Below are 144179 nucleotides of genomic sequence, written 5' to 3'. Positions count from 1 at the left end.
CGGTGGCGAAGTCACCGCACGAGTCAGAAGAAGTTAGAAGTCCAGTGTTTACTCTCACGGCGATATCACCGTCGCCACCGCACGGGTCAGCAGATTAAAGGCAATGTACTTTCATCATCAAACCCATTCATTTAATTTTAATGTGTTACGTAAATTATTGATTGTTTTTAAACGTACAGTTTTGTTTGAAATGAACAGACAGTAAAATCTAAGAATTGTTAACGTGTCGACTAATGAAAAGGAGAAGGAAAAACCGTCAATTGACCTGGCGGAAAATATCCGCTGTGAGTGCAACCGGCCTTAAAGACCTGGTCAGAAAGGTCAGTAAGTGCACCACTGCTGAGAGATGTTAATAAGTGCTTAAAATAAATAATAACAATTTCAGATTGTGCATGGGGGCTTAATTAAATTTTTTTATGCAAATAATTTTGATTTTTGTCGCTGTCTGTCCGGTTACTCAGTCTCGTAACCGGTTGGCCCTGACTGGTATTAGTACGCAATCTGACTGCTTAGAACAACAACAAAGAATGAAACGAAATTTCCGTTAACACAATTAATTAATTAAGTCCCCAGCAACTATGAAAGCTACGAAACATCAAGGCACAAGTGTCGCTGTTCTGTGTGTGGAAGTGTGATTCAACGTACACATCTGGCACGGTTCTTCCTCAATAAGACCAGATATTTTAAACACCGTTTATACTGAAGTAATTACAAAAACCCAGAAATACTATAATTGCACATAGAAACCAGAAATACAGTCTAATACAAGAACACGAGCCAGATGCTTTGTTGACTGAACCTGTGACCAAGAGACATTATTGTTTAAAACATTGAAATAATAAAAAAAGGAATTGTTTTACCTTCATATATATTGACAAAAAGCACACTCTGATCATTACAGCATCCCCAATCCAACAATATCTGGTGTCTAGCCCATCAAAACAATATGACAACATCTGAACAAGCGCTCTCCACCACGACTTCTCGACAAGAACTCTCCACTACCACATCTCAACAAGCACTGCCTACTACGACTTCTCGACAAGAACTGCCTGTGGAGGCGGCTGAATAATACTCTTTGGCGCAATCTCTGGCGCTGTGGATCAGTGTAGCCACCTTTCATATGCCCCTCCTCCACGGGCCAGAATTTGATGGTATTTTTGCCAGCATTGGTGGTGAAAATACCACCAAATTCGTCCAAAAAACACAAACAAAAATAAAAGTTAATATTAATAATTAAATATCACATAACTAGCTATAATTTTGGCTTTGCACTGACCGTTCAATAACCTAATATATAATACAGTAGGGAATACAAAAGCTTTCATACATGTGATTTTACATAATAGTTTACACAAGTATCATGTGGTTAAACAATTCAATCAATAGCGTCAGCAATGACGAATATTTACAGGTAAGAGTCTCATAACATTCCATAAACAGTAAATACACAAAAAAATCAGTTTATACAAATATTCACATAAAATGCTTTCCATAGTTCAATAAACAAGTAGCTGACAGTTCCAACAGTAGCACCCAGCAATGGTCAACAGGTGCAGACACCAATGACTGACATTATTTCAGTAGAAACAGTCCATCAGTGGCATCCAGTAATGTTGAGCAGGTGCAAGTAACAGTCCATAATATTCACTATCACTAATTAGACAGTTCATCAGAGTTTATCAGCAGAAATTAAACATTTCCAAGTGGCACCCAGCAATGTTGAATAGGTGCAAGCACGAACAACAGTTTGAAGGCACACACAATTGCTTTTACAAAATTATTATCAATGCTCTTACACTAAACATACAAATTATAATAAACACACAAATGATATCAGATAATTGTCATATTAACTATTACAATACACAAATAACAGTAAACCTAAAATATTTATGGGTGTCAGTGCAAGCCACAACAAGCAAGTAAAATAATATTTAGGAGATAGGTCGGTACCAATTATTTGAGATTAGGAAAGGAAAACACACAAAACACACTCACTCCTCTTTCATCCACATTAAGTGCTACTGTGTAGTTGAATAGTGTTAACTGTGTAAATGCAATTCTGTCAAAGATTTGATGTTCGACATGTGTATCAAGTAGTAATGGCAACAGTGTATAACAGTCAATAATATTTAGTCAACGTCATAGTCATCATGTCAAGACCAATGTTTGCCAAGCCAAATCAAAATGTATGGTTGCTGAACAACTGTCAGTGTGCCAAGATATGCAAATACTTCCTCTCTCCAAAAAAAGTATATACTGCTTAGTGATTTAACAAAGTGTGTGTGTAGACAATCTTCTTTCCACTTGAGTGTTCTAGTCTGCTATCTTCATCCTCCTTGTTCCATATAAACCAACGAAAAAGAAAATATGCTCCTCACTTACTTTACCTCTTATCCACCAAAACTCCAATAATCATCAGCATCACATAATGTTAATACTTCAATAATACCTTTTACGTCGATACATATAAACCTTATCATCAATATCATTTACCTTACCTCTTGTCCACCAAAACTCCAATAATCATCAACTTCACATAATCTCAATACCTTAATAATACCTCTTCAATATGTCGATACATATAAACCTTATTACCAATATCATTTCACTTCCATAACAACTCTTTCCTCTAGTCAGTCTCCTCGAACAATTACAGATAAAATCCTAGTGCAAACTTCAATTTATCATCCCATGCAATCCGAAGACACAATGTCCACACACAACCTCTGTGTAGTCCACCTGAGCCAAATCTTCTACTCATTATGAATTATAAAATACATTTTGGTTACCTTGTCCATCATTAAATAAAAGAAATGCATACATGACCTTTAACAGACTTCAGTTTGAATAACTTTCAGTAAGTAGGTGCGAGTACGTAGTATGAAAGATCACATAAGACTTTGAATGAATAAATCGTAATATTTCACGGTGTGTACACCACTTCAAGAATCATGGCAAAACAGAAGCAAACATGTGGAGTATTTCTTGTGTCAAGTGTCAATTGCTATTTCAATTGCTCACGAAGAATGCAGTGCAATAACTGTGAATGGTCTAAACCTAGTGTTGGTATGTCATGTCGTTAGCTTCCTTCCTATTAGCATAAATTTATACAGCTTCCATAAAACCTCCAGCTCATGTGACTTCAATGAAGTTTCTTGTACTAATGTCGTTCGTCGAATTATAGCAGTTCATTTTCTTATCTTAAAAATATAAGGCACTGAGCGTAAGCAAAACATGCAATAGCGAGTAAATATGCCAGTAGAGAACAGAATGTCAACAAGTGGATGCAGCACAATTCCTACAACGAGGCTCTGCCAAGCGAACAATCTATAATTAATACCATAGTGTGACCTAAACTCTATGTTCGTACACTATACATCAGCATTGCTATATTCTAAATTGAAGAGTAGTTATGGCAACAAAACAGAAATGTGTAAATATGCAATCCATACGCAATGCAGCAAATATATATCTTACATAATAAACAGGTCATTAGCACCATATCAGCATAAGCAAATAAATGTTCATATGCAATCTTAATAAGTAAACATGAAGGCGCAAGCAGATAAATCACAAAGTATAACCTACATACATAACCATATCGGCACAATTAATCAGGGGACAATTATAATTTAAATAAATAAGCACAGCAGGCACATAATAAAAATATATGACCTCAGTGAAAAAGCAGTGCAGCCAAGCGATGCATAATATACACAAGTAACAACCCTGTTCATTAATCAATCATTGTCAATATCAGTTAACACGAAGTATGAATCACGTAATCGCGAGCAGCAAATTACGTCTAAAGTACGTACCAAGTGGAAATATATTACCTGAAAAATAAACTCAATTAATAGTTACCTTTTTAGTTTATTAGTTTCTTCTTCGAAATTACATTCTTCCTGAAATTTTCTCGAGAGCAAGTCCTCTTAACGTCGGACACGCACAGAATTTACCTGAAGGTCTTAAATATTCTGTACAACCGTATCCTGAAAAATACTGAACGTTAATAACATAATTTATCAAGTCACTATAGCTTTATACTGAATTTAATCGGAGAAATTAGACTGTGTATTTGTATACGGCTGTCAGTGCATTCGCACTGAGCGCTCGATCAGCTGCAGGTATGCGTGACGTAGGAAGTAATTGTTTGCGGTCAACGACTGCCTTGTGCGGCGCGCAGACTTGACTCTTGCTTTGAGTATGTGCCGCCGCCGGAACACTGCGCGGTATCCTTGCATTCTCCGTGTGTTTACGTATAACTGTTAGTTTCTCAAAAGTATGTCATTCCACAAAAATTTTAACGTTAGATATATGATGTATTCCCTTAGAGCGTCGAGATTTAAGAGTTTCTACTTCGACAGTGTTATCATGAATAATTTTGCGAACCCTATATGGACCGTTATGAAGCAGAAAAAATTTGCGACACAAGCCTTTTCCTTTGTGAGACAAACGGTGAGACTTAATTAACACCTTTTGACCAACTGACAAGGTCTTTAAACGACCAGGACGTTTAGCTGATTTCTCTCTTCTAGGAGCCGCCGATGCAATATTTTGTAGAGCCAGGTTGACAACTTCAAAATGCCGCAGTTTTCGTGAAGGCGGAAAAGGAACGATTTCTGAAATACGATTTGTCGGTGCTTTATTTTTTAATATCAATATGGGCGGTAAAGAAGTTGAATCATAGGGAGTTCATTCAGAATGTTTTGAAAAATATGAAGATAGTGATCCCACGTTCTGTGATTCTGATGACAATAAAGACGACACAATTTATTTATTTCCTTCATCCATCTCTCTGAAGCGTTAGATTGAGGGTGAAAAAGTGAAATGAAAATTGGTTTAATCTTACGACGCCGTAGAGTACGAAGCCAAATTTTAGAGCGAAATTGTGATCCATTATCTGATATAACCTTATCAACATGACCCACTTCTTTAAGAAAATGTTTGATGAAAGCATTAGATACTGAACGAGCTGTTGCTTTGCGTAAAGGTGTAAAACACACATATTTTGATGTCAATTCCACTGCTACCAAAATGTACGCAAAACCATTAGTAGAACGAACCACTGGACCGAACAAATCGACTACAGCCATCTCCTTTAATTTCGCTGGAATGATAGGAAACAACGGTGCTCTGTGAGAAATAGTTGGCGGCTTAGCCTTTTGACATAATTTGCATTTGGCAAGAACAGATCGAATACGTTTTTCCATATTACTGAAGTAGCAATTTTCTCGTAATTTATGAAAGCATTTTCTGGGACCAAAGTGTGCATAACCGAAATGTGTGTACCAAATCAATTTATTGACCCACTCATCAGGAATACAAACTAACCAAACAGAGTTGCTGACCGATTTTCGTTTAAAAAGAACTTTCCAGATAGATTGCAAAAACGAGGTGTGGCCAAATTGTCCAATCTAACAAAGCGTCTAAGGAAATTAGAGACACCAAGGAAACTACGGACATCACGTTTTGTAGTAGGAACAGCATAATTACGAACAGCGTCTAGTTTCTCTGAATCAGGAAGAATACCCTCTGTAGAAATAATATGACCAAGAAATTTCACCTGAGAACGACCAAATTCAGATTTTTCCAAGTTCACTGTAATGCCAACTCTTGCAAAAATACGTAATAATGAATCCTAAATTTTGTTATGCTCACTCCAAGAACGTTTAGCAATAAGAATATCATCAACATATGAAGTAATATTGTCACGAAGATAAACAGGTAAAATTTCGTTTAAACTACGAATGAATGCTGCAGAGGATACAATAAGTCCAAACGGTAATTTCCGAAACTGGTAACAGTTACCAAAGGCTAAAAAGGCAGTGTATTTTCTACAAGCAGGGTGGAGTTCTATTTGCCAAAAACTTGCGCGCATATCAATCGTGGATAAAACTTTAATTCCATGGAAATGTTGAAGAAGTTCATCTAAATTTTGTGGACGGTCAGTTTCAGGAATGATGATATTATTTATCTGTCTGGAATCCAGAACCAAACGAATTGACCCTTCCTTTTTAAGAACGACGTGTAATGGGCTGGTATAAGGACTGACTGCTGGCTCAATAATACCTTGATCTAACATGTATTGAAGTTCACTCTTAACCTTGTCTCTGTAAGCCAAAGGAATAGCATACGTTTTCCCCCGAAATGGTGTGTGTTCTTTTACTTTAAATAAATATTGTAAGCCTTGTATAGTTCCTGCGTGATGACTAAATACTGTAACATGTGAAGTCAAAATTTGGTGCAGTTCTTCTCTTGCAACGTCATCTGGCACTTCAGCTTTCTTAACCTTTTCCTTAATTAATTCTTCGCTATTAGTTACATCATCCATCGCGTCTCTGTATCTGTTGTCGTTGTCATGAATGAACACATTGTCGTCATAATACTCAGCGAAAACATCAGAAGTAAGAAACCTTAAACATTTTGTATCTGATTCAAATCTTGTTAAACACTCGAAAAATTTCAAACATTTCGGCATTCCGGCAACAGTCAAATTCACACTTCCTTCTTTAAAGTTCAAAATTGCCTTATGTGTGTTAAGAAACTCCATACCTAATATAATTTGTGTACTAAGTAATGGAACAATAATAAAATTAGCAGAAAATTCGTATCCTTGACAAATGAAATTTAAGTTGGTCTGTTGTTTGACTTCCACACTTTATCCAGAAACAGCTCCTCGAATTGTAGTTTTAGAAACAGGTAACACACGACAAGCAATAGTTCTTTCACATATACGAAAAACTGATTCACTAATGACGTTCAATGGGCTCCCAGAATCTAAAACCTCAGTGAACTTATTCTTACCCACACATACTTCAATAACAGGATGTAAAAATGTGTCTACATTATTTTCCTTTTCGTCTAGCAAAATGTCTCTCATGTCTTCCAGGCGTACGTAGTGTAAAGTCGTAGTGTCATTACTTTCTGAACCGTCTATATTGCTGCCAGAAGCCGAAGCTACAAGTCATTGTCGAATGCCTGCGTCACGTCTTTGATTATTCGCGTCATTTCGCGGATCAATTTCTACGATTTGCACTTGTTTCTCTGAAGTTCTGTCACGTGGAGGATGCCAATTAGGTCCCTCCTGTCTGTTAGATGCAAATTCTTGGTTGTGTCTGTTATTAAAATCTCTGTTTTCCTGTCTATCTGCATGACTGCTTCTTGTATAATTTCGACTGTCACTTTTGAAATTACTGTTAGAACTACTACCCTGGTTATTTCTGTAGTAAGAATTTCTACTATTGTATGAATAATTTCTGTCTTGATGATACCGATTACCGTTTCCGTATGATTGATCATTCCGGTAGGAATTTCCGTTATTATAACTGTCTGTGTAATTTCTGTTAGACCGTCTGTTATTGTCATAAGGCTGGTATCTATTGTCCTGTCTGTTACGTCTGTCATTTTCAAAATTGCCGCTATAACGTCCGTTCCGATCACTGTCCCTTTTCTCTGAAAATCTATTGTAATTACTGTTACTGAAAAAATTACAAGAAGTCCCGTCGTCGTTGTCATACTCAAGTTCTTGTAGCAAAGTCTTAAAAGTCTCAATGTCGTCTTTACATCTTCCGGCTAAAGCAATTTGTCTTATGGATTGTGGCAGCTTAGTTAAGCAAATGCGAATCAATTCAGTCGGGTTATAGGGGTTGGGCAGGAATTGATTCTTTCGAATCATGTCTTCAAAGTATTCTGCCGGCGTGCGGAACTCAGACTGTTTAAAATTACGCTGCATAATAAGACTATGTTTGACTCTGTCTTGCGTGTTTTCGGACCAATATGCCGATAGAGATGCATGATAAAAATCATTTAGATTATTACAATCTCTAATAAGTGCGCGCATCCGCGTCGCCGGTTCGTTTTCTAAATATCCACACATAAATCCCAGTTTGTGACTTAGTGGCCAATTTGGTGGAAGTTCGTACATAAATTGATCTAACCATGAACATGGATGTATGTCATTCTTAGAATTGCGAAAGATCTTAAATTTCCGAACAGTTAAGAAGTGTTTATGGTCAAAGTTTTCTCCTCGTGGCGACAAAGACCTACCGCGTCTGTCCCATTCCGAATGTCGATTATTGTCAAGTTCGCGCGCCTGGCGCTGTCTTGTTGCTTCTCGTAAATGAAATAAATTACTTTCTTCAAACCCCTCTGCTTTCTGTGAATCTAAATTTCTTCTACTGTCTTTTCGTACGATTTCACCTTCAATTTGTTTGACTTGCTTTCGTAATGCCTCAAATTCCCTTTTCAAGCGTTCATTAAATTTTCCTTGATTTTCAACATATTTATTAATGTTCTGGTACTCTTCGGTTTCTGCAAATGGCAATGGAGCTGAATCATCTGAATCTCTGTCCCCATTTAAACTAAGACTCGTCAGTTTATCTGAAATCTCCTCGACTCTTTCCGATAAGTCACCTATTTGTTCTTTCTGTTTATTTACGTCTTCCGTAAGTGTCGCGACTCGGTTTTCAGTATTGACACATTTAGTAGTTAATTGTTCATACTGTTGTGTTAGGTTATTTATTCTGTCATTTGGTACGGATTCCTCGATTCTTTCAAATATTTCTTCCTTATCGTGTGCACGTTGTAAATTTAACTCTGAAAATTTTTGTACTATCACGCGATCTCTTTCTCCCTGTTCTCTACCCTGTTCCTTTTGTCTGATCTCTACTGCAATTAATCTATTATTGTCAGAATTCAAAATCGGTTGTACTTCTTCTCTAATTTCTTTCTTTAATTCATCTTTCATGTTTTTGAAACATGTCCCTATTCGTGAGTCTAACCGTGTTTCCATTGTTTCCATCTCTGTTTTAATTGTTCCCATATCAGTTTTAATTGTTCCTATCTCTGTTTTAATTGTTCCTATTTGTGATCCCAGTGAGTCTAACCGTGTTTCCATTATTCCCATATCAGTTTGAATTTCAGATCGTAACTGTGATCCCACTGTTTTGAATTCAGATCCCAAATTAAATATTGCACTCATCAACTGCTCCATATTAACTGGTTCGAAATTCCATTCACCCCTAACATTTCCCGCAAAACCAACTTCTTCCGTCAAAGCTGTAAAGCTATCTGTATTCGATACTATTCCAGAATCTTCTGTCGTTAATCTCATATTCTGAAAATTTTTTGATTGTGAAAAATTTTGAACTGGTTCCGGACTATTATCCCGACTTATTAAATTGTTTTCAACTTCATTATTCATCATCCTGTTCTCCTGTGTTGGCGAATTTGCCATGTTAACAATTTCGTCATTCTCACTATTCCTCATTCTTGCCTTTTTCATCGATCGCGTAATCATTTACAAAACATACAAAACTCGTCACCATATCAAAATTACACACAATGACACTTTATCACCAACAATATCATTCTCACGAAATGCTTCCCTCAAACACGATTAACGAGCAATTGAAATCTTCATAATTGCACAAAATTGTCAAACCCGTATACAAGACAACAAAAATTAAATTCTGCAAAAAATACCATTAGAAGAATGACAATTACCAAATATACACATGCAATATAGACTACAATTACTAAACTACAAATTACTACAACAATACCACTGTCTACTATTTTTACAATCAGAAGAATTCCAAGGGACGATCCGAAGCAGCGGTCGCCACGTGCATGGGGGCTTAATTAAATTTTGTTATGCAAATAATTTTGATTTTTGTCGCTGTCTGTCCGGTTACTCAGTCTCGTAACCGGTTGGCCCTGACTGGTATTAGTACGCAATCTGACTGCTTAGAACAACAACAAAGAATGAAACGAAATTTCCGTTAACACAATTAATTAAGTCCCCAGCAACTATGAAAGCTACGAAATAACAAGGCACAAGTGTCGCTGTTCTGTGTGTGGAAGTGTGATTCAACGTACACATCTGGCACGGTTCTTCCTCAATAAGACCAGATATTTTAAACACCATTTATACTGAAGTAATTAAAAAAAACCAGAAATACTATAATTGCACATAGAAACCAGAAATACAGTCTAATACAAGAACACGAGCCAGATGCTTTGTTGACTGAACCTGTGACCAAGAGGCATTATTGTTTAAGACATTGAAATAATAAAGAAAAGGAATTTTCTTACCTTCATATATATTGACAAAAAGCACACTCTGATCATTACAGCATCCCCAATCCAACAATATCTGGTGTCTAGCCCATCAAAACAATATGACAACATCCAAACAAGCACTTTCCACCACGACTTCTCGACAAGAACTCTCCACTACCACATCTCAACAAGCACTGCCTACTACGACTTCTCGACAAGAACTGCCTGTGGAGGCGGCTGAATAATACTCTTTGGCGCAATCTCTGGCGCTGTGGCTCAGTGTAGCCACCTTTCAATTGTTAAATAGGTAAAAATAAATTAGTTTCTCTTTTTAAGTAAGAATAAATCGTTCATTTTCGCCTTCCTTAATACATTTTCTTGCTATTTACACTTTTCTCTGTTAGTCCCCTGAAAACTGAAAAAACAGGGCTTTACTTTCTATTTTGTAAAGTAAAAACTAAATGTACACAATAGTTTGCACAACCCATAACAGATTCATGTCTTAACAAATTTTGCGAACTTTGGTTGGAAGGATGATGTGACTGTTCTGTAAATTTAATATTAAGAAAAAAAGAAGGCATACGATTGTGGAAATCGGTTCCGTTACTAATAATGTAAAAAACTTGACTACTCACATACCTGCATTACGTAGACAGAAATTGAATTCGTCTCGGGTCCTTCCCATAACTATCTACCACTTTTCCGATAAAGGACTCCTCCTCGGATTTTATCTTATCACGATGAACTGACACCATACACAAACAACTGAGTCGATTATCTGCCATGATAGTTCTTAGAGACGTTTTCACGCGCCTGACAGTGTTGGAAACAAACATCACGTAGGCTTATACTAATTCATACAGTGTAACCTTCTTCAATTACTCTATTGTGATAATATTTCAAAGAAGATTTAAAAATAATTGGAAGAAATGTTTCATCTGACTTAAGAAATTGCTTCGAAGTCTTTCTAATTAAGTAATTACAATTGGAAAAATGTTACTGTGGTAATTAAGTACCTGAACGATCTTTCCGCAGAGCAGGTGGTTGCCGGTAAAATAAGGGCTATCTTCAAGGCTGAAGCTACGGCGGGCAAGAATTTGGCTTTGTCCAGTAGATCAGTCAGGCTTAATTCAGCATCATCTCCTTCAGTTACTTTATCGCGTTTCCACATACTTCTTCAGTGAAGTTATCTAAAAGATCGCCATAAAATCTTTTGATATTTTCAATTATTCTTTTCATATATAGGTCGCTTTGGGATATCATTACCTTTGGGTGCAAGCAGAAAATCTCAAAAGATGCCTTGTTTTCTTCTGAAAACCGTTCTTGCAAGGACTGGACTAGGGATTCCAAATATGGAATAAAGAGCGATTTTCTGTAGTACTCAGTGACAGAAACTGATGGATGATTTGAACGATACATTTGCCGTCCAACAACTCGCGGTTGTCGAATGCCAGTGACATCTGTTCCAAGTGCACAATAGTTGCTTTCAGCACTTTTCATTATCATTTCAAATTCGGCTTCCGCATTTTCTCTGTCATCCTATAACATTTTTACAGTTCCTTGAATGTGTTCTGAAACTTCTAACAAGTTAATGTTTACTGATTGTAGGATATTGGTGACAGGTTCAAGTTTGACTGAATATTTTGCTATGACTTTCAATGTAACAATAAATGTTGGAGAAGTAAGTATGCAGTAAAGTTGCCAGGCCTTCTGCCTAGTTTCACGATCTCCTTCTTTATGTAAAATTTTTAATCCTTCAACATTTTCTAAAAACTTATCATTAAATTTCCTTGTAGACTTATGCTTCTCAGACCAGCGTGTCTCACATAGTTTTTGAAGGTTCCCAACCAGGATTCTCCTTTGCGTGCTCCCCCGGGAAAAAGACTTTCCTTCTTTGATAGTACCAATGGCATTTCTAACCTCTGGTAAGGTGTTCAAATCATTCACACTTAAATTAAGTCTATGGCTAGCACAATGATAGAAGTGAGCCTTGGAATATTTCTCAGCAATTATCTTCTGTACTCCGCCAATTTTACAGGCCATCATACTGCACCCGTCATAGCCTTTTCCTACCATTTTATCTAGATTTAAACCCCAAGCAGATAAAGTAGATATTATTGTGCTGGAGATATTTTTTGCATGTAACCTTGCTAATGGTGTATATCCAAGGAAGTCTTCTCTGACAACATTAGTTGCAAGGTCAAAATAACGTGCAGAAAGAGAAGGTTGTTCTGTGCCTGCAATATCCATTGTTTCGTCTGCCAAAACTGAAAATGATTCGCTGTTATTGATGGTATTAATCAAATTATTTCTTAGCACTTCGGCGGATACATCAAATAAATCATTTTGGGTTCTATGAGAAACATATGTAGCATTTTTAGGCGCACCCTCAAAATGTTTCGCCACCTAACTGTACTCTAAATTGTAAAAAATCATCAAATACAGAATTTGAATTCGTTTTTCCTCTTAAAGGTCAGTCCTGTAATGCACAAACCAATACACAAGAAAGAATTGATTTTAACTTTTCACGATTAGTTTGTACTAATTTCGCAAGATTCTCGTTGGCGAGTTCTTCCACACTTTTAGTTTTGTTGGTCACAACACTAATGAAATTATTTAACTTTTCTATTGCATCATTATGACACTCGGAATTCATATGCGTTTTTGCACATTCATGGAACTTTTTGAAAGTTGTGAATGTTCGGCTTATGAATGCGCCATGATGACTGCCATGCGTTATGCGTGGGCGGAAAAGCAAATAAAACTTGCGAAGGGCACCTTTAAATGCTGTAGAACAGACCATCCACGGATATAATGACAGCCAGTCTGGTCGAAATTTTCTTTTTGTGCTGTCTATGTCATTCTTAAAATTATAACTTTTTTCAGGTTGCCATGGATTCAATAAAATCCTATACTTTAGGCAAGTGTCAATATCCTTTTTTTCAACGTAATTTCCGACATCGGGAATACTGACCAGGATACAACTACCCTTTTCATCAACGCACTTGAGCCAGCAGCGGTACTGGCTTCGGCTTTATTTTCTCTAGCAGCACAACTACTGGAATTTTAATAGTGATGGTTGCCCTTGACTCACCCTTTTCCTGTGATACCTCATCATAGACGGTATCTTCTTCGACACCTCCACTTTCATTTGTAGTTTTCATTCGCTTATGAGGTACAAAAAACTTACGTCTATCGGTCATTTTGGCACTGTATACACTGCGCTTTTACATTCACAACGCACATACGTCTATGAAAAACACAGTCATGCACCACTGTTCACTTACAACTCACAATCAATTTACACAACCCTTAACGCGATGCGATGCCGAACCCAGCTGAGCGATGACTAAAGAACAGAAGCTGAAATCGTATCACAGTGTTGGGAGGGAGGGAGGGTGTTTGGTTCAACAATGAAACAGCGCGGTATCCATTAGACCGCAAGCCAGCGACTTCGAGTTTCGCGCGGTCGTTTGGAGCGGTTTCTTGCGATGGATGTGGAAATATTTATGCGATATGTTCCTATTAGAACATAGCAAGACTCATCTAGAACGTTCCGGAAATGAAGCTAGCTCACGCCACACGCTGCTAGATCACGTTCGTTGACAGTAGTTCCAATGACGAATACTGCCTACTTCTACAGACAAGTAGCGATATTAGTGGCCACACAGTACGCTCGAACACTTCTTCAGCAAACGAAAAGGGACATAATACAATACGCTAATTTGAATTAGCGACTGACAAATGTTAACCATTATTTGAAATGTGAAAGAATAAAATTTTGCCGAGTGTGTTTTATTGTGCAACTGTATTGCGTGGCCAGTTGAGGTTTATGAAGAGGTTTGTACCTAGTGAGGTGGGAACAGAGAGGGTGACATTTTAGCACCCTATAAGTCAACATTTTCGAGATAGAACTCTCACCATGGGTACCATTCTTAATGGTACCACGTACACATGTAGTAGTTTGTCGATCGGCAGATTCGCTTTATTTTATTACAGCTTATTAGTAATGCCCAGTTTGTTAACATGTAAACGGTCTTTCTTATCAGATATGCATTGTTTACAGTTACTAAAATCTCGAATATTCCGGCTATAGATATCTATCTTTAATTTTGTATTTTTCGTCATATAGATACTGTATCGTAGATTATTTTTCAAGGAAGATATCATTTTTTTACGCATGTGTTTAACGTCCCTTTATGATACAACTGATTCTTTTAATATGTAGAGAATGAACAGTGGGCATGCCTTCAGGAGAAACGCTTAAATGTTGCTCAAGAATGCATTTGTAAAAGTTAACAATAAACTGATGGTTCATCAGATTATTCCCATTATTGCCTCCCTTGCTGTTGTTAATTTCTACCACGTGTGGGTGTAGAAATAAAACTAAAGATTCTTCGTAGGCAATAGCTCTAAGACGGATATATAACAATTTTGCATATCTTCAACGAACGAGATTTCTTAAAGAAAAACACACAATTTTTAAATTTATCATCATTTTTTAATTTTAGCTCGATTCTCCTTTAAAGTTTTTCATTGCTCTAGTTCATCCAGTAATTCTGTTTACATACGTTTTATATCATTTATACGTCATTTTATCGATATTTTCCGGTTATTTTAGTGGTAATTTTACAGGTATTTTAAATCATACATAACTTTGACCTAAAGTTACAGGTATTTTTTATATTCGTAAACTGAAAGAATTCTCACTAGGGGCAACTGCCCCCATTGCCCCCCCCCCTCACCCCCGCCCCAGCGGGCGCCCCTGCCTGCGTTAGATGTGTAATGCAGCCACACACATCAGTGTGGTCACTCAATGCGATTTCTGGGCAGTCATGTCTCGTACGAGATGTGGAGGTGACCATACGAGCGATTGTTGAACTCTCTGGGAGAAAACTGTGCCAAATCACAGATCATGCCGGCACGAATGACGCTTGACGCTTGGGTACTGAGGTCGTTCACGGTTCTTTTACGAGGTAGGCTACATTGGTAACGGAGATAGTAACGCACGTGAGGAACAAACATTCCTCGGTATTCCTCGCATCATACCGAATGAGAAAATGTCAGGGTATCTACGTTCGGAACATAGCATTATATGGTAGCGGAATACGGACTGTGTGGAAACTGAAAAAAATGAGAATCGAAGCGTTAGGGGTGTGGTGCTATAAGTATTGAAAATTAGGTGGTCTGGCAAGATGAGGCATGAGGAGGTTCTCCGCAGATTGGGCATGGAAAGGGACGTGAGGAGAGCACTGACAAGAAGGGGCAGGACGATAGGACGTACGTTAAGAAATCAGAGAACAGCTTACATGGCACTAGAGAGAACCGTAAAGAACAACAAATGTAGGGGAAGGTAGAGATTAAAGTATACCTAACAAATAACTAACAATAATAGTTTCGTGTAACTCGATGCTGCGATGCAAGTCTTTCAACTGTCCCCACTTCCGTTATTTCTGTATCTCTTTATCAAGATTTAAGTGAGTTTGAACGTGGTGTTATAGCCGGCGTACGAGGTTGTTTTGGGGAAGGAGACCAGACAGCGAGGTCATCGGTCTCATCGAGTTAGGGAAGGACGGGGAAGGAATTCGGCCGTGCCCTTTGAAAGGAACCATCCCGGCATTTGCCTGGAGCGATTTAGGGAAATCACGGAAAACCTAAATCAGGATGGCCGGACGCGGTATTGAACCGTCGTCCTCCCGAATGCCGGCGTACGAGCGATGGCAAACAATATCTCCGAGGGAAGCTATGAAGGGATTTTCCCGTACGACCATTTCACGAGTGTACCGTGAATATAAGGTATCCGGTAAAACATCAAATCTCCGTCATCGCTGCAGCAGGAAAACGATCTGCAAGAACGGCATCAACAACAACTGAACAGAATCGTTCAACGTGACTGAAGTGCAATCTTCCGCAAATTGCTGCAGATTTCAGTGGTGGGCCATCAGTAAGTGTCAGTGTGCGACCCTTCAGCGAAACACCATCGATATAGGCCTTCAGAGACAAAGGCCCACTCGTGTGCGCTTGATGACAGCACGTCACAGACCTTTATGCCTCGCCTGGACGCGTCAGCACTGACATTGGACTGTCGATGACTGGAAACATGTTGCCTGGTCGGACGAGTCTCGTTTGAAATTGTGTCGAGCAGATGGACGTGTAAGGGGATTGAGGCAATCTCATGCATGCATGGGCCTTGCATGTCAAAGGGGACTATTTAAGCTAGTGGAGGCCCTGCAATGGTGTGGGGCGTGTGCAGTTGGAGCAATATGGACCCCCTGATACGTTTAGATACGACTCTGACAGCTGACACGTACATAATTATCCTGTATGATGACCTGCATGCATGCATATACATTGTGCATTCCGGCGGACTTGGGCAATTGCAGCAGGGCAATGTGACCTCTCACACGTCCAGAATTATACAGATTGGCTCCAGAAACACACTTATAAGTGTAAATAATCCCGCTGGCCACCAAACTCCGCAGATATGAAAGTTACTAAGCATGTCTGGGGTGCCTGGCAACGTGTTCTTCAGAAGACATCTCCACCTCCTCATACTCTTACGGATTTAAGGACAGTCCAGTATCATGGTGTCAGTTCCCTCCAGCAGGACTTCAGACATTAGTCGAATCCATTCCACGTCGTTTGCGGCATTTCAGCATGCCCGTGGAGGACCTACACGATATTAGGCAGGTGTGCCAGTTTCTTTGGCTATTCAGTGTAGAAATATGTAGTTAGGTTATCGCAGATTGCAAATGTGAAATAATCCGGGGTAAGAGACGGGCTCCTCCTTTTACCACTCGTTAAACCAAAGATGGCTACAACAGAAACGAGTGATTCGAGTGCGTCAAAACGCGCTTCCTTTGCGCCTGATCCCTCTCCCCAGGACGAGCTGGGACAGGCAGAGGGTGAGACAGTTACACAGAGGCATGCCAGAATATCACTACTCTTGGAGAAGAATGTAAAAAATGGCAAAATAAGTCAGGCGGCTCTGTCCGTAATAAAAAATGAACTAACAGCATGGGCCATTGCTCATGCAAAGCTTGAAGGCCGTGTGGAAGAGCTGGAGAAGGAGAATAGCAGACTACGAAAGCAACCTGTTAAGACTTGGACGGTGGTAAGCTGCGCAAGCGCCTACCAAGCCAAATACCACCAAGGAAACAATAGACAAAGTAACTAAGAGATCAGACACTGCGGTCTTTCTCAGGACTCTGCCTGGGCAAGACACCAATGTCAAGTAAATTAAAGAGTTGCTTGCAAATAGATTTAATAAATTCTTGATGTCGCTCTCGGGTGCCACTAAGACAGAAACATTGGATAAGACCATCCAAACAGAGTCCTATACGATGGATAAAAGCACGCTAACAGATCTCCCCTCAATGGGCATAGACCCCACCCCTCAAAGCCGGGGAACGAAGCCGACAGCACATCAGAAGCGGCAAGGGCATCCTGTGGCTGTGACAATCTCAACAGATAATCAAAACAAAGTAACTCAACCGATTCAAGAAAACACAGTCACCAGTAGAAGTCCAAATTCCACCACACAGAGCACTCCAGTAGTCAGATTGCCACCTGTTGACCCGGTGAGGGTGTACCCCAATATCGAGTACATGATGCAACTGGCTAGGCTGAAAGAGCCGATTACCCTGGCCACTGCCTTACGACATTTGGTCCGTGTAGGACACGAAGAGGGTAGGAGGGTCACCTTCTCGGTAGTGGAGGCTGTGGACAGAATTCAGCTAAAATCAGTGAATCTGCCCACTGACTTCGGACCCCTGTGGGACCTGCTAAAGAAAGTTTTTGAGAGATGAGGTGAGAAGTTTGACCTCAAGGACATCTATGAACAGGCTGTACTGGCAAATGGACGAATTGCTTTCGACTGGAGTAAGACCTGGCCAGACGATCACATGCACACGTACATTCCTTGATTATAATTATTGGACAGCTAAACACTCACAATAGCCGACTTGTGATGCAGGAGCTCCGTAGGGAGGTAGAGGAGACTGGATGTTCTCTGCCTACATGAGCCGTACTCCCAAGTTGGGAAAATAGCTTTTGCTGCCGCAACATGGCAAATTTTCAGCAGAGGAGATGACCCAAGAGCGACAATAGTTATCACAAACAAACTTCTGAGGGTCACTATACTCTCGCAGTTCACGACTAGTCACTGCAACGTCGTGGAGCTTCAATCTCCAGTGTGAGTAATCATTCTCATAAACACGTATTTCCAATACGGAGATGACATTGAACAACATCTAGAACATCTGGCAAGAGTTACCACGGCGTTGCAGGGACGGAAGGTAGTCATAACTGCTGACATCAACGCAAAATCCCCCCTGTGGTACAGCGGCACAAAAGATACAAATTCGGAAAAAGTGGAAGAATTTATTATGGCTTCGCAACTGGTGGTGGCCAACAAGCCTGGCAACCCTTCTACTTACGCAGCAGGAGGAGGACAGGGCACGAACATTGACGTAACATTAACAACACCGAATGCAGCAAATCTTATACAGTGTTGGATGGTCGTGAGCAATGCCACCACAAGCGACCACAAGTTAATAACTTTCGCTCTAGGTGAAAGGGAGTGCCATTGGGCCATGGGGTGGGAAGTACAATTACAATAGAGCAAACTGGGAACGCCTAGCAAGGGAGTGCGACATTCCTGCTTTACCGGAAGGTGACATATATCAGGACATAGACGTGGACGAAAGAGCTGAGGAACTGGTGGGCGCAGTACACAGAGCGATGCGGGCCTCTGTACCGACCAGGAGGAAGGCCATGGCGGCCTCACCGTCACCATGGTCGGCCGAACTAGAGGAACTACGTCAATCTGTCAGGAGGCTAAGGAGGAACTACCACTGCAGTGTCGTCTGGCTCGAAAGGCAAAGATGACAATTGCAATATAGGGAGGCCAAGCAGACATTTCAAAAGGAACTGCGGGAAGTAAGGATGCGTAGCTGGGAGAGTTACGTTTAAACCAGTTGGTCTTGGACCCCCTATAAGTTAGTGAGAGAGAAAATCCGCTCTCCCATGGAGTTATCGACAGTCAGGCAGGGATACAGGATGACGGAGTCTTGGCAGGAGACTGCAGAGGTCCTCCTCCGGTCCATGCTGCCTGACGACAGTGCGGATGGAGAAACTGAAGGGCAACAGCAACTGCGAAATGTGGATTCAGTTGAATATAACAACGATACGGCAGTCTACCCCTTTTCGGAAGAGGAGGTGGCTGCACATATAAGATCTTTAAAAAGAGGGAAAGCTCCGGGACCAGACGGCATTGTGGCTGAGGTGGTGAAATTTCTGCCCCCCCCCCCCCCCAGCTAATTGCGCCACTAAGTCATCTCTTCAATCAGCGCCTGAGACAAAGGAAGTTTCTTAAGAGGTGGAAAACTGCAAACATGGTGATAATCAAAAAAGGACCAGAAAAAGACCAAGCCGAGGTTAAATCATACAGGCCAATTTGCCTATTGGACCTGTTTGGGAAGCTACTAGAAAAACTGTTGGCTGACAGCTCACCAGGTGCTGTGCAGGATGAACAGCAGGCAGTTAGGCTTCAGGCTGGGGCGGACGCCATCTGACGCTATCGCTCTGGCGGCTGAGGTCTGTGGCTCAACCCCGCACAAGTACGTAGTTGGCATCATGGTGGATATCAGTGGCGCCTTCGACAACCGGTAGTAGCCTTCGCTCTTCTCCTGTCTGCGGGAGATAGAGTGTCCAGGGCTGCTATATGGGTGTCTGAGGAGCTATTGTAAGGATCGGGAGGTCTGTCTATCATCCCCTAGCGAGGGAGTTGGGAAAGCAATCACCAAAGGATGTCCCCAAGGCTCCGTTTTGGGACCCCTTTTCTGGGACATCCATATGGAACCGTTATTAGACAACTTACAGCAAAGTGAAGAAGTGCTATAGCCTGCGCGGATGACCTCCCCCTGTTGGTCGGCGGTCGCAGCCGAGAAGACATAGAACCAAAGATTGAAAGGTCCATAGAGAAACAGCACCAAAGGTGCCACAATACCAAAATGACAATATCTCCTAGTAAATCCACATACCTGCTATTAAAAGGATAGTTAATCAGGAATCCTACTGTTAGAATCGATGGCTCACCAGTTCTTCGGCGACGGGAGACACGATACTTGGGAGTCATCATTGATGAGAGAAGGAACTTTGGGAAACACATTGACACCATAACCCAGAGAGCTCTCCAATTATTAAACAATCTCATCTCCATAGAACATAAAAGTTTTCATCTCCCTCCTCACGTCATAAAAATCTATCAAAACAGTATTCTAACTACAGCAGTGGGTTACGGCTCGGGAGTCTGGGCGCACAGGCTCACGAGGTTCGTGCCCGCCATGACAGTGAGAAGGGTCCAGAGAAGCATGATTCTGAGATCTGTGGGGGCCTACAGAACATCTCCGGGGCGAGTTCTGTTAGTCATAATGGGGCTTTACCCGTTAGACATCAAAATACGAGAACAAACGGCGTGGTACCGGGCCAAAAAGGGGAATATGGAGAAAATAATAGAAATCATGGGTGTGAGAGTGGAGGATAAGAGAGAAATAAGAAATAGAGGGGAGGAACTTTGGCAGACGGCTCGGGAAGAAGAAGAAACTGGGAGAAGGACATTCCAGTTTTTACCAGATGTAATAGAGCTTGGTGGCATGAAATACTTTGAACCTACACGAGGACTCATTCACTTTCTCACTGGCCATGGACCCTATCCGACATACTTATGTCGGTTTGGGAAGAGGGCAACTCCCTGGATTAAGAGTGCCCTCTCTTCAATGATGTCACGACAACACTCCGGGACAGACTTCCAAATAACGACACATACCACCTACTCAGGCAAGAAGACAGTTCTCACACTTCGAATGCATTGGCAGATGGGGTATCACGAAAAGTGTTACTAGAATACCTGACGGACCTAGATTAGGTATCAACTCGTAGATCAAACAAGTTGAGACCAGATCCCATTCCCATATTGCCTGTGCGTGGGCTGGCCAATTCCATCATAGTTGGAATCCGCCACGTACAGGACTAGCGGGGGTAGGGTCAACACCACCGATCAAGACAAGCACCGGATACGACGTAGGTTAAGTTAGTTTTGTAGGACTTAGATTAGGACACTGATTTAGGAAACTGCAGCGATTACTTGCCTTGGCCAGCCCAGTGCCAGGGGCATGCTCCTCGGGTTTAGCTCGTTGAGCCTGGCTATTCTAAGTAGGTTTATATACAACCGGCACACCTGTGACGCTGCAGGTAATAGTCGTAGTAGATTAGTTAAGTTACAAGTAGTTAGATCAAATTGCCCATTGTCGTAGAAAACTGAAACTAACATAGTGTAGTAGTTAAAATGTAGCTCACTAACATAATTGTAAAAGCTGCATTGTAATCTAATCCATGTATCATTTTATGACCCACTAATCATCGTAGGAGGTGGGTTTATATTGTATGATTATTATTGTCTTATGAAATAAAGAATGTTTTTTTAAGTGAAATAATGTAGGTGACGTCATGCGTAAAAGGTAGGTGAACGATGCTAAATCGGATGCATTTATAACAATTTGCTTCATGAACTGTGTTCGACCTCCTAGCTGGGTGGTCGTCGCGTCTGACTCTCATGTTGCGGGCCACGTTCGATTCCAGGTGGGCTCAGAGTCTCCGTCGCTGGTGGATTAGGTGCAGTGTTGTCCTCATCATAATTGACACACATGTAGCCCAATGTGGTGTCAAATGAGGGAGCTTGTGACTCGGTGGGCGAATCTGCCCAGTTGTGGACTCGTAGCCATCAATGCCATTCGATCATTTTCATTTTATTTTCAGAGGCTTTAAGGGCAGAACGCTTGCGAGAACTTGCGAAATACGTGGAAGTTTCCTGACCTTGCCTTCATTGTAGAGGAAGACCTTAATTATCTATCTATACAACTGGAAAGTCATGCGATCCAAACTGGTGCCAGAGACAGGGAATTGTGAGCTAATGTTCTGAATCTCTTGCATGAAAATTAATTTCAGCGGATAGTTACGGAACTACGCCTTATAGCTTTTATCAACAGAACGGAATCTGGTATCAATTAGTGTGGCGGAGTGGATGAGTGATCAAAATGCCACGCAGCGTTGATGACAGTGTTGCAAGGAACGTTGTAAGGTGTATGTATGCTTCACCGGCGATGGGCGAGGCATGACAGAATCTCTGACCAGAGAGTAGTTTATTGTTAGTTGTTGCTTGTCGCTAGTCTGCGCTTGTCTGCGCGAGTCTGCAGTAGTAGTCAGTCGGATACAGTAGTCGGTCGGCCTTAGTAGCGAGTGGACAGTAGTAGTTGGCGGGAGTCGGCATGCGTCGGCTGTGTGCTCTGGTCGCGACTCTAGTCAGGACTCTGGAGGATGAGTATTGTTGTAGAAGGTAAAGAAGCAGCCTTGCGCATAATTAATAATGTATGTTAATTGTAATTTAATTTGTTCAAAAAAATGCCCCAATAATAATTTTTACAATATAAAGTAACCTTGTTTTTAAAGAAAAGTATTAATTTCAATTTAAAGAATTTTTCCAATGTATTATCATTGCTTCCTAGAATCCAAAAAAAAAAAAAAATATACGCCAGCATTGCACGAAGCTGTGTCGAAGAATGTATACATAAGAGCAGATAAATAGTTGCAGTTTTTATTGAGGTAAGAATTTTTGCTTATTCAGAATATAGGGCCGAAGGTCAGCGCTGCTGTCCTTATAAAATTTACCAGATATTATTATTTCTGTTAGGAGGTTACATTTCGTTCATGGTTCATTATTTAATTAATAATATTGTGTGGGTTTATGGTCAATTTCCATTTATCAATTTTGTGGGGAGTTTACGGATGGTTCCATTTCCATTTATCATTCAACTTTTTCGTGTGGGGAGGTTACACTTGGCGACATCCGGCCACGATCGTCTTTCTTTGTGAATCTTCTGATAAGTAGTCATATATCTGCTCTTATTTACTTAAATGTGGTTTGCATCTGGCGCAACGCATTTACTAATTTGTCGCTCTTTCTTTCACAGATCATCGGCAATTTTTTGCTCTTTGTTGTATTTGTGTTTGTTGCATTTTGCATTGTGCTTGTTTCATTTGTGAATAATTTTGATTTGAGAAAAATGCTGCGAAAAACTGTTAACAAAAATGGTTCAAATGGCTCTGAGCACTATGGGACTCAACTGCTGAGGTTATTAGTCCCCTAGAACTTAGAACTAGTTAAACCTAACTAACCTAAGGACATCACAAACATCCATGCCCGAGGCAGGATTCGAACCTGCGACCGTAGCGGTCTTGCGGTTCCAGACTGCAGCGCCTTTAACCGCACGGCCACTTCGGCCGGCTAACTGTTAACAGTACATCGCGATGTATAATGAGTGAAATAGCCGACTTAAATAACTTGACCGATAGTACTTGCGACACTCAGTGTCTTAATTTATTTACAGACAATCAGAGTGTGCGGATTATTAATGTTGATTTCGATCCTAGTGATGAACAGACGAATTCAATTGTGTCCTCTGTTAATTTAAGGACAATTGATGACGTGGGACGTTCTGTTACAATGAACGCTGCCCAGCTTGACACACCCGGTTTGCAAAATTTACTTAATGAATAGACAAATTTTTCTAACGAAAATGAACAGAGTACTCAAAATACGACAGATTTATTTAATTCCGGTCTAGTGACTAACAGTGCACATCCGATTGGCAAACCTTTTCAAGAATTACAGAATGACCAAATGATTATAGAAAACGCGACAAAAGCAGATACACCATCACACAGCACAGAGAATACAGTAGCTAATTTTGGCATGGATCTAGTCATAGCATTAATGCTACAACTTAACGAAAATCTCAAACAACAACTTGATGAAATTAATGATAAACAGGACAACAATTACAAACAACTTAGTGAAAGTCTTAAACAGTCGAATGATAAGCAAGACAGCAATCACAAACAACTCAATGAAAAATATGACAGGTCGACCGAACTAATTAATGAAAGTTTCAAACTGTCAAATGAAAAACAAGACAATCTTAACGAACAGAACAAACGACTTAGTGAACAGATTACAGTTGTTACCGTGGAACGTCATGATACTAAAGAACAATTACGTGACGAAATTAAGGTTTGCGCGAGTAACAGTAGTGAAGAAATTAGATATGTTGCACGTGAATTAAGTAATACAGATGCAGTGACAACAGAATCAGTTAGAGATGAAATTAGTGCAGTCACTGAACAATGTTCAGAAAACGCAACACAGATACGCGACGAGTTTAATTTAAAGTCACCCGAACTTTCACACAGTCTGGATACGGAAGTTGATAAGAAATTTGGACAGCAGATCAGTCAAATTGACGGAAGTATCAAGGTAACAGAGGTGAAAGATGTTTCAGTCACTAACACGTCACAGCAGACGTAACATTTCGAACATTTGTCACATTCACACAGCCAGTGTAACTTAGGCAATTTACAGAGACTATGTGACTTAAAAACCGAAAAGCTACGGGAGTTAAAATCCGAAAAGATACAGACAAACAGATTCTTACGTAATCGTGAACCTGTTCACACATTCAGTGACGAGAACGTTGATTATAAGTAATTTGTATCTGTAAGAAAATTTAAAGTATTTAAAAATGATAGAGCACAGGTACACGCTTTGAACTGGATACGTCGATTTATTTTGGTACTTTCATCAGCATTGCCTGTAATGCAGAAACTACAATTAGCATGGATACAGCAATTTGTTTTTGAATTTTCAATGGCATTGCCTGTAACGCAAAAGCTAAAAAGTATTTGCAGCGCGTAAAGATCTCAGGGGATTCATTACGCTTTAATGAGTATGTGCCGTAGTGTGCACAGGGCCCCGAGCCGTAGTAGTGCTGTTTCATCGTTAGTTTTCTGCACTGCTGCCTTCTCTTCTACTATCCTTTATATCTATCAAAACGGCTCTTCAACTATTGCTCTACCAAGTATTAAGAAAAGTGTAAAGAAAACCCGATATGACAAGTTTTTACCGAATGTGACAGTTCTCTTTAGACACTCCCGAAATGACAACTATCGCCGTAACTTTAATAACAGATAAAATTGTAATCATCAGTATGTGCAAAATTTCCAGCAGTCGCAAACACATTTTGGTAACAATAGAGGTTTTTTTCTCCGCAGTAGCAACAAAACCAACCGGTTAGCATACCTAACCAACAATGTAATGTACAAGGTCAACCAAGCTTTAACGTTTCGCCGCGTGCACGTATAGTCTCAGCTCCAACAAATAGTAACGCACAGCAACAAGGAAATCAGTACGTACAGAAAACACACTATTTCAATTCCTATCGCAATGTGCCGTATAGAAATGACTATCATGACAGACGTAAAAGTAATGAGCACAATTTTCAGCGTACATTTAATAACAGTCGGTCTTATCAGCACCAAGAACATCCGCCACAACATATAATCATGAATGAACCAGACAGTAGGTATCATCCAGAGCGTAATACGTCAGGTAGAAATAACAGAACAGTTCAAATAGTCGAAATGTCACAACATCCTCCTGAAAATAATAACACGTCAGATGGAATTTGACTAGATACAGTACAGGTAGCATATTCCAGTAACGCAAGCAACACTTTTAACACGCAGAATCTTGTTCACGAAAATGTTATTTGAAACATGCTTTGTTGAATGCACCACTTTTATCTCACCCAGATCTTACCAGAAACTTTTCCATTGCCACCGACAGTTCTAACACTGCTTTAGGCGTACACATTTTTCAAGAAATTGAAGAAGATGGTTGCACAGTAATTAAAAACATAGCTTTTGCAAGTCGCATTCTGTCACCTGCTGAACGAAATTATTCTGTTACTGAACTTGAAACATTATGTGTTGTATGGGCTTTTACCAGATTTAGGCATTTTCTTTATGGAAGACACACTACCGTTTACACAGATCATAGAGCGATACAGTTTTTACTTTCGGCTAAATTTACACACGACAGATTAAGTAGATGGAAACCTTATTTGCAGGAATTTAATTTTACAATTGTTCACATTCCCGGCACACAAAATATTGTAGCAGATGCGCTATCCCGTTCTCTCAGCAACAATCAGCAAGACATCGCAACCAACTTCTGCAAAGCAAATTTCAGCGTCATGTACATTCAACAAGTTGCATTTGAAAATTTCATTTCGTCGTCATTACAAGACATAGCACAAGAGCAGAATAAAGACAACGTATGGAAAGAGATTAAACACCTTTGGCAAGATAGGAATAATGTTACCATTAGAAACCATTACACTGTACACAATGACATTCTGTTTCGCCGCTCTCATCCTGACAGCAACAATTGGTTATTATGCATTCCTGACGAACTTGTTAACAAATTAATCTGGTATACTCATTTAAGTTACGCACATTACGGAGCCAGAAAATGTTTTCTTATACTGAGACAGAACTGTTATTTTACCAACATGGAGAAACGTATACGACGAGTTTTAGCGTCATGTAAAATCTGCCAGAAAGCTAAATCAGATACGACTTCACATATTCCTCCATTACATCCCATTGTACCTGTTAAATTGAGACATATGGCCGCTGTAGACATTTTTGGTCCGATTCCCAGAACTAATAGAGGTTTTTGCTACACCTTTGTCGCTGTTGAACTCACTTCAAAATTTGTTACCTTCACTCCGTTACGCAAAGCTACTGCTAAAACTGTATCGAAAGCATTTGTAAAACATTTTTTATTTCATGTAGGGCATGTGTTGAAAGTAATTTCCGACAATGGATCACAGTTTCGATCTGCTATATGGACACGTATGTTACGAGCTAGAAACATTTCTCCGATATATATATCCAGGTACCGTGCTTCTTCGAACCCTTGTGAACGATTAATGAAAGAAATTGGTAAACTGTGTAGAATATACTGCCATAAAAAACATATTGATTGGGACACACACATACTCTCATTCCAAGATGTAATTAATTCCATACCGAATGAATCTACTATGCTATCTCCGTCTGTTATACTGAAAAATGTTGAACCACCTAACAAAATTAAAGAATTAGTAACATTTCCTACATCTCGTCGATTACGACACCGTGAAATAATTGACATTGCGCTGAACAACGTCAAACGTGCCGCAGAGCGCCGGAGAAGACAGCAAAAACAGGTTTGTATACGCCGTGACTTTCACAGTGGACAGAAGATATTAGTACGTACACACTATCTATCGAATGAAGGAAAGAATAGATGCAGTAAATTTGAGCTTCTATACGCAGGTCCATATCGAATTCGCAGCATTCCTCACCCCAATGTAGTACACGTCGAAACTTTGAGAACCAGAAAAACCAAAGGGAACCACCACGTGTCGAAAATCAAACCTTTTATTGAATGAAAATACTTTATGATTTATCACACTGTAATGCCATTTCCTAATTTTTTTATGACCGCTTATGCAATTATATTCACATGAACACCACCTACTGATGATTATCGTAATTTTTTCTTGGCGAGTGCGCGGCAAGGTAAGGTTAGCAGGTCGCTCTTCTTGTCGTTACACATCAGACTGTGCATATTTTTCCAGATGAACTTATACATTTTATGACCACTTATGCAATTGTATTTATGTGACTACTTACTGATGATCATCGCATTTTTTTCTTGGCAAGTGCCCGGCAAGGTAAGGTTAGCAGGTCGCTTTTCTTGTCGTTACACATTAGACAGTGCACATTTTCCAGATAAAATTACGTATCTTACGAATAATTATGCAATTCTATCTAGTGATGTATTAATTTTATCAAATTTTCTCTCTATTAAAGTCTTCAATTCTCGCCTCTATTAACTACACAACATACAAGCTGTACACATACAAGATCACATTTCTTGTCGTTATACACCCTAGACCTGCATATTTTCCATTTTTATGTATGTATGATTGTTTTCCTGTTTTGTTTGTATGCACTATGAAATAGTTAAGATATAACAAACACCAGATGACTTGAACATTTTTGCCTTATGATATCTCAACATCGTGACTACTTTACTTTTTTTTGCTGATACATTGTGATACACTGTGTACATTTTTGCTTCTGAACACTGTCAATGTTTTTGACATATTACGTTTTCTGTTATGCTATGCTGTATGTTCAATTATGTTACTATAAACCAGTTTTTATCTAATGGGTATATGAATTAAATGGAAGAAATTAATCTTTGTTCATAATTTTCAGAAAGAAATAGCGTGCAAACGAAATAAATTAAACAGAAATGGCAATTTCACCTTTGGAAAGAACGAAAGAGGATGCAATACCTCGTGATGAAGAGTAAATGGATCAGAATTAACAAGCATTAACAAGAATATACTGTACACATCGTATGATAGCAGTCTTAACTAATTTTTTCTTTCAGAATACGAGGCGATTGATGCAGGCTGTCAGACAGAACTGCACATCTTAGTTTTAGTGATGAAATATGCTAGAAATAAGGAATAGTTGTATAATGAATAATGAAGTGACTTTTTTGCAGATGATAATGAATGGTGATGAATAATGCTACTATGGATAATGAAGTTTTTCTTTACAGGTGATGATAATAATGGAGTTATGGTGATATGGATAATGAAGTTTTTCTTTGCAGATGAAAATAATGATGAAGTTTATATATTTGCTGTTAGTTAAGAGATGCTATGTAGTTATTTAAGTATTTGTTGCAGTTCGTTTTGACAGTATGTCTTATATCGCATGGTATGATGACTGAAGGTTTTGGAATTCTTGAATAACATGGTTATTCAATGGTATGATATAGATTGTTATTTAATTATTTAGATATTGCAGATTTACAAATGAAAGTGCGTTTCATATATTGTATGAATTAAAAAAATTTCAATATAATATTTTAGGAAACGGCCTGATTTAATACAGAGAAGAAAAAAGGTAAAACAAGGCAGCCAAACCGAGTCCTTCCTCCAAAGCACAGAAAGGGTTCATTTTACTACAAGGCATGTACTTGACAATATTGCATTACATTTTTATTGATGTGTAAACATATAAGTGCTCGGTTCCCGGTACGGACTAGCTGAGACTTCGAGCACCAGATGCGTAAATAATTCCCGTGAAATTATTGTAAATTTACATTTGTTTTGCTGATTGGCTTAATATTCCATATAAGAGTTCTTTGATACCATAGTTAGTTCTCATTTCATTGCTTTCGTGTACCCTGTGTATACGAATATTAATACAGTTCCGTATGATTTACGCAAATGCTATTATTTTAAGTTTTAATATTTACCTTTTTTTATTAAGAATGAGTGTGGTGCAGCCTCTGTTGGGGCTTGCCACTACCGTCCTGTTTTAATAATATTATTAAATTCTTTAAGCTATTTTCGCATTGTTTTATTAGAAAATAAATTTTGATCAACACATGATTATGATCAAAACCAGTGCACGACCTCAAATATTTATTCCTCAAAATAAACTGATATGAGCTCACATGTTTACACATCAATATTTTCGTGAGTACCTTGGCACTCACACCCTTTTTTTATATAATACCAGTTCTACATTGTTTTATTTATTTATTTATTTATTTTAGGTTTATGTTGGTGCAAAGGAAGTAGTTGCTTGTAAGCAAGCATTCTCTGGTCTTCATGGCATAAAAAGGGAAGGATCGACAGACCACAGCAGCATAGGATTCACATTGCTTCCCCACATAGGGATCAGAGAGGTCTCTCTGATAATTCAGGATCTGGTAAGAAGCCTCCGTATCTCATAGCTCAAGTGATCCCATCCCAATCATCACATTATTCTGGAAATACTTCCAAAAGAAAATATGTAAGTTCAGAGTTGACAGTAAAGACTGATAAACAAGGTCTACTGCCCAACCAAGGATTTCAGCCTCACCAGACTCGTCGCCAATCTTCTGCTGTATCGAAGATTCTTCGTTGACTTCCAAGGGCAGCACATCCGATGGAGGCTACAGAAAACTGTCGTCCCCCATCGAAGTTTGTTGGCTCCAGTACTGCTCAGTATATGTGATAAAGACAAACCATAGTCTTGACGACTTTCTTGCATGCTGATTATCTCCCTCTGGCAACCCAAAGCATAAACTTCTATTCAATATAAATCAGCCTAAGGAGTGCTCTTGAAAATCTCCTACAGAATAAACCAGCTTAACACACACCCATCAAAGACACAAGCGTGTGCTTTCCATCTCAGAAATAGTTAAACAACCAACAAGTTAAAGATGAAATGGTCAGGGGTTAAATTGACACACTTTGACAGTCCAAAATGACTAGGTATAGTACTCAACAGATCTCTACCATTTAAAAAATACTGTATGAATTTCAAATCAAAATTCTCCACCACAAACAACCTACTGGGGAAACCGGCCGTATCACAGTGTGGAAGCCAAGCTAAAGCCATCCAAACTTTTACAATGGCATTATGCTACTCCTCTGTAGAGCATGCCTGTACCATTTGGTATACGTCAGCACATCACAAACAGGTGGATATTGCCATAAACGACACATGGAACTTAGAACAGGCTGCTGGTAGTCAGCTCCAGTCGACTGGCTGCATCAGTTTGTAGGAATTGCACCACCTAATGTTCGAAGAGAAATAGCATGAAATACTGAAAGAACGAAACTAGAGCAGGAAGAAACGCATTCCATGCACAGGCAGCAACCCAATCCGAAACGACTAACGTCAAGGGAAAGTATCCTAAGAACATCGGAGAAACTAACAACTACTGACTAAAAAGACATGCTGCAACTATGGAGGAATGCGATGTCCCACCCTCCTGGTTGTGAACGATTTACAGAATCATTACCACCTGCTCATGAAGAGAACTGGCCAACCTGGAAGTCCCTGAACAGGCTGAGCTCAGGTGTGGGTGCATCCTAGGCTAACCTGGCCAAATGGAGAAACACTGAAAAAAACAAAAACGTACATGACTTGCTGGGAAGAACAGACTGTTCAACATATGCTTCAGTGTCAAATATTATACACCTGTGTTGATCTGTTTTTAATTGTTAAACTGTGTTTTATGTGTGTTTCTGACACGAGAAATATAAAAATAATAATAAACCATACTGAACATCGACTTTCATTCAATTAGGTTCACAAAAATTTTATTAACATCAACTGTAGTGACATTGTCCATGTTGTTGTTGTTGTGGTCTTCAGTCCTGAGACTGGTTTGATGCAGCTACCCATGCTACTCTATCCAGTGCAAGCTTCTTCATTTCCCAGTACCTACTGCCGCCTACATCCTTCTGAATCTGCTTAATGTATTCATCTCTTGGTCTCTCTCTACGATTTTTACCCTCCACGCTGCCCTCCAATACTAAATTGGTGATCCCTCGATGTCTTAGAACATGTCCTACCAACCGATCCCTTCTTCTAGTCAAGTTGTGCCACAAGCTCCTCTTTCCCACAGTTTTATTCAATACGTCCTCATTAGTTATGTGATCTACCCATATAATCTTCAGCATTCTTCTGTAGCAAAACATTTCGAAAGCTTCTATTCTCTTCTTGTCTAAACTATTTATCGTCCACGTTTTACTTCCATACATGGCTACACTCCATACAAATACTTTAAGAAACGACTTCCTGACATTTAAATCTATACTCGCTGTTAACAAATTTGTCTTCTTCAGAAACGCTTTCCTTGCCATTGCCAGTCTACATTTGATATCCTCTCTACTTCGACCATCATCAGTTATTTTGCTCCCCAAATAGCAAAACTCCATTACTACTTTAAGTGTCTCATTTCCTAATCTACTTCCCTCAGCATCACCCGACTTAATTCGACTACATTCCATTATCCTCGTTTTCTTTTGTTGATGTTCATCTTATACCCTCCTTTCACGACACTGTCCATTACATTCAATTGCTCTTCCAAGTCCCTTGATGTCTCTGACAGAATAACAATGTCATCAGCGAACTGCAAAGTTTTTGTTACTTCTCCATGGATTTTAATATCTACTCCGAATTTTTCTTTTGTTTCCTTTATTGCTTGCTCAATATACAGATTGACTAACATCGGGGATAGACTACAACCCTGTCTCACTCCCTTCCCAACCACTGCTTCCCTTTCATACCCCTCGACTCTCTTAACTGCCATCTGCTTTCTGTACAAATTTTAAATAGCCTTTCGCTCCCTGTATTTTACCCCTGCCACCTTCAGAATTTGAAAGAGAGTACTCCAGTCAACATTGTCAAATGCTTTCTCTAAGTCTACAAATGCTAGAAACGTAGGTTTGCCTTTCCTTAATCTTTGTTCTAGGATAAGTCGTAGGGTCAGTATTGCCTCACGTGTTCCAACATTTCTACGGAATCCAAACTGATCTTCCCCAAGGTCGGCTTCTACCAGTTTTTCCATCCGTCTGTAAAGGATTCGCGTTAGTATTTTGCAGCTGTAACTTATTAAACCGATAGTTCGGTAATTTTCACGTCTGTCAACACCTGCTTTCTTTGGGATTGGAATTATTATATCCTTCTTGAAGTCTGAGGGTATTTAACCTGTCTCACACATCTTCCTCACTAGAAGGTAGTGTTTTGTCAGAACTGGCTCTCCCAAGGCTGTCAGTAGTTCTAATGGAATGTTGTCTACTCCAGGGGCCTTGTTTCGACCCAGGTCTTTCAGTGGTCTGTCAAACTCTTCACGCAGTATCATATCTCCCATTTCATCTTCATCTACATCCTCTTCCACTTCCATAATATTGTCCTCAAGTACATCGCCCTTGTATAGACCCTCTATATACTCCTTCCATCTTTCTGCTTCCCCTTCTTTGCTTAGAACTGGGTCTCCATCTGAGCTCTTGATATTCATACAAGTGGTTCTCTTTTCTCTAAAGGTCTCTTTAATTTTCCTGTAGGCAGTATCTATCTTACCCCTAGTGAGATAAGGCTTTACATCCTTACATTTGTCCTCTAGCCATCTCTGCTTAGCCATTTTGCACTTGCTGTCGACCTCATTTTTGAGACGTTTGTATTCCTTTTTGCCTGCTTCATTTACTGCATTTTTATATTTTCCCCTTTCATCAATTAAATTCAATATTTCTTCTGTTATCCAAGGATTTCTACTAGCCCTTGTCTTTTTACCTACTTGATCCTCTGCTGCCTTCACTACTTCATCTCTCAAAGCCACCCATTCTTCGTCTACTGTATTTCTTGCCCCCATTCCTGTCAATTGTTCCCTTATGCTCTCCCTGAAACTCTCTACTACCTTTGGTTCTGTCAGTTTATCCAGGTCCCATTTCCTTAAATTCCCACCTTTTTGCAGTTTCCTCAGTTTTAATCTACAGTTCATAACCAATAGATTGTGGTCAGAGTCCACATCTGGACCTGGAAATGTCTTACAATTTAAAACCTTGTTCCAAAATCTCTGTCTTACCATTATATAATCCATCTGATACCTTTTAGTATCTCCAGGGTTCTTCCATGTATACAACCTTCCTTCATGATTCTTGAACTTAGTGTTAGCTATGATTAAGTTATGCTCTGCACAAAATTCTACCAGCCGGCTTCCTCTTTCATTTCTTAGCCCCAATCCATATTCACCTACTATGTTTCCTTCTCTCCCTTTTCCTACTCTCGAATTCCAGTCACCCATGACTAGTAAATTTTCTTCTCCCTTCACTACCCGAATAATTTCTTTTATCTCATCATACATCTCATCAATTTCTTCATCATCTGCAGAGCTAGTTGGCATATAAACTTGTACTACTGTAGTAGACGTGGGCATCGTGTCTATCTTGGCCACAATAATGCGTTCACTAAGCTGTTTGTAGTAGCTTACCGGTACTCCATTGTTTTTATTCATTATTAAACCTACTCCTGCAGCATCCCTATTTGATTTTGTATTTATAACCCTACATTGTCCACACGCTTAAATATCTCACTCCATCACCATTGTCACCTTCCATTAACTATATCCACTTCATGGCGCTAAACATCGAGTTACAGTGTTTCTGCTCAGTATTGATCCTCCCATTCCACCCTGGGCATGAACTCGGCTTTGCTTTCCGTCACAGATGTGTAAATGCACACGCCTCCAGAATGCCTTCCATGTCCCTCCCGTCTTTCACGCGAAGTGGCAGGTTCCATCTGTGACCAACCAACTGTGTGCTGACAACCTGGCATGAGCAGTTGGCGTGAACTGCCCTCGGCCACAACCGGGCGATGATTTCGCCGCCTTCCCTCCGACCTTTTCTGCAGAAGGGGCAGGGCAGGCTGACGGCCACAAAGTGCCCCTTGACATCCCGTTACGAGTGGCAGTTGAGGACCTTTTAATTATAAACAATAAACACAGAATAATATGCTAAATACAACTGACAATCGTAAGTTCCCATACTAGAATATCTTATCTCCAATTTACGCCTACACAAGTGGAGGTCCATTTCTCAGCCTCAAAGAACTTCCATATACTGTTTCATGTCATGAATCCTTAAACTTCTGTCACCTTAACTTATTTGCAACCACTAACTTTACTGTATATATTTTGATATGAAAAATCAATTTGATATATCAAAGAAAGAAAAATGTCAGACGATAATTTTATCCTTAGGTTTAAATTGGTGCAGTGACCAGAATAGGCAATGAGTGGTTGTGACATCATCACTAATGAAGAAATAACCTAACATCTATTTCTTAGTTAACCAGTCACCGTCTCAAAGAGCCTTGTCTGGTACCAGAGCTAATAAATCTTTATGAAGTTCCCTTTCGAACATTACCAACTCTATCAGCATTTGTATAGCAATAAACTCAAAAAACTGCCTCGATCTGCTCCAAAAATGCATGCACATCTGCCAGTTTTCTAATCATGAATTCTAACGCAATTATAGCTTAGACACGACATCTAGAGTGATTAAGTAGTAGAAAACCAAGACCGACTATCTCGTATAGTGAAATCCAGTCAGGATTCCACTAGAGAGATGTACAGCATAATAACGCAACCAATCACTAAAAATCTTCAGGTACAGAATTATGGTATCTCCACCTCCCACAGCATGGCTTATTACTGGATGAGATACACTGCTCCCACCCCATACCTTATGGTCTAGGGTCTGATAAGCTAAAACTATGGTTCACCTTTTGTGTTTCTGGAGGCGACGCTAATCAGCGCTTTTGTTAGACTCGTTCCTTTTCCATTCTTGCAACACGAAGGTGATGTGTTGTTCCAAAAGGATAATGCTGGACTGCGAAACTCAACGTGCTCAGCAAGACGTGCAGCAACTTCCCTGTCCAGCAATATCTCAGGACATGTCTCCAGTCACGCAGATATAAGATGTGATGGGGAGAGAAGTGACTCATACGACTTGTGAACCAACAACTCTTACAGAAGTATGTGAACAAGCCGAGTAAGCGTGGCATAGAGTTTCAAAGGCAATATTCGCCAGCTGTACGATGGACTGGATGACAGAGTCTGAGTCTGCATTGCTGCCTGTGGAGGCCATGCCGTGTACTAAGATGGGTGTTTCAGCATGGGTCGATACCTGCTTCCTCACCACCTCTTGTGTTACTGACCAGTAAAAATAATCATTTTATGTATCCCATATGCAATGTTGCCACAATAAATGTTGAGTGAATAGGGAACCTCTAAAAGTATGTAGTATTTGGTTTTTTGGCAGTGTATATTCAAAGGAATCTCTTCAGCCTATGGAGAAATACGTGCACCACCGACTTAAACAACCAACGGCCTTACCGCAGTGATAAAACCTGTTCCTGTCAGAGCACTGAAGTTGAGCACTGTCGGGCTGGGCTAGCAGTTGGATGGGTGGCCATGCGGTCAGCGTACCACTGTTAGCAAGCGGGATGCACTCAGACCTTGGGAGGCAAACTGAGGAGCTACTCGATTGAGAAGTATCGGCTCCGGTCTCGGAAACTAAAATACGGCAGAAAGTGTGGTGCGCTGACCACATGCCCCACCACATCCGCATCCAGTGACACCTATGGGCTGAGAGGATGACATGGCGGCCGGTCGGTGCCGTTGGGCCTTCATGACCTGTTCGGAAGGAGTTTAGTTTATTTTAGTTTTTATAATACAAACAGAATTTTAATGATGCGTTTATTACCACACACTATTGTGATTTCTTTTTTGTGATGGGCGTGTTTATTTTGAGAAATTGATGACACAAAGGTATTACTTAGAAATATTTACACCACGATTTCCTGTTTTAGAAATCGATTCAATTTTTGACGCGATCCTTTCTTTCAGGTCTCTGACAAGAACAAGACAAGAAGACAAGAATTATTACCGTAGTTAACAGCCGAATAATACTTAGATACTACGTGCATTACCTGGTGTGTCTGTTCAACCACAAGTAGCCGAGCGTGATTAGTATCAGTTTTAAATCGAACGTTTTCGACTATTCCGCGTTTGTACGCAGACACGCTTAGCTGCGTCAAGCTAACTAAATTGATACCGGTGTCTGTGTAATTAATGTAGCTTTGCAGAGAGACTGTAGGCCATTTAGCGCTGATGTTTTCAGAATTCATTTGGGTGAATGTATCGGACGGGAAGACAAGGCGGCCAAAATGAATCTCTCTCGGAACACATTTGGATTTACAATAATACTGGCCATTGTTAAATAACACCACAGAAAATACTGGGAACGGCCGCCGCTGACGTCGATGTAGCCTTGTGCACGATTTGTCAGATTGCGAGACACGCATATGACCTCTGCCTGAGGAGTAGCACCTATACAGTGATTCGTCTTCCGTAAGTGGACCCACGTACGAATTAAACAGTTCCTGGGCATACTGCTTTACGCAAACCCGCCCATCTCAGACTCTTGAGTTACATAACCTTCTCTTCAGAGTATAGGGGAAGATTTTCTGTTGGACAGTGGCGTATGTTCTGAGAGCTGACATACTCTGATTGGCAAGGCAAGAAAAAGTGACGACATAAACGGCCTGATAAACACTTCATTCAGGTACCAACGGCTAATCTCGAAACCCTAAAGTACGACTGGACGCTTTAGTTCATTCACATCACTAACTTCAGCAGGATACTGGTGCAGGTAATTTTTTATTTAGTTTCGGCGCTTCCTTAATTCTCGTTGGAACAGATAAACTGAATTGAGACTTCATCGGACATGTTGGTGTCCGAACTCTTTTCGGTTACTTTTTATTGTGTTTTTAAACGTAAACGTCAATAAATGAAAAGTAAATAATTATACTCGTTACAATTCAATGTGTGTTTTTAAAAGTAGTCTTTATAAATCGTTGATATTACGTTAATCTCCGTCCTATGAATGCACAAATATCTTTCCTGGGTAAAATGCCTTCTGTTTTCGTCTATTTCTCTCTCTCTTGGCTGCGGCACGATACAGATGTGATTGCGTTATTTGTCGTCTTTTTGCTAATAATAATTGGACAATTTAATTCAAAAATGTGTTTTAATTTTTAAAACAATCTGCCTTTCCGCACTTTTGTTCAGTTTGTATTTTGACCATTTAATTTCAGTTGGAGGCGACTTGCATGGCAACCAACAATCGAGTGCCATAAGCGCTTTATAGTTAACTCTGTACGTATTGAACCCTTTATCTTTTGAAAGTCGAACGTGCATCTGTCCACGAAGTCTGATTACTTTATACAAAGTCGTTTCTTTTGTGTGCATATGAACTACGTACACGATTACTTGTTTCCAAGTGGACCGTATAAGATTCATTTAGAAATAAAGGAGACGACTTACCGAAAGGTAGAGGCGCTGCGTCTTCAATAACTACACAAACAAAAGGTACAGAGCCTTACTTTGCTAGCTTGTGGAATGAAATTTATTTCTGAAGCTATAAGAGAAACATACGCACAAACACACACACACTATTGGGTGGGGGGGTTGAGCGACAGCGAGTTGCCTTGGGTTTAGGCCATGGAGGTTACGTGAGCGAAGAATATGGTGTAAGGTTAGCTCTCATATGCGCAGCTCAGAAAAGTAGGTGGTGGTGCGGAGGATCCAGATGGCATGGGTTGTGAAGCAGCCATTGCCGTCTCACATGTTGAACTCTGCTGCATGTTGTGCCACTGGATGGTCCACGTTGCTTTTGGAAACAGTTTGACGGTGGCCATTCTGGTTGACAGCTGGTTGGTTGTCAAAACGATGTGAAACACTGTGCAGTGGTTGCAACAGAGCTGGTATACAATGTGGCCGGCCGAAGTGGCCGTGCGGTTAAAGGCGCTGCAGTCTGGAACCGCAAGACCGCTACGGTCGCAGGTTCGAATCCTGCCTCGGGCATGGATGTTTGTGATGTCCTTAGGTTAGTTAGGTTTAACTAGTTCTAAGTTCTAGGGGACTAATGACCTCAGCAGTTGAGTCCCATAGTGCTCAGAGCCATTTGAACCATTTTATACAATGTGGCTGCTTTCACAGGGTACCCAGCCTCTGATGGGGTAATATAAGCCTGCGATGAGACAGGAGGTGTTGTGTGGTTTAATAGGGTAGGCCTTGCATCTGAGCCTTCCACAAGGGTGGAAGGGGGTTGTGGGGGAGTGGCATAGGGATGGAAAAGGATGTTTTCGATCTTGGGTGGGTGGCAGAAAACCACTTTGGTAAGCATGGAAGTACGATTACAGATTATAATAGCCCTGACAAAGAATGTGGTTCAGTCATTCCAGTACCAGGTGGTATTGGGTAACAAGGGAGGCGCATGTTTGTGGTTGTTTCTTGGGGTGGATGTGAGGCTCAGTTGTGTGTATGGGTATGGCACAGGAGATCTTATTGTGTGCTAAGTCTGGGGAGTATTGCCTACCTGCCAAGGCCTTTGTGAGGTCTTCACAATACAGGGTGAGGGAGTTCTCATCACTGCAGATGCATCTGCAACAGGTTGCTGGGCTGTATGGAAGGGTTTTCTCGTGTGGAAGAGAAGGCAGTTGTCAATGTGCAGGTACTGTTAGTGATTGGTGGGTTTCATGTGTACTGAGATGTGACTGGCCACCGTCAAACTTTTGCCAAAAACAAGGTGCAGTAGCAGAACATGCAGCAGAGCATAAATGTGACATTTCAATGCTGCTTCACAACCCGTGCCATCTGGTTCCTCGCCACCACCGCCACCAGTTCTGAGCTGTGAAAATGGGTCAAATGGCTCTAAGCACTATAGCACTTAACATCTGAGGTCATCAGTCCCCTAGACTTAGAACTACTTAAACCTAACTAACCTAAGGACATCACACACATCCATGCTCGAGGCAGGATTCGAACCCGCGACCGTAGCAGGCGCGTGGTTCCCGACTGAAGCGGCTAGAACCGCTTGGTCACAGCGGCCGGCCCGTGCAGATTGTAGCTAACCTTACAGTACACTTTCGTTGTTCCTGTAACCTCCATGGCATAAACCTAAAGCAACTCGCTATTACACCCCCCCCCCCCCCGCCTGCTCCCACATAATAGTGTGTGTGTGTGTGTGTGTGTCTATATCTCCTACAGGCTGAGAAAGGAAATTCTCCTAAAAGCTGGTAAACTAAGTATCTGTACCTTTCGTTGTGTATTTGTCGACGACGCAGCATTTCTGCTTTTCAGTGAGTCGTCTCCTTTATTCCTGAATAACTCGTTATTCGCAAGCAGAACTTTCTGTACATTTTATCAGAAGTCAATTCCAGTAGCCGCAAAGTAATCTTTATTTGCTAGTATTTAGATATTTCTGCACAATTTAACGGTTATGTGAAGTCTTTTCTGAAAGTGTCTGTATAAAGTGTGGCTATGTATGGAAGTGAAACATGGATGATAGATGGTTTAGACAAGAAGAGAATATAAGCTTTTGAAATGTGGTGCTACAGAAGAATGATGAAGATTAGATCGGTAGATCACATAACTAATGAGGAGGTACTGAATAGAATTGGGGAGAAGAAATATATGGGGCACAACTTGACTAGAAGAAGGGATCGGTTGTTAAGACATGTTCTGGGGCTTCAAGAAATCACCAGTTTAATATTGGAGGGAAGGGTGGTGAGGAATAATCATATACTGACACCAATAGCTGAATACACTAAACAGATTCAGGAGGATGTAGGTTGCAGTAATTAGTCCGTGATGCGGAGGGTTGCACAAGATATAGTAACGTGGACAGGAGCATCTAACCTGTCTTTGGACACAACACCAAAACAACGACAACAAACTTGGCTGTTTTCGCTTGCAATGCTATTTTCAAGTGAACTGTGACTCTTATTTACGTCTAACTTAGTGTCAGTAACGTTATTTTCATAAATAACTATTTCACTTACGTCTAGATGAAATTGACGATCATATGGCATACAGGAGCCATCTGCCAGCTATCTATTGTTTTGGACTTCAGTCCGAAGACTGGTCTCATGCAGTTCTCCATGCTTCTCTAGCCTGTGCAAGCCTATTCATTGCTGAATAACTATTGCAACCTACATTTGCTTACTTTGTTCATCTGTTGATCTCATTCTACGATATTTACCCACACAGCCCCCCTCTAGTACTAAATTGGTGATCTGTAGATGTCTCAGAATGTATCCTACCAACTGATCGCTTCTTCTAGTCAGGTTGTGCACAAATTTTTTTTATCCGCAATTCTACAGCTTCTCATTAGTTACATGATCTGCCCATCTAGTCCTCAACTTTCTCCTGCAGCACTACATTTCAAAAGCTTCTATTCCTCTTGTCTAAACTGCTCATTGTCTATGTTTCATTTCCATGCGCGGTTACACTCCATATAAATAATTTCAGGAAAGACCTCCTAAACATAAATGTATATTCTCTTCTGTAGAAACACTGTCCTGGTCATTGGCAGCATGCATTTTATATCCTCTTTACTTCAGCCATCCGCTGCAGTCATGCACTGTGTGGCTGGTCCCGGGGTGTTGTGTTTGTCCATAGGATAATTTAGGCTAAGTAGTGTGTAAGCTTAGGGACTGATGACCTTAGCAGTTAAGCCCCATAAGATTTCACACACATTTCAACATTTGACTTCAGTAATCGTTAGTTATTTTGCTGCCCAGATAACAGAACTCGTCTAATACTTGAAGTGTATCGTTTCCCCATCTAATTTCCTCAGCATCGCCCCATTTAATTCGACCACATTCCATTATCCTCGTTTTGGCTTTGTTGATCTTCAACTCATATTTCGGTTTAAGACACTCTCCATTTCGTGCAACTGCTCTTGGAAGTCCTTCACTGCCTTTGACATAATTACAGTGATACTGGGAGGCCTCAAAGTTTTTATTTGCACTCTCTGGACATTAATTCCTATTCCAAATTTTTCTTTGGTTTCCTTTATTACTTGCTCATTGTACAAAATGAATGACGTCTGAGATACACTACAATCCGGTATCAGTCTCTTCTCAACTCCTGCTTCCCTTTCATGCACCTCGACTTTTATAACTGCCGTCTGGTGTCTGTAATAGTTGTAAATAACATTTCGCCCCATGTGTTTTACCCCGCTACCTTCAGAATATCAAAGAGACTCTACCAGTGTACATAGTCAAGAGCTTTCTTTCTTTAAGTCTACAAATAGTATAAACTTAGATTTGCCTTTTCTTAACCTATCTGCTATGACAAGTCGTAGGGTCAGTATTTCCTCACGTGGTCCTACATTCCAAACTGATCTTCCCGATGGTCGGCTTTTACAGATCTTCCATTCCAGTGTAAGGTATTCGTATTAGTGTTTTGCAACCATGACTTATTAAATTAATAGGTCGGTTATATTGACACTTATTAGCGCCTTCTATATTGAAATTGGAATTGTTATATTCTTCTCGAAGCGTGAGGGTATTACGCACGTCTCATAGATCTTGCACAGCAGGTGCAAGAGCTCTTTCATGGCTAGCTATGACAAGGCTGGTAGTAGTTCAGATGGAACTTCTAGTCTCAGGTCCTTTGTTTAGTCTTCCGTTTCTCATTGTTACGTCAAATTCTCCTCGCAGTATCATGTATCCCATCTTGTATTCATCTGTGCCCTGTTCAGCTGTCTGTTGTGAAATAATATTACCTTGCATTATAATTATGTAAAAATTTGTGGACATACATCATCTAAGGATTCCAAACAGTTAGCACGACAAATTTCATATTATAAAACATTATGGACCACATTTGCTATTCGCTCAGCTGACAATTGCTGGAAAACAGGAAGAGGAGAAAGACCACGTCGTACAGATATGAGCTTCAAGGACTGGACGTTAGTTAACCGAGGCGCTCGAGCGTGCGGTTCACAGGTAGCGTGTGGTGAGCTTTGGCGCGTTTAGCAGAGCAGGCGGCCACGTGATCACGCGAGGCTGCGACCACAGCAGAGCGGGGAATACGAGCTCCAGTCGCGTCCAGCATGGAGGCCCGGGCGCTGCTCGCATTGGTCGCGGCGGTCAGCTCCGCCGCCAACTTGGCTTCTGCAAACCTCGCCCTCGCAGTGAGTCTCCACCATCCTGCTTTATTCCACTACGCGATGCACCTACGTCATCCCTCCGTTTCGAATTTACGTTGTTTCTCCCTCCTAAGGCAACATTGTCATCATCGGAAGTCACGTACATTGTGATTACAATAAGCGTGATTCTCTTTCATCTAGGGCAATATCTACTTATTACGTGTTTCTTATTTTTCGACACACGTTCCTACCAGAGAAAAATACTGATCAATCAGTCGTCTGTAAGGCACTTACTGTTAGATAATCTTAGTCGAGATAAACATAAACTATGGTGAAATTGTAGTTGAAGCTCAATAAACCAGAGATCTTCCGTATTCAAGAAACTAAGTGGTATGAACTGACCTGTTGTTGGACGTGACGCTTTGTTACAAAAATAATGAGTAGGAAATAAAATCAGATTTCCTCGCCCTCTTTCTGTCACATACAAACATCGTTAAGGGGTGTTTACGCCTGTGGTGTTTGCGGAGTCGTCGTGCGGCTGTAACTCGCCACACAACGGAGTAGAGGCGCCAGTGTGAACACTGATCTGAATGGAATCACTCGCATGCACAGTGTTAAGCAAGACGCACGAACCTACGCGCATCTGCTTGCGTGTGAGACAAGCACAGTCGCACGGCGACTGGACGCAAGGCGGACAGGTGTAAACGCACCTTTAGTGGCAGAGACTCATGTATTTAGTAGTAGTGGAAGGAAATATTTAGTGGCAACTTTTATTTCAGTCTGGACAGTCTTATGCCACTACACTTTTGAGACATGGGTGGAACAAATTCCTGATAATCGGGTAAATTAGGTTGCCTATTATCTGAAACAGATCTGCCTGTAATATGTCGGTCTTTCCATGAAACTGTGTGAGTGTTGGCATCTTTGGATGCTGACGACATATTAGGGAATACAGTCTTAGTTTCTTACAAAATGATCTTCTATAGTTGTTAGCTGCTAATGTCTATTAGGTGAGTCTAGTTTTCATTCACCATAACAACTTGTGAGAAACGGTATTGGGGCACTTATAAGCCTATTCTTCGTTCTATAGTTGTCTTAGTTTCATTGTGCTTAAATCTAGTATACTATTGTTTGTATTCTAACGTACCTCCACTTCTTCTACTAGCTATTGATGCCGAAGACTTGCCATGAGTACGTACAAGTGATAATTTGCGCAATGCTTATTTTAACGCTGCTGGAGTCGCCCTGACACTTATACGTCCCCCAGTAGGAGTACGTTATTGTCATTAATTAAATAAATTGTCATGCGATAATCTACCCATTTCCTAATCTTATCCTGTAGATACGATAGAATGTCAGGATAAGCCGACAAAATCCAGTCCCCCTTTTAACGAATAAGTTATAAAATGTACACAAGAGACAAGAATAATTGGTACAGGAAATTATAATCTACTAAAGGATAAATGCCGTGTTTATTCATTACAAAAAACAATTTAAAGAAACTAAGTAATTATTAGAAATTTCAGGTTCTCCTAGTATTAATGTTGGCCCTGAAACTCTCTGACTCTGCCCTATAAGGTTCTCGCGATCTGTGATTAGGTGCGGAGTAACTGACACCTCCCCGTTTTACTAAATAGCAAGAAAGAACTATTAACTCCATGTGCTGTGTGCACCCTCAGGGCAGAACCGAGTAGAACACGTGATTCACACTCCGGTGCATACGCAAGATCACCATAATGATCAGAAGCTATAACCACAGAACTTCTCGCCTCAGCGAGATAATAGGAAAACTGTACTTCACGAAAAATACAACCGAAGACGTCCGTCGACTGCCGTGGACCTCCAAGACGACTCTCCTGCTTTACGACCCCGCAACGACTCTCCCTTATACTTCTCTCCTCTTTTCGCTGCTCAAAGTCTTTTCTTCCCCTTAAATTTGGGTGGCGAATCATGTTTGCAGAAGGCGCTCGTTTCTTAACGCCAACAAATCGCAGTTTAGGATCCAGATCGAAATTTATGGAAATTATATCAATGTCAATAGGAAAGTACGCCAGTACCAGCTGCCATGTGTTTTTGGCTTCCCAGTCCGATTTCTCAGCGTGCATGCCGCGCACGTGTTCCCGCTTTGCAGGTGATCCAGCTCACGGCCAGGTCCCAGGAGGAAGGAATGCGTGAGCTTCCTGTGTCCTTCCGTTCTACCACGAGTTTCACAGCTCTGCTTGTTCCCCAGTCCCCCAACATGCAGACATTATACAATAAATTAAGTGTACTAGACAATGTCAGTCACATACATGTTTTTAATGAACGAGCACAAACCGTTCTTTTCTATCATTGGACGTGCTTACTGATGTCGTATTGGGTGCAAACGCGATATATAAGTCGTAAAATAACGCCACCTTACAATACCTCCCCGGTCCCAGGAATTTTGTACTAGTATTAGATGACGCATATAGTGTCGTCTCATGCAGTACAAAATTTTTATATTATGCACTTATCAACTTATCGAACCTATCGAGAGCTGAGGGACACATAAACACCAACGCTTTTATCCGTTCACCTAACATTCACTCCTGGGATGCTACATATTTTAATTTATTTTATTAACATGATAATTATTTACTTCTTTGTTAATCGGTGCCTTATAGTCTGAATTATTTTTGATTTGTAGCACGACTGTTATAATGTTAAGGTGCAAAATAACGCGTGTCAGCCAAAGAAAAATGTAAACAAAAATATAATTTACCCAGTTGATTATGAATGTCCCTCTTCTTAATTTAAACTACTTTCATGCGATCTCTCATGCTTCCCTACCTGAATCTAAAGTAATACAACAAATAAAAAAAACAATTTGCTCGTATGGTCGTCCAACATTAAAATTTCTTGTATTAGAAGAGGGCAGCCTCGTCTTTACGATTTCAACAATAAGGATTTTGTCATTTTATAATTTCAAGCCTCTGCTATTCATAACAATTTAAATAAGATGTCTCTTCCGAAACGTAACGGTATTGCTCTTCCAAAGAATAATTAAGTCCTCTTCAGAATCTGGGACGTGAGTTCCTTCATAATAGTAAGAATAGTGCTTCTAAAACCAACGAGCTTCTTCTGCTACTGTTAACTTTTCTCTAATTCTAAAACAAATATTTGTTCCCTTCTATAAGAAACCGTGTTCGTGTTTCTCAGGCAGCTCAGGCAGAGCGCTTATTCCCCAAAATAGTAACAAATAAATATACAAATATCTTCTAAGATTTCGGAGGTATCTCCTTCTGATGTCGCACAAGAAGATACTAGCCTGTCCAAGCACTGCATGCAGTACCTTTTCAGGGTTCTGCTGAGGCCTTCATGGCTTCCGTAGTGGCCACGGGACCCACAAAGTCCCCACCGTACGTCACCACCAGCAGCAATCCGCTTCTTCAGCATGCATGCAGCGTTTCCTAGAATGTGTCATCCGATTCCCTGATTTTCGAGAAGCACGTGTAACATGTTCCCAAAATGCTTTTGATAAGCCTTTTTACGGCGTATTTGGTAGTAATGTGCTTTTAGATTGTAATTATATTCCAGAACGTCGTTGGGGGCATTTTTTTTATTAATGACACAATGGACGAAATTTCCAAGTAGCCATAAGATAACATTGTGCATTTCTGGAGGAGACGAGACATTTTGTGGCCAAAGTATGGTATTAAGTGTTACGTCGAGCCATCAGTCCTTTTTATGAAGGCAATTTGTTTTAGTACATTATTCCAGACACACTGGTAACCGTTGCATAACTCAACTGCATTACATGTCTGACACGTTTGTGTCACTTAAACCGATAAAACAAAGTCTGTCATTCGAACAAACGATGTTATTTACCACCTTATACCACGCACCTTGCACATCTGTGGACGAGACATTATGTGTATTCTACCTATATGTAAAGATGGTTTTGAACTTTCCCGTTGGAATATCTTGAATAGTTGGGGTGGGATATTATTGTGATAGTTCTCTATCAGCTCAAGTATTCGTTTAACAAATAGTGCCGTGTTCTTGTGACATGTGTCGATCAACCTTAGTCCTCCCTCTTCAGGTTTTAGGGTGAGCGTACCCATAGCCACTCTGAAAATCTCGCCCTGCCAGATGAATTTACAAATAATTTTCATGATGTTTTTTTGATATTTCCTTTGGTGTTGGAAATATTTGCCCCATATATATAGCTCTGGAGAGCACAGCACAGTTAATAACTCTGATATTTTGTATCAAGTTTAAATCTCTGATACGATTCAGAACTAAAGTCCCTCTGATGTTCGTTAATACCTTCCTCCAGTTGAAGATTGATGCTTTTAATACGTCTCTGTAAAACGTAATCCCTAACGCTTTGTGTTGGTCATTCAATTTCGCCCACTCTATGTGTACGTGTCGAAAACCGTTGAGATTATAAAAAAAAACGAGCTTTTAGTATCATTTATTTTCGTTCCTGTGGCGCTGCAGTAGAGCCGAACAAGTGCTGTCAGCCTTTGGATAGCCGGCCGCAGTGACCCAGTGGTTCTAGTCGCTTCAGTCTGGAACCGCGTGACTGCTCCGGTCGCAGGTTCGAATCCTGCCTCGGGCATGGATGTGTGTCATATACTTAGGTTAGTTAGGTTTAAGTAGTTCTAAGTTCTAGGGGACTGATGACCTAAGATGTTAAGTCCTATAGTGCTCAGAGCCATTTGAACAATTTTTTTGTCTTAGGATATCTTCGTAACTTCTAACAACTACTCCGACGTCATCGGCGCAAGCGTTGGTCAGTCGACCTTCCCCTGAGATCGTTATGCCCTTTAGCTCGTTATTCAATCGACACAATGAAGGTTTTCAAGCTACGATGTATAAAAGCACTGACAGTAGACTTCTTATGGGACGCCATTTTTAACCTCTATGGGTCTCGTATTATGACCATTGATAAAAATTCTTGTTTTTATTCCCAGCAGGAGATTTCGTAAAACAACAATAAAACTTTCTCTAAAACCCATTGTGTGTCGTTGTATTGAATAGATATTCTTGGTTGACTCTGTCAAAGCCTTTCGAAAAATCAATGAAGGCAGGACCTGCTGTTGCAGAAGTAGTCGAAAACAGTCGGATTATATCCCTATACTCACAGACCGTTTTAAAAATATTCCGGCCAGGAAGACATGTTTGATGGGAACCAATTACTGTATCCATCACTGATCTAAGTCTGTCTTTCACTACCCTCGCAATTATTTTATAGTCAGCGTTCATTAAAGTAATTGGCCTCATTTTGGTTATGTGTTTTATGGTTCAAATGGCTCTGAGCACTATGGGACTCAACTGCTGTGGTCATAAGTCCCCTAGAACTTAGAACTACTTAAACCTAACTAACCTAAGGACAGCACACAACACCCAGCCATCACGAGGCAGAGAAAATCCCTGACCCCGCCGGGAATCGAACCCGGGAACCCGGGCGTGGGAAGCGAGAACGCTACCGCACGACCACGAGATGCGGGCTATGTGTTTTAGTTCCGTATTTCTCCTTTTAGGAACTAGAACGGTTATGCCCTCTTTTAATTCTTCAGGGATAGAAACTCCCTTCAGTGATTGGGTACGGATTAACTGACATCCCCTGTTTCGCTAAATAGGAAGAAGGAACTACTGTCATAGTGAGCAGTGTGAAACCTCAGTGCAGAACGGGGCAGAACACGTGATTCAACAATGTAAATTCACTTTCCTACACGTGGGTGCATAAGCAAGATGACCATAATGATCAGAAGCTATAAATACAGAACTTCTCCCCTCAGCGAGATAATAGCAAAACTGTACTACACCAAAATCACAGCCGAAGACGTCCGTCGACTGCCGTGGACGTCCAAGACGACTCTCCTGCTCCACGACCCAGCAACGACTTTAAACTTCTCTCATCTTTGCCCTGCTCAAAGTCTTTTGTTCCCCTTAAATTGGGGTGGCGAATCGTATTTCCGTAACGTGCTCTTTTCTGAATTCCACACAATCGCAGTTTAGAATCCAGATCGAAGTTTCTGGACGTTCTGTCTACAGGGTGGCGCACGAAATGTGTTACCATTTTGTTTTTGAATATAAACTTTATTGTCAATACAATCTGAAAGTTGATAAATTTACTTATCTGGGCAGTAATATTACCAGGGATGGAAGGAGCAAGGCAGAAGTGAGGAGTAGAATAGCTCAAGCAAAGGCTGCTTTTAACAAGAAGAAAAACATATTAACATCTAAGAGCATCAGCCTTCAAACCAGGAAAAGATTTTTAAAATCATATGTGTGGAGTGTGGCATGCTATGGGTGTGAAACATGAACTCTCGGGACAGAGGAACAGCAGAAGCTAAATTCTTTTGAAATGTGGTGCTATAGACGCATGCTCAAAATAAAATGGATCGACAAGGTCACAAACGAAGTGGTTCTGGAAAGAGCAGGTGAGAAGAGAAGCTTCTGGAGTTTCATTGTTAAAAGAAGAGTACAATTTACAGCCATCTATTAAGACATAAAGGACTCCTGAACACAATCATAGAGGGATATGTCGAGGGAAAAAGACCAAGAGGAAGACCACGACTGAGGTACATGGATCAAATCGTGAAAGATGTGGGATGTAACACCTATAAAGAAATGAAGAGAAAAGCTGAAAGACGCACAGAATGGAGACAAGCTGCCATTGTAGCTGTTGCAAACCAATCCTTGGATTGACCACTACAGAAGAAGAAGAATCTGAAAGGAACGTATACTACAATGAAGAGCCGTCCATGGAGATTTGTTCTAACTCAGCATATGCTCAATATGTCCACCATTTCGTTTCCTAACTTTCTTCAAACGAACACTGAAGTTAGTGATTACCCTACGGCACACGTCTTCCGTAATATCACTGCAAGCTTGAAGAATAAGTCTTCTGAGCTCCATTAAATCACGTGGACGTTTCGGGAAAATTTTTTCCTTTAGGTACCCCCAATGAAAAAAGTCACATGGATTGAGGTCTTGACTATTGGGGGGCCAATTTCGTCCGTCATTGAAGCGACCTAGAAACCAGAGTGAAATTATCCGCATGTCGAAATACTCGTGTCAATAGTCCAACACAGCGTATGCAGTATGTGGCCTTGCTCCATCTAGCATGAATCACTGCGTGTTGAAGGGCAAGGCAGTACCAAGAAGCTGTGGAATGAAGCTATTGCGAAGCATGCTCAAATAACGCTGGCTGTTCACAGTTTCTTCAAAGAAAAAGGGTCCAACAACTCCGTGACTGGAAACTGCTGCCCACGCTGTAATCCTCGGAGCATAATGTTGTCGTTCATGAAGCACTTGTGGGTTTTCAGTAGACCAAAATCGTACATTTTGTTTGTTAACCACACCGCCTAAATGAAAATGCGCCTCGTCTGGAAACCAAACGTTGTTGAGAGTTTCTTCCCTATCCTCCACCCACTGAGCAAACAGTAGTCTCTGCTGCTTGTGTTCTTCAGTGAGCTTCTGTGTACAGGTCATCTTGTATGTGTACATATGGAGGTCACTTTTAAGAATGCGTTGAACGGAGCATCTGGATATTCCCAGTTGCACTGCTGTCTTTCTACACGATTTCCTGGGACTGCTCTGTACAGCAACTCGTACCGCTTCAATATTCTCCGGCGAACAAACAGGCTTAGGCCGAGGCCGCTTCGCTTCCAATACTGTTCCTTCCTGTACGAATTTATCGTACAACCTGTGGATGGTCTTCTTGCAAGGGACCCATCGTGTGTTAAACTGTTGTCGATAACGCCTCTGAGTCACAACAAGGCTTTCCGTTTCAAGAAAAAGTAACACAATTGCCGATCGTTGGTGTGTCGTCAGTCTTCCATTGTCAGCCATTGCTGATTACTAGTCTCCTAGCGGCAGAATCGTGAATTACACGTCATTTCGTAACTCATTTGTTTTTCCAAACTCTGCTGGTACTGCTGTAGAGATCCCAGCGGGATATCTAATGTGCGTCGTAAATTGTGAAAGAAACAATCGGTAACATATTTCGTGAGCCACCCTGTATGTCCGTAGGAATGTACGCGAATACCTGTTGCCATGTGTTCTTGGCTGGCCAGGCTGTTTCCTCACGCCTGCATGCGGAACACGTGATCCCGTTTTGCAGGTGGTCCAGCTCACACGCGGGTCCCCCGATTAGCGCCATAGGTGGCTGTGCCGTTCTGTTGTCCGAAGGAATGCGCGAGCTTCCTGTGTCGTTCCGTTCTACCACTTGCTTCACAGCTCTGCTTGTTACCGTCACCCGACATCATACATTATACTATAAGTTAAGTGTAGTAGACGATCTCAGTCACATACATGTATTAATGAATGAGCACAAACATGCCCTTTCTATCATTGTATGGGCTTACTAATGTCGTACTGGATGTAAACGTGGTTTATCAGTAAAATAACGCCACCTTACAGTATGGGAGACAGTGTGTGTGTTTGTGTGTGAGAGAGAGAGAGAGAGTGAGAGTGAGAGAGAGATAGTTTTGGTTCTAATGTGTGTTTTATTTATTTGTAATCTATATGTCCCAGTGTGTTTTTTGTGGTTCTGTGTTTGATCTAGATGAGGGGGTGCTGGTATCTCTCTAATTAGAGGTTCCATTGTGGAGGCAAGCTCAGGAACCTTTTGCTGGTGTTATGGGCTACTGTACGTGTTGGCTATGTATATATGTATTTGGGTCGGCTGGTTATTCATAGTCTTGTTGTCAGAATTTCCTCCATGTCTGGTCGGTTAGTAAGAACATTTCTTCTTTAGTTGGCTCTTGGTTTCCTTGGTCGGGTTTGCCGCGGTGGTATACGTCTTTAGAGGGTGTAATTGTTGGGAATTTGATGTCGCTTCGTAGAAGCCGTCTTTTAGTCGAGTATAGTCGTTACGCTACTTATTTTTGTATGCCTGCTAAGGGGTCTGCGGGATATTCTATTAGTGGTGTTACGTACGTCTTGTATGTCTGTATGGCTGTTTGGTAGTGACATACATAAAGTCTTCCTTAAACCAGCCTTATTAGGTTTTTGGAGTAAGTAAGTTAGGTGTGTTTTTCAGTTCAGATGTTTGCCCACAAACACGCCAAGGAACCTATCAGAGCCGTTAAGTCTTAGGGACCTGTCCCAGAGTTCCATCTGTATGTCATCACTGCTCCGTTACCGTTTTTTTAGTCTGTGTCTGAACAGTATTATTTGGCTCTTGTGTGGGTTTGGCCGAACCCTCCACCTTGCCACTCGGTCTTCAAGTCGTTAAAAATAAGTTGGGTCCTCCGTTGTGTAGTGGTTGTTCTGAGCTCTGTGCACCACTACGCCGTTTCGTCAGCTTAAATTCCTACTGTGTCAGAGGGTGTTGTTACAGCTGGCATGCCAGCAGTACGCAGTGCGTACAGTAGCGGGGACAGAAGGGCCATCCTGTGGTGTGCATTCTCGGGATGTTGCGCTGTAGACATGTACCTTGCCTGTTTGATATATATGCCATTTTTAATTGTACAGTTTTGTTTCGGAGTCCCATTTGTGTTGTCCGTTCTGACAGAGCTTTTCAAAGGCACGTTCTGTCTCTAAAAAGGCCTCTGTTGAAGTCCTTTATGATGCCGTCGGTCAGATTAACCAGCGGGTCATTAATCATGTAGAAAGTCGGTTGTGTCAGTGGGAGGACGTCTCTGAGCTCTATGTACAGTATGTCTTTAGGCACTCGGTTAAAAATCGATCATATGTCTTTCCTATAACGCCGAGCAGAGGCATCGCGTCAGTCCTTGATTTGTCGGAGTTTTATATGCCTGATGGAACAGGATAACCATGAGAGCAGTTGTTTTTTAACTTTTATTTCTGCGACAGTGATTTTATATCAGCTGGTTTGCCTCACGTATCGTTATATCCAAATGACTTATGCATGTTAAGCTACATTCAGACCCGATGATGGCACCTTTAGTGTGTTGAAACCAGTCATATAATAAACAGTGTTTAAGCCATTTTGGCTTTTGAATTATTTATACAACAGAGTGATCGCCCCACAACACACTATGTGTTCACTGCATCTTTGTATCTGTCCGTGCCTCCGTCACCATATTTTAGTATTGTCCGTCTCGTGGGCAGCTGGTCTGGGAGTTCGGTGGCACTAGTCGCGAAGAGAACGGGAAGGTGGTCACTTGTGATGGAATCGCCGATGCTAGGTTCCGTGATTTCGTCGCTGGTGTTGGGGCTGTGCTGTATATAGGTTACTGTCTAACATCCATGAAATCAGATGAAGATCAGTTGATATACTGGGAATCTGGTCTCTGGTCTCTGGTCCTCTTGTCTGAAGGTCGAAGAGTCGGCGTCCGCTGCCGTTGTCTGCTCTTTCACTGCATTAAAGTCACACAGAATCAGTATTCTATCAAGTGCCGTTATGTATCGTAAGCACTGTGTTGATAGGAGCCTCCCTGTGGATTTTGCATACAAACTATGTTGAGGGTGCGCCTGTTCCTGTCTCTTATTTGGAGTACGACACATTCGATGTTCTGAAGTACTGCCTGTAGAGGGATTTCTTTCGCTGCTATTGAATCGAGTGTACATATAGCCACTCCACTGCTGCCGTCTTACCTATCTTTCCGAAAAGTGTTCTATTTGAGGAAGTTGAATTTGTTCTTGGCCTTTATCCACGTTTCAATGATTGCAGCAACATGAACATCACCATGATGTAGTGTCTGCATCAGCATTGTACCTTTAGTCCTCACTCTGTGCGTATTGACAAAGACGAAGAAAGCATAGGCTAAACACGGTTGGCGGTGGCGTGTTTGTTGCTGTCAGAAGTAGTTTAACTTGTCGCGAAATTGAAGTAGATATTTCCAGTGAGTTAGTATGGGCAGAGGTCATTGTTAGCAACCGGAATAAAATAATAATTGGATCCCTTTACCGACCTCCCAAATCAGATGATACAGTTGCTGAAACGTTCAAAGAAAACGTGAGTTTGATTTCAAGCACGTACCCGACTCATACGATAATAGTTGGTGGTGACTTTAATTGACCCTCCATATGTTGGTCAAAACACATGTTTAATTCCGGAGGTACACACAAAATATCATCCGAAATTGTGCTAAGCGCATTCTCTGATAATTATTAGGAGCAGTTAGTTCATGAGCACACGCGAATAGCAAACGGTTGTGAAAACACACTTGACCTCTTAGCAACAAATAATCCTCAGTTAATAAAGAGCATCAAAACCGATTCAAAATCCTCAAGACTGGCGATCTCTTACAGAAGCTCGAAATTTAGCACGGACTTCAATGCGAGATGCTTGCAACAGTTTCCACAACGAAAATTTGTCTCGAAACCCGGCAGAAAATCCAAAGAGATTCTGGTCGTATGTGAAGTATATTAGCGGCAATAAAGAATCAATCTTTTCTCTGCGCGATAGCAATCGAGATACTATCGAAGACAGTACTGCCAAAACCGATTTACTAAACACAGCCTTCCGAAATGCCTTCACAAAAGAAGACGAAGTAAATATTCCATAATTCGAATCGAGAACAGCTTCCAACATGAGTTTCGTAGAAGTAAATATCCTCGGAGTAGTGAAGAAACTTAAATCACTTAATAAAAGCAATTTCTCTGGTTCAGACTGTATACCAATTAGGTTCCTTTCGGAGTATGCTGATACATTAGCTCCGTACTTAACAATCATATACTACTGTTCGTTCGACGAAAGATCCATATCCAAAGACTGGAAAGTTGCTCAGGTCACACCAATATTCAAGAAAGGTAGTAGGAGTAATCCACTAAATTACAGGCCCACATCGTTAACGTCGATATGCAGCAGGATTTCACAGATATATTGTGTTCGAGCATTATGAATAACTTCGAAGAAACGGTCTATTGATACACAGTCAACATGGGTTTAGAAAACATCGTTCCTGTGAAACACAACTATCTTTTTATTCACATGAAGTGCTGAGTGCTATTGACCAGATCGATTCCGAATTTGTGGATTTCCGGAAGGCTTTTGACACTAAACCACACAAACGGCTCGTAGTAAAATTGTGCGCTTATGGAATATCGTCTCAGTAATGTGACTGGATTTGTGATTTCCTGTCAGAGAGGTCCCAGTTCGTAGTGACTGACGGAAAGTCATCGAGTGAAACAGATGAGATTTCTGGCGTTCCCCAAGGTAGTTTTATGGACCCTTTGCTGTTCTTTACCTATATAAACGATTTTGGAGACAATTTGAGTAGCCGTCTTCGGTTGTTTGCAGATGCCGCTGTCGTTTTTCGACTAATCAAATCATCAGAAGATCAAAATAAACGGCAAAACGATTTAGAAAAGATATCTGAGTGGTGTGAAAATTGGCAGTTGACCCTAAATATCGAAAAGTGTGAGGTCATCCACATGAGTGCTAAAATGAACTCGTTAAACTTCGGTTACACGATAAATCAGTCTAATATAAAAGCCGTAAATTCAACTAAATACCTAGGTATTACAATCACGAGCAACTTAAATTGGAAGGAACACATAGAAAATGTTGTGGGGAAGGCTAACCAAAAAATGCGTTTTATTGGCAGGACTCTTAGAAAATGTAACAGACCTACTAACGAAACTGCCTAGACTACTCCTGCCCGTCCTCTTTCAGAATTCTGCTGCTCGGTGTGGGATCCTTACCAGGTATGACTAACGGAGTACATCGAAAAAGTTCAAAGAAAGGCAGCACGTTTTGTACTATCGCGAAATATGGGAGAGAATGTCACAGAAGTGATACAGGATTTGGGATGGACATCATTAAAAGAAAGGTGTTTTACGTTGCGACGAAATCTTCTCACGAAATTCCGATCACCAACTTTCTCCTCCGAATGCGAAAATATTTTGTTGACACCGACCTTCATAGGGAGGAACGATCACCGCGATGAAATAAGGGAAATCAGAGCTCGTACGGAAAGATATAGGTGTTCACTCTTTCCGCCCGCTATATGAGATTGGAACAATAGAGAATTGTGAAGGTGGTTCGATGAACCCTCTGCCAGGGACTTAAATGTGATTTGCAGAGTATCCATATAGATGTAGGTGTAGACGAAGTTTAGACGTTGTGCATTAGCCATTGCGATAGTGATAAAGGGGGAAGTTGGTTTAGAGGTGTTGACGGGGTTGTTTAGTTTCTGTAGGTTGTGTCACTGTCGTGTGTGTGTGTGTGTATGTGTGTGTGTGTGTGTGTGTGTGTGTGTGTGTGTTTGTGTGCATTCGTGATTCAGGGTGCTGTTGTGCCCTTATCGTATGTGTATTTTATTTCGTGTTTGTCCAACTTCGAAGTATTTTCCCAGTATCGGCCATGTTGCGTGTACCAAAGAACTTTGACTGCCTCTTTGCGATCTCGAAGTAGGTGGAACGGTAATGTGGCTGTGACCCGTATCAGGTCGTCTTTGAGCTCTACGTGGTGGCATAGGTCGTCGTCGCTGTTCGTAAGACACGCTAGCTCGTATATGATATCTATGGGGTAGTGTCTCGACCGCTGTGGCCTCCTTGGGTCTTTCGAGGCATTTGTAGAACAGGGCGTAGTTGGGACCCTTACGATTGGAGCATCTTTATTCTTCTTTTTGGTTGCAGGTGAAGAGGTCATGCTGTCCATACCATCTTCGACACTTTGTTTCATGCACGTATTTGTTGTGTGTGTATGTGAAAGGCACCTACCACACTGCGCTGGTTTAGGAGGATGGGGTGGGGGGGGGGTCGCTTGGTTGTTGTGCTATGCAGTTTAGTCGTTTATTTTCCTGTCATCTCTGCGCTATGCTTTGTTTACGTTAAGGCCCCGTGGAAGCAGTTTTCTGAGTCGTCCGATGTGCCTTGATGTATGCTTTTAAGTATGAAGCTCATTATAGGTTTATTATTGCGTAAACTCAACGATCTCCTCCTTTACGGATCCAGTATTTATATCTACTCTCTTCCTCCTTCATAGTCGTGTCCATTCGTCCCGTCAGCGGTCCGCGTTGTTGCGCATTCCCTCTTCGCTCCACTGGGGCAGTAAAGCAAATGAAGAGGCTGCAAACAGTGCAGAACAAATCTCTCTGGATATGCATCAGCCACGATATTTCAGTACGATGTAGCTTTACAATGAACTCGAGACTCCCGACGCTGAATTGACGCATCCGCGATTTCGCCACGAGATTCTACTCGTCGGCGTGGACCTCAGGTAATCCGCTGGTCAGTGGAATGGGAAACGGCTGCGGTGCCACCTGCTTTCTCTGCAGTTCTCTCCCGTTAGAAACGTTCTCAGGCGGTCCTTCTTGAGCCTGGTGTGTCAGGCCGAGCGCTGTTATTTCGTCTTCGGTCCCATTCACCCGTCTATGTGATTGAATTCCGTCTTCGGGCCCGTGCAGTTCCAGGTTCCGCTGTGGTTCCAGCTGTTCTCTCTGCAGATCGCTGCCGCTAGAAGCGCCCCGCTACGTTCCATGTTAGGTTCGGTGCACCTGATGCTGCATCTGTGGTTCGTTTCAGACGTCCATGCACTCTCTCCTTCTCTTTGTGCCTTTCTGCTGCTGCTCCCATTGCGTTTTCAGCAGTTGCAGTGGCAGATCCCATGTTCTGCTGAGTAGTAACCCCGTGTCACGATTTATCAGGTTATTAGTCACCTGTACCTCTGTAGCCATTCTTATAATACTGTCCCAGTATCTAGGGCCTGTGCCAGATCCCTCGTTTAATCACAGTTCGTAGACTAAGTTCCAGACAGAGCTCACAATGCAATGGCTGACTTTGTTGCCTGTCTTAGTGGTGTGCCTCTGACGTTCTGTCATCTGATGTCCACTGTCCTAGTTGTTTGGCCAATGTACAGCATGCCACATTGGCAAGATGTATAATAGCTTCCCGGTTTTTGTAGCCCCAGGCTGCTTGACATTTACCAGTAGCTGTCTTGTTTCGGTAGGTGGACTGGACATATACTTAAAATCGTGCTTCCTCATAATGTTGCTGGTTTTGGCAGAAAGGGATCCGGCATAGGCCAGTTATGCCACAGTCTTTGCCTCAACGTTCTCTACTTTTGGATCGTGTGGAAGGGTGACTAGTTGAAAGTTCTTCCGATTCTGTTTGGTAGTGGATCCATTCTTGCAGAACAGTGATCATAAAGGCTCAGTGCCTGGATATCTGGATCTGACGAGGTGTGTGCTCTGTGGACCAGTGACTTCAGAACTCTGCACTGGGTGGTGACAATTGCTGACTGGCGGGTATAAATCCATGTATGTATGTTTGAGGAACACACTGGGGTCAAACGAGCCGTCTGCTCTCCTTTTGATAACTACATCAGCAACGGTATCTGGCCATTCTTTTGATAACCACAGCCAGCAACAACAACTGGCCATCCTTTTACAGTGCCAGGCTGGACTTCATTCTTGAGTGGAGTGAGTTCAGATGCTCCAGAAACCCATAGAGCATATCACTACTAGCTGTTGTTGGTAAATATCTGTATGAACCCAAATTTATGTAATTTTATCGTCATGATCATTATGGTGAGAGAACTTCTTGACATATCAAAGCTCTGTGACGCATCTGGAATCCTTTCCCAAAACATTTACTTTCGTGACCCATAAGTTGCTCTCATGGCTTCACTCCTCCAAGTAGGCTTGCTTCCTACGTAGTTTGCAAGTTACCCACGGATATCCAGTGGAAGTCCTGAAAGAAACGATATTGCTGGGAAAAGGCTGTCTCATAGCTCAGCAGTTGTTTCAACAATGGGTGTTTCTCTGTGGACCTAGCAAGTACGGCTTTGAAACTTCCTGGGAGATTAAAACAGTGTTCGGGATCAGGAACTGAAACTCAGCACGCTGCATTTCACACACATTAGCTCTTATCTTATAATTGTACATTCATTCTGGGCTCTCGGAATTTTAATAGCAATAATCTATGCCGAGCACAATTTTATTATGTTGTTCCGTACTGTAGTTCTTTAAATATTTGACTGGCGCAGTGACTGCTAAATTTACAAAGAATTACATTGGTCTGTTATGAACTTTACTAATTTTATCCGTCTATTCAGCTCTGCAAAGTTCTTTTGCTCAAGAATCGAAGCAGCCTTCCAGCTGTTACGGAGTGCAGGCATGCACAAACTGGTAAACACTCAAATAATCCTATGGTTATTCATGTTGCGATGTGTGCTCTAAAAATAACCGATTTTTAATCTATGTAAGAAATGTATTTATGAATTTTAATTGCTGAATTTTTGTACAGCCGGTAGTAAGAAAGCTTTTCAATTTACAGTCAGTCTCAGTAGCACTGCTGTTGTTTTGAGATGTATCCTTGGTACTCTAGTGAAGCGCTCTTAAAATTTTTTTTTTTTTTTTTTTTTTTTTTTTTTTTTTTTTTTTTTTGTTCGGCAGGGTCCATACACTATAGACATATTAGAGCTTGGCGCCTGCGATGATGGGGAATACCCAGGCATTTTGGTCAACATTTCACAGACTGTAGACGAGGAAACCAAGGAAACCACGTACAAAGGAAGCCTCACTTTGTACTACGACATTTTTGCGGACGACTTTGAGGTGAGGGTTCAGTGGCAGCTCGCCTCGTTCATGCGCTCTCCGCGTTGTATTCCTCAACTCTGGAACAAACCAGGTATGTGAGAGGTGACGCCCACGCTCCTTGCCAGCGATTCCTGGTTTGTGACGTTCCGGGCCTCTGCATATTGAGGAATCGAGCTCGGGAGTACACTTCTGTTTTGATACAAACTCTGAGTCAGTTAATCCGTGCACCTCTAATACCTGCCGAATCATGTAACATATGGTAATACTGTTTACACCTATGTTAACTGCGAGACAGTACGCAACATATGATACAGTCCTGTTTCATAGCTACATTAACTACAAAGGCATGGGCATTACCTCCTCTTTTTAGCCCTCGGGCGGTCGCATTGGTTGACTGAGTCAACTAGTGTTCGTTTTTCACTTTGAAGTCAAAATACGCATTGTTGCAGTACTGGCGGCTCCGCCTATCTTCAAGTTTGACCTCTGTCAATTGAATTGTTGCTGTGATTGTAGCGCTCACACATTGACAGCAACTGCAGCTTATTTTAGTCCTGGCTCTGTTTGGTGCGCAGAGTCAACCACGCGACCTGTGATGTAAGTATTTTTTTATGGTAACTGTGAATACTGTATTTATTTAAGATTAAAATCTTTCACTAGCAACTATATTTTATTTTTATTTATACTTTTAGGGGCTTTTTCAAAAAGGGGTTACCAGAGGAGGAGATTGGAAGGCTTCTGAAAGAAGACTTAGACGACAGCAAGTGTTCTGAATTTGACTGGTCTGACAAGGAAGAAGAACAAATAGTAGTTAGTGATCACAACAGTGAATCAGAAGCAGAAGTAGTTCCTTTAGAGGGAGGAGGACATACATATATCGAAGACGAAATACAACTTAATGAAGATGAAGAAAATGGTGACGATAATTTTGATTTTATGTGTGGGTATTTTGTTGGTAAAAATGGCTAAACTAAGTCGTCCAAGGAAAGTGTAAGAGCCAAAACGGCGAAAACGCCCTCAAAAAATGTAAATAAATTCTACCGGGTCTGAAGAGACCTGCTAAGGGCATTATACAATAAGTGACAGCATTGAGTAAAATTGTTAGTGCAGATATGATTAATTAACTTCTGGAATACATCAATCAGCAACGCAGTATCACAGGAGAGAGAGAGAGAGAGAGAATAGAGAGATGAAGGAAACTTCTAGGGAAGAGATATATGCTCTCTTTGCAATCTTTATACTGACTGGCTTGAAGGGTGGGAATAAAACAAATGTTGAAGAACTTTGGAGTAAAGATGGCACTGGTATGAAGATCAATAGTTTGTATATCATACAGACGGTTCTTATTCTCCTCAGGAGCGTGAGATTTGACGACAAATTGAGAAGAACACAAAGACGCGAGAGAGACAAATTTTCAGCAATCAGATCATATTTAGATAATATTGTCACCAATTGTAAGGAAAGATATAGTTTGCAAGAGTTTGTAACCATTGACGAGATGCTCACACGTTTTAGAGGGCGATATTAATATGTTCAGTACATACCGAACAAACCAGCAAAGTACAGCCCGAAATTCTTTGCTATTTGCGATGCCAAAAACATTCCATACAGAATGTGTTGAGCTGTACCGTGGAACGCAACCAAATGGCCCTAACAGAGTGCCAAATAAACCCTACGATATCACGCATCGCCTGGCAGAACCTGTGCTGGGATGAAATCGGAATATTACTTTTTATATTTGGCCCTAACAGAGTGCCAAATAAACCCTACGATATCACGCATCGCCTGGCAGAACCGGTGCTGGGATGAAATCGGAATATTACTTTTTATATTTGGTATACCAGTTATCCACTGTCAGCCTCACTTTTGCAGAGAAACGTCACATGGATTGGAACTCTGAAGAAAGATAAAACGGAAATTCCCCCGGAATTCCTACCTCTGAAATCCAGGAAGATTAGGTCTTCACTGTTAGGATACCAGAAAGATATCACACTGATGTCATATGTGCCCAAAAGAAACAAATGTGCTGTTCTGCTTAACACCATGCACAGTGAAGGCACAGTCGATGAGAATACCAATAAACCGCACATTATCACGGACTATAACAGACAAAAGGAGGGGTTGACACTGTCGACCAAACGTACAGTAGACATTCAGTTGCACTAGTAACAAGGCGGTGGACACTGGCTGAATGGTTCGCTGTACTAAACATCGCTGGTATCATAGCCCAAATACTGTTTCACTGCAATGCAGAAAACCCAACAACACCAACGGGGCTGTTTGTGAAACTGTTATCCCAACAACTTACTAAAGATAATTTAGTTACAAGATCCAACATTTCGATGCTTCCAAATGATCTCAAAATATTTTCGCTGCCTTATAAATTGCAAGAACCTCAAGAACCAGAAGAACCTCCAAACAAAAAGAAGAGTCGCTGCGATGTGTTTGGCAGAGAAAACAATGTTGTCACCACACTTCGTTGTAGTCAGTGTAAGATGTCTGTATGCAAGAAGCATTCGGCAGTTGTGTGCGAGAAGTGTGCGCGTAACACTACGGATGAGGTAGAGGAACAGGATGAGTAAACTCTGTTTTTACGTAGAAACAATATAGTCATGTACAATAAAGAGAGTATAATCCAATAAAAGCTGTATGAGTAACATATACTGAGAAAGAATGAAGGTCAAATGTTATTTAACTAGATCCTGTATGTTAGGAGTGGATTGTTAAATGAAAAACTAGATTCCTTAATTAGATTTTAATTGTATCTTTAGAAACAATAAAGGTAAAATATTAAAATTTGTATTTCTGTTAATTAAAAAACCAAAATAAGCTTATTAGTTTTCAGTAGGAAGCATACAATGCTATAACTTTTCACATCTTTAGTGAAAATAATGGATGGTTGACAGAGTCAACCACGCGACCACTGGTGTTTCAAAAATCGATGCGACCACACGACGGTTAAAATGGACATGTGGCATTTACTGCTGATAGTATTGCAGAGCTAACAGAGACAGCTCATTAGCATTTCATGTTTCCAAAACCGAAGATTTATTTAAGAGTAATTAATTTTTGAAACATAGGATTTGCCTGTTTCGCTCATGAAATGGGTTACTGTCATATGCGGAATTTATCGATTCCATACACAATTACGGAAATTCTTTTCGTCGGACAGTGAGAAAACAAATAGTTTCAGTATAGCAATATGAGCACCCAGGAGCACAGATGAAATGTAGCTTTCATTCTGTCCATGTCGTGCACGTATGCCGAGTGCTGGCTATATCGAAAAAAGAAATGTCTTTCACAATACAAGAAAAACAAAATACGTTAAAATTTCGCAGAGAATGTAGAAGCTACTTGATGAGAGTAACTGAGCTGTACTCAGTAAAGATTTATTTGAGACTAAGTGATTGGGTTACTCTCTTTGAAACTGTAAAGGTTGCACTGGTAAAAGACAGGGTGTGTACAGACACCAGACGGCAATTCTAAGCGTCGAGGGGCGTGAAAGGGGAGGAGAACTGGGTGAGGTGGTGTTGTAGATTATCCTCACTATTATTGAATCTGTACATTGAGAAAGCGGTAAATGAAACCAAAGAAAAATGTAGAGAGGTATTTAAGATTCAGGGGGAACAAAGAAAAACTTTGAGATTGCCAATGACATTGCAATTCTGTGACAGACAGGAAAGGACTTTTAAGAGCAGTTGAACGGAGTGGCCAGTGTGTTGAAAGGAGGATACAAGATAAACATCAACAAAAGCAAAAAAGAAAGATAATGGAATGTAGATAAATTTAATCAAATTACAGTGTAGGAATTAGATTAGGAAACAAGACACTGAAAATAGTAGATGAGTTGTGCTATTTAGGGTGACGAACGAAATAGATGTGATATAAAATGTAGATTGGTGATGACAAGAAAAAAGTTTCTGAATAAGAGAAATTTTGGACGGTTAATGTCAATTTAAGAGTTAGGATGTGTTTTTCTGGAGGTGTTTGTGCTGATTATAGCCTTGTATGAATGTCAAACATGGACGATGAACGGTTCAGATAAGGAGAGTGTACAAACGTTGGGAACGTGGTGTTACAGAAGAATGCTGAATACTGGATGGTTAGACCGTGTAACAAATGAGGAGGTACTGAACAGAGTAGGGGAGAAAAGGATTTTGTGAAACAACTTTGCTAAAGTATGCGATAAGTTGATAGAACACACTCTGAGTCATGAAGTAATCACCAGTTTAGTGCTGAACGCAAGTGAAGTGAGTAAAATTGTAGAGGGAGATGAACAGATGAATAGAGAAAGCAGTTGGAAAAGAATGCGGGTTGCAGTAGCTACTTGGAGATGAAATCGCATGGAGAGTGGCATGTAACATGTCTTTAGGTAGAAGACCACAACAACGACAAAAATGTGATTGGTCGTTACTTCAGTGAAGGTTCCTTAATGATTTATTACAGGAGAGGATAGTCTAAGCTCCACTGACCGAGTAATGTGATGTTGCAAGATGGATGGAGGAGGTCTAGGAATGTAAACCAGTTCCTTGGCCCTCATGGAATCATAAATGCAGCGGTAACAAAAGGATATTTATTCAGCAGAATTCATACAACTGTTTTGCACAACGTCCCTGTGGCGTGCGATGACCCTATTGTGTGTATTGAAGCGGGGACCTACAAACGACGGGAGACTTCGTCCCACCGTAGCTCTCAGAGGTCCACAATCCCACAGCAGTCCACCCGGCTCACGGCCGCCCCACACCGAACCCAGAGTTGTTGCGGTTCGGCCACCAGTGGACCCACCCCGGGATCATCTCATAATAGACGAATATAACCCTAAATGCTGGCGTGGTAGAGTAATTATGGTGTACACGTACGTGAAGACAGGGTTTGCACAACAATCACCGAAATAGCGTAACTGAGGCGGAGTAAGGAGAACCAGCTCGTATTCGCCGAAGCAGAATGAAAACTGCCTTAAAGGCTGGCCAGTACACCGGACCTCGACACAGATGCACTGGGTGGGGTCGTGTAGGGGACCTGCACGCCTTGCCGCTCGGGAAGCGGTGAGTTGGACTGCGCGGCCAGCCGGGTGGGCTATGATGACCTTAAGTGGTGATGAAGCACACAGGAGCTTGAAGCAGCGAGGGGACGGCTGGCCAGCAGGTGGCCACGACAGATCACCAGTGTCAGCGGACAACTACTCGCTGGCACCAGGTGCACAGTGGCAGCAGTCTCATTTTTATTCTCTCTATTATTTAACGAGTGCTTTATTAGTGTGAATGCGCATTATTATTGATTTTTATTTATGGTTTGGTTTAGTGATTCCTTTCCACTGTTCCCTCCTTTTATTTGAGTCCTTTTAATTATGTTTGCAGTGGTTATGAAGCCTGTATTGCATACTGTTCTCCTTATGTTAAAGAATACGGTAATACCAAATGCGTTCCGAAGCTGTAGATCTCGTTCAGTCTCCTTGCTGCTGTCGTTAAAGATAATTTATCGCTCTACGGGAATCGATAGGTAGGGCCAAGTGCTATGCTGTGTCATGTGTATGGAATGTGGCGTCCAACTATATTTCATGTTATTATTTAGGTCTTCGGAGAAATATTCTCGACGTATCCCAATACTGTGTAAGACTGCAGGTTCGCACCATCAAACCACACAACACTTCTGAACGACTTGCGTCTTTATAAGCACTGAATATTTACTTAGAAATGGTTTAGGGTTATGAATCTACACACCTGATACCCCTCTCGTCCTTTTATGTGTATTCATTTTCTTCAATACCATAAAATATAGATTACTGCCCTAATGGCGGCTTCCAACAATCTCCTCTTAATCCGACATAGAACATCTCTCTTCCAACAACATGGAATAATTATCTCTTATTCGAAGCTTAATACAGTCTGTGTTTGTTATCGTGCTCGCAGGGAGATGCTTATATTCCACAGAGTATCTATCTCTCACGCAGGTATATTACATTTCTCGTCATATTAATAGTTCGTCGCACTATTGTTGGTGGTTGATGCTTTACGTAACGCTACAGAAGTACGGTTTTGAGCGTGATTTTCTGTATAAAAGAATACTGGATCAATACATTCACAACGTGACTCTACCTTTCCGTAGCATACTGGATCAATACATCCACAACGTGGCTCTACCTTTCCGTAGCATATTACTGACCGGAATATACTGGCGGCCGAGAACAACTTTGGCCGCGTACTGCATCACGAAACGCTCCAGAATCACCTGTTCGGGCGGGGATTTTGTGTGTAAGACAATACTCGACCAAAACATTGACAACATGACATTACCTTCCCGTAGCATATTTCTAAGCAGAATGTACTTGCAGCTGACAACGTTTGCCACTTATTAACTGTCTATCATTCATAATCACTCGCTACTGGTCATAAGGTTAAATTTTTGACATTAGCAGTTTGAGGAACTGTTAACGGCTAATGTGGCCATGGACTTTAAATCAACTAAGCCTTCTCATTAGGTCGAGGGTTCCTAAGGAAAATCCGGAACAAGGCTGATTTAACCTTATGTTTCCACCCAGTAATTTACAGAATTGGATTAAAGTACTATTGAATGTAATGCCGACATAGATTCTTCAAGACTCTCTTCTGAAGCATGAATTAATTTTTTCCTAGTTTCTGCGAGAAGTTTTGCCTTCAGAATGCGTAAGATACCTTTATGTGTGATGGGCTCGTCCCAATATTTGGCTTTATTTACATACTTCTCGAAGTATCTGCGTAGGCTGCCTGTCTTTCTACAGAACGGTTCAGGATTAAATACTTCCTTACGTAAACGTTCCTGTACGCCTAGCGACCATTACTTCGCCAAAAATGCCTTTTCAATCTCTTCGTAGGTCTCACATGTCTCCACCATATCTGTGGTCCACAATTCACCATTACCCTGAATGTATCCTGACACACAACTTATTTTCTGTCCTTCCGTCCATGCCCTGGTAATATACCTAGAAATCTACGTATAAACACTACAGGGTTTAGTGGCTTCCTGTCGGGTGAGAACGGTTGAAATTGTCTGCGCTTAAGCAATTTCTCTTCCATCAGTACCACAGCGTAAATATTGTTGTTGGGCGGCACTGCTTCCATTCTGTTATAACTTAATTTCATAGGATGCGAAGCATGTCCAGTCCCTTAACAAAATTCTGGTGTTGAATTCTGCGTACGTTCAACCTCAGGCAGTTCATTCCAGCACTCATTTACTGCATTCGTTCGAGATTTTTTAAAATATTTTCCACAGAATGGACTACTTCGTCTATTGCTTAAAGTTCGTTCCTAATTGATCTGTAACATCTTTTAAGTCTTCTTTAATACTCTCAGTAATTGTTAAACTTTCGATCGGCAATTTGCTTACCACTTCTTAAATACTAGCATCCAAACATAGCGTCACTTGATTCTCTTTCGCAGATGCCCATTCGTCTAGCTTACTGGAAAATTCCTGTTGTTGTTCGAGGAAATTTTCGCGTGTGACTTTATCACAATTAGAAACTATATTTGTTATTGTTTCTGTCAACTCGACTACGGAATTCCCCAGTTCCCCCTGTTTCGACTTTATAGTATGCATTTCCTGTGTCACCTTTTTGGGTCTCGCGTAACTCTGTTATCTCCTTTAAGATCTGTTGTTGTTGCGTCACTAACGATTGAATAACCACTTACATACCTGTCTGCTTCTGACGTAAATCAGACTGCTTTTGTGCCATGTCTGTTTGCTTTTGTAACATGGTTTCCACTAGAGTTGACATGTCAGTTTGCTTCTGTGACATATCCTCCTGCTTCTGGGATACAGCCTGCACCACTACAGACAAAAGTTTTAGTTGCTCTAAACTTTGAACGATGGAGTTGGTCTCTTGCCGAGACGAAGCTACGATTTCATCTACAGCAGAATTATCACTTATTTCATGAACGTATGGAAATTTTTCATGACCCATCTTTACTTGGACAGTAGTTTTTACCATAACAAATCAAAAAACACACAGAATACCCGACAGGTTTCACTCTTAAATACACTATAACATGAAGCTACTCCTCACAAGAATGAAAATATATTTCTCTATATCTACTTCTGCAATACTGAAAAAAAATTGTAAATATTAATTACCTCTTCCTATTCTAAGAACTGTAATTTCTTTATAAATATAGACCAGATTGAGTAAAGGTTGTGAAATTTTTGTGTGTCTGCCTGATTCAGCTCTCAGCGGTGTGGAGTTCTGCGGAAGGGATCGTGACTGCTCTGCTCACCGTACCAAACTCCATCAAAGCTCAGCGTACATGGAACACACACAGTGAAACAATTAGCACATACACACAATATACAACAACAGTTGTTAATTATTGGCCGTCGTGACACGGTCGCAAATTTAAGGTTCTTATTTTTATTTTCTCTTTTATTTAATGAGCGTTTTATTACTGTGCTTGAGTATTATTATTATTTGATTTTTGTTTATAGTTTGGTCTAGCGATTCCTTTTCACTGCTTGCTGCTTTTATTTGAGTCCTTTTAATTATGTTTGAGGTGGTTATGAAGTCTATATTGCTTACTGTTCTCGATAAGTTAAAGAATACGGTAATGCCATTTGCGTTCCACAGCAACAGATCTCGTTGAACCTCCTTGCTGGAACTTCTCAACCTTAAATGGCTAAAGATAATTTATCACTCTACGGAAATCGATCGGTACAGCCAAGTGCTATGCTGTGTAATGTGGCATCCAATTTAAGCTTGTGAAATTATTTAGGTCTTCGGAGAAATATTCTCGACGAATCCCAAAACCGTGTATAACTACAGGGTCGCACCACCAAACGACACAACACTTCCGAACGACTTGCGTCCTTATAATGACTGAATATTTCCTTAGAAATGATTAAGTGTTATGAACTCTACACATCTGATACTCTTTTTGTCCTGTAATATGTATTTGTTTTCTTCAATACCATAAAATATAATTACTGCCTTAATGGCGGCTTCCAACAATCTGAACTTAACCCAACACAGAACATCTCTTTTCCAATGTCCAACATGGAATAATTATGACTTTGCCGTAGCTTAATACAGTCTGTATGTCTTTGTTATGGTGTCTGCAGAGAAATGCTTGTATTCCACAGCGTATTTACTTTTCGCGCAGGTATTTTACATTTATCGTCATATTAATAGTCCGTCGCACATTTTATGAGATTTTGCATCACAGAACCCTACAGGTGGGTAAGATTGTAGAGGGAGATGAATAGATTGCGCAGTTGTAAGAGAAGGCGGGTTGCAGTAGTTACTTGGAGCTGAAATAGTATCGAGAGTGGCACGTATCATGTCTTCAGATAGAAGACCATAACAAAGACATGAATGTGATTGATCGTTACTTCAGTGACCGAGTAATGTGATGTTGCAAGATGGATGGCGGAGGTCTAGGAATGAAGAACCAGTTCCTTGGCTATCATGGAATCATAAATGGAGTGGTAACAAAAGCATGTTTATTCAGCAGAATTCATAAAACTGTTTAGCACCACGTCCCTGTGGCGTGTGATGACCCTACTGTGTGTATTTTATATATTGAACCGGGGACCTAGAAACGACTCTTGCCGTAGCCCTCTGTAGTCCACAACCCCACAGGAGACCACATCAGTTCACCCACCACACCGCCGCACCACACCGAAGTCAGAGCTATTGGGCGGTTCGGCCTCCAGTGGACCCACACCAGGAACGTCTCATACCAGACGAGTATAACCCCAAATGTTGGCGTGGTAATTATGGTGTTTGCATACGCGGAGACAGTATTTGCGCACCAATCGCCGACATAGTGCAAGTGAGGCGGAATAAGGAGAACCAGCCTTCCATTTGCCGAGGCAGAAGGAAAACCCCCTTAAAAATCCACAGGCTGCCTGGCACACCGGACCTCGACAGAAATCCACTGGGTTGATTCGTGTAGGGGACTGGCATTCCTTGCTGCTCGGTAAGCAGTGAGTTACACTACACGGCTTGCCCAGTGGACTATGATGACCTTATGTGTTGGTGAAGCACGCAGGAGCTTGAGGCAGCAGGGGGACGACAGGCCAGCAGGTGGCCACGACAGATCACCAGTGTCAGCGCACAACTACATCAGTCTCACTGGCACCAGGTGCACAGTGGCAGCAATCTCAGTTGTGCACCAGCCTGTTTGGTATAAATGCAACGATTATCCTGTAGCTAGCTATGAGTCAAGTACTGGAGGCACCGAAATGCAGACTGCTAATATACAGCTGACTCCCATGCAGGTGACAACCTGCAGTAGAAAGTAGGTGGAAAGCACCAGTGCAGGACCCAGCAGCATGCGAACTAGGAGCAGAGCAACGGCTAGCAGAGGGGTGGCTAGTTGTATATCTGATTGGCTGACTCACATTGGGCAATGGAGGCCTTCATGGAATAGGCAAATGTCAATGACAGATACTGCAGAGTCTCGAAGGGCAACATTTTTACCAGCTTCCCTCGGTGTTATTACGAAAAGTCACTCCTTTCAGTCATGTGTAGGGCACAGGCAGCAAGCCCTAGGGCCCAGTGTGTGGTAACCATGCTCTCCACAGCACAGAGTGAAAGTTTCTGCCATGCTGACTAAGCACCTTTCTGGCTCCGCCAGCGGGATTTAAAAGGCAGCGGACTGCAAGTTGAGGAACGAGCTTGGCTAGCTGATGGCTGTAAGACTCCTCATCTATTTAGATCATTTGGTCCACAGATCCACCAGCTTCTGTCATATCTCTGATGACTTGAGTATTTCATAGTACATCTACAATTGTTTTCAATTTTTATAAGATTTTCGTTCCAACTCCTCTGGAACGAATCCAGTCCAGGTCTCAATGAGCAACGACTCGATACCCCATGGCCAGCCACAGCGTGTCAAACTGCGTGTGGTCTGGATGAGCATACTTCTTGTGATACAGACATCGTCGTTCTTCGGGTTTGCTCGGTTGATCTCGGAAGTACCCAGTACAAAACGACATTTCTGTTACTATTGCGATGTGGCATTTTACGGTTGGCATAACTCTCTTCAGTTCAGCAGATTCATAGGGTCAGCACTGTTTACTCTTAGCTGTATATTCGTCGTATGAAGGTCATTCACAGGTCGTCGGATCGTTTGCACAAAAAGAAGCAGTCTAAAGATCTATCCTCATAAGCCTTAAAAAGTGAATGAGAATTACAGTAGAGAGAGATGAGAATAATCAGCATGTATTACGCTGTCGCATAATGGACGATTACTAAAATTTTTCTATGGAACATTACAACAACATGCAGAAAGTATCTAAAGATTTAGTAGGCAATGGAAGAACAAGGAATTACAAAGATCGACAGACAGTTCCATGTTTGTGCACATCAAGAAGCACTCCGTGCTAAATTTGTAGTCGTGGATCACTTGGTAGCACTGGTGTTATGAATGTTAAATTTTTTGAAATCGCACTCAGTGTTTCATTTTCGGTTGCAACAGTTTTCGATGGAGCTGCACAAAGAATATGGAGAACTTATATATTACTATAGAGTACGTTGCCCAGGCCAAGGGGCATGACTGGAATATTTTGCTATTTAAAACCCGTTTTTATTGAATATATGAAGGAAAAATGAGTGTTAGGAACGAAAATTAAAACATCCGGAAAGGATTGCCGACCTTGCATTTTAAGTGGACGTGACTGCACAGTGTCCACAATAAGAAACTATAATGTGAGAGATAACTTGTATTTGCTTTCATGGGGACGTACTTAAAAAGAAAATCGTATTGCAGCGCATTGTAGGAGGAACAAATCGTGACAAAAACAAAGTATATATCACTAACTTCACTGATATTAAAGAATGTGTGAGGTTTGAATAAGTCTTTGTGGCCTTGAAAGAATTGGAAAAATAGTTCTCTAAAAGTTTTGAGGAATTTTCCATCCCACATCTGTTTTCGATCTGTTTTCTTCATTGTTTTCCATTTCAGTTGAAAGTGCACCTGTGCATGTCCAGAAGTAACTGATTGATACACGTATTTCCTGTTGTAAAGGCAATTCCTTTGATGTTAAAACTGTACAGGGTGTGTGCATTGTTTCCCTCAGGTAGGGTTTCTGTATCCCCATCGTGAAGTAGCGAACGTGCTACAGCTACAATATTTCGACCATCATATGTGTGAAACTAAATAACTCACGATTACATAGGAAACACAGTGTGAAACTCTGAGAAATTGTCTGCATCTGTCGGTCTGATAATATTCTTCAGTCGGCCATAAATAATTAAATAACACTGAAAATCTGTTTTGTTTGTGAACTGTTATACTGAGAAATGTTAGGTATAAAACGAAGTCATTTGCTGTACGATTTAATCGTAATTTAAATGCAGCGTGTTTTCCGTTTCTTCCTCCTGACACAAAGACAATGTGGGGCAGTAGCGGGGCAAATGTACAGCCCGGCTGAGGTTTGTAGCTAGAGAGCGCAGGCTCTAGCTTAGTTATAGCTCACTAGCTCACTCATACCACCTGAGCTAGTTCATTCTGAAGAGCTAATGGTAGATCTATATGTAAATCATGTAATCCTTTTGGAAATACTATATCTGCTTCTAAAATATATCCACTTTTAACAGTATCTGATATTTCACTAATTTTTGTACAGTCCAAACGATTCTGTTCTTCCCATTCAAATCCACCAAATAGTAAGTATTGACTTATAGCATAAGTATATAAATAAATTGCATCTAACTATGCTAGATAATTTGTTATCCTTTTTCCTATGAAAACCCTTTTTGCATTTTTGTTTGCTTTAATGCATCTTTTACAGTGCTGTGATGTTCTTCCTCTTATTAATTTTTCAAACATTAAAATCCTAATATTATAATGTAATAAATGAAGTGGTTGTTTAGTAATTTTCAACATTGCATCCCAAGATCATACTGGTGCAGTAAAATACCAAAATGGATCAAGATCATTTGCTTTGTACAAGTTCTTCAAAAGTTTTCCAATACATCAGACAATAACAAGACATCTGATTTAAAATATAGATAATGATATTCATCCAGATTTTTAATATTAAATTTTTCCATAACTAATATTGGACGTTTATAATTTCCATCAATTATTTCAAAGTCATTCAGTTTACTGTAAAGTTCTACCTTTGCTGGTAATTGTGCATCTTCAGATTTGGTCCAAGTATCCATGTACTCATATGGATATACACTTTTTCTGATCACTATATCGAATTACTCTTCTGGGAAAAATGTTTCAATATTTTTCATTTGATCTCTCTTCAGATTTCATGAAAGTCTGCCATATCAAGAAGCCATATATTTAAATGTGTCAATAAATTTCATTTTAAAATTTATTGTTGTCTTACCAAAACTAATGTGTCTGTCTTCATTGTTTGATATATAAATTAATTACTACAGAATTTAGATGTTTTAAATGCAACTTTCATTTATTACATAATGTAGTTCATACTTTCCAGTCAAATGACCATGATGTCAAACCTTTTTATTTTTTGGTGAATAATGACAGTGAAACAATGTACATGTTTTCGACCTTGCATATCATGATTGTTCTTCAGGACTTAATGGTTTCATTTCTTCGGCTTCAGAATAAATCCTACCAATTTCTGTAACTTCTTTTTCTATACATTCAATAAATCTCCTATGACAATTTGGGCCTCTATAAATAACAATATCTTTATAATATCCATTTATACATTTATATAATAACAGAATCCACTTGATCGAACTTTTGATATTCCATTGTATATGAATTATCTGGATTTGGTTAACAGCTGTCCATTTCAATAGTAAACTCTCAGCATCAGCATAAATAATGAATAGAACTTTCTGTACATGCTGATAATTTTTGAAACTTTAATAGCAATATTCCTCTGACATTCCTACTTTTAATGGTTTGATAAGTAAAAGGCTCAATGTGTGATTATCTTAACCTTATTTATTAGAGAAATGGAGTGTACATCAATCAAAAATAAATTTTATTTCTTCATGTTTATTAATGTGACTTGAAACAAGCCTATATAAATATTTTATACAACAATAGTGTGAATAAATTCCTTCCTTGAAATAAAGAATATTTACATGTTTCTCTGTCTTACTTCTTGTTATTTTTAGTGCATACCATTGATATTTTTCATCACTCTAGACGTTTGTTTCCAGTTTTGGGAATATGGTCAACCACTACAGAAAACTCAATATTTTAAAGTTTTTGATCAAGATCAACACAAACATTTTTATGTTTTGCTACTGTTTCAGAATTTTTACCTACAGGATATAAACAAGCTTTATAGACCACAGAAAACATTTCTGATCTTAATTTTTTACATTAATTATTTGGATGAATCTGTGTAAATTTTACATTGAATGTGTTTTTGTGACACAATTATCGAATTGTGTTAGAATACTCACATAGTCATGTTTTGTCCTATATAATTTTTTTATTATTGACTGGTGACAGCATCAGACCTTTTGTATCTACTATTCTTCTACCCTTACACTGAATGTAGCATTTAGTTTCTTTAAAAGTCTTATGTAATTACTTATTAAATTGTTTAGTTAAAGATTCTGTTTCTTAGATAGATTTTTGCTTCCACTTGACTTTTTATTTTTTCTAAATTTACCTGACTATTAATCAAGCCACCGTTACGCTGTGCCATAATTCCTAATATGACATTTATTAAATTTAAAATACCATTAAAATTATAATTCATGCGTAATAGTTTCCAAACAAATAAACACAATTGACCACAAATTACTTCATCAAAATTTTTTATCCTCTCATTATTGTGACAGAGGTCATTTTTCCCAAATATTTGATCGGTAATTATGGTATATTACCACCAAATGAATCAAAAACAAATTTTGTATCTTTATTCTTACAATAAATACAGTGAGTGCCAGAATGATCACATTTACTCTAATTAACTACCCTTGGAGCTAGAATACATTTGCCAAACAATAATGTCGTTTTTCCACAACAGCTTGACCATATAACTGCACATCAAATAGAATTTGGTGAAAGTTTACAATGCTTACTGCTTTGATTCCTTTTATCGAGTTCTTATTTTTTGTCTCGGATCTGTCATTTCTTTAAATAAATTTTTATTAATACACATGGAATGCAGTCAAGAATCCTTCATCTGCCACAGTAGATTATTTCAGTTAATTGGTAAGTCCTCCATTCTTAGAAAAGGATATCTGTTGCAATAAGAGTAGCTGATAAACATTATGTTAAATTTCTTTTATTCTTCTCCAAATATTATATTGAAGAATTCTACACTGTGTTGCAACGGAGAAATGAAAGAAATTCCTATAGGTCAGTACAGTTTAAGAAATTAATCAAAATTATTCATTTCAAAAATCCAAATTCCATATTAAAGCAAACAAAATTTAAAAGAGAACTGTTATCAAAAGTGATGTAAAATTATACATGCCTACATAGAGGATGGTATTGTTAGTTTATTAGGATTTAGTGACCAGGTCGTTGAAGCTAAAGAAAACAGCGTTGCTAAAGAAGGTCATAAAATTATTCTTTTTCAGTTGATTAATATAAATTTGAATTTGATTGATTTAATGTTTCTTCAACATACGAATCTTTTCATACAGAAACTAATATAATTACTTCATTTAAACCAAATACTGATTTTGGAAGCCCAATATTTTATTAACAGCATTATCCTGTAGGTATTAGTATTTTTCACCCTCTTCAAGATTTAGAAATTGCAATAACTGATGAAAATGACTATCTGACTTACTTTAATGGTGCTTGTGTAACAGTTATTTTAAAATGTCTTAATAAATTTTATCCTTACTAAATCTTGAACTAAACTGAGAGTTATCAGCTTTACTCATTTCCTGTGAATGATGTGGGATTTCAAATTAAATTAAAGATGTTGTGATGGGGTGTGCCCTTACCGACATACCCTTTAACTCAAAAGTTGAAATATTAAAAGTTTTTGCTGATTTCGTTCTCTAGGGGCGGGGATACGTAGTTGCCGCATTCCAAGCCAAATACTGCTGAGTCTACAGTGAACAATATGAATATACACAGGAATCGAATGGTCAAAGGTTCCTATCACTCGGAAATCGTGAAAGTTACGTAAAAATTTATAAATAAAAGATTGCAGTAAATAAAATCTGTAGGTACTATTTTGTTGTTGTTGTTGCGGTCTCCAGTCCAGAGACTGGTTTTATGCAGCTCTCCATGCTGCTCTATCCTGTGCAAGCCTCTTCATCTCCCAGTACCTGCTGAAACCTACATCCTTCTAAATCAGTTTAGTCTACTCATCCCTTGGCGTTCCTCTACGATATTTATCCTTCACACTGCACTCCAGTACTAAATTGGCGATCCCTTGATGCCTCAGAATATGCCCTACCAACCGATCCCTTCTTCTAGTCAAGTTGAGCCACAAATTTCTGTTCTCTATAATTCTATTCAATACCTCGTCATTAGTAATGTGATCTACCCATCTGATCTTCAGCATCCTTCTGTAGCACCACATTTCGGAAGCTTCTATTCTCTTCTTGTCTAAACTATTTATCATATATGTTTCACTTCCATACATGGGTACACTCCATAGAAATACTTTCAGAAACGATTTCCTGACACTTAAATCTAAACTCGATGTTAACCAATTTCTCTTCTTCAGAAACGCTTTCCTTGCCATTGCCAGGCTACATTTTATATCCTCTCTACTTCGACCATCATCAGATATTTTGCTCCTCAAATAGCAAAACTCCTTTACTACTTTAAGTGTCTCATTTCCTAATCTGATAACGGCAGCATCAACTGATTTAATTCGACTACATTCCATTATCCTCGTTTTGCTTTCGTTGATGTTCATCTTACATCCTCCTTTCAAGACATTGTCCATTCCGTTAAACTGCTCTTCCAGGTCCTTTGCTGTCTCTGACAGAATTACAATGTCATCAGCGGACCTCAAAGTTGTTATTTCTTCTCCATGGATTTTTAATATCTACTCCATATTTTTCTTTTGTTTCCTTTACTGCTTGCTCAATATATAGATTGAATAACATTGGGGATAGGCTACAGCCCTGTCTCACTCCCTTCCATACTACTGCTTCACTTTCATGCCCCTCGACTCTTATAACTGCCATCTGGTTTCTGTACAAATTGTAAATAGCCTTTCGCTCCCTGTATTTTACACCTGCCACATTCAGTATTCGAAAGAGAGTATTCCATTCAACATTGTCAAAAGCTTTCTCTAAGTCTACATATGCTAGAAACGTTGGTTTACCTTTCCTTAATCTATTTTCTAAGGTAAGTCGTAGGGTCAGTATTGCCTCACGTGTTCCAACATTTCTGCGGAATCCAAACTGATCCTCAGTTCGTCTGTAAACAACCCCTGCTTTCTTTGGGATTGGAATTATTATATTTTTCTTGAAGTCTTAGGGTATTGCTCTTGATATTGCTCTTGACATTCATGCAAGTCGTCCTGTTTTCTCCTAAGGTGTCATTAATTTTCCTGTAGGCAGTATCTACCTTACCCTTAGTGATATGTGCCTCTACATCCCTACATTTGTCTTATGGCCATCCCTGCTTAGCCATTTTGTACTTCCTGTCGACCTCATTTTTGAGACGTTTGTATTCCTTTTCGCCTGCTTCATTTACTGCATTTTTGTATTTTCTCCTTTCATCAATTATATTAAATATCTCTTCTGTTACCCAAGGATTTTTATGAGCCCTCGTCTTTTTACCTACTTGATCCTCTATCTATACTATCTTAACGACTTTAAATGATGATTACAACAGTAGAAGTACTTTTGACAATGTGGTATATTTCTGCCAAACACTTATTGGTGTCGATGGTCCAGCAATTAAATAAAATATATGTTGAATTACAGGGAAACAATTGATTCGTACTGCACGTAATTAGTTATGAACGGCATTGTAGCTCACGAGATATTCACTTCTAAACGCATATTACTTCTTCAGTGCAGATAGCTCGGAGGCCGGCCGCGGTGGCCGAGCGGTTCTAGGTGCTTCAGTCCAGAACCGCGTGACTTGCACGGTCGCCGGTTCGAATACTGCCTCGGGCATGGATATGTGTGATGTCCTTAGGTTAGTTAGGTTTAGGTAGTTCTAAGTTCTAGAGGACTGATGAGTGTGTGTGTGTTTGAGGTTTACGGGCGCTAAAGAGCGGGGGACTGATGACCTCTGATGTGAAGTTCCATAGTGCTCAGAGCGATTTGAACCATGTTTTTTTTAAACCAAGGAAATCACACAAGTTTACAAGTCCGCACTCTCAAGTATTTATATCTCCCGCGACCATGCGCAAACAGCTCCACACTCAAACTCTCTCTCGCCACTGTGCGTCTGTCACACTATCCTGTCCCAGACTCCCCCATGTCCTGTGCTGTACTCTTCTCCCACTTCCATCAAGTCTCCCCATTCAAGAGCGCTGTGATTGGCTAGAGCGCTCCCACATGTCTTCAAGCCAACACACATTCACAAACAGAATGAAACACATTCGAAATACTGGATTTGCATTTAATTAACTTGAAATTAAATCAATATTACTACTGCTGGATTATAAACACCCACTAAGATATATTACTAAATACATAAACAAATTCAATAAACATATATATCAAAGGAAAAGCAAGCAAAATTAGGCCAGTAGCCTAGTGTCTCTGTGATCCCTAAAACACGGCTAGTATTTGACTAATTTCTTTTTGAATTGTATACATCGGATATAAGCAAAGACGCAGCTGAGCAAATATATTTTTAATCATGCTGCTACCGTTTTTTCGTGTAACTGTGGAGTACTTATGGCCTGACGCGATCTGTTGTAGTTGGCCACTTTCACCTCCAATAACTCACGTACTATTTATGTTACTTGCCTGTAATTTATCCCTTTTTAGGTTTACACTAACAGCTTTCTAAAGAAATGTCGCTCGACGCAATAGGATGAATTGTTTAGATTTGGGAAGTTAGTTGCTGGGTATTACTTGTATAACTTACAGTTAGATACGAAACTTTAAATTAACGAAGATTTTGTAAATCTGATTATACCTTCAGAATCATCGTGCAAATAATGGTAATACATGTTTCTTTTCGAGGTATCAAGATTCATGTGGCTACTATTAATTTCCATACAAACTGTGAAATGTTTGCCCTTAAGGTTTCACAAAGTCCACCATCTTTGGCACTCCCAGCGCGTCTCCTTCATAGACACAACGTCAGCATGGAATTCCCAGCCACACAGGTGGACCAAGTGCTGGGGCTACCCCTCATGCTCAGCTAACGTTCGACACAATGTGGCTGCAGCTGGGCCGTTGCCCACAGAGAGACCCCAGCATGGCCACGCCAACACCAAACTTAAAATATTTCCAGGGCGCCACAACTCGCCCGTTACCTCACTATGAGAAAACAAAAAACTACTTTAAATGCGCCCAAAAATGATACAGAGATTTAAATAAGTATTGGTAATGGATAGCTTCATACGAATCATGCACAATTATACTCAAACTTTAGAATTATTATACCTAATCCAGATGGATCAGCATCAGATTTTCAACAAATGACGTAAAATTTATCAAAAAATTGATTGGTAATTATGTGACTAAATCGTTTGATTTTGACTATCAAGAACGGAAATAATATTTTATCTATAACCGATCATAATTTTATTTCATAAACAGCTGTGTTATATTTGACTAAAGCTGTCACTGATGAAATAAGCTTGGAAGGACAGAATCTTGATAATGGAAAAATAAGGAGTATGAAAACTGAGGTAATTTTTTTACAGTTTATAGAGAAATTAGGTGCAAAAGAGATTTATCAGTAATTTTTTCTACGTTGTGTAGCTCTGGAGATGCAATTCTTAGATAGCCTGATTATATCAATGCCAGAGTTGGAAACTGAAGATACACTTCCTAAGGAAACAGAAATTGTAATAGAATCGTGTACCAGTTGTTAGTAGTAGTAGTAGTAGTATTCTTATTTATCTTTAGATCTCTTTTTACAAGTATATAGCACATGTCAAAGTATTTACAAGTTTAGACCTATTTAAAATAAGCTAATTCGTACACACATACCTTTACAGACTTCTAGTTAGAGACAATCATTAGATTTACTCCTGGTATACAGTACTCTTTTTACAAATAACTTATTAAATACGTAATGCCACACTGTTCACTCATATCTCACTGTCAGTCACTGCACACACTATACACACATTCTTTCATAGCATTTTATTAACTACACATACAAACACACACTTGCATGCACACACACACACACACAAACGCACACTGGCGATATCTTGGCCATTTTCTGTACCGAACCTCTGATTTGCGATCCTGAAAAACTGAGTCAGCATACCTCTATAATGAAGTAGCTGTTGAGATCAGAAAGAAAAAGAGGTGTTAGTATTGTGCTATGCATAGCTTGGGATAAGTTTCTCTAGAAAAGGAAAAAGAAGGAAAAACCATAGTGTGAAGGTGTTATGTAGAATGCTGAATGTCTTATAATCATTATTTCTTCTTCTTCTTCGCGGATGGATCACTTAGGACCACGCGTAATCAACATTTGTTGGCCTTCCTTTTCACCCAGTATTCCTTCATAAACAACGAATGGGCTAGCTTTCGTTGCGTAGACCATGTATGTCGGTTAGTTTTTCTCTCTTCTTCCTCAAAACACCGTGTGTTTGTGATTTTTCTGATTTCATTTCTATCATGTAGATTTGGAGACCCTAATTCTCTCAGGTCTTTTTCTGTCTGTTTGTACCAGTTCGGTCTTGTGGTTTTGTTCTTCAAAAATGTATGGATTTTGTGCGTTAACCTGTTTGGGTCGATTCTTTCTAAGTGCCCCATGAACTGGATTCTTCTCATGCGCATTGTGTCTGTTATTTTGGAGATATTTTTATATATTTCTGCATTGGGTGGTGGTGGTGGTTGTTGGGATGTTTAAGGGAGACTAAACAGCTAAGGTCATCAGTCCCCCATTACAAAAACAGGCGAGACATAAAAGCACGAAGCAGGTAAAACCCCAAGGGGAAGGAGACTCCCCCCCCCCAGGCCCTAAAAGAACACAAATGCGGTAACGAACAATACAAACACGAAGAGTACAGATGAACACCAGACAGAAATAAACAGAAGAAAAGAAGATGGCCGGAGACTGGTTGACTGACCGCGAGACAAAAAAAAAGGGGAAGAGTCAACCATCAGACTATACACCAAAACAGCAACAAATTAGGAGAGACGTGAGGACAAAAGACACAGAATGGGAAAGGTGCAGGACCTCCCTAAATAGAACCATAAAAAGGACTACCACGGATAAAATGTAAAACATTGTCAGCCATGTAGGCATCATCACATAAAATCAAAGGCAAAGTGCCCGGGAGATTAAAAGACTGCCAGAGGGTGCGCAGTCGGGGACACTCCAAGAAAATGTGGGCGACCGTCAGCCGGGACCCACACCGACACAGGGGGGGATCCTCCTGACGCAAAAGATGGCCGTGCGTCAGGTAGGTACGGCCGATGCGCAGCCGACACAGGATTACAGAGTCCCTGCGAGAAGCCCGCAGGGAGGAGCGCCACACATCGGTCGTCTCCTTGACAGCCCGCAGTTTATTCGGGGATGTCAGGCCACGCCACTCAGCATCCCACATCCCAAGCACCTTAAGGCGCAACACCAGCTGCTGGTCGCGAGTCGTAAGGCCGATCTCCAAAGCTGGGGCGTCGATCGCCCCTTTGGCCAGCCTGTCTACACGTTCGTTCCCCAGGATGCCAACGTGACCTGGAGTCCAAACAAAAACCACCGAACGACCAGAGCGGGTAATGGTGGAAACAGACTCCCGAATAGAGGACACCAGAGGAGAAGAGGGATAGCAGCGGTCGATGGCCTGGAGGCTGCTCAGGGAGTCACTGCAGATGACGATGGACGTACCTGAGCAGGAACGCATATGCTCAAGAGCGCGCAATATGGCCACCAGCTCTGCAGTAAAAATACTGCAGCCAGCCGGCAAGGAGCACTGTTCAACATGGGCAGCGTGAGCAAAAGCGTAGGCAGTGCGACAATCAACCAGGGAACCATCAGTGTAGACAGGCTCACAGCCCGGAAATGAGCCGAGGAGCGTAAGAAAACGGCGACGGAGGGCCACAGGTGGAACCGAGTCCTTGGGTCCCTGTGTCAAATCCAGTCAGACGGCCGGCCAGGGCCAACACCAGGGAGGCGTAGGTGCACGGACCCGAAAGGGAGGCAGAAGAGGGAATGACCCCAGTTCGGACAGCAGGGACTGAACGCGGACAGCTATGGAAAGCCCAGGCCGAGGTCGCCGTTCAGGCAGATGGAGGACCGTGACAGGGAAAAGCAGGCGACGATTGGGATGGCCCGGCGAGCAATGAACGTGGACAGCATATCGGCGAGCAGTCGATGGCGGCGGAGCCGCAGCGGGGGAACCCCGGCCTCCACCAGTAGACTATCCACGGGGCTCGTACGAAATGCGCCAGTTGCAAGCCGAACCCCACAGTGGTGTATGGGGTCTAACAACTTCAACACTGAGGGTGATGCAGACCCATAGGCCAGGCTCCCATAATCAAGCCTGGACTGCACAAGGGCTCTGTACAATCGCAACAGCGTGCAGCGATCCGCACCCCAAGACGTGTGGCTCAGGCAGCGGAGGGCGTTGAGGTGCCGCCAGCATTTTTGCTTCAGCTGAGTAATATGAGGAACCCATGTGAGCCGGGCATCAAACACGAGTCCCAAGAAGCGGCAAGTGTCCACCACTTAAAGCAGGTGGCCGTCGAGGTAAATTTCAGGATGAGGGTGGACCGTGTGACGCCTGCAGAAGTGCATAACTCCAGTCTTGGCTGCAGAGAACTGAAAACCATGAGTCAGAGCCCATGATGCTGCCTTGCGAACGGCTACATGTAGCCTGCGTTCGGCGACTCCCGTAGTCATGGAGCTAAATGAGACGCAGAAGTCGTCGGCATACAAGGAAGGAGACACCGACGACCCCACAGCTGCAGCCAGACCATTAATGGCCATGAGAAATAAGGAGATGCTCAACACTGAGCCCTGCAGGACCCCATTTTCCTGTATATAAGATGAACTTGAGACGGCACCCACTTGCACCCGGAAAGAGCGGCGCAATAAAAAGGTTTGAAGAAAAGCCAGGAGCTGACCACGAAGACCCCACGCATGTAACGCAGCAAGGATATGATGCCTCCATGTGGTGTGATACGCCTTCCGCAGATCAAAAAATACAGCAACGAGATGCTGACGTCGGGCAAAGGCCGTACGGATAGCAGATTCCAGCCGCACCAAATTGTCCGCTGCAGACCGGCCCCGACGGAAGCCACCCTGGGATGGAGCGAGGAGACCGCGCGACTCAAGGACCCAACACAAACGCCGCCCCACCATACGTTCGAGCAATTTGCACAAAACGTTGGTGAGGGTAATGGGACGATAGCTGTCCACCGCCAGTGGGTCCGCACCGGGTTTCAAGATGGGGACAATAAGACCCTCTCGCCATTGCGACGGGAACACGCCTTCGCTCCAAATGTGGTTAAAGATGGTGAGGATGTGTTTCTGGCAGTCCCTGGAGAGATGCATCAGCATCTGTGCGTGGATGCAGTCTGGTCCTGGTGCTGTATCAGGGCAATCGGCGAGGGCAGCGAGGAATTCCCTCTCGCTGAAGGGAGCATTGTATGTTTCAGAACGACGCGTGTGGAATGATAACGGCGTCCGCTCGGCTCGCTCCTTGAGAGAGCGAAAGGCGGGGGATAAGTTGCAGTCGCAGAGCTCTTAGCAAAGTGCGCAGCAAGGTGTTCAGCAATGGCGGCAGCGTCCGTGCAGACAGCGCCGTCCAAAGAGATCCCAGGGACGCCCATAGGGGTCTGGTGTCCATAGATCCGCCGGATCCGGGACCACACGAGCGAGGGGGAGACACGGGAGCCCAAGGATGAGACATACCGCTCCCAGCACTCCTGCTTACGCTGTGTAATAAGACGACGGGCGAAGGCATGGAGCCTCTTAAATGCGATGAGGGTCTCGAGAGACGGGTGCCGCCTATGACGCTGGAGAGCCCGCCTACGGTCGCGAATAGCCTCAGCAATCTCCGGCGACCACCAGGGTACAGCCTTCCTCTGAGGGAGTCCAGAAGAGCGGGGGATGGCAGCCTCGGCCGCCGAAATGATTGACGTGGTTAAGACACGGACCACCTCGTCAATGTCACCCTGTGGGGGAGACTCAATGGTTGCCGCCGAAGTAAAACCCGGCCAGTCAGCCCTGTGGAGAGCCCAGCGGGGCGGGCGCCCAGAAGAATGACACTGGGGCAGTGACAAATAGATGGGAAAATGGTCACTACCACACAGGTCAGGATGCACTCGCCAGTGGAGGGATGGTACAAGCCCGGGGCTGCTAAGAGAGAGATCGATGGCCGAGAACGAGCCATGGGCCACACTGAAATGCGTGGGAGCACCGGTGTTCGAGAGGCTAAGGTCGAGCTGAGCCAACAAATGCTCCACAGCACGACCGCGGTCATCGGAGACAGTCCCACCCCATAGAGGGTTGCGGGCATTGAAATCGCCCAGCAACAAGATAGGTGGCGGCAGTTGGGCTATCAGAGCAGCCAGGACATGCTGCGCAACAGCACCATCTGGTGGAAGATAAATACTGCAGACGGTAATAGCCTGTGGCGTCGAAACCCGAACAGCGACAGCCTCTAAAGCTGTTTGTAGAGGTACAAACTCGCTGTGAAGAGAGTTGAGGACATATATGCAGACGCCACCAGACACCCTTTCATAAGCTGCCCGGTTCTTAAAATAACCCCGATAGCCACGGAGGGCGGGGGTTCGCATTGCTGGAAACCAAGTTTCCTGCAGAGCAATGCAAAGGAAAGTATGAGGGCTGATAAGTTGGCGGAGCTTAGCTAGATGGTGGAAGAAACCGCTGCAGTTCCACTGGAGGATGGTATTGGCCAGGGATGGGAAAGGCGTGAAGGGACTGGGGAGGCAGATTACGCCTCCGGGGCCCCTGCTGCTACTGAGTCACCACCTGTACAACAGCCATCTATTGCGTCCGAGGGACTGGCGAGATCCATGTCCTCAGCGGACGCCAGAATCTCCACCTCATCCTTAGATGCAGAGCTTGTAGGAAGCGGTGGAATGGGTGCCACCGCAATATCGGTAGCCTTGGGGAGTTTCTTCTTCTTCTGCTTCTCGCGCTGCGCCTTGGGTGGTTCAGGCTGGTAGGGCATCACTGGGTCAGTCTCAGGGACAGACGATGACCGTATGTCCCGACGACCAGGGACCGGCGGTTGTTTAAGCCACTTGCGGCTGTCGGCTTTGGTACCGGTCGGAACTTGCGAAGGGAGGTACCCCTTCCTTACGAGAGTAGCCGAAGAAGTCTTACGCTTCTCCGGCTGGGAAGGGGGAACTGATGTCCCCGATGGTTGCTCCTGAAGTAGATGGAGCAGGAGCAACAGTGGGTTTAGTACCCCCCACCATCAACGGGGCAGGTGTGGGACTTCGACTCTGAGAGCTGGCTGGAGCGGATGCAACGGTAGCAGGAGTGACAGTTGCGGCATAAAATGCTGCCATGCACACTGGATGAAGCCGATCATATTTCCGCTTCGCCTCAGTGTATGTCAGGCGGTCGAGAGTCTTGATTTCCATGATCCTTCTGCAGAATCGGACAGTCTGGCGAGCAACGCGGATGGTGCGCACCACAGTTCACACAGATTGGAGGCGGGGCACAGGGATGATCAGGATGGGAAGGTCGACCGCAATCGCGACAGACGAGGTCGGAAGCACCGCATCGGGGGAGGGATATATGGCCTGACATCACAACGGTACACCACCACTTTGACCTTCTCAGGTAACGTGTCACCCTCGAAGGCCAAGATGAAGGCACCGGTGGCAGCTTGACGATCCCTCGGACCCCGGTGGACGCGCCGGACGAAATGGACACCTCGGCGCTCCAAGTTGGCGCGCAGCTCGTCATCGGACTGTAAAAGGAGATCCCTGTGGAAGATAATGCCCTGGACCATGTTCAGACTTTTATGGGGCGTGATAGTGACGGAGACATCCCCCAGCTAAGTACAAGCGAGCAAGGCCCGCGACTGGGCGCAGGACGCCGTTTTTATCAACACCGATCCGGACCGCATCTTGGACAAGCCCTCCGCCTCCCCAAACTTGTCCTCTAAATGCTCTACAAAGAACTGAGGCTTCACGGATAGAAACGAGTCACCATCAGCTCTAGTACACACAAGATACCTGGGCGAATACTGCTCACTTGCATTTAATGCTTTTCGTTCCTCCCACGGTGTGGCGAGGGAGGGGAACGATTTGGGGTCAAAAACGTTACCTTTGAAATGGGCCCTCGAACGCTTAGAGACTGCTGGTGGCTGGCCACCAGCAAGAGAAGATGTGCCACGCTTCATTGCGTATCATCCACCCTGATGCCACCTACTCCGACCAAGGGCCCTCCCCACGGGCGCCACCCAGCCACAGCAAAGGCCACCTGGCAGGATGGCCATTGCCGGGAGTCCCGATGCCCCAAGGAGATGGGCATCTACTCCTTGGAATACGTGGGGAGGTAACGGCGCAGGCATCAGTAAAGCGATCCCTGTGTTGTCTGGGGGCTACAACCAAGAGGGTACATGGCGGCCCCACCACAACGGACTGGCTACTGTGCTGGATGTTAGGTGACATGTGGTCCATGGTCGCCGTCAGTGCAGAAAATGGCCCTGCACAGTGTTTGGCAGAAAGTGTACGCAAGAGCGTATCCATGCCCAAGCGATGGAGAGCGGGCAGGACTGCAATGCAACGACGAAGAAGATGGTGAAAGTTCTGAACCCAACATGGACACAAGGCACCAAGTAAGGCGCCCTTCCCCAATCGGCTCGCTTTTCGGAAAAATTTTGAGATATGGAGGTCAAATCCGACAGGGGACCATCACATAAGGCCGAAACGTTTGAGACTCCTTTTAGTCGCCTCTTACGACAGGCAGGAATACCGCGGGCCTATTCTAACCCCCGAACCCGCAGGGGGGTCTGCATTGGGTTTTGGATAATGTACCCCATCTTTAGTTCTTGGTCCTAGGATTTTCCTCATTATCTTACGTTCTTTCACTTCTAATTCCTCTTTTAGTGTTCTGTGTTGAAGGTTTAGTGTCTCAGATGCGTAGAGGGCTTCGGGTCTAATTACTGTTGTGTAGTGTCGTATTTTGCAGTTCCACGAGAGACTCTTTTTGTTGTAGATGTTGTTTGTTAACTGAAACGCCGTCTCCATTTTCTGGACTCTTGATCTGACAGATTTCTTTTCATTACAATTTTCTGCAATCCATTCACCTAAATATTTAAATTCTTTTACTCGAGAGATGTAGTTATTACTAATTTTGAGATCAGAAGGTGCATCTTTGACGTCAGTCATAAATTTTGTTTTTACAAATGAAATTTGTAATCCTATTTTAGCAGCCTGTTCTTGTAATAATTCTAGCTGTTTCTGTGCATCAGTAATGTCTTGTGCGATCAGTGCCATGTCATCAGCAAATGCTAAACAGTGTAATTCTATGCCCTTATGTCTTCGTCCCAGTCTGTGTGCTGGTGCAACTGCTTTTTTCCATTCTCTAACAACTTTTTCAAGAGCACAATTGAAGAGCACTGGGGACAGTACATCCCCTTGTCGTACTCCTGTGTCTATTTCAAATTCTGTGCTCAATTCCCCATATATTTTACTTTGGATTTGGTCTCCGCTAGTGTTTCTTTTATGATGTTTGTTGTCTTTTGATCTAGTCCAAATTCTGCTAATATTTCAAAAAGGGATTCTCTGTCTATACTGTCATATGCTGTTTTAAAGTCGACAAACGTGATGACATAACTTTTGTTTGAAGTAATATGTAAATATTTCATTGAGTTTTTCAAGTTAAGGATCTGTTCTACGCAAGATCGACCTTTTCTGAACCCACCTTGGTATTCGCCTAGTTTTGAATCCAGCTGAGGTTCTGCGCGGTTTAGTAGGGCTTTAGACAGAATTTTGTATGTTATTGACAATAAAGAGATTCCACGATAGTTGTTGGGGTCTGTTTTACTTCCTTTTTTGTACAGAGGATGTATGATTGCAGTCTTCCAATCTGTGGGGACTTTTTCAGTTTTCCAGATTTCATGTATAATTTCTTTGAGTTTTGCAATAAGATTTTCTCCTGCATTTTTCCATAATACTGGGATGATATAGTCTTCTCCTGATGCTTTGTTATTTTTCAGTGACTGAATTATCTCTTTAATCTCTTGTAAACTTGGTGGCTTTGAGTCTGGGTTTCGTTGTGTACGATGGAACTCAAATTTTTCTGCAGGCTTTTCACAATTCAGTAATTTAGAAAAGTATTTCGCAAGAATTTCACAGTTTTCGGTGTTGGTATGAGCAATTTCCCCATGGTCATCTTTGAACTGGAGTGATGGAGGAGAATACTTTGTTAATTTTTGTTTGAATACTCTGTAGAAATTTCGGGAAATTGTTTTTCTTGAAATCATTTTCTATGTCTTGCAATTTTTTGTCTCCGTGTTGTTTACGGACTGTTCGTATTGCTTTTGTGACTGTTTTCCTAGTATCTTTGAGATCTTCCAGGGTCTTTTGATTTTTGTTACACAACCAATTTTGCCACGCCTGTTGTCTGAGATTTATCAGTTGGTCACACTCATCTGTCCACCATGGGTGTTTACGTGTTCTTGTTTGCGGTGCTACAGTTTCAGCTGCATTTAAAAGTCCTGCTTGCAGTTGTTGCCAATTTTGTGGTTTTAAATATTGCGTTTCTTTTGTAAATTGTTCATTGCCATTTATCTTTTGTACATCATATTTACGGTGTGGAGATTTCTTAGTGAATTTTCTTTTTTCTGGAATGACATCTAGGGAGAATTTTGTTGGGTAATGGTCGGAATCTAGGTCTAGTCCATTAAGGACTTTAAGTTTCATGATTTCTACTGTATTTACGCGGGAGATCATTACATGATCCAACTGATATTCACCTAGTAATGGATTAGGCGAGATCCAAGTTTTCGTTTTCGAGGCTCTTTTCTTGAAAAATGTGGATTTGAAAAATAGGTCATGGTTTTTGCATATTTCAATGAGTCGCATGCCATTCCGGTTGGTCTGTGTATGCCCTGACCATTTACCTACCCAATATCGATATTTCTTTTCTTTACCGATTTGTGCATTGAAATCGCCCATAAGGATTTTGACATGGTTATTTGGGATTTTTTGGAGAATATTATTATTATTTATTTGTACAACATTTTTAGCCAAATCCCTACTCAGATCTAAGTAATTCACTAACGTATAAAATGTATTGCATAGCAGGTACCTTTTACATGCCTTTTTAAATAAGTGTATTTCTGAAATTTATTTAATCTCTTTTTTAGTAATTTACTGCACAATTTTATGCCTTGCTAGAAAATGTATAAAAAGTGAATGTATGCTTTCCCGGCGTATACAGCTAGCGAAGAGTTCTCGGGCTTCCAGCCGGGTGGCGGTGTCTTCAAACTGCGACGTTTCGACGAGTGACATACTCATCATCTTCTGGCGAAGTCACTTCGCCAGAAGATGATGAGTATGTCACTCGTCGAAACGTCGCAGTTTGAAGACACCGCCACCCGGCTGTAAGCCCGAGAACTCTTCGCCAGTTGTATAAAAAGTGTTGCATAACAGGTACTTTTTGATGCCTTTTTAAATAAGTGTACTTTTGCAATTTCTTTAACCTCTTTTGGTAATTAATTGCGCAGTTTTATCCCTTGCTAGAAAACGCTGTTTTGAGTTTTATGTTTATTTTTTCTTGGCAAATGTAAGTTAAGTCTAACTCTTGTTCCATGGTAATGGACAGAGCCGTTTATGTAGTAATTACCAATGTTACTTTTGATAAGTACAACTGACTGGTAAATGTATTCACATGGAGGAGTTAAAATCCCCAGTGTTTTGAACATAAACATGAACCAGCTTATGAGTCAGAACAACTAGAAAATATTCTAAAATGTCCAAAATTTCTGATACCTTTTTATGAACTACAAAATGTAGAAGTTGCAGGATTGAGTAGTATGAAAAATTTTGGACTTTATATCACAAGTTACCATAACTCTGCAGAATTGGATATGCTTTATTTCGTGTGTGTTACATTTCAGACAAATCGTAAAAATAATCAGTTACTAGACTCTTCATTATTCGAACACATTAAGCTACAATATATATACCTGAACATTTGAAGAAATGAAATTTTCCAATGGAGATGTGGAACATTTAATGCTCCACAAAATTTTATCAACGCATATGATGCAGTCTTGATTTTAATCGAGTTACGTGACTCATATCAGTTACTGACATAACTTCATATAACTCCATAACGAACTATTCTGAGACTAACATGACATGGAGAAAGAATACTGCATCGTCCAGAAAACGACTATGAAACTTTGTGTAACTTTTAATGAAACATTTCCTACAGATATTTTAGCGTATGTAACAATGTCAAACCTCTTAACTGAGTATGTAGACTGAAGGATTTGAGACATTACCTCACGAAGTTATCAAAACGTCAGTAATGTAGAGGAGAGACAGCCATTTGACAAAACTTTTTACTATCGCTTCTGTATGACTCCTCACCATGTCACAGGTGGGCTTAAGAGTGGATTGAGTGTTTCAGCCTAAAATATAGGAGGGCTCTGTTACATCAGAGACAGGCCTTCGTGATGCGTTTATGTAAGAAAGGTCTGGAGGCCAGAAACGCTGTCTATAGGAATAACTGGGTCGAAGGTTTTCGACAGTCAATGTTTTTCACTTTTTGAAAATGAATTTTATAATTAATTTCATGATATTGAATTCAGTCTGTGAAAATTTTGGACTTTTTGATACTTTTTTACATTCGCCACAGTTCATTTTATTTATTTTCTTGCATACAGATTTTATAAAAAATAATAAATTTTTGTTGTTAGGTTAGTTTTTGAATGAAAAAATTATTATGTTGAAAATTGTTGAAAGTGATACAAAAAATATTTATTTTTATTAATTTTCTAATCAGTTTAATTTAAAATAGAATTTTTAAATTAAATTATGTGAGTTAGACCTGAAAATGGGATAATAGTAGCTAGATGGTGTACATGCTAGGTAACATCTACTCAGATACCTCATGAGGTATGAGTGAGATGGTGAGCTACAACTGTGTTAAAACTTACACTTTCTAGCTACTATTGCTATGGCACTCATGACAAGGCATGGCTCATGAACTGAATGCTTGCCCACCCTCGACCTATTATCTCGGGGTGACCCACTTGCTGAGTATGTGGTGTAGAAGGAGCTCAGGAAGGTAATCGGTTTCCTGCAGTAGATAGATGTAAGCTGCACAAACTAGAACCAGAAGCAAAGTTGTACTTGAAGCTGAGACGTCATTCAAGTTGATTCTTTTTTGTATATTCTAAGATACTGCTGTATTTGCATGAACATTTGCTCCATGCTAAAATGTCACATCAGTGATGCTACCAACTTCTCCAGAGAACTGATTATTATCGGATCCAAGGTACTATTCAGTAAGGCGAGACAGCATTTCCAAAGATTTATCAGGCAAATACACTGCTGGATATGTCAGGTTCTGAATCATAGCCCCCGTTACTTTTTCTGGTAGGCCAAAAGTTGGTCCCAAAATGTCACACGAAATACAGCTTATTAATACACTGCTACCTCCAATCATTCTGTTTCTCTACATTGCCCTCCATTGTAACAACTTGCGATATCCTCCACTGGGATGTATAGGGAATGTTCCCAGTGTTGATATGCCTGCAGTGCAATGATGTCCCACGAGAACTTTCTGATCCTGTCACTACAAACAATAATTGTGTTTTACACTTTCCTGTAGCAATTTGGATCATCCATAATAGGAGTTAACAAAATCCACTGTACTACAGGGAGTTGTAGACGGCAAAAACTGCAGAGGAAGACAGAGATTGGAATACATGCAGCAAATAATTGAGGATGTAGGTTGCAAGTGCTACTCTGAGAGGAAGAGGTTGGCACAGGAGAGGAATTCGTGGCTGGCCGCATCAAACTATTCAGAAGACTGATTACTCAAAAGAAAGGTCCGTCTTCCAATGCCACTGGCCTGTCATTGTACGATTTCGGCCCGCCGATTGGTTGTGCATAGAAGTGCTCGGAAACAGGGCCAGTGAATTCTTTGTAAGGGAGGATGGCTCTCCTGGTTGAGGACAAGTGGACACGGTCCATTTCCTATCTAGAGCGTATTCCACGTTTTCAAGCTTTGTTGAGAAGGTCGAGAAACCGTGAGCACCAGTTCACATATTTATCTAGATACACTCCAGAACAGTTGACTGTACCTTGAAGCCTAAGTGGCGTATCACAGAGGATTACTTGTATATCTTATTCTTCTTGTTCGGGCTTTTGCGTTGAGGTATCTGTGACGCAACAAAAATATGTGTGTGTGTTTGGAGTTCACAGGTGCTCATCGGCGAGGTTATCAGCACCCTTACAAATTACGAAATAAACAAATGTGGGTAAAATGGTTAAAAGGACTGTCACACAATGATAAGTAAACCTGCAAAATGACACTTGCCCATTCACTCCTATCACACTCGAGTTGACCTGTAATATTACTCTGTCACACTCACCGTAAAAGAACTGAGAAAGTGTGAAAAATGTGACAGCGGCATTAAAAAATAAGTAAAACTACAGAGCTAAAACAATGGCGAAGGGAAATGTGACTGGCTGACCACTTACAAAAACGCAAGTGAGACCGTCGCCTTGTTAACACATGTCCTTAATATATTCCGAAACAAGTTAGACCTATCACAAAATCTCTGACCCCATTCGTTTGAACATCACTTATAACAGAGGGCACATCTATCGGCAAATCTGTTGCTGCCCTCTGGTCTGAAAATAAAAGGCTGTCTAACGAAATTTGGTACGCCACAAGCAGCACACATTGGAGGGTCCTCTCGCTAGAGCAAGAAGCATCATCTGGCTGTGGCCTAATGCGAAGACGGCATGGCTGGGAAGAGGTACGCTACGGCCGCGTTTTGGGCTTTACGAGACGGAGCTTGTTTCCTGTCACTTCCAGGCACTGATCCTCCAATCGACGTATGACTATACCTTAAAACCGAGGTGATTGCATGCAGGGGGACGGCACACGCAACAAACTCGAACCGCCACATTGGCTTTTAATCTGCCCTTTCATTCCACGCAATACCCACATGCCTTGATACCTTCTTATAGCCGAAGGAGGGCCTCCTGGATATTCTGAATTACTTTAGCTGCTGGTTACAAGTGTTGCAGAGAGCGAAGGGCATCCAGGAAATCGGTGCAGATAAAAAATATTGCAACTGCAATACATTTCGCCTTCTCAAGTGTCTGCAAGATCGCCTATAACTGAGAACACATGAAGCAATCCAACACATCCTGAGGACACATCCTGGGGAAACATCAGAGCAGCGGAGTCCCCTGGTTTTAGACCCACCAGTTGCGGTGGGTCACTCTAAGCCCTCTGCGGTACCTAGGGTGGCAAGCGGCTAAATACCTGGATTTGGTTCAAATGGCTCTGAGCACTATGCGACTTAACGTCTGAGGTCATCAGTCGCCTAGAACTTAGAACTAATTAAACCTAACTAACCGAAGGACATCACACACATCCATGGCCGAGGCAGGATTCGAAACTGCGACCGTAGCGGTCGCTCGGCTCCAGACTGGAGCACCTAGAACCGCACGGCCACTCCGGCCGGTTCCAGGATTCAGGATAGAATCACACCAAGTGGCGCCAGTTCATACTTCGCACAGATCCAAAACGAGCTCGTTGAGCTTTGTTGATTGATAAAGATGCGTTACGTAGCTGGACGAGGAACGTTGCGGTATTCTGGTGAATTGGAAGTTGCGAGAAATTTACATAGCATGAGGAGCAACTGCCCGATGGTGAGGGGCAGTTCCCCAGCCTCAGCACAGACACTGGGTATGGTGCTGCAACTGTAAGCGCCCTTGGCGAGCCTAAGCCCCTCATTGTGGATAATGTAAAAAATATTCAGATAAGAGGGTCTTACTGATCCACACACTGTGCTCGCAAAGCCCTATAAAATGGAGCGGACGCGCCTTGTTCGCTCCCAGCACTTGTGGCGGAGGCACTTAAAGATGTTCAGTGCCTTCTGGGTCCTTGCCTTCAGGACCATTAGGTGGGGTAAACATCGACAGTATGGAGTCAACAGAGACCCAGAAACGTCACTAAGTCTTTAAAAGGGAGAACCGAGTTCCACATACACAACTGAGGAACATTAAAATAAGACGTAAGCGAATAAAATGAATACACACACACACACTCACTCACACACACACACACACACACACACACACACACACACACACACACACTTCCCCACTGAAAAATTAAAATTCGTTTAGGCAGCCCACTCCTTTAACTTCTGCACTGCAGCTAAATGGGATTGTGCGTCTGCCTTGATGCAGAACAACGGTTTTTATTTATTTTGTTATATTTACCAAACCAACTACAGCGGCAGTATCGCCATCGTCAGTGAATTCCTTTCTTTATTCTAAAGCACGCAAAAATAGCGTCGTTATGAACAATATAAAACATTAAGACGTGTGTACTATTTACTTCCAAACACTGTATTCTGTGAACAGTTTCTTAATACCTTATTTACTTCAATCAGAGCAAGGTTTTAAGTTTGTTGCCGTTATTTATGGCGTATGTTCTCTGTTTTTGCTGCCATTCCTTCGGCATACAACATGTCATTTGCAACTGTATCAGTGGCTGTTATTAACAAGTATGAAAAAGTGATCTCACATAAGTCATATTGGGAATGGCAGTAATATTGTACATACAGTTTTGTTGCGCACTAAGTTGTTACATAATCTGTAATGTACTCACGTTCGCTGGGCGGCTTGCAGTTGCTTTTAAACACAGGATAACATAACATTTGCAGCTTACTCGTAATCGAAACATTACGCCAACCTGCTGTTCGCGTGTCTCGTAACAATGCATTGCATATTCCGAGAAAGTTTTAAAAATTGTAGCGTGAGTTCTGACCACTTCCGTTCCTTATTTATGGCCCTGTGTCTGATGCGTGGTGATTGTGTGTATATGTGTGTGTCTCATTTCTCTTAGATGCGTGAACAATGTGTTGTTGCAATGTTGAATTTTCACTTATCACGTTTTTCCCTTCCGTTACAACCATTTGTGTAAAATAATTTTCTTCTGTTGTTAGTTTTTGATGTAAACTGTCGCTGTGTTTCGAAGTGTGTTGACCATTTTCGATCTGTTTTTATTCATTAGCTGTTCTGCGAAAGTGGAGTGTGTGCTGTTACTCATCAGAGTTCTCGTGTCCTGTAAATCTTGTTCAGAAGTTTCTGACTGATTGTCCTACATACTGGGCTTGACAGGAATTGCATGTGAGATGATATATTCTTGCACTGCTGAATTCGTCTGAGAATCTTCAGTCTCATTTTAGCCTTCGTTGAAATGTGTTATTTGTTCTGAGTGTTACTGGGGTCCCTTGCTTTTTCAATGTTTCGTTTTCTATGTGTTATTTTATTCTTTTATGTTAGTGTGTACCATCTGTTTCTTTTTCCTGGTGTGCTATTGTCTGCTGCATTGTTTGTGTGTTCTGGCTTTCTGTTTTCAGATTTTTTGGCTACTTTGATGATCTTTCTTTTTTACCTTGGTATTGAGCTTGCTTTTTTGGTGCCTCTTCTCTGTCAATTTTCAGCAACAAATTGTTGGATTATATTTAGTTACTGTAGCCCCTACGTGGTTTTCGGGTTTAAACTATCCTCTGTTAATCCTGTGTAGCATGTGTGTGAAACTGGCGCACTTTGGGGCTGTTAGGTGGTTGGATGAGCTATGGATGTGTGTTTGTGGATATCGATTGAAAATTCGTATTCTTTGTTGTTTCTTGTAATTGTAAGATCGAAGAGACCTAGTTTCTTGTTTTCTACAATCTCAATTGCTAAGTGCATTTTTAGGTGTGCTGTGCTGATGTTGCTGTGTGGCTCATCTACCCTACTTTGTGTCTCGTCTCTGAGACAGATTATGTTATTGACATATGGATAGCAGTTCATTATTTTTTACCCTCTTGTTGTACAATGTGGTTGAATACTGCATCCTCTATATGATCCAAGGAACTGTTGGCTAAAGTTCCACAGGTGAGCGACAGCATGTATAGCCCTTCTCATTCCAAATAAAGGTCCTTGCTGAAAGTGAAGTAATTTTGTTCTGTGATTAGCGCAAGGATGGATGGATTCCATTTACTTGCATGTCTACGAATTTCTTGCTTTTTAGGCATTGTTCTAGAATGTTTGTAGTTTCTTTTGTGTTTATATGTATGTACGTGAATTTAATTTGAAAAAGTGCCAGTTTTCTTGTTGGGGGTACGTCTGTGTTCTTGATTTTATGTATTATGTCTCCTGTGTTTCTGAAGGTTACATTTTTTGCGTATGTCTATGCTTTCTGTAGGGATGTCTTCATGTGTCTCTCTAGTACGTAAGATAGGGCTTTTCTGAAATCAAGCCCTAGTCTGGCGTGGATGCGGTTGGTTGGTTGGTTTCGGGGAAGGAGACCAGACAGCGAGGTCATCGGTCTCATCGAATTAGGGAAGGATGAGGAAGGAATTCGGCCGTGCCCTTTCAGAGGAACCATCCCGGCATTTGCCTGGAGTGATTTAGATTCAAATGGTTCAAATGGCTCTGAGCACTATGGGACTCAACTGCTGAGGTCATCAGTCCCCTAGAACTTAGAACTAGTTAAACCTAACCAACCTAAGGACATCACACACATCCATGGCCGAGGCAGGATTCGAACCTGCGACCGTAGCGGTCTCGCGGTTCCAGACTGCAGCGCCAGAACCGCGCGGCCACTTCGGCCGGCTAGTGATTTAGGGAAATCACGGAAAACCTAAATCAGGATGGCCGGCCGCGGGATTGAACCGTCGTCCTCCCGAATGCGAGTCCAGTGTCTAACCACTGCGCCACCTCGCTCGGTCGTGGATCCGGGATAAGGGGTTTATGGATCTAAATTATTGGATTTTCTCATTGTATTCTGCCTAAGTTATTAAGATTAGAGGTCCCCTTTGTCCACCAAGGTAACGAGTGCATTATGTGGTCTTGTTTTTGTGTGTATACTGTTTATGATTTTCTCATCAGATGTTTTGGATTTATATTTACAGAAGGTTTGTTCTTTCTGATTATTTATTTCGTTTCCTCTGTTACTAGTTCTCTAGTTAGACTTGAATTGAAGTCTGGTGTGGTAGTTTCTTTCCAATTTGTCCTCTGATGTACTCAGTCTCAGTAATAAAATTTCCTGTAGTCTTGTGTGTTATGTGGAGGCTCAAATAGTTTTTGAGAACTTTTTAAAGTAACTGCTATTCTTCTTGTTTTGTGAGTGTTACGTTAGTAAAATTAATCAAGCCATCATGTAATGTGCGTTGTGCGTGTGTCTTAATTTCAGACATGTTTTTGTTCATTATTTTATCTCTGCTCCTGTTTCTGAAATTTGCTTCTCATTGTAGATACTGCGTTTTTATTTATTCTTTCTATAGTGTCATACAGCATCGAAGAACAAGTGACATTGTTTGCTAGTCCAAAGAGTAATTTGAATCTCACATTCAAATCTTTCTTTTCTGACTACAGATACAAATATAATTCTTCAGTTAAACTCATTCAGCGGTTTGTTTAGCATGTGTGCTGCAGGTTACATGTTGCTTACATTGATTTTAGTATTGTTGAGTGGTACTTACGATAAGTAAAGAAATTAATGAAATCGAAGTGAAGTAGAAATTAGAAAATAAATGAAAAACTTAATTTAGTTTAGAAGAATTACACACTGGCAAATAGCGGGCAGAGCAGCAGAGCAGAAGAGACAATGACAGTGAAGTCAGCAAGTTCAGAAGCCATCGCCCTCCCCACATAAGCGGACGCTGTCGATTGAGCCGTCAGGGCATCGCCCGACCGGCTCACGTGTTTCTCAGTTGTCACATGTGAGCAAAGGCCCTCGCCTACGTTCCAAGGGCCAATGACCGACGTTAAGAAGACTTTTCGAGAAGCTTTTGAACGTGACAGAAGAGGCAATGACCGTGAAGTCATTCACCTCCAGTAAACTGAAGTGATTAAATACGCGAGACGGCAGTGGGCCCGACAGACGAAGGAAGAAGAGAAGAGTAGCAGTTTCGGTGCTGAAGACCGTCATTCAAGAAGAGATTACATCATACACAGACGCACCAAGTCCGCCGCTGTAATGGAATAGCAATCAGCAGCCTCGGCGCCAGAAGTTATTTGAAGTCTGATTTTTACATACCCGGCTGACTCGTGAGGACGGGAAGGAGACGGCCTCACATCGGCAGTCACCCGTGAGCTGGGATGAAGAACTGACAGCCAAAGACTGGCAAGCGGGAGTCCGTTGTTCGAGTCCGGGACACTGGCCTTCCCCCGCCGCGCCGCTCCGCTGCCCGACGCACAACACACGCGGCCGCTTAGAGAAGGGGAACACTGGGACGCCACATCCAAGGTATCACCATCCGATGCGCGACTTCGCTCTCAATAATTAAACGGGTCACCGCACGAGGCGCGTCTCCAGTCAACTGGGCGAGGCGGCGAGACGAGATACACACCGCCAGGCGTCATCAGACGCCGCCGCTGCCGCCGCAGAAGGCTTCGCAAACGACACAGTTGCCGCTCTCCGAGCCAGAACATCGAGTAAGGGAACAGTTGTACAAACTTTCAATAAAAGTTATCTTACGTAAAAATGCTGTTTCATTCAACCTCATACCCGAGCCAAGGAAGAACCCACCCTCCCCTCATGTTGTTAAGAGAGAGAAATTAATTTATTTAGGATTTTCACCCTGACATAGTGCTTTAGAATTAAATGTCCATTGCAGTAATGCTCATCCTGACAACTGACTAGCATCAAAAGAGAAAACTCAATTACATTTAGTGACAGAAGTGTTTCATTCGGTGTCAGAGAAAAAAACCCTTGGCTCAATATGAGGTGTGAATGACAGTCCCTAAAGGTCCCACTTAGTATTGTTTAATGTGTGAAAGGCTAGAGGTAAGCATAGCAGTCGTAATATTTTCTTTATTTAGAAGTGTATTATCTTTCATAATTTTAAGAGGTTGTCGAAATTATTTAAACATCTTTTTAATTCAGTGTAGTAAGATTGTGTAACTAATATTTTGTAAAATGATCACACGAAATCGTGCAAAGTCAGAGCGAGCACCACAAGCGGTTTCTACTGAGGAAGCTACTCAGGGCTTAGTTAATCAAATAGCACAGCTTAAAAATGATAATAATGCATTATTTAAACAGTTGTGTGAGGTTAGGCAAACCAGTTCAAGCCCTCCCACCCTAGATTCCTCAGCAGCAGCCTTGGTAACTCCTTTCTCAGGTAAACCTGGGGAAGACATAACAGCCTTTTCTGATGATTTAGTAGCAGCTGCAAAGTTAGGATCATGGTCAGATGAACAGCTCTTACAAATGACGAAGTTAAGATTGCTAGGAGAGGCTAAAGCGCACGTATTATACCATGAAGAATTACGGAATGCTCCAAAATTTGAGGAATTGAAGAAAGGTTTACTTAAACGTTTCAAAAAACAGAACAGCTGTAGATTTTATAGGGAAAAATTAAACACTATCACTCAGAGGCAAAACGAGTCGTTAGAAAGCTTTGTAGATAGGATTAGAAAAGTTAATATTAACACCTATCAGTTGACAACTAATGATGAAGCAAGTAAATTTATTTTACAAGAGGCAGAAGATAGAGCTCTGAGTACATTTTTACGTGGGTTACCTCCTGAAACATCCCGTCGTGTCAGGGCAGAGTTTCCTAAAAATTTAGCGGAAGCTGTATCTGTGGCGACGGCTTTCAAAGAAATTGACATTCAAGGAGAAGCGAAATGTATTTTCAGCAGGAGTACGATGTTTTAGGTGCGATCGACAGGGAAATATAGCAAAAAACTGCAGACAACTTCAATGCACTAATTGTCAAAGAATAGGTCACACATTCAAGGAATGCAGGTCTACGAAAGTTTTTGGAAATAGAAATCAGCTAAACTCAAACGCGAATGTCGGAGCCACCGCCAGGCGTTCCCAATAAAATTTAATGCCATTAAGGTGAATGTGAAGGCGGAATGCTGGTTATCTGCTACCATACAAGATAAAGACGCAAGGATACTGGTGGATACAGGCGCAAACGCATCAATAGTGAGTTCAAATGGTTCAGATGGCTCTGAGCACTATGGGACTTAACATCTCAGGTCATCAGTCCCCTAGAACTTAGAACTACTTGAACCTAACTAACCTAAGGACACCACACACATCCATGCCCGAGGCAGGATTTGAACCGGCGACCGCAGCAGTCGCGCGGTTCCGGACTGAAGCGCTTGGAACCGCTCGGCCACCACGGCCGGCAATAGTGAGTAATGAATGCATTGGAGAAAAGAAATATGACCCTCCAAGGTATAGATTGAGTGGGGTAGGAGGAGGTACAGTGAAGTCATTAGGATGTGCATAATTGATTTTCTATATTCACGGTGTACAATTTCAAGAAGATGTAGAAGTGGAAACAAAGGTAACTGACGGGTACGACGCGATCCTACGGCTGAATTTCCTGAATAAACATCACGCTAAAATCGACCTCAGACAGCAAACTGTAGAACTTAGCGGAATAGTGTTTCAACTAGGTGACACCGCTGCAAAGGTCCCGCTGCCGCAAGATTTTCCTAACCGGAAGGCGAAATCAACTACATTACGTGTAACGTCGTTGATGGTTGATTCGCGGGATAAGATATCATTTGGCTCAGGAAAACTTTTCTGGATGACCGTTGACCCCGAGGTACCTACAGATACAGTGTGTCTAATGGAGCCACTAGAGGAAAACGAGGAATTAGATGTATCACATTGTTTTGTACCTAGAAGTGTTGTACGGGTTCAAGACGTTGAGGGGCAAAGAAAAGTACCAGTACATATTGACAATTTCGGAGTGGAGGACAAAGAGATGCATAAGGGAATATTAGTAGCTACAGTCAGTACTTTTGAAGAAGAAGATTTCATTTGGTCAGATATTGATGATGGTCAGAAACCAGACGCCTATAAAACCACATTACGCCAGAAGATTTAGCATTTGAAAGGAAATGACAGACACGATAGAAGCAGTTTTAGTTGAGTTCCAAGATTTATTTAGTGCAGAAGGTCCACTGCCAGCGACAGATATCACACAGCATAGGATCCCAACAGGAAATAGCCCTCCAGTTTATAGGAAGCCTTATAGAGTTCCGCGTCACTTACAGCCAGTACTGGATGAACTTCTGAAACAGCATTATTCCAAAGAAGTCTTCCGACGGTACGAAACGATATAGATTTTGTTGTGACTACAGACACCTTAACGAACAAACTATCTCAGATGTTTATCCTCTTCCAAACAATACAGATATCATTGACAGTTTGGGTAACAGTAAATACTTTTCAATAATCGATTTACGTAGCGGATATCATCAACTGGAAGTAGCACCTGAAGATAGGCATGAAACAACATTTTCTACCCGTGGAGGCCACTGGCAATTTAAAAGAATGCCTTTCGGTTTGAAAAATGCACCAGCAACTTTTCAAAGACTACTCGATGGAGTACTGCGAGGACTCAAAAATCAGCAATGTTGTGTATATCTAGACGATATTATTGTATTCTCCAAAGACATTAATGAACATGCTGTGCGTCTGCGTAACGTTTTTCAGAGATTTAGAAAAGCTAAATTAACATTAAATATGGAAAAATGTAGTTTTGCGTTGACAGAGGTTACATACCTAGAGCATGTCATTAGTGAAAAAGGAATTAAACCAGATCCTCGATTAATTTCGGCAGTTCAAGACTTCCCAACACCACAACGCATTAAGGATGTACAAAGTTTCATTGGTCTCGCAACATATTACCGAAAATATGTTCAAAATTTTGCTGAAATTGCTCGACCCTTAACCCAATTATTGAAAAAGGGTGCAAAATTCCATTTGTCTGAAGATTGTGAATCAGCATTTCAAACCCTTAAAGATAAGTTAACACACAGTCCAGTATTAGCCTACCCAGATTATAATAAAGAATTTATTTTATCCTGTGATGCAAGTGGTCATTCAGTAGGAGTTGTTTTGAGTCAGAATATTAATGGCGCGAAACACCCCATAGCCTACGCTTCGAGACAACTAACAATGGCAGAAAGAAATTATTCCACAACGGAGAAAGAATTGTTAAGTGTTATTTATGGCATCAAATACTTTAAATGCTACTTGTATGGTACGAAATTCAGGGTTATTACAGACCACGAAGCTTTAAAATGGTTGCTTGGGTTAAAGGATCCATCTAGTCGTCTCACCCGTTGGTCCCTATGTCTTTTCGAAATGGATTTCGAAGTTACCCATAAACCAGACAAAAAACACACGAATGCTGATTGCCTAAGTCGGAAAATAGCACTTTTGGAAGCAACAGGCCAAGATACTGAGGACTGGAGAAAGGCACAAGATGAGGATACAGAATGCAAAAAATATGTAACTCAAAAACAATTTTGCTTTGAAGATGGTTTATTATGCCATAAAACAAAACTTGGACCGGGAATTGTTGTTCCCCAAAACCTTAGACAAGAAATAATGGCAGAGGCCCACGATCATATCCTTGCAGGACACGGTGGACAGCGGACAACCGAAAGACGCGTAGCAGAGCGATTTTGGTGGCAAACTAGAAAGCAGGATGTTGCGCAGAACGTTCGTAATTGCATTGCGTGCGCACAACGAGCTGAACTTTCTCGTTTAAAAATACCGTTACAGAGGCTCCCCGACGCTTCATTTCCATTTAAAATCTGTGGAATGGATCTCTACGGGCCATTCATAAAACACCGGCTGGTAATAAGTATGTTCTTACGATTATAGATCACTTTTCACGCTATCTAGCTGTGGTGAGACTCCCAGATCAGCAAGCCAATGCAGTTGCCCAAGCTTTAGTTAACAACTGGATACTTAAATTTGGCGTACCTGAAACTATTATCACAGATCAGAGATCTAATTTTAGGTCTGAATTAATGAAATAGCTATGCCACTTACTAAAAATACGTAAATTACGCACAACTCCGTTACACCCTCAGAGCAACGAACGCACAGAAAGAGTTCATCGGACAATTCGCAAGATGCTTAGTTATTATATTAACGAATAACATTCTAATTGGGATACGTATTTAGCAATAATCGTGTCGGTATACAACGCCAAAACTCATGAATCAACAGGCATGTCACCTTATGAAGTGGTCTACGGGAGAAAAATGCCGTCCCCTTTTGATGTAATCAGACAGAAAAACGGAAAAGTCGGAGAAACAGTAAAAAATTTCTGTCGAATGATGAAGGATGTATGGAAAAAGGTTCAAAAATCCAATACAAAGGCTTTGGAACGCCAGGAAGATTAGGTAATGGCTCAAATGGCTCTGAGCACTATGGGACTCAACTGCTGAGGTCATTAGTCCCCTAGAACTTAGAACTAGTTAAACCTAACTAACCGAAGGACATCACAAACATCCATGCCCGAGGCAGGATTCGAACCTGCGACCGTAGCGGTCTTGCGGTTCCAGGCTGCAGCGCCTTTAACCGCATGGCCACTTCGGCCGGCATTAGGTAATGCCCAAGCTAAATATCCAAATTACAAAATCGGTCAGTGGGTGATGCTGTCAACCCCATACATTACAAAAGGAGAAACGAAGAAATTTGTAACAAACTACAGAGGTCCTTATCAAATTATTGAGATCGCATCACCAGTCAACGTTAAACTGCAACTGCCCACCCGAACTACTATTGTCCATGCAAGTCGTTTAAAAACTTTTAAGAGCGCTCCAGATGTAATTCCTTCAACCATAGTGTCTGCTTTTCCGAAGGGTGGAGGAAGCACCCGAAAAGGAAAAAGAGTGGCCACGCCAGCACAACATACAGACGTGGCACCATACAATCTTCGACGAAGGGTGCGAATGTCCTAGTTTAATCATAGTAGCCTGTGGATAGTATACAAATGTAAATAAAAAATAAATGATAAAGGTTATTTTTTAAGAAAAAAAAGTTGAACGTAAAAACATGTAGATCTTGTAGTTAACAATGTTTTCCTTCTTTTCTTTGTTTCTTCTAGGTTGGTAGGCCCATAACCATGTTGTTTGCTTTTTTCAGATAACGCCACGGAAGCATTACCTACATAAAACCTGTCCCAACTCAATGACTCCCTTGACAGTTCCGTTCTGAAGTCATTAGATATGTCCATAAACTCAAAGCAAGGCAAAATTGATGCCAATTTTACGCTGCAACATGTCTTAAAATTAAAAAGTTAACACAAAACTAAAATAATAATGCTACGAACGGGTTTATCTGGAACCTTTGTGTTCATGTTTCTGCTTTGTACAGTTTTGTTTTATTTAAGACGAAAGAATAAACCAAATAATAATATACCATTTCATCAAATCCCTGTTAACTGGATACAACACTCTTACTTGGTGTACTTCAGTGGCTAGTTTTGAGCATTAGTGAATTAATTTTGTTTATTGTACTTCAGTATTTATTAAACAGTCTCATGTTAAAATAAACAATACTGTAGAATAGATATTCTTGCATTAATACAGGGTAGATTAAACAGGTGTTGCTAAGTAATTTTCTAAGTGAAAAATGTATTTTGTTTATTCATTGTCATCAAGATTTGCTACACTTATTACAACGATTTATGTGTGAACTATGTGATTCATGAGCGTACAGTGCTTTAGTAAAGTGATAAAGTATTTTCAACATACTTAATGTGAAGCATGCGTAATCGTTTAAGTCGAGAGTTTTCAATGCTTGTGGTAGTGCTTTAGCCGTGTGAAGAGTGGAGGAACGTTGAGTGGTAAATTCGAGGGTGAATTTCTCCGAAGAGTGGAGGAATGTTGAGTGGTACTTAAGATTATTAAAGAAATTAGTGAAATCAAAGTGAAGTAGAAATTAGAAAAAAATGAAAAACTTAGCTTAGAAGAATTACACACTGGCAAACAGCGGGCAGAGCAGCAGAGCAGAAGAGACAATGACCGTGAAGTCAGCGAGTTCAGAAGCCATCGCCCTCCCCACATAAGCGGACGCTGTCGATTCAGCCCTCATGGCATCGGCCGACTGGCTCACGTGTTTCTCAGTTGGCACATGTCAGCAAAGGCCATCACCTACATTCCAAGAGCCAATGACCGATGTTAAGAAGATTCTTCGAGAAGCTTTGCGACGTGACGGAAGAGGCAATGACCGTGAAGTCGTTCGCCTCTAGTGAACTGAAGTGAATAAATACGCGAGACGCAGTGGACCCGACAGACGAAGAAAGAAGAGAAGAATAGCAGTTGTTTTCAGTCAGTTTCGGTGCTGAAGACCGTCATTCAAGAAGAGACTACATCATACACAGACGCACCAAATTGGTTGGTTGGTTTGTGGGATTAAAGGGACCAGACTGCTACGGTTATCCATCCCTTTTTCCAAATACTAAAAACACCCACAGAGAATAAAAACGATTAACAGAATAGATCACAGACGACATAGAACAAGAGAAACTTAGACAAAGACCAGACAAGACGAACTAAAATCACACAGAGTGTGATGGTGGTTGGCCGACTATAGAAACAAAAAAGGAAAAGCCAACCACCGAGAAACACATTAAAAACTCAGATTAAAATCGTAGGTCAAAGGCCAGAATCAACACAAAAGAACATAACAAACACTCAGATTAAACTATAAAAACCCCTGCCCGAATAAAACGTAAAACTAAGCATGGCATGGCAGAGTTATCAGTTAAAAGGGCAGGGAACGTATCAGGCAGCGCAAACGTCTGCCTGAGCACACTTAAAAGTGGACATTCCAACAAAATGTGGACCACTGTCAAAGCAGACCCGCATCGACATAGAGGCGGGTCCTCACGACGCTGTAAATACCCGTGAGTCAGCCGGGTGTGGCCAATATGGAGCCGACAAAGGACAATGGAGTCGCTGCGAGGAGCTCGCATGGAGGAATGCCACACAGACGTTGTCTCCTTTATAACACGGAGTTTATTGGGCGTGGGTAGATCGCGCCACTCAGCGTCCAAAGCGAGAAAATTTGTCGCGGAGGACTGCTCGCAAATCGGTCTCTGGGAAGCCAATGTCTAGAGGTGGTTTGCTGGTGGCCTCTTTCGCCAGGCGGTCAACATGTTCATTGCCCGGGATACCAACATGACCGGGGGTCCACACAAAGACCACAGAGCGGCCGCAATGGGCAAGAGTATGCAGGGACTCGTGGACAGCCATACCAGACGAGAACGCGGGAAACACTGGTCGAGAGCTCGTAAACCGCTCAGGTTCAAATGGCTCTGAGCACTATGGGACTCAACTGCTGAGGTCATTAGTCCCCTAGAACTTAGAACTAGTTAAAACTAACTAACCTAAGGACATCACAAACATCCATGCCTGAGGCAGGATTCGAACCTGCGACCGTAGCGGTCTTGCGGTTCCAGACTTCAGCGCCTTTAACCGCACGGCCACTTCGGCCGGCAAACCGCTCAGGGAATCGCTACAGATTACGAAGGACTCACCTGAGCAGGAGTGGAGATACTCTAGGGTACGATAGATGGCGACCAGCTCAGCAGTGTAAACGCTGCAGCCAGCCTGCAATGAACGTTGTTCGGAATGGTCCCCTAGAGTTAGCGCATAACCGACACGACGAGCAACCATCGAGCTATCAGTGTAAACAATATCAGAGCCCTGATACGTTGCGAGGAGGGAAGGAAAGCGGCGGCGGAAGGCCTCCGTAGGGACTGTCCTTTGGGCCCTGTGCCAATTCCAGCTGAAGGCGACGGCGAGTCACACACCACGGGGGTGTACGCAGAGGTGCCCTGAAAGGAGGAGGCGGAAGAGGTAAAGCCCCAAGCCTGGAGGGAAGCTCCTGGACGCGGTCCGCGATCGTACATCCAGCCCTGCGCCGATGTTCTGGAAGATGGATGTGCGACTCTGGGAATAGTAGACGATAGTTAGGATGCCCAGGCAAGCTAAAAACATGGGCAGCATAAGCGGCCAGTAAATGTTGGTGCCTTAATCGCAGTGGAGGGACATCTGCCTCCACAAGTATGCTGTCCACAGGGTTGGTCCGGCAGGCACCAATGGCAAGTCGTATCCCGCTGTGTCGTATTGGGTCCAGCACCCACAACGCAGATGGGGAATCTGAGCCATAAGCCAGGCTCCCATTATCCAGATAGGACTGGATTAACGCCTGGTAGAGCCGTAACAGGGTAGATCGGTCGGCGCAGCAGCTGGTGTGGCTCAAGCATCGCAGAGCATTTAGATGCCTCCAAGACGCCTGTTTAAGCTGCCGAATATGAGGCAGCCAAGTCAACTGCGCATCAAAAACTACACCCAAAAACCTGTGGGTCTCCATCACAGCAAGAAGTTCGTCGTCAAGATAAAGCCGCGGCTCAGGATGGACCGTTCGGCGCCGGCAGAAATGCATAACGCGGGTCTTGGCAGCTGAAAACTGAAAACCATGCGCTACAGCCGAAGACTGTGGAGTGGAGGAAAACAAGTTCCAGTCAGCCTTATTCAGTGGCTACACGCAAGGCTGCCCAGAGGAAAAACGGTGTGGCAGTGACAGAAAGATCGGAAAGTGGTCACTACCACACAGGTCGTCCATGCACTCTCCTCTAAATGTGTTTGTAGAGGGACAGACTCGCTGTGAAGAGAGTTAAGGACATATATGCAGACGCCACCAGACACCCTTTCATAAGCTGCCCAGTTCTTATAATAACCCCGATAGCCACGAAGGGCGGGGGTTTGCATTGCTGAAGTTTCCTGAATAGCAATGCAGAAGAAAGATTGAGGGCTGATAAGTTGTCAGAGCTCAGCTAGATGGTGGAAGAAACCGCTGCAGTTCCACAGGCTGAGGAAGGCATGAAGGGACTGGGGAGGTAGATTACGCCTCCTGGGCCCCTGCTGCTACCGAGTCACTACCTGTGCAACAGCTATCCATCGCGTCTCAGGGACTGGCGAGATCCAGGTCCTCAGCGGACACCAGAATCTCCACCTCATCCTCAGATGTAGAGTTGGAAGGTTGAGGTGGGACAGGTGCCTTCACAAGATCAGGACGCTTGGGAGCCTTTTTCTTCGTCTGCGTTGCGCGCTGTGCCTTTCGTGGATCTGGCTGGGAGGGCCTCACTGGGTCAGTCTCAGGGACGGACGACGACCAGGAGGCCCTACGACCAGCGACCAGTGGGTCCTTCAGAAATTTGCGAGTGTCCGCTTTGGCACTGGGCAAAGCCTGGGATGGGAGGGCCCCAAGGGACCCCTTCCGGGCGAGAGGAGCTGAAGAAGGCCCACGCTTCTCCGGCGGGGAAGGGGGACAGATATCCCTGAAGATTGGGGTGGTGGTGCTCCGGAAGTAGATGGAGCAGGAGCAACAGGGAGTGAAGTTCCCCCCACAATCAAGGGGGCCAGTGAAGTCTGACATAGCTGAGAGGCAACTGTACGTGACGACATGGAAGTGGATTGTACCGGTGTTGCAGCAGCGGTATAACTTGTCGGCATTGGCACAGGATGTAACCGCTCATATTTCCGCCTAGCCTCGGGGTAGGTCAGGCGGTCCGGGGTTTTATATTCCATTATCCACCTTTCTTTCTGGAATATCCTACAGTCCGGCGAGCTGGGGGAATGGTGTTCTCCACAGTTAACACAGATAGGAGGCGGGGCACATGGTGTATTGGGATGCGAAAGACGTCCACAATCTCTACACGTGATGCCGGAAGTACAGCGGGATGACATGTGCCCGAGCTTCCAGCATTTTAAACACCGCATCGGAGGAGGGATATATGGTTTCACGTCACAGCGGTAAACCATCACCTTAACCTTTTCGGGTAAGACATCAACCTCAAAAGCATAGATGAAGGCACCGGTGGCCCCCTGATTATCCCTCGGACCCCGATGGATGCGCCGGACGAAGTTAACACCTCGTCGTTCTAGGTTGGTGCGTAGTCCATTGTCGGACCATAGAAGAAGATCGCTGTGGAAGATAATACCCTGGAACATGTTTAAACTTTTATGGGGAATGATGGTGACGGAAACATCGCCCAACTTGTCACAAGTGAGCAACCTCCGCGACTGGGAAGAGGATGCTGTTTTGATGAGAAAAGACCCAGAGCGCATTTTGGACAAGCCCTCCACCTCCCCGAACTTGTCCTCTAAATGCTCCACAAAAAACTGAGGCTTGGTTGGCATAAAAGATTCACCATCAACCTGCGTACAGACAAGGTACCGGGGTGAATAATCTCCACTGCAGTCTTTAGCCATGCGTTCCTCCCATGGAGTAGCCAGGGAGGGAAATGATCTTGGATTGAATTGCTTGCCGTTGAGGTTAGACCTCGATCGCTTAGAGACTGCTGGTGGAGGCCCACCAGCGAGAGATGATGTACCACGCTTCATTGCGGGTCATCCGCCCTGATGCCACTCACTCCGACCAGGGGCTCTCCCCACGGGCGCCACCCAGCCATAGCAAAGACCACCTGGCAGGATGGCCTTTGCTGGGAGTCCCGATGCCCCAGAGGGATAGGCATCTACTCCTCGGCATATGTGGGGAGGTAGCAGCTCAGGCATCAGCAGTGCGATCCCTGTGTAGTGAGGGGGCTACCACCAAGAGGGTACATAACAACCCCACCACAACGGACTGGCTACCATGCTGGATGTCGTGTGTCGATATATCCATGTGCATCACGACGGCAAAGATGGAAGTGCACAATGGAGGGAATGTATGCTACCCGGAACACACTGCAGCCGATGTGGCCGGAAGCTCGATGGAAGTCCAACTCCATGACAATATCGGTTGTGCCAGATCTTACGGCAAGATGGATATATGATACACCACGTAAGGTGTCCTTCCCCAAATGGTACGCACTAACAGAAAATTTGGAAAGGTAGTGGTCAAACCCCTTAGGGGACCATCACATTAGGCCGAAACGTTTGAGACACCTTTTAGTCGCCTCTTACGACAGGCAGGAATACCGCGGGCCCTTTCTTACCCCCGAACCCGTAAGGGGAGGGACGTCACATCCAAGGTATCACCATCCGATGCACGACTTCGATCTCAATAATTAAACGGGCCACCGCACGAGGCGCGTCTCCAGTCAACTGGGTGAGACGGCGACATGAGATACACACCGCCAGGCGTAATCAGACGTCGCCTCTGCTGCAGCAGAAGGCTTCGCAAGCGACACAGCTGCCGCTCTCTGAGCCAGAACATCGAGTAAGGAAACAGTTGTAAAAACTTTCAATAAAAGTTATCTTATGTAAAAATGCTGTTTCATTCTACCTCATACCCGAGTCAAGGAAGAACCCACCCTGCCCACATGTTGTTAAGAGAGAAAAATTAATTTATTTAGGATTTTCACCCTGACATAATGCTTTAGAATTAAATGCCCGTTGCAGTAATGCTCATCCTGAAAACTGACAGGCATCAAAAGAGAAAACTCAGTTACATTTAGTGACAGAAGTGTTACATTTAGCGTCAGAACTGTTACAGTATTATAACGAACAATGCTTTCCCTGAGTAGATTCTGTTGTTCTTGATTTTCATGCCTGATGCAGTTTGCACGTTTTTCCCTTACGCTTGTTGAAAAACTTCACTGGCGATGACTGGCATGGCATAGAAACAATCATTTTATCGCGAAACTCGTCCACTAGTCCATGTTTTCACAAAAGCATTAATAAAATGTGCCGTAAATAACGGCGACAAATGTAATAACCATTTTGTGGTATAAATTAAATGAGATATTATGAAACTATTCACAGAACACTATATCTGAAACTAAACGAATCATGTGTCATAAAGTTTTAAATGTTTATAACGAAGAAATTTTTGCATATCTTTAAATAAGAAAAGAAACCCATTATGGTAACGGTATTTTCGCTGAAACTAGTCTGGGAATCAGAATACAATGAATAAAAACAAAAATGTTTAGCCTCAAGGCAGATTAACTACCCATTTATAGTTGTCATGCAAACACAGACCAATGGAAGAGTTTCGAGGTAAAATGATTGGCTCTACATTGTAAGTTGCAGCTGTAGAGGACAAGGGGTTATTTTTAGGAAATATGGTGCGAAATTGGATTTAGTATGTTTTAGTGCGCGATGCGCCAGCCTCACGGTAGATGGCTGATGAAGGCTGGCCGGTGTGACAGTTTTGCAACGAGCATCGTTATGTGTGTATGTGCGTGGCAGCCATCAACAGCCAGAATGCAGCATTAACAGAATTACGCAGGCGCGGCCTGCGTGTGGTGCGGTTGCGTTAGCCAACTCATCGAGAACATTCTAATAAACAGGGCGCCGCGTAACCGGCGGATTCAGCAGCGGTCTGCAATATTTAAGGGCATCAGAGGTGGGCATTGGCATCGGTTCGACCAATTGGGCGTTCGGTCGCTGTTACGTCGTCGTCATCATTGACGCTGTCCCTGAGGACCACATGCCAGAGGGCGTTGCCTGCTGCTGCACCAGAGACTCGCGGCGCCTTCACGAGCCGCAGCGTCTGCAGGAGGCGAGCTAGGCTGGATGTCGTGCTGCTAACCTCCTACTGCCTGCGCAGCCACTGACTGAGCATGATTGGTCACCCCTTTCTCAGGAAAAGCTGGGGAGGATGTTATGATTTTTTTGAGAACCTTAGCACGACCGCTAAATTGGGAAATTGGGGTGCAGAAACACTTTTGCATGTGGCTAAGTTGAAAGTAACTGGGGATGCCAGAGCGTACGTTACATGCCATGAAGAATTAAGGAATGCTCGGACAGTTGAAGTATTCAAAAGAGGGTTGCTGGAAAGGTATCGGAGGAAAAATATATCTAGATATTATCGGGAACAATTGAATCGAATGTATCAAAGGAATAGGGAATCAATAGAAGCATTTGTAGATCGAATTCGAAAAATAATGTTAATACCTATGAGCTAATGTATTCCGATATGGTCAATGAAGCCATTCTGCAGGAAGCTGAGCAGAGGTCACTAGACGCATTTTTGTGGGGAATACAACCCGAAACCTCCCTCAAGATTACGATTGAATTCCCTACGACTCTCAATGAGGCAGTCGGAATCGCTGTGGCGTAAGAGGATGTTGAAGCAGAAACAAAGACATCTGAAAGTAAAGCAGTATTTAATGCAGAAATAAAATGATTCAGATGTGGTCAGATGGGACACATCAGATGCGATTGCAAGGAAGTGCAGTGCAGGAAATGCAGATGTTGGGGTCATCGGGAGCGTAATTGCAATGGCTCCTGGCAGAAACATGATAGGAAACCATAAGATGGGCCTCACTCCCCTCAGTTAAACGAGGCAGGGGTGGTGTGTCCACTGTGCAACACCCCTGCTAAGGATTAATGCTAGTGCAGAATCAGTGGCAAACTTTTTTCTGGTCAGCTTGGTGAGGGGCAGACCGTGCACGGCGTATCCACGGCGAGTAGAAATGTACTTAGTAAAGTAAAATTAAAACCACCACGCTGGGCGTTAATTGGCGTGGGTGGGGGACAGGTGAAGTCACTCGGATCAGCACTGTTAAACTTCCAAGTGGAAATGAGGAACTTCCAGGTGAAGGTAGAAGTTCTCCCAGTTGTTGGCAGCAGCTATGATGTCGTACTCGGACTGGAGTTCCTGGCTACGCATCACGCAAAAGTTAACCTGGAACGGCGTACAATAGAACTGGATGGAATACAATTTCGCGTAGGTTCTGCGGCCGAAAAACCATTATTGTCGCAAGGAACCGCCCAGACGTCGCGTGGGCCACCTAAACTGCCTACAAGGTCCTTAGGGTTAACTCGCAGGATACTATACCGAAGGGTACAGGGAAAATAATCTTGGCAGATGTTTGAGATAACGTGCCGGTAAATTCGTTGTGTGTCGTTAAACCCTTGTCTGAGAATGAGCCGCTGGATAAAATTGTTTTACTCGACGTAGCGTGTCCTACGTGCGGGAGATAGAAGGAAAAAAGGTTGTGCCTGTCAGTATTGATAATTTTGGCCTTGAAGAGGTGCAGTTAGCATGGGGTACCGTGATAGCGAATCTGGAGTTAATAGGGGAACATGAACTGGATAAGGATTTCGGAGCCGATTACACAATGCTGGGAGAGTCTGTCAGCTGGTCCGCACTGAGGGGTAAAGTACCACATTTAGAAGGGCAAGACAGAGAAATCATGGAGAACCTTCTGACGGAATATAAAGACTTATTTAATTCTCATGGTCCACTGCCCGCCACACCGTTAGTTCAGCATTACATCCCCGCTGGGAATGAAGCACCGGTGTATAAACGTCCATAACGTGTTCCACATAGTTTACAGCCTGTCATGGAAGAATTTATTAATCAACAGCTTAGGGATGGGATAATAGAAACCAGTAGTAGTCCCTGGTCCGCTCCTGTAGTAATAGTGGGTAAAAAATCACCAGATGGGGGTAAGGCATATCGTTTTTGTTGTGATCATGATTTCCTGAATCAAGAAACTGTATTGGATGCATACCCAATGCCTAATATCACTGAATCTCTGGATAATTTGGGTCAGTGTCGGTACTTCACGACCTTGGATCTCCGAGGTGGGTACCACCAGTTGGAGGTCGCCCCAGAAGACCGACCAAAGACAGGTCATTTTCAAAATTGGCGACTGCCTTTCGGACTCAAAAATGCTCCGGCAACTTTCCAACGGTTACTACATAGCGTGTCACGAGGGCTGAAACCTAATCAGTGTATGGTATATTTGGACAACATAATTGTTTTCTCAAAGGAAGTGCAAGAAGATGTGCGCCGTTTGCGCGAAGTTTTCGATCGTCTGAAAGCAGCGCAGTTAACTCTTCGTATGGAAAAATGTCATTTTTTGTTGCAAGAAGTCCGTTATTTAGGTCATATTATAGGACAGGGGGGTGCCCGCACGGATCCAAAACTTGTAGATGTGGTAATGAATTTTTCGACACCTACAAAAATAAAAGAGTTGCAGTCTTATTTAGGTCCCGGCAAATTTTACAGGAGGTATATTCCAAAATTTGCGGAAATTGGAAGACCCCTCACACAGTTGTTGAAGGAGGGAGCAAAATTTCACTGATCAGCAGAATGCGAAGAGGCTTTTCAAAAGTTATAATATTTCTTAACATCTAGTCCAGTTTTGGGTTTTCCAGATTTTAGTAAACAGCTTATATTATCTTGTGACTCTAGCAATTTTGCTTTGGGTATTTTATTATCCCAGGTAATAGATGGGAAGGAATAACCGATAGCATATGCTTCCAGACAGCTAAACAATGCAGAAAAAAATTACTCATCAACTGAGAAGGAGTTATTGGCATAAATTTTCGGAATAACCTATTTCCGGTGTTATTTGTATGGACGATGTTACAAGGTGATTACTGACCATGCAGCACTTAAGTGGCTGTTAGGGCTCAAAGACCCAACCAGTAGATTAATTAAGTGGGCTTTGCGTCTTAGTGAATACGATTTTGAAGTGATTCATCGACTGGGTAAATCGCACGGAAACGTGGATGGTCTGAGTCGTAAAGTATGCGCCATGGAATGCACAAGAATAAATGAGAACGAATGGGAGGAGGCACAAACCGCTGACACAGACTGTCAATGATTCACCTCGCAGCGACAGTTCATCGTGGAAGACGGGATATTGTACCATAAAAGTAGGAACAGTCCACGCATAGTCGTACCAGAAAAATTGCGAAGCGACATTATAAGGCAAGAAAATGATTCAACGTTTTCTGGTCATTCGGGTCGATGAGCAATGGAAAGGAGGGTAGCACAGAGTTATTGGTGGTCAACGCGTAGTCAAGATGTCGATCAGTACATAAAGAATTGCATTCTGTGTGCTCAACGGGCGGAATGAATCACCAGAAAATTGTGTTGCGACGACTACAGGATGCAGATAGACATTTTCAATTACTTGGCTTAGACGTCTTAGGACCATTTCTACGAACACCAGTGGGCAATCGCTATGTTTTAACAATAATAGTTCATTTTCCGCGCTATGTGTCTATGACAGCTATTCCGGACCAGTGAGCTGAAACAGTGGCTAACGCCATGGTACATCAATGGATATTAAAATTCGGTACACCTGAAACTATAATTAGAGATCAAGGGACAAACTTTATGCCTGATTTGACGAAACAGCTATGCAAGTTGTTGCATGTAAAGAAATTGAGAATGACCACGTTACACCCACAGGCTAATGGTCGGACCGAGAGAGTTCATCGCACAATAGGTAAGATGTTAAGTTATTATGTAAATTCACAACACAACAAGTGTGATACCCTATTGGCGTTTGTAACCGTGGCGTATAACTCAAAAGTGCATGAAAGTACAGGATTGTCTCCGTATGAAGCACTGTTCCGTCAGAAGATGACTCACCAGGAACCGATACTTCGGCTGTTAAAGATTTATCCACAAAGTTGAAAACAGTCTGCTGGCAGGTGAAAAAAATGAACACTAAAGCGTTAGAGAGACTGGACAAAGCTCACAATAGAAGGGCGGCTTTACCCAAATATCATGTAGGACAATGGGTGATGATGAATAATCTGTGTGTGCCAAAAGGCAAAACGAAAAAATTTGTACCCCGTTATCAAGGTCCTTTCCAGGTGATCGAGATGACATCGCAGGTGAACGTAAAATTACAGCTTCCAACTCGCCCTACTATTGTGCATGTGAGCAGAATTAGGCCTTTCAAGGGAATTTTGAGGAACTTCATTCATTGTCTGCAGTAACTTCTAGTGGAGAGAAAGATGAATCTAAGAAAAATAATAAGAAAGGAGTAGATAAACAAGAGAACCAAGTTAATTGTGGAAGTGATCAGACATGCTATTATGCTCTTAAGCCACGCATAAAATGGAAGAGCTAATGTGAGTTGTTTTCCTTTTGTTTTTTCAGGAGGCGTGACGTTCTGGTAAGCCTTGAAGGTACGTCCTATATCAAGTGGTATTTTGTTTTCGCGGCAAGCGGACGTAATTATGTCGGGACATCAATGGACCTTAAGGGTGGACTGTAATATTTGGGCGGCTGAAGACGAAATCTGTAAATTACAGGATACATTTAATGAGCTTCATTCCATGGTGGCTAATCAGTCAAGGTTTAATGACACAGGGGGAATATCACCTACTACGATCAGCTTTTGCACGCTTTCAAGCTCAGTTGCGGCTAAGTGCAGGGCTAATCCCGCACATTCATAGGAAAAGAGGACGGTTAGACGCAGGTGGCGGTATCCTGAAGACTGTTTTTGGCACCGCTGACGCGGAAGATATTAAAAGTATTAATGATACGCTACGGCAGGTACAGGATATGTGAATAGCAACCAGGGAATGCTATATCTTCACACAACCCAATTAGAGAGCTTTTAGAAAGATGTAGTTAACAATACGAGCCAACTGCGAGCTTTGGCCGCGACCTTGATGTTCCACATTAAGGCCACAGCAGACACAACCAATCACGACTTGAGTATAATCAAGTACCGGTTGGATAACATCGATTCACAGCTGATAATCGCTAAGCTGTTCCGTTTTCTTGCTGATAGTATTACGGAAGCATGCATAGAAGCCACGAAACTACAGGACGCTTTGTTGCACGCAATGTGTGGGTACCTATCCCCGGTACTGTTACCTTTGGAACAACTTTGGGAAGGATTACGGAGAGTTCAATCGGAATTGCCAGCATCCATGGAACTACTGACGAACACTTATCTCTGTACTACAAAATGGCCACTGTTACCAGTACGCGGACGGGTACCCTGCTGAGAATTCATATCATAATACCATTAACATGTAAGGATTGTAAATTTGAATGTTACGCCTTGCATACGTATCCAGTGAAGTGGGAAATTTTGCAGAAATTCGTACAATTAACCGTACGGGAAATACTGTTAGTGGCATCTAACAGACAAGCTCATGTGTTCCTCACTCCACAAGACTTGCTGCGTTGTTGAACAGTTCCAGTTACCATCCGCCCCGCGAAATTGTTACACGCTGTTCCCAAATCTTCTGACTATTCTCTATTCCGCTCTCAAGAACCAGTCGCGGAGTGCCCTAAGGAAATTATAGCAGGTACGGTGCAGTTCTTTCAGCAAGTGATTCCACATTCGGTATCTTCAGCAATGGAAAACACAGTCGTTATTTGCGTTTGTTAGGAGCAGGTAAGCAAGGGAGTACGCAAAGGATAGAATTGCAGGGGCAGGGACTACTAATTAACGGCACACAGTGTGACATTTCAGGGCCAACTTTCCGTTTACCAGCCATGGTTACTGGAGCTACTATCATGAATATAAGACGCACATTGATCTATGTGCCCAACCAACCGGTGCAATTCGTCACGAAAGATAATATCACTCTTTTGAATAGCACGTTAGACCCGACTTTGCTCGCCTCTTTGGACCGGATGCTAGCAGCTCAGGATGGACTTATAACTATGAAACATCTTTTGCAACGAGTGCATGAGTACCGTAATGAGCATAAGCAACGCTTTCTAGTTATTGGATCATCAACCACCGCCACCTGTATTTTTATCTTTGTCGTAGGATTAGTGTACTATCGGCTCAACAGGAAGGTAGCCCAAAGCCCGCCACTTCCAACCTTTATCCTGAGGGTCCAGACAAAATCACTGAATAGTTGTGAGGCACTGCAGCAGAAAACTGAGTAATGTTTATGAACAAAGATTAGACGGAGCATAGGGGTGAATGAACTCAGTGTAAATAGTGAATCAATCGCATTTTGTGGTGTTTGTGAAGTGAACTGTAGTTGTTTTGACTTTTTGGTTGGATTCGGGGACGAATTCTTTTCGTACGAGGGAGCAACTGTAGAGGACAAGGGGTTATTTTTAGAAAATTTGGTACGAAATTGGATTTAGTGTGTTTAAGTTCGCGATACACCAGCCTCACTGCAGACGGCGGACGAAGGCTGGCCGTCGCGTTATGCTGGTGACACAGTTTTGCAACGAGCGTCGGTATGTGTGTACGTGCGCGGCAGCCATCAACAGCCAGAATGCAGCATTAGCAAAATTACGCAGGCGCGGGCCACATGTGGCGCGGTTGCGTTAGCCAACTCATCGAGAACATTCTAATAAACACAGCGCTGCGTAACCGGCAGATTCAGCAGCGATCTGCACCATTTAAGCGCATCAGAGGTGGGCGTTGGCATCGGTTCGACCGATTGGGCGTTCAGTCGCTGTTACGTCGTCATCAGTGACGCTGTCCCCGAGGACCAGCCGGCAGAGGGCGGTGCCCGCTGCTGCACCGGCGACTCCTGGCGTCATCACGAGCCGCAGCGTCTTCAGGAGGCAAGATAGGCCGGACCTCGTCCTGATAACCTCCTACCACCTGCCGCTGATCTAGCAAGGCGTCGCGTTCCCTGGGCTGCGCGTATCAGCATGTCGCCCCGACCATGTCACCCGCTCCGGTCATCCTATTACGCAACTGACTAGTCGCCGTTGAATCACTGGACGATCAACAGAACACCGCAAAATTGTCCAAAAATGAGGAGCATTGTACAGGACTCCCTACCGTAGATGTGATAGCGTTTATAGCTACTGTAAAGACGGTAACACTTAAAACACTGAATTGAGGAACACCATTCTTCTGCTCAAAAACACATGACAGCTCGTCACCGTCTCAGGACACAAAAAAATCAGTTAGACGGGAAGGACCAGATAAAGATAGAGAGGTTATTATGGAAGCTCCATAGTTGGAGATGATCTAGAATACTGTGTCTCCAAGTAGTGTTGTACATTTTACTCCTTACTGACAAAAAATGCACCGAGACAGTGATGTCTACTTAGGAAAGTCTGCTGGACAGCCATCTCTATCAGTGTCAGATCGTCAGCAGTGGATATAACTATGAATCCATACTGAGAGCGACTAAGAAGTTGCCTGATCTCCGACATCTAGACTGGATTATGGATAGCTATACAGCTCATTATGGTGAGCTCCATCCACTGCTATGAATCCTTATCTGATGTAAGGAGTGGTTATCAAACATGCCTCTATCTACGAGTTTGGGAAGTGGCCTTTCTCTGTGGGTGTTGTTTGGAGACAACCTTGTTTCATTACTACTGGTATTAGTATACGACTGTGTTTAAGTGTAAATCGTCCTGATGGTTTCTCATACGTTTTTAGATCAAGTGGAACGCTTTGTAGGACCCAGGAACTCTTTGCATTAACTTTTCTGGATCTTCTTGATGATGCAGTGAGCCTTGTCCCTTCCCACTCGAAAGGCTCCGAGATTTTTGGCCATTGGGCGGCATTTAAACCTTGGCAGAGCCACACTTTGAGCCAGACTACTAAAGGGCACACATCACAATCCACCAAGCAGCTGGTTGCCTCCGATGGTGACCTGAAGACTTTGGGGTGGAGACGTTAGCAGTATGGTAGGTCACTCATGTGATGGGATCGACCCACTCCTGGATGCTGTTGCCCCATTTAAACAAAGTCAGCGAGCTGAGCAGCGTCCAGTCAGCTCTGCTGATTATCGATCATGACTGGGTCCTTTCAGAGAGAGATCCATCCAGTATGGTCACTGGAATGATAGTCACCAGTGACTTCCCACTGAACATTGGCCATGAGTTGGAGAACAGGCAGAGAGGCTGATGGCTGAGTAGGACCCATTAACAGCATAGAAATAGTGGGAATGCCTGTGTTGAGGATGCACAACTTGTGAGATGTCATGAGGCTCTCTAAAAATAGACCCAGGGGGAGAGAAGAGGTCGAACATCTCTATACAATATGGGCATTGAAGCCTCCCAGTAGGAGAAATTGTAGGGGAGTTGTTCTAGTAGAACTGTAGAGTCTGTTGCATTTTGTTGAAGTAAATAGATCGTATAAACAGTGATCCTCCAAAATTGGTTGCAGGTCAACAACCAGGGCGAGTGCGTAGGAGTTGTGTGTATTATTGACAAACATAGAAACCCGTCGGCCATCTCCCCAATCAGGTCATCTTAATGAAGGGTATAACGCTGCAGTAAAGGGGCATTAGACGCAAGAAACTGCATTTGCTACGAACACAGAGGGCGTTCATGTGCTCAGAGTTTCAGTTTTTCACACATATGTCCTGGATCCATTAATGTTCCACTGTAGTATAGGAGCCATTTGTCACTTGGGTAGCATTTTAACCCAGTCTTCACACCTTGGGAGAGGATCAAATGGTTCAAATGGTTCTGAGCACTACGGGACTTAACATCTGTGGTCATCAGTCCCCTAGAACTTAGAACTACTTAAACCTAACTAACCTAAGGACATCACACACATCCATGCCTGAGGCAGGATTCGAACCTGCGACCGTAGCAGTCGCGCGGTTCCGGACTGCGCGCCTAGAACCGCTAGACCACCGCGGCCGGCTTGGGAGAGGAGCCTGTAGTGGGTGCAGTCTCAGTCTTTATGAGAAATGAGATCAACATCGAGGTCCATCGGCTCTAAATAAGGATTGTGAGAACATCAGACAGATTGAAGCTGACGTCGTCAGATAACTTGTCAGCGATTTATGTTTTGCCTTTGGCTTCGCATCTTTTTGCATGAGGAGTCTTTGGAGCCACAACAACTGAAGTCGTAGTGGCAGTACTAGATAGTGACCCACACTGAACTTTTGGAGAGCGACAGAGCTCTGCAACATTGGCAATCATGGGTTTCTCTGTTGTTCATATGGAAGGTATGCGCTTTGAAGTAACTGCAGCAGACCAGGTAGCGCTATTTTGTAAATCTCTCTATGGAAACGTCTTATTGATGTCAGCTCTGTAGATGGCTACCGTTTTCGCTTGCAGGTGATGGCACTCTGTAGTTGCAAGCTGGAAACATTGCTGCAGGCTGTCAAAGACCTTCTTATGCTGTTTATGCTGCAGTGTACAGTGAAGCACCGGCACGCCAGTCGGGAACGATAGAGAAGAGATGGCTGTGAGAAGATGTCAGCCAATGGCACACAGACAGACCCCTCCCCAGGACGACAACGCAACAGCAGCGGCCCCTACGTGAAGAGGACGTAAGCGTCGCGACCGACTGTTGACGCTCCAGTTGAACAGTAGTTTCAAGATTAGCGAGTTCTATAGCAGCATCGACACTAGTTACTTTGCTTGTACTACCTAAGTAGCACAGGCTTGGAATTTTTTATGATGAAGAAAGTTGCTTATTTTGTATGTCGCCCTTTGCTTGCGACACATCAGTGTGATTGAAAAGTTAAGTATTGTCTCTTTTAATTTTGCAATAAAACTCATTAACATGACTTGTTCGATTTGATTGTCTAGCAAACCGAGTACGAAGGATTCATAGACAATCCGTATTTGATGACAAGGCTGGAGACATAAAAGTGTAGACTGTAGTGCTGACACCAGCAACCTCCGTCTGAACAGGCGGTTCAAGAGCAGGAGCAAAACGGGTAGCGAATGTTGAAAGCAGCGTGATTTCATAAATATTTTTCGCCTCACCATTCAAGCTCTTACATCTTCCATTCGTCAAGACATACTCTGCAGTCCCTACCCTTGGCAGGGTGATCCCATAGCAATTCACACACTTCAAAGGAGGTGAACAAGCGACTCCTTCGTGGGCAGCCTCACCATATCTGTCACAAGTGGCCTCTCCCGGACACACAAAAGTAGTACGCCAAAAACGCTGGCATTTGAAACAGCGCATGAGGTTGGGGACACATGGCCGCATGCTTAGGTTAGGGAAACCTGTTTTGACATGCTCTGGAAATTTTGTACTGTTAAAAGTAAGTATAAGCGAGCCTCAATTAACTAGATCCACATCCACATTTTTCATTAGGTTTTGGAAGTCAACGCTTCCTTCTTGGACCCATTCAACTTTACATTCGTTTTTGGGAATGTCCACCATATCCCTGCACATCACAACACTGTATTTGAAGGTGTCATGGAGTTCAGTTTCCGTGACACATTCACCACGGATTTTGGTTGGTTTCTGTAGGTTTTTCTTTTGTTGGGAACTCAGGGTTTCAACCAACAGTGTCCCATTATGCAATACCTAAACAGATATTAACGTACATGAAATTCCCTCTAAACCCTTCTGGACGTAACAAGCTTGTTGGTACCTACTAAGGGTCCACTCATTGCCCTCGGAGAAGCGGAAAATTTCAAAGTGTCGAACTTGGTCCCATGAGCAACTAGGTGGTCAACCCGGATAGAGCAGCAGGTGCCTAGCTAAGCCTTATACATCTGTGATGCGGCAGCTCCCCACAAGGTTGGCCGCTAATGAATGTTCCATCGTAACAGCCTTGCTTCTCACCGACAGCACATCTTCAGACTGAAGTTTTTTTATAGAAGTTTTACCATGGTCGCTATCTGTGCGGTTATGCCAAGGTCCACATTCCCTGTGACACCAGACGTTCCACCAATGTGCTGCATCCTGGTCGCTGAAGCACTTCCAGAGCTTATGGTGACAGAGTACTGGCGGCGCTCACCAGTACCAGCTGAGGAATTCCAGGTCGCCAAGCCTGTTCCCAGCTAACGAATGCTGCGCCCCTGAGGGCATTTTTCAAGTTTTTACGAGATCGAGGCCAATTCCCAGCTGCCGTTTGCTATTTCTATCGCTTCTAAGGATAACGGCGCTGCGTTCGTTGGTGGTTTGGATTGGTTGTTTGGTGGAGGAGACCAGACAGCGAGGTCATCGGTCTCATCGCATTAAGGAAGGACGGGGAAGGAAGTCGGCCGTGCCCTTTCAAAGGAACCATTTCGGCATTAGCCAGGAACGATTTAGGGAAATCACGGAAAACCTAAATCAGAATGGCCGGACGCGGGATTGAACCGTCGTCCTCCAGAGCTAGTCCAGTGTGCTGTTCGTTGTCAATTGGCTAAATGTGCTACATATAATGAACGAAGTAAAACGGACACTATAGTATCTTGGGAGACTGCTTCCTGAGTTGTGCAGGATTCTTTTGGTCATCGACATCAACACTGTATGTATGATTTGTGTTTTGCAGTTTAATTATTGTGACCGTTTTGGTTCGTAGGCCCATGGTAGCAAGCTTGTGGTGTAGGTCATTTTACCATAATTTATCGAAGACAAGTTCGATGTATAAGAACACCAAAGCTGCGCAGTGTCCTGTGTTCTCCGTTGAAACTTATTTGTGAGACAGCTGGTCAGCTTGAAGAGTGGACCACACATGCTTTCCGCAGTCGTATGCGTGGCGGTCTTGCACTACACGCCTGCTCTCCCCAGCCCTACGGCTAGCTGTATTCGTGCTCAGTTCGTGGTGGAGATGTGCGCCGCAGATTCCCCGCCATGAGAGCAGCTTATCTCGTTCGTCTTCTTAATCAGAAATCGGGCTATCATTGCCTAATATGCCTGAAGCTGCAATCACGACTTGTCGACGGATCCCTTACATGATTCTCGATACATTCATTAACGACGCAGCCACAAAATTTGTCGACAGCGGCAGAGCGTCAGTACCACAGCTGTGTGTTCTGCATAATTAAGACAGTTAAATAAATATTAAATAAATAAATTGGCCATATTTATCTGTTGCAGAATGGATAGCAGGAGGACTAAAACCGACGTCTGCGTGGGAATACGTAAGCATGCGCTCTGGCAAAAACATCACCTGTATTCAAGGACAGCTGAACAAAACAATAAGCTAAACAACTAATAAATGAGTGATGGTTGCTGTTCTCCATAACACTCTCGGCTGAACTACAAAGAAACATTTACAACTGCGTCTTGGTGAACCCACTACAATTTGTCATTAATTATTAATTATGGGAGTGCCAGAGGAATCTTTCATCGGCGACAATGTAATAGAAATTCAGGACAAATATAAGAGTAATGAAAAACTTCACTAGTATGATAGTGGTTGGGAAACGGTCGTTCCCTAGGCTTGAATGCACAAAGGAAGTGAACAAGAATTCACCGATAAAAATAGATTCTTATTAGTTGCACCATAGAAGAGGTTCTGAAACTAATTTGGAAGTTTTACCAGGAGATTGAGTAAAAATGACCTTTACCGAGTCTCATAAACCTCGAACACGTGATCGTCACATACGCAAATTCTGGGTAAAATGAGTGCTAGAATTCAGAATAGTGAAGCTAATTGAAGAGGTGTGTTACTGTGAGACACGATCTGCGAATTTAAGGCTGTCAGATCCGTATTTAACATGAACCGAGACGACAAAGACACATGGAAACTAGACAACGAACTGAAATCTAAATTAGCGAAGTTTCAGAAATCTGTACTCTCGCGAGATCAACAACGAAGTAAATCAGACTGAACTAAGAAGATGCATCACGACTCCACATGTCTGAACAGAGGTAGAGCAGAACAATGGCTTGCATGCGTGGCTAAATGCAACTGCTCATAATGTTCCGAAATTAGCAAGGAAAATTCCGTATACCTCTAAAGGGGCGATAAGCGATGAGAGCAAGACGGTAATTTTGACTTTAGCTGAAATCTACAAAAATAAGATACTGAATCAACACACTTACACTTAGTTGGATTCGCTCGTCTCGCGTCTCCCAGAACACTGTCAAGGGAATTCTTTTGGATCCCACGCGTTCCATTCTTCCGGAAGTGCCCAGAGGGCTACCGAGCGAGGTGGCGCAGTGGTTAGCACACTGGACTCGCATTCGGGAGGACGACGGTTCAATCCCGTCTCCGGCCATCCTGATTTAGGTTTTCCGTGATTTCCCTAAATCGTTTCAGGCAAATGTTGGGATGGTTCCTTTGAAAGGGCACGGCCGATTTCCTTCCCAATCCTTCCCTAACCCGAGCTTGCGCTCCGTCTCTAATGACCTCGTTGTCGACGGGACGTTAAACACTAACCACCACCAGACGGCTCCCTACTGTGTGGTGCCAAACTCTACAAGAGCTTTGTCCAAGGCGAACAGAAATCTCTTTGCTACCTGATACCTGTTTTATAGGGTTGGCTATTCTGCCACGTAGCAGACTAGATAATAAAATTTATCTTCTACACTCTCATTCACGCTTTTCATTCATTAAATGAGAGGAGGAAAGGATGTATATACTAACATATTGCAAGTAGATGTATTGAATAACTGAATATGCGCGTGGGACTCCGATAATTACCAAAATTCTTAGTAAGATGTTTGATAAAATAAAGGTAATATACCTTGTGGCCAGATAAATGTTAAACAAAATGATGAAGAGGCTCATGTAGACACGCTTCACAGTAATTCATTCCGTGTGAATCTGTTGGCTGGGCTGCGATAATTGGATATGCAGTTATTGTCGCAAACACAGTGAGGTAACACTAAACAGAGGTTAAACTTTCTAGAATTCATGCAATCCAGCGTTATACTAGAGTCCGTTGCTATAACATATCATCTAACTGGCCGCAGTAATACGAAACCAGATTTGTCAGCAGCAGCATATCTCTTGGAAAACGGAAAAAGAGAAGCCAGACAAAAAAGAAACGAAGAAGGATATCCGAATAGGACATAAATTGATACGTCGCACATATACAAATAACCAAATGATTCCAATTTCAGAAAAAAAATTGTTGATTAATTCAAGAAAAAGAGCTTCACAGATGCACTGGTCCGCCTGTGGCCCTTCTGCAAGCAGTTATTCAGCTTCCCTAACACTGATACGTTTGTTGGATGTCCTCCTGAGCGATTTCTCGCTAAATTGTCCTAAAGACGTGGTAGATCGTCAAAATCCTTAGGTGTTTGGAGGTCCATGCTCATAATGTTCCAAACGATCTCAGTTGGGGAAAGATCTAGCAACCTTGACAGCCCAAATAGGGTTTAGCAAGCATGAAGAAAAGCAATAGAAGCTCTAGCCATGTGGGGTCGGGCATTATTTTGCTGAAACATAAGCCTAGTATGGACTGCTAGTGGGGCAATAGAACAGGGCGTAGAATATCGTCTACGTACCGATTAGCTGTAAGTATGCCGCCAGTGACAGCCCAACAGGTCCTGCTATGGAAGGGTTGCCACCTCAGACCATCATTCCTTATTGTCGGACCATATCATAGGCAACAATCAGGTTGGTATCCCAACACTGTCCAGTCGCTAGTTAACGGGGTCAGCACAGCTGAAGCTATCTGTTCTTCAAGTTGACCTACTGTGCCATAAAAGATATCGACAGAGGCAATCAGTCACTGAAGACAATTCTGCTCCAGTCACTGAGACTCCAGCCCGAAGACGTCCCTGGAGAAGCCCCACACAGTAGTGGGATACCAGCCTTACTGTCGCGCTCCATATGACCCGACAACCAGGAGTGATGGTCTAGGATGTCATTTGTTTTCACAGCAGGACCTCTTCGGTTGTCACGCGCTACACTATTACAGCGCAGCGGTACGTCGACGACTTTCTACGTCCCGTTTTGTCGCTCTTCATGGAAAGTTATCCAGTGCCTACATATTAACGAGATAATGCCCTCGCGCACACAGTGAGAGTATCTACTTCTTTTCTCAGTGCTTGCCAGACCCTTCCTTGCCCAGCAAGGTCGTCGTGTCTCTCCTCAAATGAGAACGTCTGGAACATTACGTTCAGGGGCCTCCAACCATTTCACGGTTTTGACGATTTAACGAGTCAGTCGAACAGAATCTGGGACCATATCCCTCAGCAGGACACCCAACAACTCTATCAATCGATGCCATACCGAATAACTGAATTCACAAAGTCCAGAGGTGGACCAACGCATTACTGACTTTTTCAATTTGTGAAACACGTTCTGTTGAATAAATTATACATTTATTGTCAAATAGCTATTGTTTGTATTTCTGTACATGTAAATAACATCTACCGATTTCCCTCCTATTCGAATAATTCCTTTGTGGTACCTGGAGCGTCCTTTTCTTTGTCTTAGAGTGTATTATAAAACTGTATGTATGTATATGTGCGTGTACACATGTCCTTCTAAACCACTGTATCAGTTTTATTCAAACTTCTTACACATATCCATTACAGACTATGAAGAACCACTGTGTGCTTAACAACCTCTTGTCTCTCAAAGCTGTGGGATCGGGGAGGGGGTGTAAAAGAAGCATAATTCATAACTTATGAATAGCCAGATTATATTCAGCCATCATTTGAGAATGGGTGCACTCGCTGACTTTAAACAATCATTGTACATACCTTCAAACCTTTCCGAGATGTTTTCTCGCTCACTCGTCCCCCAAAAAACTTATGAAAGGAAAAAAAGTTTATCGCGTGTACATTATTTTATTCATGCAGTAAAACTGCTTCATCTGGCATGAGCTTTTAATTTCTTGTTTCTTGACCAACAACTCTATTGCCAACACTATTTTCACATATACCACTCAACATAACTGCAAAATAACACATAGTTCAGTATATATGAAGTCATTAACACTGAGATAAATCAAAAATTTCCCAATCATGCTGATAATTCGATTTGTTACTGCTTTACCACTCACTCGATTCACGGAACATTTCACAGACAGCGTCCACAAGTGCCACAGGACTTAATCTGGAAAATACTGTCGTTGTCCGACACACTGTTCTGAAGATGTGAAGCCATAAACCTTGAGCTGCATTCAAACGAAACTGCATGGTAAAATTCGTTAGAGATATGAGTGAAATATATGTATAAATATATAATGAAATATGTTAAATATATGTGAAATATGTGTACATATACAGAGTGACCAGAAAGTCCGTTAATTTGAAAGTGCACAAATTTATGGAATAACTTAGGTAGAGTGGTGAAACTTGTCACACATGCGTAAAATGACATGAGGTTTTATTAAAACTGAAGACGAGTGCTAAAACCGGCCAACGCATGGCGCTGCAGAGTAACATGTCAGTGACACCGCAAGAAATGCGTGTATAATATAAGCTGTAGTGAGAGAGGGGGTCAGACGTGCCAGCAAATGCGACATGTTGACCTCACCAGAAAAGGAACTGTTAGTGAAGGTTTACTATCAGAATGGAGAATACGCAACTGGAGCTTTATAATTCTATCGCCATAAGAAGATTTTCGAACTGGTAAAGCTCGCATGAGAAGTGTCGTAGCGAAGAAAATGATCAAGAAGCTCGAGGATTCGAGCTGTTAAGACGATCGGCTCCGTAACGGGCGATCAGACGCAGTCACTACTGCTGCTCGATCAGAAAGAAGTGGAGACTCTAGTGGATTAACATCGGCATTCCACGCACTACTGTTTGGAGAACACTGAGGCATATCATCCACTGCTATTCGTACAAAATCTAGCGTCATCATGAACTCTTTAGCCAACTATTTTGTGAAGCAGCGAGTATTTGCGATGTGAACGCTTCAAGAAAAGGGGGACGTTGACGATTGGTAGTCTGACATGTAATGGACCGGCGAAACCTCTTTCATACACCGAGGGTCAGGCAACAATCAGAATTATAGAATCCGGGCGACGGAAAATCCTAGAATTGTCATGGAAACCCACTGAGTGACGAGAAAGTTACGCTGTGGTGTGGATTTACCACATAAATGGTGATCGGACCCTTTTTCTTCTAGGAAATGTGTGATGTTACTTTTAAATGTCAGCGTGATGTGTGCGAGGTACGCCAGTATGTTGTAAAATTGCGTCATCCTTAGATAGGCTGATAAAGGCTAGCTGGAAGATACGACATTTATGCAGGCTGGGGCATCCCTTATTGATACACATATGAAACACATCTTGCTCACGTCGTTTGGCGGGGATCGCGTGCTGAGTCGCAACTTCCATCGTGCTTGGTCTCCCAGTTCCCCAAACCTCAATCCGTATGATTATTGATAGTGGGATTACCTGAGGCCTCAAGTCTACAGCGATCGGTCAACCTCGTTAGGGATGCCAGCAGACAACATCCGACGGCAGTCTCTCACCATACTTAATGGATATGTTGTACAGTGCTGTTCACAACTTTGTTCTTCGACTACAGGTATTCTTAATGAACGACAGGTGACTTATTGAACTTCTTTTGCATCATATGAAGCGCCGTCTGTTGGTCATCATGCGCACTTTTCTTGGTTTCAATGAGACCCCACGTCATTTCAAGCTTATGTATCAACTATTACATCCCCACATGCGTTATTCCATGAAATATTGAATTTTCGAATGTTAACGGATTTTTGGGTCACCCTGCATGTTTTAAGTTTGTTAAATATGTGACATTTAAGGATGCAGGCAAAGCTGCAGGTAAAAATTTTTGCTGCTAACCCCTTGGACTGAATGAGCCAAACTTACTATCTGGGCAGGAATAATGTGGGGATAACGTTCAAAGAAAAGGGGGTGGAAGAGATGGCCAGAAAGAGAGGGGAAAGCTGGAAGATGATCATAGATATGGGCGAGGCGGAGATGGTCAGTGAGAAGGTGAGGGGAATATGGATAAAGGGAGATGAAGGGTAGAGAGAGGGTAATGGGGTGGTGGACAGAGAAAGGAAGGAGTTGGATGAAGACTGTGGAGGAGGAGTAGGCTAGAGAGAGGGGGAGGAGGAGATGGAGAGTGAAAGGAAAGAGGAGGAGATGGACAGAGAAACAGAGGAGATAATGGACAGAGAGACGGACAGGAGGATTTTGACTAGAGGTGGGTTGAGGAGGAGACAGAGGGGCAGGAGGAGCTGTACTTAGAGAAGGGAGGAAGATATGGGAGGAGCGGAAAGCAAGTATCGATAGAGGGGGAGAAGCAAATGGTCAGAGAGATGGGGCGGTAACACATGAACAGATTGGGGGAGGGGGGGGGGGCAGGCAGAGAGAGAGACATGGGAGTAGCAGTTGGATACAGGGAGGGGCCGGGGGTATGGGCACAGTGAAGGCGAAGGAAGAGCTCAACAGAGAGAGGAAGAAAGAGGACATGGAGTAATAGAACTGTAATAAACACGTAACTGGGTGATTCCAGGAGTTCAAATGGTTGAAATGGCTCTGAACACTATGGGAATTAACTTCTGAGGGCATCAGTCCCAGGTGTTCAGCTGGTATTTTTATACGAACATTCCTAATGAAAAATGACATTCTATATCGGAAACTTAATCATCTCTCAGACAGTCATGTTCAGATACCCACATGCAAAATGGTGAAGGTTGACAGAAATAAATAATTAGAAGTAGTACTGTATGAGAAGGCTTAGCGGAACATGTATTAAAGGACTCAAAAGAATGTGTGAAATATATCCTGGTAAATATCTTACGCTGACACAGTGGCAGACTGCTTAGGCAGCTGTTTCCCTGTAATGTTAACCTCATCGACGTACGAAATTCTCCCCAATCCTAACAAACAATACATGTTGGACTTTAGAGCGGTAACCATTGAAATGTCTATAATTCTAGTACGGTATTAAAGCATCTAACAATAAGATATGATGTATTTGTATGTAATAAAACGGAAAGAATCAAAGAAATGACGAAATTTCTTTAAAAGTACATCGCAAATGCTATACATGTGATGTGTGTGACCTGTACGTTAGCTTAAAGAACATTTTTATTGCTCAACGGTTCGTTCTGCAAATTTTTGCAAGGATTACGAAAAGTAATACATTTGTATATAATACAAAATTTCTGGTATTGTTACAGTCTAATATTGATTAAATAGACATTATTGTCGAATTTAGTCATCTGTTTTATTTCGCTTAAACTTCTTTCTATATACGAGCTGACTCATATGTAATCGACCTGTTGGATATTATTGAATGATGTATAATACAACCGTTCTCCATTTCCCTGAGCTCTGTACCTGCAGAAATAACGCTACCCCTTATCATCTCCTGCAGTACGAAGTCAATAGATCTTTTTTTCTTTAGGCATTTAACAAATGCTGCTGTCAGTTGGGGAGGGGCTTTATATTATTGAATTGTATATCTATACAGAGTAAAATAGGTTTTCTCTGCAACTTCGAGCTCGAAATCTGGTAATTATCATTCCAACTTTATCATTCTGATGAATGCCTAGAAATAATAGAAATTGCAGAATAGTGTACAATCTTCTTTGCAATGGTTAAAAATGTATGATTGAAATAGAAATCATTTCTGATCGCTAAGTGACAGATACAACACCTGGAAATCCACTACTTTCTTTTTGATTTCACACAAACTGTTGTACGTTTGGAAGCACACCAATTGTTCTACACGATTCCACTAAATTTTCTCGAAAACTGTCTCGTAGTGGCCTACTTCCAGAAAGTGTTCATGTAACATTCTCTGATGATTTGCTGTGTTATTGTTGCAGATGGAGGTGACGACATACAAATGGGGCAGTACTGGTGGATGGAATTTTGACTACCGCCTGCAATTCTCCAAACCATTCGAATACCTGAAGACTAACTTGCCCAATGTCTTTGAATATACTTTTGAGAAAATAGGTATCAAACAGAAGCCAGTGTCTCCGGCAAGTATTACAGCAGTACACTGAACTGAGAGTCTTTACACAAGCTTGAAAAATATGAGGGAAGCAACATATTATTTCATAGAATGTAGCATACTATCACATATAGAAAAGCTGCACGTAATTTTATTTAATAGTATACTTTGTGGAATTGTACGAGGACTAAGTAACTCCAGTATGCCACTTGCGTCACAAACAAATACAAATTACTAAATTGTTGGTGACAACTTTAAAGTAGAGAAGGGATACCAACAGAAAAAAGCACTTTCACTCAGAGCCTGTTTGTACCATCTGAAGTTCGTGTCACCTGTCTTGAATTCAACGTAACAAAATCTAGTCATGCGAGTTTAGTGTAATTATTTTAACTCCCTGTGATTCATAAGTGCGCCCTCTAGCCATGAAGTCATTATATAACATATATTTATAATTATAATATTTATAATTGTTTTACATTTTCTCATTGAAGACCACGAGAACATGCTGACGACGTACATTATTGTCTTAGGATATTCACAATTTTTTGCATTCTGTTTATCTCTCTCTCTCTCTCTCATATGCATACACACACACATACAAACACCCCCCCCCCCCACACACACACACACGCGCGTGCGCGCGCAGAGAGAGAGAGAGAGAGAGAGAGAGAAGAATTTTTCAAACAGATGTAATTTAAGTTTGTGTCTGAAGCTAATTTTATAATCTGTTGACTTCTTTACGTTACTGGGCAGGTGATGAAAGATTTTTGCTGTGGAATACTTTACTCCCTTCTGTGTTATAATAAGGCTGAGTGATAGGTAGTGTAAGACATTTCTCCTTCTAGTTTTATGTTTTTGTAAGTAGTATTATTCTTTAACTGTAACTTATAACTTCCATAGCTTAGACGATTAAGCAGGTCTGCAGCAAGTAACTTCCAGTACAGGTCTTTGTCAATTTAAATACTTACGAATTAAGAACAGTCTCTTCTAGTTACTGATTTACCCTCATGTATTAAATTCTAAGGGCAAGGTCAGGTCTTCTACATACAAAATTGCATGTGCTGTATTTATCTAACTTATGTGACATTCTCTTTACTGACAATTTTTATTAAGTTGAGAGAAAAATTTTGTTTACTTTGCGGATAGTGAGTTTTTTTCTCTAGACTCGATTATAATACTTGTATTGTCGGAGATAACCGTTTCTGTTTCTTGCGTATATAATGACGGAACATTCTTTGCAGCAAGAATAAGTGTGTACCCAATGCAGATCTCTGTGGTTCACCTCTGCTGAATGTTACCCATTCTCCAGATGCTGTATAGTTCAGGACGTATCCTGGGTCTCTTAATGCATCACTCTGCATCCTTTGAAGTAGAGATGATGGAAGACCGGGAGTGCTATGGCCTGCTCAGTCAAATGTTTTTGACAAGGCGCAGTCAAAATCAGTTCAAAATTTGTTTTCTTTTTCCATTTTTATTTTATATATTCTGATTAATGAATTGAAAAAGAGCAAGTTCTCTCAGAGAGCACATCGAAACATAAATTAAGCGTTACTTTAGTAATTTGAAAATGGTTTGTTATGCTTTCTGCGTACATAATCCTTTCTAGCGCTTTCGAGGTGCTTCTAAAATGGTTTGAGAATAACATTTGGGAATACAGCTTTCGATAGTGATATATTGCATACGTGACTGAACCCGTATCATACATGTAATACTTTACTCGAGACATTATCAGCTAAGTGACAGTGCTTTGTTTTGAACGAACGGTAAAGCCTGAAACCCTCGCAGGAGAGCTTCTATAAAGTTTGGAAGGTAGGAGACGAGGTACTGGCAGGAGTAGATCTGTGACGACGGGGCGTGATCGTACTTGGGTAGCTCAGTTGGTAGAGCACTTGCCAGCGAAAGGAAAAGGTCCCGAGTTCGAGTCTCGGTCCGGCACACAGTTTTATTCTGCCAGGAAGTTTCGAAAATAGATATGGATTGCAGTGCAAGTCAAAGAGAGAGAGAGAGAGAAGATGTTGATGGGCAGTGAGAGACAGTGGAAGTAAAAGAGAAAGAGATAGAAACAGTGGGAGTAAAAGAGATAGGAGTCAGTGTAGCTGAAAAACACAGATGAGTGGACATCATACATAGCCTTGGAGGGTCTGCGCCCTGACAGACCGGCGAATTTTAACACTTTGGTATAGGAGAGGGAGCATTTTAGACCGAAATTTTAACCACATGGAAATACGAGAGAAGTAAGTTGGAGCCCCGGAATTTTTTAGCTGTTGAGGTGTGGTGAAGACAATGGAAGTGGAAAGAAACCGGCAAAAGGAGACAGTGTAAGTGAGAGAGGGGCACTGGCAGTGGGATAAACTGTCAATGAAAAAGAGAATAAGAATGCGGTGGGAAAGAGGCATAAAAAAGACAGCAGCAGTCAGAGGGAGATGCTGAGTATGAAAGCTTAACTATAAAGAGGAACCGGGAAAAGGAATTACAATGTTCTGTGTTAAAAGAGCTCGAATATGTTCTGATGCCTACATTTTTGATGAGGGAGGAGGAATGAGGACTGAGGCACCTGGTTTCCCGCTTTCCTGTTGGACTCTGGATGAGGAACGTATGCGAATTTTTCTGCTTCGACTGTAGCACTTCTCTTCTCGTCATTAAATACTCCTACATGGAGTTTTAATACGTCTCAAAATTTTGAATGAGTCAGGAAATTTGTGTCGTGTAATTACAGAACTTTTTCTGTTCTCAGGGGACCTACTACTTCCATGGATTAATGCCACGAGGTATCAGATTAAAATATTTCGTCATGCTTTCTTACGGGAAGTACAAAGCATATTTAAAGAGTGTGAGGGATGGAGAAAAAGTGATCTGTCTAATGGCGATTGGCAGTGTCAACGAAGCTGGATATATCTAAGGTGAGAAACTAATTTCTGACGCACTTCTGATCCCAAGAGCACACTTCGTTCACAGTTTGTGGAAAATATAACTTACTTGTCACTAAATTCTGAATGTTCTTACTGCTTCTGCATTCAACAGCTTAATTTTGCAAACTACTAAACAGGAAGCACCTCCTTAAAATTCTCCAAATCATTATTCACTTGCTCATGAAACGGCTTTCAGCATCTCGTGGAAAATGAATGACGCTAACACACATAACAACAGGTACTGGTTACATCGAAAATGCAAAGAAAATGATGACATATAGTGTGTCTAGAAAGGAGACGATTACACTTTTATGCCAAGTACCGGTAGTTAATTTAACCAAATCTGATTAAGTTATATATGTGAGCATAGTTAAAGTCAACAAAAGACGAAAAATAAATCTGAATACATAGCTGTACTCTTCACTGATGTGACGAAAGTCATGGGATAGGGGATATGCACATGTGCAGATGGCGTAAGTATGCTAGTTGGAGCTAGTCGCATGGGTCACTCCATCTCGGAAATCGTTAGGGAATTCAATATTCTGAGATCTCAAGCGTGAAATTTCAGGCCTTACCTCTCACTACGGACAACGCAGCCTCCAGCTGCCTTCACTTAACGACCGACACCAGTGGCGTTTGCGTAGCGTTGTCAGTGCTAACAGACAAGCAACACTGCGTGAAGTAACCGTAGATATGCATCAGTTTGGGACGTGGGATGAACGTATGCGTTAGGGCAGTGTGGAGATATATGGTGTTAAGGGCTACGACGGACGCGAGTGCCTTTGGTAACAGCACAACATCGCCTGCTGCATCTCTCCTGGGCTCTTGGCCATATCGGTCTGACCCTCCGAGACTGGAAAACCGTAGCCTGGCCACAAGAGTACCGATTTCAGCTGTTATGAGACGATATTAGGGTTCGAATGTGGTGCAGACCTCACGAAGCCATGGATCCAAGTTGTCAACTAGGCACTGTGCAAGCTGATGATGGGTCCATGATGGTGTGGGCTGTGTTGACGTTTAATGGACTGGCTTGTTACCTCAAATCTAAACTGAAAATTAATTTAACATATACTGAATGGTATGTTTTTCTAAGGCTCAGGGGTTTTAAGTGATTCTTTCCAATATTTGAGGCTGCCTTTGATAAGCATCAGTTCATAATTTATTTAACGTTACTAATTGCATTATATTCGTACAAGTTGTTAGAATATATAACGCTTGTAGTAAATAAAGGCAATGATGTACAAAATTATCCATCGACTTTCACATGAATTCCTTATCTATCCTTGTGGTTTTATTCCATCTGATATTTCCTATAGGTTAACTGGGTCCAAGATGAGCCATGGTCTGGAGAGAGGGGGGCAGCAGTGACTTGATGTCCAGTCAGGCTCCGCTCAGAGAAGAGGAAGAGAGTGGCGTGAAATGGTTCAAATGGCTCTGCGCACTATGGTACTTAACATCTGAGGTCATCAGTCCCCTAGAAATCAGAACTACTTAAACCTAACTAACCTAAGGACCTCACACACATCCATGCCCGAAGCAGGAATCGAACCTGCGACCGTAGCGGTCGCTCGGTTCCAGACTGAAAGAGTGGGGTGAGGCGAAGCGTCTGATGGTGGCAGGCACACGCCACAACCTAGGTATTGTTCTAGCTTGGCCTCTGGGCGCTGCGTTCTGTCATCTTTTCGCCAAATGCGCCCTGTGCCATATGGGCTACTGGACTGCTCCACCGAAGTCGTCTAATACGCTTGAGCAGAATAATAGTTTTTACAAGCAGTGACATCTAAACAAACACATTTCAAAGGAACCTGGTTTTGAGCGAAATGTTCGCCTTTTGAGAACGCTGTGCAAGGAGTAGTCTGTGTATTGTGAGATTCAATGAAGCTGCATAGTGTTAAAAATTTCCATTTCCTTGTAAAGCACTGGGCCAACTTTTTGGCACTGCTTTAGCTCGGGTGAACACCCTATTGTGTAAAAAGTTGTGAGACGGGTCATCATTGGTCAAACTTAGAAAAATAGACGAGAACGGCAGTCTCCGAGAAATGAAGACGTGGAGACCTGCGTCTTGCGTAAAATGTATAACTTTCGCGAAGAGTGGGACTGATTTATCATAACTGTGTACGAAATATGTACCTGGGAGGGAATGAAACGGTTGGTTGGCTCTGTAAAACTTTGGCTTAGAGGGGACAAAATACCATTGACAGGCATAGACTAGAGCCGTTATGTAGAGAGATGAGAGACAACTCAGTGCTGGTAGCGAACGCTTCGACTGGAGACACGGAAGGAAACAGGGGAGAGAACCGTACATGCAGTTGTGGGGGAGACATACGCCAGCAGTTGACACGTACTCGCAACATTACAATCAGCTGAGAGCAGAATATGGTGAGAAATGGCAGCCTGGGAAAGGAAGGTATGACAATTACAGAACGTTGGTAGGATTTTATGCTTTTCTCGAGTGACTGAAGGCTCATTTTTGAATCGGTCAGTGACGTTATTTGCTCGTTGTACTTTTCCATTCTTCTGGTGAATTCAAGCAATTGCTGTATGTCCACCTTTAATTTCTCTGTTCACAAACCGTTAGTAGATTGCGGATTTATCACACTCACCTAAATTATCCAGCCTTTGCTGGGACGTTCGTGTATTACGTTAGTACTGTCCCTCGTCAATAATAGTCAGTTTTCGATTCACTGCATTTACTGAGATCACATACCTCATTTCATAATGTCTTATTTATGCACATATCTTGAGGCAAATTTAAAAATGAGAGGAATTAATCTAGCTATTGTTTCATTTCGTAGGTAGATTATAATCCTGTTCACAATGTTTGGTGAGGTGCAATTTCCATGTCACTTATTCTTAGCACCACCCCTATCCTATTAGTTTCCACTTCATGGCACCTTTTATTATATGTATATGAATACTCTGTTCAAGACCCACAAGAGCAGGAGATATTCTTGGAAATCGACGCTTGATATGGGAAATTTCAGTTAGATTACATCATGGTCAGACAGAAATTCCGAAATCAGATACTGGATGGTAAGGCTTACCCATGAGTGATATAGACTCAGCTCACATGGTAGTAGCGATGAAGAGTAGGCTGAAGTTCAATAAAATAGTCAGGAAAAGTCAATACGCAAAGAAGTGGGACACAGAAGTACAACGGATTGATACTACGAACTGACAAGATATACTCTTGAAGTTCTCTAAGGCTGTAGATACAGCACTCAGGAATAGCTCAATAGACAGTACAGTTGTGGAGGAATGGACATTTATAAAAAGTGCAATCACAGAATTTCAAAAGAGAAACATAGGTACAAAGAAGGTAACTGCGAAGAAACCGTGGGTAACAGAAGAAATACTCCAGTTGATCGATGAAAGAAGGAAGTACAAAAATGTTCAAGGAAAATCAGGAGTATAGAAATACAAGTCCCTGAGAATGAAATGAATAGGAAGTGCAGGGAAGCTACAATGAAATGGCTGCATGAAAAATGTGAAGAAATCGAAAAAAATATCGTAGTCGAGAGGACTGATTCAGCAAAAAGGCAAGTCAAGAACACCTTCCGTGAAATTAAAAGCAAGGGTCGTAACATTAAGAGTGCAACGGGAATTCCACTGTTGAATGCAGAGGAGAGAGCAGGTAGATGTAAAGAGTATAGTGAAGGCCTTTATGAGGGGGAAAATTCGTCTGACGTGATAGTTGAAGAAACATGAGTAGATAGCGAAGAGATGGGGGATCCAGTATTATAATCTGAATTTACAAGAGCTTTTAAGGACTTAATAAGGCAGAAAGGATAGATAACATTCTATCAGAATTTCTAAAATCAATGGGCGAAGTGGCAACGAAACGACTATTCACGTTGGTGTGTAGAGTGGACGAGTCTGGCGACATACAATCTGACGTTTTGAAAAGTGTCATCCACTCATTCCCTTAGACTGCAAGAGCTGACAAATACGAGAATTATAACACAATCAGCTTAACAGCTCATGCAGACATGTAGATGACTCGAATAATATAGAGAAGAATGGAACAGATATTGAGGATGTCTTAGATGATCATCGGTTTGATTAAGGAAAGGTGACGACACAAGAGAGGCAATTCTGACGTTGCTGTTGATAATGGAGGGAAGACTAAAGAAAAATCAAGACACGTTCATAGGATTTCCCAACCTGGAAACGGCGTTCGGCAATGTGAAACTCTAAAAGATGTTCGAAATTGTGATAAAGGTAAGGGTAAACAACAGGGGGAGACGGGTAATATATAATACGTACAAGAGCCAAAAGAGAAGAACAAGGTGCTCGGATTAAAAAGGGTGTAAGACAGGGATGCAGCCTCTCGCGCCTACTGTTCAATCTGTACTTAGAAGAAGCAATGATGGAAATAAAAGAAAGGTTCCGGAGTAGGATTAAAATTTAAGGGGAAAGGACATTAATGATACGACTCGCCGACGACATTGCTATTCTAAGTGAAAGTGAAGAAGAATTAATGATATGCTGGTTGGAATGAATAATCTAATGGATACGGAACATGGATTGAGAAAAATCGAAGGAAGAGGAAAGTAATGAGAAGTAGTAGAAATGAGAACAGTGAGAAACTTAGCATCAAAACTGATGGACACGAAATAGATGAAGTTAAGGAATTCTGCTACGTAGGCAGCAAAATAAACAATATTGGATGGAGCAAGGAGGACACGAAAGGCAGACTAGCACTGGAAGAAAAGGCATTCCTGTCCAAGAGAAGTGTGATAGTATTAAACATAGGCTTTAATCTGAGCAAGAAATTTCGGATAATGTATGTTTAGTGCACAGAATTGTATGATAGTGAAACATGGACTGTGGGAAAACCTCAACAGAAGAGATTCGAAGCAACTGAGGTGTGCTAAAGAGGAATGTAGAAAATTAGCTACTTCGTGTCCACCAGTTTTGATGCTACGTTTCTCACTGTTCTCATTACTACGACTGATAAGTCAAGGAATGAAGACCTATTGCGCAAAAATCGGAGAGGAAAGGAACATGTGGAAAAGACTGACAAGGAGAAGGAGCAGCATGATAGGGCATCTGTTAAGACATGAGGAAATGGCTTCTACGGTACTAGAGGCAGCTGTAGTGGGCAAAAACGGTAAAGGAACACAGATATTTTAATACATCAAGCAAATAATTGAGGAAGTAGGTTTCAAGTGCTAGTCTGAGGCGAAGGGGTTGGCAGAGGAGAGGAATTCGTGGTGGCCGCAAAAAAACCAGTCAGAAAACTAATGACTCAAAAACAAAAAGCAAAAAAATGTGAGCACGCATGGTGTCGGATCGATGCGGACTATTGTGAGATCCACAGCGGTATGTCGAAAGCTCAATTCTACGTTCACACTTTATATCACATTGAAAGTAATTACATATGAAATTCAAGACAAACCCCTTGCTGAACTCCAGAGAATTAAAACCGATGCAGGTTACGGTGTAGGCTCCCATAAACGTCAATACCAATGAAAGTGAGTGATCAGCTCTATGAAAAACATAGAAATAAATGGGACAGACTATTTTTGAAAAAATCATTCTGGTGTTCAAATTAAGTGGCTTAGGAAAACGACACTTGAATAATTAGCACACTGAGAAATATAATATGGTCTTTTGTGTAGGACAGATAGTTTACGTCCAGCAAACATAGAGATCACTACTGATGTCTGTCTGTGGGTGTATCGGCGTAAAATTGGTCGACTGTGAGAGTAACCGAAACTCGCTGCAAAGAATGAAACGCGTGGAAAGATTGGCTACGTCGCCACTGAGTGCTGTTTGTTCTCAGGTCGAAGCGCAGACTTCAAAGGGTGCACGTTGTCACGGCAACCGCGGTAATCAAGTATGTGTTCTCACTGTGCGTCCAAATGGATACCGCAGTTAAGGTCAGTGTGGCTGACTGCAAGGTGAGGGAGTTCATAATATCCCGTAGGTTAAGACGGCAGCAGATTTCCGCTCCAGAATTCGCGATCGTCAACATGGAGCGGACGTGCCGAGAAACTGCCAAACGGTGGGCTGGTGATCAGATCTCCGCTAGCTTCGATACCTGGCTGGACGGCCTGCACACCTGAAACACAGTCGTGCAGCAAACCTCACGGGGGAGACTGGACTGCGCTGACCTCTGCCGCTCCTCATTGTGGTGGGTGGAGGACAGAGCGCCATCTCAGCTCAGAGACTGGGTATTAGATTGTGGCGCCAACTCGAGGACAGAGAGAAAAACTGTGTCCTTCTGTGTCAGCGTGACCATGGAGAAAATTTGAGAAATAAAAGCTTTTGTCGTCTTTTAACACTCTACGTCATCTTGAAAGTGTCTTAATTATGTACTTTATGGGAATCATAAAATTATTCTGACATCACCATCCCATAGTCCTATACTTCTTCAACTTATCCTTGGGTCTACAATGTCCAGAAAAATTGATTTAACAGGGCAATTTCACGTTTTACGTTTTTCGACTCAATCGACCGTGACTGCGGTCATTGGGTTTGTAATTTCACCTTTTGTCTGAATTTGCAATTTGAGTTCAAATTTAATGATTATTTCTGGTCATAAGGCTAGTACTGCTTCTATGAGTGAATGAGGCACCCTTGAGAAGTCAGTATAAGTATTAATGTAAACAAGAAATTGCCACCCACAATCCTTAGCAGGATGGAGGCTCGAGAAGGGATCATAAAATTGGTCATGTGTACGCAGAGTTAAAATTCATTCATTTTAGGGTTCAAGGTCCATGTAGCTCCAGAGTCTTATTAACGTTTAAAAAAGTCCCCGAAGGGGCGCAGATGACCCTACGACAAGTGGTTTACAGTAAGAAACATAGTGCCGCACATGTCGGCAAATAAACCAAAAGCAGATGACAAATGTAAAACATGTGACGTCACCAGATGACGTAGGGTATTTTTGGGCGTGTGTGTGAAGGGAGGATTGAGCAATGTAATAATACTTGCATCCGAGAGAGCGATGAAAATTTCGAACACCTTTTGTTGTTGTGATCTGTTGTAAAAGTAGAAGCTACAAAATTATGGTCCTCCCTGTAACCAAAGTAAAACTGTTTATATTTATTTCCTTTTATTCCTTATTTTTGTTGTTGAAAGACTTTATTTTGTACAGAAAATGTGAGTTACTTACTGGTAGCGGCATACTTAGGAAGCTTACACTAATTTACTTGTGATTCAATATGTTTGGTCACTGTTCTACTGTATTTTACAATGAATCAGCGGACACTATGAGACCGACAAATAAAAAAAAATAAATTTTGTCTCAGGGTAAACACGTAATTGTCTAAAGCATTGCAAAGAAATGCCGCCCACGAAACGCAAGATTTGAAAATTGAGCCCACATGCGGAAGACCTGCATGTAAGCCCCAACTAAATCTGACAGAAATACTTGAATCGGATTGGGATGACCACCTCTGACAGAACAAAGAGCTCACTGCTGCACGCACAACGAGGTATGTCATCTGTTGACGTTGCAAGATAGCCTATGGTGGCGGCAGTTCTCCGTCTGCCAAACCACTATAAAGTCGTAACCACCATATCCAAGAGGTGCCACATTTATCGATGACACAAGGAAATCAAACATTAAACGGTGGACCCTGTGTGGATCACCCCTGAGTTGCCCAACTAGACATAAAATAAATTTAATGACTTCCAACCCACAAAAAAATAAATGACATCGTAGGGAGTGAGAGTGGGTGTCGTTGAAAAAATAATAAGAAGGACTTACAGTGTCACAGAGAGATTGATTAAGTAATATCAAGGTCAAGAGAGAACAAACATGTAAACAGTAACTTCAATTGTGTAACATTTCATTTGCATGGATTCAGGTTGGCTGGCAATAGACTTGGGGAACCTAAATGGAAGTTACGTGTAAATGAGACTGGCTACTGTGAGTGGAAGGATGCCAGTCTAGGCAAGCACACACTGCTGTATCGTTCCACTGATTGGTCTCTCTCGTCAAGACACAATTAAGCACGCAGTGGATACTGGGAGTGACTACTGCGAGTACAATGCTGGTATGAAGAAAGATAGTCGTAAAAATGATTGATAAGTTTCTGAATTTGCCAAAGATGCTCAACGTTACCGACAAAATCAGTGAAAGACGAGACACTGTCGTCTGCATGCGGGCACTGCTGAAGTGTCGTACCGTGGAAGATGACTCCATGTCAGCCGGTGATTGTCTCACATCCACGAAAATATAAAGTTTCGCCCAGGTGTACGGACGTCTTTACAACAAAGTGCTCTCTCCCTATGAACGGAAGAGCTCTAGGGACTGTACTAAGCAACCATCGAGAAGCAAGTTCCTGCTTCTCTCTTTTACTCAAAACCTTCCAAAAAAACAGCCGTTCCCCCCAATATTGTAGAATAAACCTATCATGGTCCACCAGTGGTTACCACGCCAATCATGTTTTCTAGCAAGAGACCCGATCTTCCTCAACCAATTAGTGCAGTGCAGTACACTTTCTCCTCTCCGAAAGAAACAGTAAACAATGCCTGGATGTCCTGCAACCAAACCCCCGGCGCATTTCACAGGATGAGGGAAACTTCATGGTGAAAACAAGCTCAATCTCGTTCATAAAACGATTTGGTCGGTGCCGTTTTGGCGAGGCGCAGTGGCATCTAAGAGACGTCACATGCGGAGATATTCGTATTTCCGTCTGGTAGGGTACGCTGTTCTTGTAATAAACACAATAGCCAGGCACCGGAGCAACGCCACTCTACCTGGAACCACACACGGGATAAGGAGACCAGGCTGCCACACACCACGTCCACTCACTAATAAAGCGGTTAGGCCGATGCCAGGATGCCCGGCGCCATCAGTTTATAAAGAAGTGTCATTTCGCATTCAGCCACGGCACTCCCACCCTCTTGCTTGGCCGCTAGCGGAATAAGGCCGGCCGCCAGGATGGCCTGACGGGTATAAGCACAGCAGTGGCGTGCCTGAATGGCATCACCGTCTTTTAACGTCAAAAGTTAAACATTTGTCATCCACTTTTGAGATATTTCCTTACACTGGTAGCCCGATGGGTCTCATATTGAATCGCTTGTCTCAGCATTACCTCCGCCTCTCTGGAGGTTTTTAAACGTTAATAACACTTATCCAGATTTCCTAGAGCTCGCCTACTTTGCTTGAATCTATGGTCCAGTTTGCAGGACTGCAGTTCTGAAATAGAGGTACAATAGGCGACTGACTTTTGCAGAATGATTATTTTGAATCATAATTTTCTATTATCTGTGTTTCACTCGCTTGTACAATGCTCTCCTCTACTTGTAGCTTGGTTTGAATAGCACAGCCCTTAGCACCATGCTGGAGCTGCCTTCCTCTGAGTTACCCAACCACTTGTGGGGCACCTTGCGGTTTAACATGGATTCCAAATCAAGTTGAAGCTTAGCTTTATCTACCTGATCACATTACTTCTAGTGGGAAAATAAGTAGTATGAGACAGAGTTGAGAGTTCTGACTGGGGCCAAATCGCTGACATTTGCGTCTGTGGCCTGACACTTACATAGTCAGATACCAAGCCACGTCATAGCCACATAGCTGCTAACTGTAGACAGTCTCCATGATGGTACAATGTGGACAGCACTCTGCTTATTCAAAGTGGCAAAAGTCTACACGCATGACAACTGAAGGAAATGTGATCACAGTCGTAGGAATTAGATTTGTACAAAGTGCGGCGGAGACAATTCCTGTAAGAATTCATTGGCAAAAGTAGTACGATGACATTAGTATGCTGCGGATACCACAGACCATAGTTATATCTCCCGCCACTAGTTTGCAATACAGTTGCGAAAAAGTCAAGATAGCGCTCATGGAAAATTTAAAACTGCAAGATGGCCACGGTGGTGAGCACACAAATCCGAGATAGCGGTGGTGCTGCAATCACCGAAATCCAAGGTGCAAATTTGAAAATATCTAAGTTGGTAGAAATCAGACATTTAAAAAAAATTGCAAGGAGGCGGACGCAGCCTATTTATCGATTCTAATCCTCTCACTTCTAACGTTACTAACGCACTCTCACTACTATGTATCTGGAGCATAGAATGTTGTAAGAGACTGTGGTGGAGGAATGGAACTACGGTTAAGGCAGATATGTTTGAGTTGCTTGTGGCACTGGGTGCCATTCAGTAGAGTAACCAGGAGCATGTCACAGCCAAGCAGGCAGAGGATGGTAGTGGAAAGCCCCCATGATTGTCCATGGACAAAATTCATAGCCCAGTTAGGATCTTGGGGCGTGAACCTGTGCGATGTGGTGAGAGTGAAGGATGGGCAGCAAAGATTGAAAAGGTCAGCCATGAAAGCTCTCCACAGGTGAAGACCTATCCTGTGGGGTGGCTCTGTAATATATTAGGGACTGGGTGAGCACCACATCCAAGGAGTGGTGATGGCAGATTTTGGACACTTCTTTTTAAAAGCCTGAACAAAACGTTTGGCCACACTAGTTAAAGCTGTGCGAAAAGGAGCAAAGGGATCAAAGAATTATCATGGTAAGCCCAAAAGAAGGAAATACCGGAGGACATAAACTGTGGGACATTGTCGGTTATAATGGTTTTTGGGAGTCCTTTCAGGGCCAAACTGTGTCAGAGCCTTAACGGTCTGAATATGGGAGACAAACGAAAGCCTCATGCCAGCAACTGAGGAAGACTCCGGAAAAGTGGAGTTGGAGACAGGACGAGGGGCGAATGTTTTGGCTTAGGAAAGCATTAGCATATTGGAGTCGCTTGCTTGCATTGACAACTAGGGAAGGCTGTAACCGTGTCACTGATGGTGGCATACATGACCCACCAGTATACACGTGGTCTGACCAGTCGCTTTGTCAGGAAGACCCCCAGTAGTCCCTGTGTAACAACTAAAGTGTGGAGGTCCCCAGGAATGACCACCTAAGTGCGACCATTGTTTCCCTGTACCAGAAATATGCCATCCCATGAAGAGAAGCCCTGTCAACGTGCCCAGAATACCAGTAGATGTGTGTGTACCAAGGCTGTGCTTTTGTTTAGCCAGCTCCACTGGCTGTGCCACAATACGTGTCAGAGATAGGGCTGCTGAATATTGCCATTGGATGAGGTCCAAATTCAAAGAGAGCTGTGAGATGGCAGTTTCTGTGTTGGAGTTCAGGTGGAAGCACACTTTAGGATGAGTGGGAAACATTGGATCTTGCAGTACTGGTAACCAGGAATGTGGGACCGCATTAACATCCTGCGTGGTTGGCTGAAATTTTATCCTGTAACAGTAACTGGAATGAAAGAGAGACAAGTAT

At 42.2% G+C, this 144179-nt stretch overlaps 1 protein-coding gene across 1 annotated transcript; it reads left to right on the top strand.

The window, feature by feature from the left end:
• Positions 1 to 42344: 42344 nt before the first annotated feature.
• On the top strand, positions 42345 to 130070 carry LOC126232929 (uncharacterized). Its single transcript, XM_049942829.1, has 3 exons — positions 42345 to 42425; positions 58667 to 58828; positions 129888 to 130070. Exons 1-3 carry the CDS (start codon positions 42345 to 42347, stop codon positions 130068 to 130070), a joined length of 426 nt encoding a protein of 141 aa, XP_049798786.1.
• The last annotated feature ends 14109 nt before the right edge of the window (positions 130071 to 144179 follow it).

This window comes from Schistocerca nitens, chromosome 1, assembly GCF_023898315.1.
Source record: "Schistocerca nitens isolate TAMUIC-IGC-003100 chromosome 1, iqSchNite1.1, whole genome shotgun sequence".
In the NCBI taxonomy this organism is placed as follows: Eukaryota; Metazoa; Arthropoda; class Insecta; order Orthoptera; family Acrididae; genus Schistocerca; species Schistocerca nitens.
This window is presented reverse-complemented; position numbering and strand designations above follow the sequence as displayed.

Excerpts from the sequence above, each read along its gene's own strand:
- LOC126232929 (XM_049942829.1), top strand. The coding sequence starts at position 42,345 with ATGGAGGCCCGGGCGCTGCTCGCATTGGTCGCGGCGGTCAGCTCCGCC. Across the intron at positions 42,426-58,666 it reads CTGCAAACCTCGCCCTCGCA|GGTCCATACACTATAGACAT; the intron begins GTGAGTCTCCAC and ends TTTGTTCGGCAG. Across the intron at positions 58,829-129,887 it reads TTTTTGCGGACGACTTTGAG|ATGGAGGTGACGACATACAA; the intron begins GTGAGGGTTCAG and ends TTATTGTTGCAG.